Raw genomic sequence first — 144,179 nt, 5'->3', positions numbered from 1 at the left:
AAAATCAAAAAGTGGAAATGATAATAAAGAAGACTAGAAAGGCACACAGTCCTAGATTTGTTAAAACCAAAATCACAAGAAACATGCAAAAAAGATTTGGAAAAACTAATCTTTAGTGATACAGAAGCTGTTTCTTTTTCAAACCTATCAAAATAAGAAAGCTAGTTCAGTTCCAAGGTATGGCTCAGAAAAAAATAGGAATATTCATGTAATATAAGTGATTGCAGAAAGGCTGACTGATTTGTTCCTATATCACAGCCACACTTTACAATGAATGAGGAAATCTTTCAGATTGATGTGTGATGTGCCAATGAAAGAGTTTTAAGATAAATTGATACACTTAATAATAAATTGATAGAACCTAGTAACACTCTCTAAAGAATTTCAATATATATGTGTGTATATATATATATAATTTTTTGAACTGCTAATTGACACTGGTGATTATTGTTTACATCTGTCGTATTGTCAGAAAAGCAGTAGATATTAAAAAAATGATAATGAATAAATTTGGTAATACTGTGAGGAATATGACATATTTGGCAATAAGCTTTTGATGGAAGTCATAGATTTATTATAGTTCATTAAAGAATAAATGAACATGTGGATATGGCTGATCCAAAGGGTATAATGTGTGCAGATTATCAAAAAGCATTTGACAAAACTTCTTTTAAAGAAACTAAGCACTCAAGGGATAACAGAGGAATTTTTCTTATGGATTAATGGCTGATCAAAGAAGGTTAGAAACACATGACATGTTTACACAATGGAGAAATGGAAAAGGGTTAGGTACCTCATAAATGAGTAAAATCTTCTTAAGATCAGTACTGGGACAAACGTAAGTTCAGCAGTATGGATCTGAAAATGGGGATGAACGTGTTGTCTGTCACTGTTAAGTCTCTGTATGTTATAGAACTTTTGGCATAGTCTGTTTTGAAATTGACTCTGAAGAGCTACGGGAAGATCCTCCAGTCATGAATAACTACAGAATAACATAGCATTTTAATAATAAATAAATAAATAAATGAATAAATAAATAAATAAAAATGAGTGTCAGTGAAAGACAGTGGCTGTGCACAAAAGGCATAAGTTCTTCTCCAAGTACACAGGCATTGTAAACAGATTTTTAACAGATACTATCACTGTGGATAATTCTTTGAATGCAGCAGACTAATACTCAACAGTAATGAAAAAGCTAAATAGAAAATTGATCAAAACAAGATTTACGGGGGGAAAAATCACTTTTAGTTGACCAATTTACATTTATTTTTTTTATTTATTTTTTCAAATGCATGAAGCTATAAAGAACACTTCAGGTCACCTACTCAAAATTTGGAAAGCTATCCTGCTTATTTAAATAATTCAGAGGTAGTGTTACAGAAACTAATCACTAGTTAATACCAACATTACAATGAAAATTGTACTTGCATTCATTTCATTACAATGAAAATTGTACATATTGTACTTAGTACGACCTTTCTCTTGAAAAATTTCTACCCACCCAGTCATTCCCAAGTTTGTAGATGTATGCTTTTTTAATGTACTAATGTTTTTTATCTTTTTTTCCAAAGTGCTTCTACAAATTCTGGTTGAAAACAGTCAGTAGGTGAGACCGCCTCTAGTCTGTCACTGCTATCACTGGAACAGGACAGGATGCTCCTTGTTGTCTTATGGCAAACATGGAGCAAAGCACTGGCCTTGAGTGTTCAGGACTTTCACCCCTACATCTACTTTCTTGTGATGCTCCTGCCTAGAAATATTTGTTATATTTGTTCTAAAGACAACTGACCACACAGTTATAATTTTAAATCCTTTTTTTTTTTTTTTTTTTTTTTTTTTTTTAACAAGTGATTTTTCACACTACTAAGGCCCTGAGGGCACCCACAGGCCTTAGACACTCCCCTCGCCCCACCTCAGCCCAGCCCAGGGCCATCAGTCCCTGCCCCAGTCCTGGGCTGCCATCTCCAGCCGCACAGCTGTACCCTGCAGGACTTGTGCCATGGGGCCAACTAGGCCCCTAGGTCCTAGCCCCTAGGGCCATTGTTCCACCCATCCCCACAACAGTGCCTGATGCCCAGGGCTGGGGCTGCTCTGGTGCACCCTGGCTGCCCTGTTCCCAGAGGGGGCAGTGAGATGGGCCCTGCCTGCAAGGCCCTGCCCTGACTCCTCAGGGAGCCCTCAGCCCCTGGCACCTCTCTGTGTGGCCCACAGCTCCCTGACACCTATGTTTACTTTCTCCAGCATGTACACCAGAGACAGAGAAAATGCAGTTAATATTACTCCCGTGAGAAAAATCACTTTCTCCTGTGTAAGTCCCACCAGCATTCCCTAGATGACTATGAAATTCCAGACCTGAAACCTATTTGAAGAAGGCAAATAGGCATCGTTCTCTGAGTCCAAGAGGGGCACAAAAGCAGATATTCATTCACATGAGAGCTGGGTCCTCTGGTTTTCTTATTCTTCTGTGCAGGCCCATCGTACCTTGTTAAACAGTAGTTTCATCTTTACCCCCAAAATGTCTATTTGTCAAAAAATGCATATTGATTTCTGTGTACAAATGTATATTTTGGCATGGCATCTTGAACTTTTAAAGTATTACATTAATACATAACAACTCATAAACATCTCATCTCATTAGCACATCTTGAATCAATCATTCCATCTAAAGCATAATTAAAATGAGGAATAGTAACTGGACTTCCTACTTCAGTTTTATGTTTGCATAATACAGTTAAAATTAAAAAGAACTTTCCTAGTACATGTCAGGACTGGTGTTCTCTTTCTTTTTGGAAGTACTGGTACAAACTTTCCAGCCTATTTCACGTTAAGAAGACCAAATGACAGGAAAGCACTGACCAATCAAAAACTGTCTAAGGCACTTAAATGTCATGTTCTGTAAAGAAGATACAACTGGAAAGATGGTCTACGAGAGAACAGATTGGATTCCAGAGAGGAAATCCCATCACATGTTGCAGAACAGTAAGAGATAAATACTGAGATAAGTAATTTTTACTAGAACTTGAATGGTACCTTGAAAAGTATAATATATATAACCTAGTTCTAAACTTGGTTTCTAAATATTATTTCTTTAAAATAAATGACAACTTGGCAACATGACTTACAATGCCTATTTAATAAATAAACAGAAATCACTGATTGAAGATATTTAGTTAATTAGTGGAAAAGAGCTTTGACAAATGCCAGGAAATAATTTCACAAGCAAGGCATAGTTCTACCCGTGTTGCAAATAATTCATAGAAAATGCTCCTCTAAAATGCCAAATATATTATTCCTGGATAAAGCTGACTGCCTTATTGTCTACTTTATAAGTCAATTATAGATTATGTCTACCTTTTAATTCCCACAAGGAAATGACATGTTTTTATCCCGTGAAAGATTAACACTCTTTTTGGCCTTGTATTTTATGAAAATAAATTTTAAATGTTACAATTTTTGATAGCACCACAGCTCTAAATTTACTGATTAATATGCACTGGGATATGTAACTCAGGCTGCAAGCTAGTTAAAATAAAAAAGTGTTCCTTGTGCTTTGGTTGCAGCTCAAAGAATAGCAGGTGGTCACTGTTTACCCTGCTAAAGCAAGCCATTCAGTTAGAGAAAGCTCATTTTGGACCAAAGCTGAACGCCATGCCTGAGTGACTCGACTCTTGACAAAGCAGCTGAGAGTCTCACTGGCATTGTTTCATTTATGTGAGAATTAGCTACCAGTGATTGCATGTCTGTTTTTTTTTTTTTTTTTTTTTTTCCAATATTCTCCAGATGTGCTTGTTGATGATTCTCAATCTAAAAATTTGGGAATAATCTCTTAATGGGTCCACACTTTCCAGGTTGACTTTATCAATGAGAGTGAACAAAAAGTGGCAAAGAAAGGAGCAGGGGGCAGGGAGGCAACATCCTCTCTCCCTGACAGCCGCCCTTACTGCCTGGTGAGCACCATGGAGGCAGTAGGCATATATATTTTCATTATGGAAAGGAAATGTAACTTCTCAGTGTGATGCCTGTGGAACTAGACAGGAATCCACGCTCAGAGAGCACAATGTCAATGCTGTCACAATGCATACTACTGTGACCACTACTATTTCTTGGACAAAAGGTTTAAACAAGCTGAGGTATAAATGCTATTATTTTTGTAGGTAGCAGATTTCCTGGCATGCACTTGAAAAAACTGTTCTGGATTTATTTTTTTTTTTTTTCCCTGGTATGGATCTGCTTTGCAGACAGGAGAATTTCACCCTACACCTCTGAGGCCTGGTTGTATAATAAGAGGGGTTACTCTTCTCACATGTACAGATTGTCAGAGCTCCTTAGAGAAAGCAATTCACGTGCTCTAAATACCAGAGCCACACTTCTCTTACCATTCCAGACCAACATGAAAACTATAGGTGTCTAATTTCAGCTTCTCACAGGCTACCAAAAAATGTTAAAAACATTGCATGTCTCATGAAGCCACCTTTTTATATATATAAAAATATATATATACCCTCCTATGATCCTCAATATATGTACCTTGCTATGATGCTTAGATTGTTGTAGTTGGTCAGCTAGTAATTCTCTCAAGTCATTTACTGTGGGGAAATGGGAAAATGGTAAAAGCTCTTATCTGGATTAATTTTAGGTACCTATGATTTAGAGGTCACCAGAAACATATTATGTGGGTTCTACACAAGCAAAGTTAAATAATAGAAGAAGTTTTAAAAATTCAACTCTCCTAGCAGACGTGAGATGGTTTAGGCAATAACTTTAGTGGAACTGTGGAACAAACTTTTTTTATTTAACATACATATCTATGGTCACAAGTGAAAATGCCGAAGTACTTTGAAAGATATTTGTATTTTGAGAACATTTCAGATTGTGTAAGAACAATGAATATTTAAAAACTTGTGAGAAGTTGTGAAATTTACAGTTATAGAATCAAACTAATAGCTAAGATAAACTGAATTAACCCTTTGATGTATGGAATATTTATCTAAAATTTTCTGGAACATTTGAAATTTTACTTTAAACAAGGTCTGGTTATATATCTCCATTGAACATTTTTATTTTTAACAATTTTTCAACACAAAATTAATCATATATTATTTGACAGTTTGCTGCCATTTAAGAAACACATTGCAATTTTAGCTAACATGCTTACCAATGCGAGAACAGTGCAATCTAATCCATCAAAAGCAAAGATAGAAACTTGTCTTTTTTCTTTTATGCTAGATCACAAAACAGTCTCCTGTAGCTCTTGAAACATCTTATCAAACAAGATTCATTTCTTTTTGTAACTTATTTTTCTCTTCTATTTAATAGCAACAAAAACCAGTGAACTCCTTGGTAAAGCAGTTTCTGATCAAATGATAAAAAATGCTATGTGAGAACTAGGCATTATTACTAAATCAAGATCCAAAATAATGACCCATACAAAGAACCTCTGGCTTATTATGCTTTCAAACTTGAAATCCTTCCATTGACTTCCAATGAAATTCTTCATTAGTGTTAAAAGTTTGCCTGATAACTGAGACACTTTCTTGGGTTCATATGTTTTAGAATTACTGGAGTGACACAGTCCATTTCTCCCTCTCTGATCTGCTGACTCATTCATTTCCTCTTACCAGTGAAGATAAGAGGAAGTCTGCTGGGTTAGAGCTTTTACTGTTCTTGTCCTATGCATCTGGCTCTGCTTCCTTTAGAGATTAGACTATTTCCAGCTGGTGAGCTTTTAAAATAGCAAATTAAAATCTCTTTTTGCTTGATAAAGCATTCGATTACTGAAACATCAGGACTAGGTATAATCTCTAAAGTTATTGTAAAAGGTTTTTTTTTTTCTCTCCTTTAATATTTCTTTTTTATACACCCTTGAAAGAATATGAAAATCATTTGTATTTCCAGAATATATACACTGCCAAATTCCTTGATCTTTTCTACTGCTTCCCTTGTGAAGATTTTTGCTTTTGCAATTAGAAGTTGGGACACTTTCCTCTCTCACAAGTCTTTGTTATAACTTAAAACATACACCAGTAACAGAACTTTCAGCAGTGTGTATGTTCACAGAGTTTGTAACCTTCTCTGCAGATTAGCAACTGACAAAAAAAATCACACCTATTAAAAAAATATCAGCAACTGTAAGAGCCATTGAAGGTCTCTTTGAAATGGTTGGAAGAAGTGGGGATCTTCTGCAGTGTTTTTCAGAGTGATGACTCATAGCAGAAGTTGGGCGGCCAGCTTTGCTGGCACATGAGTGACATGTAGGAAGAAAAGAGCAAGATGCCAAGAGTACAGGAGGCAAGGCATGACTTGACAGGTGGTTAGGGACTTATTCAGTCTCTGCAGAAGGGGAGTCAAAAGAGAAGGGAAATATGAGTTGGAGAGCTTTGTTTCATTGCTTTGCTGCAGCTCAGGGCTTTCTAGCAGCCCATTGTAACCTAGCTGTTGTTTGGAGTCTGAAGATTCTTTGAGCTGTTTGACCTAAGATCGGGTCTGGACACTTTTATTTTTTATTTTATTTTTTATTTTTTCCTTTAGGCTGTTAATCAGAAATTTGGTCATGAATCTACTGTCAGCATTGGACTCTTGTTTTAATGGCCTGTGCTAGAAGATAGAAACCCTGACGAAGATATTTTTCCTCCCATGGGCGCTATATTGATGGATTTAGACCTAGATTTTACTCTGAGATATCCTCCTCCATAACTTTGCACTTGGAGATCACATTGATTGGGGTCATCCAGAACAGTCCAAGAGGGCCAGAAAGTAGGCAGAGCCCACAATGACTACCCAGCTACCTGACTGCAGCAAAAATGTGCTAAAAACTCTAATACCACTGCTATATTGGAAGCAAAGAAGAGGTATCTTGCACATAGGATTTAAAAAACCCCTAGTTGCTTTAGGTTACAGATATCTAGAGAACAATCCAACCTTGGCTCTACTCCATGACTGACATGAGATCCTTGTGAGAAAAATCAAGCTGCTTTCAGAACAACATGGTCTGTGTGGAGGTAGTGCAATAGCTTCCCAGCAGAAACACCACATTTTTTTTCTGCTTCATTTTTGTCCCTGTCTATGCAGCAGTGAAAAGATTGGTGACATTTGGGCCATGACTTGGAGGCTGAAAACATGAGTTTCACAGCTATTAAATCCTAGCAGGAGGTATGAGGTCCTGTGCAAATGGAAGAGTTACTTCATGAGCCCAGGCAAGCAGCTTTGCTTATAGCAGCAGTGATATGGTTAGTATTAATGACACCATCAGCAGGCACAGGTGGGCTGCCCAGCTTTGCTTTATGTTAGCTCTTTCATTTGTGATGAAGCTTGTTGACAAGGTCATGGTGAGACCAAAATTACAGGTTTTATCTGTGTGTACCCGCATGTATGTACATTATATATTCACATATAAACATTTCCAGTCAGGGCACAGTGTGAGGGTGGACTTTATCTAGTAGCTGATTTCTCCTGTACTGATGGATGAAGTCACAGCAGTTATGCATATCCCTTTGGCTATCCATGGGATACTGTTAAAATATCTCCAAACATAAGTGGTATGCACTGATCTGCTCTTATACTAGACAGTTCTAGTGAGTAATGTCAGACAGTTGGTTTCTCTCCTCTGAGGACTATTTCTTTGCAAGAGTTTATTCTGCTCTGTTTCTCTTGCTCTGCTTGAAAACAAGCTATTGAAGGTGCTGGTATGAACACCTGGTTACCTTGCCTTCAGTGCACAGACACACTTGCTTTATCTTTTCTTTTTTCTGCTGCAGATGGCACTGTTAAATGCTTGTTCCTGGGTTTGGCTGGTATTCTCACATAGATACATGAAAGTTAAAGCTTGTATTGGGTGGCATTTGCTTTACTGGTATCTTCACAATTATATTTACCTTCCCTTAAGTGACTGGCTGGGTAGGGCATGGGAAAAGGGGAGATTGTTCCTCCCCCCTAGGCAGCTGAGCATATTTGGGCACAATGGGATGGAGAAACTGCAGCATGAACTTGTCAAAGGCACAGGGAGCTGGATGCTTGCAGCATGGTGCTGTGAGAAGCCATCCAGGCCTTAGAGATGATGACAACAGATTTCCTAGAATCCAAAGGGCACAGGGAAGAGTTTGCTGCTACTCCACAGTCATGGAGTTGCCTGGAAGCAAGGATGCACTGGATGAGGATAGAGTCTTTGTACACAAGTTTTAACATTTAATTAATTTAATGTGATTTAACATTCATTTGTCCTTGGTTATGCTGAGTTTCCTTTATTTGAAAGGTTACTTTTTTGTTGTTTGTTTGTTTCCTCAGATAAAAGCTAGCTGTTCTTTCTTTGACCTTCTTTGAGGATTTCCCTATAGAGCAAAAGTCTAAACCCAACCCCGGCATCACCAGTGTTTTATCCTGTCACAATGCTAAGACTGTTAAAAATCAAACAAAACAGGGTTTATTACAAATAATGTTTCTTCCTGTTGGATTGCAGGTGTTTGTCAACCATTTGTTTTTTATTTTACCAGTGAATAGTCTGATTTGATTCTCAGTTATTTCTTGACTGTCTTAGGAGTAGCCGGAACACCTTTCTTACCTTTATATGTGGACAAGAAGGTGCAATCTTCATTCATAGGTGCAAAACCACAATAAAATGGTTTAAGTAAAATCTGCTTCTTAAATCTGTTAAAATAATTTTGTTGGTGTAGAGGAAGGGATTCCAGCTGTTCACTGGAGAAATGTTGAGATGATTATATTTTGGGTACCCTGTGATCTATGTTGATTGCTTATTGATTTTTGGGTGGAGTTTAGAGTGTTGGTTTGGATTTACGGTATACTAACTGGCTTAATTTCTCCCTTGAGAAACTACTTTTTTCTTTATGCTGCGCTGATGCAGCAGAAATCTGTGCATACTCACACTTTATCTTCTGAGCTCTAATAAGAAAGGAGCCTGCCAGTGGAAGATTATGGTTCTTGAGGGGCTCTGACTTTAGAACTTACCCATCTTCTCTGAGAAGAGCAGACCTCTAAGAAAACCTGATTTTGAGGTGCCCATGCAAAACTTGCCATTTCTGGGGTGCTTTTCAGAAAGAAATTATTGTTTGAGCAGGACTGTTGGACTTCGCTTTTGTGCATTGGAAAGATTAACCTACATGTATTCAAACCTGTGGTTCCAGTAAGTCTGGCTATTTCAGAACTGAAGCTTAGCTGAAGCTCAGCAAACAGCGTGTAAAAATAAAACAGGCTCATTTGCTTAGTTTTTGAGATAAAAGAGGCTCAAGGTTATCAGAGGAGATACTGGAAATTAGGAGATACTCATTGTTTGAATAATGTATTAGGAGCCTGGGACACAAATTACAAATGTTGGAAGGTGGAAACAGCAAAAAAGGTGAAGAATACATGCAGAGACATAGACCCATTATCAGGGCCCACAAGGCAATACCATTTTATTTGATTTCTCCATTTTCCCCCAGAGATGGTAGCTGGAGCATGATTTATTATATATTTCCCATACTTTTTCACCATTTACTTTAAAAGTGTAAGCAAACCATTAGACATAAGAAAAAAAAAAAGAAAAAAAAAAAAGAAAAAAAAAGAGAGAGACCTGAGAAATAAATGGGTAGAAAATAATGTTCAGAGGAAAAATAGAAAATGAGAAATAAACTACTAGGTCTTGATAAAAGGCTTAATATTTAAGTGAAAATAATAGTAAGAAAATAATAATTATTAAAAGCATTGCAAAGTTCCAGCTTGAACAATAGATTCTTTTACAAGGTAAGCTTTCTGGGTCAGGTTCTGCTTTCTGCTATTCTGCTGTACATAAAGAACTGTAAAAAGCAGCCCTAATTGTGTAGTTGCAGATTCTCTTGGCATATGGGTACAACATGACATCCAAGGGATTGCACTGGATGATGTGCTACAGATACATTAGGAAAAGGAAGTGAGGCCAGCTGTGTAATTGTTCCTCAGGACATCTCAGTCCCAGCCCAAATCGGAGTCCCTGGGGGGATGCTCATCTGTTCCTGGAATCCTATTGTATCCCTGCTGTACCCAGCTTTCCAGATATATATATATATATAGCAGGATCCTTCACGCTCCTCTCACAATGGACCCATGTGCTGTTTGGCCAGATTCAAAAATCATGTCCTTTGTAATGCATTGTTATGGAGAATATTTAAGAAGCCAAAAACATTTAGCTATTTTCTCATACTCGGTCTGCCTAGGCAAAAGAAAGGTTTTGTCTGAAGATATACAGCACATTTCCAGCTGCTCTTTGCTGCATCAAGGCAGCCACTGAGAAGATAGAGTCCCTAATAAGAAGCAGGTAGTCAAGTCATCCTTACGCTCATTCTCAAGCAGTCTATTATGGGCTTAGCTTTTCAAAGTAGATCTGTGGCTCATTGCAGAAGGAATAATATATCCCACAAGTGGAAATGCAGAGGGGCCCTCAAAAAGAACAGGTAATCTAAAATGAAAGTCATTCTGACCCTTTAACTAGTAGTGGCACTGCCACACAGCTTGCCGCAAATGAAGACTGACAAATTGTCTTAGCAGGATACAGGCTTTCAATTTGCCGTGGTCTCACATCTTAGCATTTCCAAGCTACAAGGATGAAACATGCATTTCACAGCTGTTATGGATGGACCTGTCCAAGGCAGGTGTGGGTTCAGCTGGAGAAAGGGAAGAAATGGGGGCTCCTGAGTTTACCATTAACTGGCAATAGGAGTCTTGCACATTCCTTCTCTTGCTCTGGGGAAAGGCCAGGAAAGGGGTTGGGAAGCTGAGAGCACTGAGATGTTATAATTAGCATGAGTTCTTTTGCCAGACATTCAAATTCTAGAAAACAAGCCCCTCCAGGTCCACTTGGAAAAGTTTGCAAACTTTTCTCTGTTTTCCTCTTAGATTCAAGGGGGAAAGCAGGTCTGAAAGCTGCCAGTACTTCTTTATTGGAATCAGCTGTTCTAGCTGAGGTTGAGCTCAGCCACATAAACAAAGAGAGAAAGAAAAAGAGTTTTGTGAAGGCAAAACCAAAAATAGCTTGTTTGAAATATTCTTCTCCTCTTTTTCTCTCTCTGCATCCTTCAGTTGATTTAACTTAATTTGGATCTGTTTGGTCTCACGGATTTTTTTATTTTTTATTTTTAAAAAGCAGACATGTAAAAAAAGTAAAAGACATTTTGCAATGCTGGGCTTTGGTTTACTGAGTTCTGTTTGCCAAGATAAGCCTCAAGAGAGACAGCACCTCATTTTCACAAATATCCCTGGAGACAGCAGGTGCTTTACGAAATGTCCGCATTTGCATCTGGCAAGTTCAAATAGCCAAATTAGTCAAAGCAGTACTTAACCCCTAAATCAAATATCTAAGATCCTTTCCAGTTATGTCCCAAATTAGGAAATGTCTTGGAAATGGACAGCTGTCCAGTTGTGTTTCCATTTGAAAATATCGACTATGAGCTAAAATCTGTTTGAGTCGAAGGAAAGATTCCCACCAGTTATGCCTGATCTTTCTCACTGCAGCATGGGATATTTTCCTTGGGGTTGATGGGATATTCGAGGCAGCTAATCAGAAATCTCCAAGATTAAGGGACCAAGAACGGGATTTCTGAAACACTCAGATGACCAGACATTTGCATCATTTTCTGGGAGGATGATAGCAATCTACCCAAAGATGGGAATGTAAACAGACATTTAATGAAGATGGTTTGCATTGAAACTCTCTCTGGTCTGTTAAGAATACAGAAAATAAAGGTGGATTTGTTGGAAGTGACTGTACTGCAAACAAACAAGTTAAGATTCATCTCAGTTAACTCTAGCTGCCCACAGAGCAGACATCTGCAGGCAAGCTGCCCACCACAGGCTTCCATGAGAACTAGACATAATGAACAGATATCCACTATTATAAGTGCAGCCTGAGTAAGTCACTGTAAATGTCTGCATTTAGCAGAGGAAACCTCCTTCCAGTGACTGACAGTGACAGTGAGCATCATGGAAAAGAGGAGCAGTTAAGGCCAAAGTCCCAGAGGTTGGTGACATCTGCTAAGCAGCACAAGCTTTCTGAAAGCCATAATGCTTCCTATTAAAAAAGCAATATGGCAATTATATGTGGGCAATTCTTAGAAAAAAAAAAAAAAGTCTTTGTGTCTCAAAAGGCTGGTCAACTAATTATCTGGAGCTTGGCCCACATCTGTACTGGTTGAGGACATCTTTTGTTATTCTACCTCACTCCTTAATCCTGTTTAATTATTGATTTTTCCCCCCATAAAACTTGTGTCTGCTGTAGGCAAACTCCTTTGACTGCCAGCAATCCAAGTACGTTTGGTCTGTCAGCCACACATGGATAGGCCATTCCTTGGAAGTCCCATTCATCAATTGATTTCTGTAGGTGCCGGGTAAAATGAACAATAAACCTCCTGAATCACAAGAAAAACACATTTTTCTGGGACAGAACCAGACACTGAATACTTGGACAAGGCTTTAAAACAAACACATAACGCAAGTACAAAAAAGAAGGATTTATATGCTATTCTGCAAAGAGAGCTGAGTCTACCAGCTCTTGCTGGACTCGGTTCCTACTTGGCTCTCAGCTAAGCAGTGAGCTCCATTCACCAACAAGCTTTGAGGTGCCTACCTTGAAAGGTGAGTGTAACAAGCAGATGTGTTTGTTGTTGTCTTGTGTTTATTACACAAGAGAATGTAACAAACTCTCCTCTTTCAGTAGCCTGTGAGTGAAGTTCTTGATCTCCCAATCATTTCTAGGGCGTCATGTTCACAAATATTTTTTCCTGAGAGACATGAAGCCTAGGAGTTCTTTTCTGGCATAACTGCTGGTGCTCTAGGTAGGCTTCCTGAAACCCCAGACTTTTCTTAGTGTGGTATACACTGCTTTTTGAACAATCCTCCTGTAGTCATGGTGGGTGGGAAAGAAGAAGGGAAGGTTTGTAGTTGGTGGTGGTTCTATAAGAGTGGTGGTGCAGGCAGGCTGTCTGAACAGCATCGTACAGGTGATCGGTTGTACAAGAGCAGAGAAAATTTTTGTTATAACTGATATGTTCCCAGTTGATGTGGCAGAAGGGCATCTTCACAAAGATTTGCCCTGTAGTGTTAAACTGGTACCACCAGGGCTCTTGCAGGTCTGGAAAAGGGATGCTGCTAGTTCAGGAACTGAGAACAGGCCAGGCACCATCACAAACATTACAGCTTGGCCACAGTACTTCCTGTGCCTCAGCCTCCAACTTATCTCCCAAGCAAACATGACCCAAGGCTGTCAGATTACAAATGCTTATCTGCAGTGACTGGTGACTAACAGTGTTTTTGCTCTCCTAAAAAAAGTTAATTTGGGCTTTGGCAGGGTAAGGGTCAGCAGAACATTTGTGCTCAGGCACTGGCCTATGTTTGCTCTATCCAATGCTTTCAGTGGTAAATTAGAAGGCTTGTTCTAATCCTATTGGCTCCTCTGTGAACCCTGGTGGGTATTGCTATGATAAACAATTGGATTCTGAATAACTGAAAAATATGTTTTGGAGTTCAGCAGCCTGGGGATGTCAGGGGTAGGTCAGGAGGAGAAAGGCGTGCACGAAGCATGGCTGGTTCCTGGCATGCATGCTGAAAACTCTGGAGTCTGAAGAGACCTGGGTGTCTGCCTAAGCCAGATAACAAGTCTGGGATAAGGGAGGAGATCTTTGTGTGTTGGTTTGGCCAACAGCCTCTATGTGAGGAGGATACCAGGGGAAAATAAAGTAAGAAGGAAAAGGAAGGGAAAGGAACATTTTCTCACATCTGGGCATGGTGCAGTCCACAGCCATGGTAATATGAGCGTCACCAGCTGCTTTTGCATTGTCTGGAAGGAGCCTCTAATGTATGTGCATGATCATGATGCTAAAAAGTCTCCTGGCTGGTAGAGAGTCCTGGTTGCTGAGGATGTACCCACACCATTTTTCCCAGCCTTATCCAAGTCAAGTGCAGAATGCAACAAAATATGCCTTGGTGTGATGACTTTGCAGACTGTAGCAGCTTCCTGTTTAATAGTGGTTGTGACACCCTTAGCGATGGAATGATGATCAATATCTCTTGCCCACCTCTGCACTCCTCAAAGTCCTTGCTCAAGGGCTTCTGGCATCTATCTGCAGCGCAATAGACTTGTCAGCCTCCATATTCTCGGACCAGATAGGCTTTTCCTTTTGCCCTAGGCTCTGGGTTTGAAAATCTTTATAAGGCACCCTGAGGGGATGGATGGGAGACTTACAGTGATCAGAGAGGTAAAGGCATAGGTGGGATCCCAGAGTCTCCATCTCTGAAATCTCTGTGGAATTGGAAAATGTGCTCCTGGGCCAGTCTCTAAAGTGGGAAATGACAGATAGTCTCTGGGATGTTGGAGTGGAAGAGATGAGAAGTTGATCAGATAGGCCTGTCCTGAAAGGGTGCAAGGCAGTGGAGAAATTATTAGGGAAATCTTTAGGTGAAACAGAAGGGGGCCATGTAGAAGCTTAATATCAAATATTGCACTTGAAAGTGGCAAATTTATTCCTGTTCTAGCTGGGAGTAAATTTGTTACTATGGCATTGTAGATTTTTTTTCACACCATTTTTGGTTTGAGATCACTTCTTTTAAATGGATCATAAAAAAACTCCCTAGTCAAAGGCCTCAAAAAACATCTTTTGTAACTTATTGTAACAGTCATGGTCATCGGGAGCATGGAGGCTAACACTTAGAATTTGTAAATGACCAGAGTTAGGAGGTTCTCATCGGAAAGCTCTGGGCAATGGAAATCCTCTGCCAGGAGGAGGCCTGAGAACCAAAGCTAACCTTTTATCCTTTTACTGTTTTGTTTGTTTGTTTGTTTGCTTGCTTGCTTTAGTCTTACCATATAGCTAAACTAATAATTTCAACATTTAGCTAAAGTACTTCACATTGAAAAACAAAGCAAAACAAAAGGCATATTAAGGAACAGGTTAAATGCTTGGCAGTAACACTGTGACACTTCACCTCACAGCACTTATTCTTGCCCTGTACCTCTAGGACCTCACCACCTCTGTGGGTCTGTGGGTGCAGTTGTCGATGGGGTCTTGCCTTAAACCAGATCAATGAATGAAGTGAAAAGAAGTCTAGGCTGGTTTTATTTTTTGCTTTTCCCCCTGAATTATTTCCCTTGCTCTGTTCATTCTGCAGCCCCACAAACACTTATGGTGGTACCTATTGGGTGAGGGAGGCCAGGCATGGGCAACAAGCAGCCATGGACAGGAGAATGGAGCCAACCCAGAATGGAGCCCTAGGGGAGGACCAGTTCTGGTGATTCAGCTGATGTGTGGTAAATGAGTCAATGGCAGTCCCGTTGCCAGACTTACATCCCTCTATAGTTTACACTCCTTTACTGGTATTTACCACAGTTGACTGGTTTAATTTTGTCAACACTTAGGGGCTGTAGCTTCCAAGAGAGACCAGCTCTGGGGAAGGTGTTTCAGTGGCCAAATATCCTAATTGTGAAATGAGCAGATGCAAAATTCTGCACTTTTGTTTCCAGGTAATGGATCGTATTATCCTTTCCCTTAGATTAAAGAGACCTTTAAGACCAAAAACCTCTGCACACAGACTCTAAGCCAATGTGGGTGTAATGTTTAAAGGTGCTAATGGCCTGCCATTAAAGGTCACTGATGTATACACATGCAGACCCTAATTAAAGGGACTGTAGGTTAAGGCACTCTCTTTTGTCTGACAATTAAAGCTAAGAGGCTCCTTTGTATTGCAAAGCGGCACAAGGGGAGAGACGATATTCAAATCTCACCTTTGAAGGCCACAGGTTTCCAGCAGCTTTTAAGTGAGGGGCGTTTACAAGGGGGACAGGAAGTTCTTGTCAAGATCTTTGATTTAGTGTGAAACTCTAGAAGAGATAAGAAATCTCAGGCAGTTGCGTTTCGGGCAAAGGAGTGATGTCTGTGGTCTCCGTGAGAGGCAGATTGCCATTTGTTATCCCTGTTCCCAGCCCTCACTTCCCCACAGATGGGGGCTGGTGAATGCTTTGTAATAAACCAATCACGTCACAAAAAATAGCTAACATAAGCTGACCGCCTATTAATGCCCCAAACCGGACTCTGATTTACCAAGCATGTGATTGCTTGGGAAAAGTTACTATTGATCTACAAAGCAATAAAAGTATTAACAGGACTGGGAGAAAACAAACAAACAAGGGAACAAAAACATTTGAAATTGTCTTTAGGTACAGCACAGGTTTTAGATGTAGCTTTGAAGCTTCCAGCTACCGTGGAGTTGAGGGTAATTATTCTCATCTTAAAAGGTGGAATGCAGAGGGGCTGATTTCTGACTTCTGAAGGCTTAGCTGAAAAAATCAGGTGCTTAGGACTGTATACAAAACTTATCCAGACTGATTAACTCTTAGACCCTTACAAGGAAAGACTTTCTCACGTGATTTATGAAACTTCCTGTTTTTGCTGGACCTGAGAGAGAAGGTGTGTAAAATGATTCCTTAGATAATATATTGAGTGACTAATCAGAGAAAGGTGTGTGAACACCGGAGATAAAATAATTCAATATGTTAGCAATCAAAAGGGGGGGGGGGGGAACAAATTGGAAAGTATACAGTCCATGTGCTTTACAGAAAATCAAGATTATGATCATCTGTTGTCACAAGGACACTTTTTAGGAAATCTGTTTGATTTCCTAATTTGATTGACTCTGCATAAAGTATATTATTCTATTTTCTTTTGAAGACTTTTTTTCTGTTCATTTGTCATATAATTTATTTTAAAAGACCTTAAAAAAATAAAAATTATATTAAACATATAAAGCAATCCAAGTTCCAGGATTCTCCTATCAGCTGCAGAATAAGAAAAACAATAGCCAAATAAGAGAAGATGTAAAATATGCACACTCAGCTGAGAAAAAGTTGGAAAAAGTTTTGAAGGAAGAGCAGTCCTGTAGATGTCCCCAAGTGAGACATTCCAACGCGATATTACTAAGCTGCTCAGAGCTTCTGAACGAAGATAAACTCAGGTCTGATTTGCACATTTTAAATCTTCCTCTCTGCTTTTGCTTACAGGTGATGTTTATGTTGAAGTAGCTTTAAAAGTAGAAGCATTGTGATTGTGTCCTAATTTATATATGTCCTAAGCTGGTATTACCTACCTTAATGTTGATACAAAGGAGAGACCTGTCCTAAGAGCAACTGAGACTGTAAAAGAGTTAGCTGCTGTTGAAATGCTGATCTCCTCTCTCTCTTCTCACCACTGCCCTCTTCGCCTCTTCTGTCTCTACCCCTAAGGCCCTACTTTCTCCTTTGCACTTGCTCTATCATTTCCATGTGCCTCCCTGGGCTGTTTCAACTAACTGAGCCAGCAGAAATCTATTCTTCTCCACCCCTCTTCCTCCTCCCATACCTTAAATCGGTTTTCTGCCTGAGTAGCAAGTCAAACCAGCACAAGGAAGGGAATAGGGCTGTGCAAACAGATGCCACAGATAGTCTGAAATAGGAGGTAATGTTTCACAGGTGGGAATGGTGGAGTAGAGTGGGACCTCCCATTTGTTGGTAGCAGTGAACTCCAGCTCATGCTCCAGAACTACTTAGATTTTTTTATGACATCAGAATTTTATGCCACTAACTTCTGGTGAACTAATATGAAATATATAAATCATGACTATACATTTCCAACATCTACTAACACTTGTATGAAATACAAGAATCTAAAGGACTGGAGCACTTCTTCTATGAGGAAAGGTTGAGAAAGCTGGGACCATTCAGCCTGGAGAAGAAAAAGCTCTGGGGGATCTTATCAATGTCTAAAAATACTTGAAGAGAGAGTCCAATGAAGATGGAGCCAGGCTCTTTTCTGTGGTGCCCAGTGCCAGGAAAAAGGCAATAGGCACTAACTGGAAAACAGGAGGTTCCATTGGTAACCACAAATAGAACAAAAGTGAATGGTACAAGGCTGTGCAGGAGAGCTTCAAACTGGACACTAGGAAAATAAAAAAGTCTTTACTGGGAGGGTGGGAAAACACTGGAACAGGCTTCCTAGTGAGGTGTTTGATGTCTCATGCCTGTCAGAGTTCAAGAGGCTGTTGGATGATGCCTTCAGTAATATGCATAACTTTTGGTTAGAGTGGTCAGGAAGTTGGACTAGATGATCTTTGAAGGCCCCTTCCAATTGAACCATTCTATTCTATTCTATTCCATCTAAATATCAAGAAACATTTCTTTACAGTGCATATGGTGGAGCACGTTGCCCAGAGAGGTTGTGGAGCCATCTGGACACAGCCATGGGCAACCTGCTCTAGGTGGCTTTTCTTGAACAGGAGTTCGGACCAGATGGCCTCCAAAGGTCCCTTCTAACCTCAAGCATTCTGTTATTCTGTAATTTCCTGATGTTCCCCTCCCCATTTTGAACTGTTCAACATCCTCTTTCATGCCCTCTTTCCCTCTGGGTGACCACAGGTTGGAGAAACCCTTCTACGTGAGTCATGCACAGCAGTCACCCGGTCTGCTGGGAAAGAAGTAGAGCAAAATATGAAGTTGGCTGAAGCAGTAACTCATGATGCTGCCCTCCAGGACTGATCCTACAACAGTCTGCACCATGCCTGTGGCACCTGGCAGATCCTGACGCAGACCAGGCTTCAGTGGATTGCTGTTCTGTTCCTGAGCTGCCAGGCCAAAATTCGGTTTTAGGTTAGTGCATGGTTTATAAAGTGAATGGATCAGAACAATTCCTAAACAGAAGATATTTAGCATTAGAAAGCTGCAGTAAACGTGGTAGTTGCAGGAAGCAGTTATCCTGGTGAAGGTTTCTTTGGTATAACTCTGCCTTTAGTCCTCTGAGAGGTGGAGGAGGTAACAATTACTTGAGGAGAATTGATGAGGGGGTGTGGGAGTGTGGGGGGCGGGATTGTCTGCTTTGTCTGTGATGTTCCTCTCTGAAGGAAATGATGGACCCTAATTATGCAGATGTCCTTAGTGAATCATCTGTCTCAACTTTCTCTTGCAGTAAATAATAGGAAGCAACAATGTTCATTAAATGTGTAGGGCTGCTGTCCTTGGAGAGTAGAATCTCCCTAGTGCACCTCCTATAGTGTACACAGAGTGAGCTTTCTGCATTAGCGTGCTTTGCTTCTCCACAATTCACTCTGGACAGCCACAGGAGGAAAGTGTAATTCAGGGCATGGAGGTGTATGTGTATTATTCCAGGAAAACCCCATTTGCCCCTGGGAAAAAGAAAAACCACCAGAAAACTGACCGCATGGCATAGCCCTTTGGTCTGCGGTGGAACTGAGCTCAAGGTGCTCCAATCTCATTTTCTCCAGAATAGCTACTTGTGTGTGTGTGTGTCTGTGTGTCTGTGTGTGTTTGTGTGCACGCATGCTGTGCAGTTGTCCTGCAATGGTTCCCCTCATATTGTGCAGGGTGTTTTTTTTCCTGCAATACCTCTGTCCAGGGGGCAGAACCACAAGAGCCCTTTTCCTTCCAGATTTTTTCCCCTGCCCTGTCTCCTGCTTTGCTGCATCCATCTGCCCTGATACCTCAGCACCCTACTCTCTGTATTCCTATAGACCTAAGCATGTAAAAGGGGCTGAAACAACCTGGAAAGAGAGAGTGAAACCTCAGTAATGAGGGGGATGGTGGTACAAGGGGATAGCAGTGCAAATTCTGGGCATTGTTTGAGATCTCAGTAAACACTGTGGTTGGTGGGACTGCGGGGAGCTGATCCACCACCCCTGCCCTCTTACAAGTCTCCCTGGCCTTTTCCTTCAGGCCTGTGAAACTGTTTCTCTTACTTATGTGACTGCTAAAACAATGCCAATTAGCAATGACTGTTTGCTGATGTTGATCCTTATGCACAAGAGGCAGAAGAGGCACTGCCAGGGACTGTGTGCAGAGGCATCAGATAAGATGGTCTGTAGGAGTGACTGGATTTCAGTAGTGGTCCTCTGAACTATTTGATCTCAGAAAGCAGAGCTATGGAGCACACTGTTATACACCCTCCTCCTTTTCTGTATTTTGACTCAAAAGAAGAGACAGTGGTGACATTTGTGGTCATATTCCGGGTTGTAGCTGTGCCATGTTCAGGGAAGGAGAGAAGTGTGCTGAAAGCTTAGTATTGCATGAAAACCAAAGTTTCTATACAGAATCACGGATTTAAAGCTCTGGCATGTTTTTGATCTCATAAATACTTAAAATATCTAGAGAGAACGTCTGGAATTTGGCTTGTTTTATGTAGTGTTTAATATAGTTGAGGTAGATGCGAAACACTATGGGACACCTTAATTTTCCACATGGAGTATTGTTCCAGGATGCTTTTGAAACTCTTTGGCTCCATCACCATTGTACTATACTTGTTAAATAGAAGATGTTAAATAGAAACAGGTGATCACCTGGTGAGGGCAGGATCAGCTGGTACTCTGCATTTTGACATGATGTCCACAGAAACATATCCTGCTTTAGCGCTGCAAAGACTGTTAGAGTACAAGTGTTTGTTATTCGAGTGTGGCTGGCATTAATCCCTGAAGTCAGTGTTATCCATTCCAGGCTGTGGGACTGCATAGTGAACAGATGTGCCAGTGCATATGCACAACCCTTATGTGAAAATACAAACCACTTGTATTTTGTTAGAGCAAGGTTCTGGTATTGCCGTTCTCTCCTTGCCTTAGACAGACAGTATTTCGAGATTAAAACACATCTGCAAACTGTTTTTCTGGTGGAGGGGCAGGAAACGTTTTATAGGCATTACATAACTGTACAGTATGAATATTCAAGCTCCATTTTATTAAAGTATATAACTTCTCTGACATAACTGGGTTATTTCTTCCTCTAAATTTAGCATACAGCAACACTGATTTGCTTAATAAAGAGCAATATTTACTTTAAGATTCCCATGGTATTAACTTTGGAACCTAAATCAGTTTCTGATGGCTTCAGTGGAGACTGGGTCAAATCCTTCCTTTTATTTTTTATTTTTATTTATTTATTTTTTTTTTAAGAAAAAGAGATAGAGATGGGACTTTTTTTTTTTTTCAGAGTTAAAGGACATATAGCAAAAGCAGACATCCAAAAAGTGCTGAAGAAAGACTAAATGAGGAGGTAAAATGGAAAGTAGATACTTTTATAATCACTATATGGAGTTTGTAGCCACTTTTCCATACTGAGCTAATTATGAGAGAGTTCCCAGAAGATAGAAACCAAATAGGTCTTTATTTTGGCAGTGATCATTCTAGGTGTTCTTTAATGGGCATTATTCTTGCTAAATTATGAATGAGCTTTATAGTAAGACAAATGCCATTATCAGAGTTATTTATTCATGGGCTGTCATCTGTAACATCCCCACACTAGTTTTTCTCAAAGTTTAGTATTGATCATTTGCTTTAATCAGATGCATCAAGGGACACTCTAAGAATCAGCAACTGCAGCTTTGAGTGTCAGCATCTCTCACTGGGTCTCTGCCAGGCTTAAGTGAGTACTGAGGCTATGTCGAGCATTAGGTAACAGGAGCAGTAAGTGGGGGCTTACTCTCCTTACATTAGGATAAGTGTACGTGTGTCCCCCAAACTCTGACTTGACTGATGATTAATCAGTCTGCACTGACATGCCCATTACTCTGTTTTTCCAGTTGATTCTGAGATTCTCCAGAGCTCTGCGGGGGTGATGCCCTGAAGAATTGCTGGGAGTGCAGAAGGGCCTCGTTCACCCTAATGGTATTGACTGCTGCTCATTCTGTCGCACCAGGTAAGATCTTCTAAGATGAGAGTAAATATTCTCTGCTCCACAGTAGCTAGGAGGCTCAAACCAAGTCTAAAATCAGCATTACAATGCCGAGGCAATTTAAAATGATACAATGTCTATTACTGTTTATATTGCTTACAGAGCAGAGAGGCGAAAGGCATGGTGTCAGCATCTTGCCTGGCTCAGTGAGTGCTTGCTTCTGCATTGATCTACATGTGGCAGAGACTGCCTTATTTTCACTCTCTAGTTCTTTACACAAAGAATCAACTTTACCAGATACTAAATCCAGACACACACAGCAAGAAATCTGCCCTCCTTTTTCTTTCTTCACTGATGTATCTTGTGTCCCCGAAACACTCTGGCTAGCAGACACTTCACATTAGGCATGAGAAAGGTAAAGTCTAGGTGTGAGTTAGTCTCCATAGATGACTTCTAGACTCAGTGGGGAGAAATGGGCATCTCTAGATGTTGATTTATCTGAGAAGGGTGTTGAAGAGACAGAAGAGAGACTTAGACACTCAGACTATTTTTATACTACTCAGCTGAGCCAGGCAATCACACAGCCCTGCACACCGGCGCATGACCATCCATATGGTCAGATTGTGAGCACCGTCAGTGACATCCCAATGCTCTCCCAGACAGTGCCCACACACAGCTCAGGGCTCAGCGTGGGCCTGACACATTCTCAGTAAGTGAATTAATGTAGTTAGTCTGCTTTGGGGACTGAGAGAATTGTATGGATCTGAGAAAGTTAGCTCAGAGTCAGAGAGTGGGTCCAGTCTCATTTTCTAGTGTGAATTTCTCGAGGTTTGTAACCAAAGATGAGCTGAATCCTACAGTAAACATAATTTTCAGTGTTTTGGAGAGTACTACAGCACACCTGTGATATAGTGTGGGAAGAAATAAGTTCCATGTCAGCACAGTATAAAACAGTCCTAAAACCCTGCAACGTGCCCTTAAGATATATATTTGTCATATTGGGATCATATCAATAAATTAAAGTCCAATCCTTATTTTTTTCTACAGTGAATGGGAAACCCTCCTTTGAGGAAAATTCTCTTTTCAGTTGCCAGAGCACAGATCATGGGCAATTTCATTGAGATGTAAGGTGTTACCCTGGTGTAAAAGCTGCTGGAGACTCAGGACTACTGACTTCAGAGCTCAGTCTTTACACCAGAAAACTCAGGAAATCTCAGTGAGTAATTTCAAATCCAGCTCCATACTCAAAAATGATTTGTGAAATAAGACATTTCCTTATTTTTCATACAGTCCATTTAGCTTGTCCAAAATATGACAGAAAAAATATTTGTTCCCATTTAGATTTTTTATCAGGATAACTATGCCTATATAAATGATCTATAATATAGTACTTTCACAAATATCTTCTGTTATTACTAAAGATTTCAACATTTTTAAATCACAGTTTACCACAGCTCATTATGTTTTAGCACAGCCTGACCTCCTTATCTTCCTACTGGAAAAGATAGTGAGAGACAGCATGTACATATTCCTTTTAAAATGAGATATACAATTCCCTCTTTCCCTACCCACTAACACACTTTTTTTTTTTTTTTTTTTGAATACCAAAGTCCCATCGTTTTGCACAGCCCCATCTGCTTCTATTTTGAGGCAACTATTCTTCTGGCTCTGGAGTGCCGGGTAGCACTCCTGCTAAAGTCTGTCACTGTCTCTGGTTAATCAGCTGGAGAAGCTGCTGCTGCTATCTCTGCAGCACTCGGTGCCCATGACAGCCTGGGGAACAAGAGGGTTGGAAGAGAACCTGCTTCTCCCACATGCTAGTGGAGAACAGATCACCCGGCCACCAGCCTTCCCCACACCCCCCAAGTAAATGTGTCTATATGCTGCATGCTTCATGCTGTAGCAAAAACAAACAAACAAACAAACAAACAAAAACTATATATATATATAGTTTTAATAGATATGCACAGGAATTGAAGCCCTGTCCAGCAAAATGGGTCATGTATTAATTTTTAATGATTTAAATTGGAAATATCCAAGGTAATCCTAACACATATCAGTAAAGTGCCACGGGCATCTAGGAGGCAGGCTGCACATTTAGTTGAAATAGTCATTTTGCTGGTTAAATTAACACATTTTAAAATTAGTGTGGTGTACACTCTGTGGGCACGTGGGTTGAAATTTTACTGAAACAACACTGTAAAGTTTTCAGCTGGATGAAGTATTTCATATTCCAGCCTTTCTAGTGAAAGGAAAACATGCTTGGAAAAGAAGGCCAAGCTTCACCATGAGTCACAGAGCGGCAGGTCCAAGCGCGGAGGGCAGGGGGGCACCAGGCTGCCACTGCCCCTGGCTCTTCCACCAGGCTGCCCTGCACGGACGGCTGCCCCCTTTCTGTGCCGACTGCCCACCCGTGGCACCATGGAGCCTGTGGCCAGGAGGCAGCCGTCTCTGGTTCCAGTAGGCTTAGCAACACGGCAGTGTCAAGCCCTGGTTTACGCGGGGAGCAGCTGCCCCGGCACTCATGGTGAGGTGGGCGGCACAAGAGAGTGACCTCAGCCAGAGTTTGGGTCTTCATTTTTTTCATTCATACAACTCCCCTCACCTGGTTTCCTCCTAGGTTCAGGAGTAGGTCTGGATGATCTGAAACTGCATCCTCTGGTGCACATCCATGACATTTAGGGTCTCCATCCTGAACATGTCACTTACAGATGTCTAAACCAAGTAAAAATGGGGTTTACAGTTTTAAAGCAGGTATACACTTAGGAAAATGTCACCCATACTTTTCAGCTCTGCCTTTTAAAATATTTCATGAATGGAGTATTTCACCACATGAACCTCCAAATGGAAGCCTATATTTGCATAAAAAGGACTTTTCTCATTTTCAGTGGTCATTTTTATTTATTTTTTCTGTCTTGGCAGCAAAGTTGTCTTTTTATTTTATTTTATTTTATTTTACTTTCTGCTTTCTGAGCTTTGTCAGGTCTTAGAATATTTTTCTTGTATAGTGAAGATAACATGTGAAGAATCAAATTTTTGACATTTTCTTGCTTGTCAGAAAAGGCATTCAGAGTGCTGTTTTTATAAGACCTAATCTTTACATTCTACAGCAATAGCTGAACTTTCCTTTGAAATCTATATGTGATGTCCCTGCCTTCCTTCCTGCATTCTAATCTCTGGGCATATACAGTTGTCAAATGTCATATATGCCATTTACACCTCTATTCTAAACGATCTGCAGTAAACAGCCTTATCACACTAGTGTCATTTTCCTTTCAAAGCTTGAAATGCAATGTGTTAATTGCAACCTATTACTTATTTATGATTACTGCACCAAATCCACATCTGCTTTTTTTGCAGTTCTGAAATCATGTTCTGGACCATTACTGTTTTTATTGCCATTACTGTTATTTATTGTCATTATAAAGGTGTGCATATGTAAATGATACTTTTCAACTAAAATTAAGGCTCTTTTCTAATTTCAATATGTTTAGACAGCGCTGAATTAAATAATGGCAATAGTAATTTAAAGACATAAACACACCCCACATACAGAAAGACTGCTGACTATGAAGTTCAGTGAAAGCATGTTTAAGGGAAATTGTCAAGATACAAAGGGATTTATGCACGCATTTATTACTTGCACTAGTGGGAGTTCCACTAATAAATCCCTCGGGATGAATGTGAGCCTACATTCTTCAATGCTGGTGGAGCAGACCTTATCTTCAGCAATCATTTTATTTCCACACTTTAATGTCCCCATTCTATAGTGAAGCTCTCTATAATTTTTCTAAAAGATTTTTTATCAGTCTTGATCAAGTGTGTTGGTTGATAAATGGTTGAGAGGTGCAGACTACAAGGAAAGATGCAATGAGTCATGCTGTCTCCTAGAAACCAGACAGCAAATAGCTTTCAACAACTATTGCAGTCTTCCAAAGTACCCTCCACTCCAGTACTCTCTCAAGATGTAATACAGTCTGCCACATTACCTGTATCTTTGCCTGCCCAGGAAAATTTGGGAAGCAACTGTAATGAAACAAAATTAAAGTGGAGTTCTTCAGTACCTACCCAGAGGAACGAGAATGATGCTGACTTGGGCATCATGCAAGAGCCATTCCAGGGACCTCCATGTGCCTCCCATGGTGCAGCAGCATTGCACATAAGATGCAACACAGAATATTGCAGTGACTGTAGGCACATTCATTGCTTGGTGAAGAGTAAGTGCCAGCTGGGTGACACTCAGTTATTATCCCAAGACACAAACAGGGTCTTTGGGATGGTGGGATGCGAGGACTCCCTAGGCCTGAGTCAGTAACAGAGGTTGAACCTCACTTAAAAGTCGCTCAAGAAAGCACTTGGGTTGCCTTGTCTAGCTGCCTACCCACACAAAATGAGTTTTTCTCTTAACACTCCAGTGAGATGGACTGTGATTTTTATTCTCACTTAGCAGATATAAATACTAAGAAAAATAATATAAATAATTTGTCTGAAAATGGGGCAAACCATCATAAGTGTTAATGGTACTGGACCCAAGAGCCTGAGACCCTCATTTCTGTGCCCTGATGATCCAGCCATGTCTCTCTAGATCCTGTAGCAATAGTTTCTATGGCAATGACCTACAAGAAAAAAGTTATATTTGCATATGCCTTTACTGATCTTGCATTTCCTTCGTATTCTTTTTGAATAGATTAGTAATAAAGGATAAACACTGGAGGAGCCCTGTGTGGAAAGACTGAAGGACAGCACCAAACCCCATATTCTTTCCCAGCTGCAGTGCTGCTTTGAGCCCTGACCTTGGCTCCAAGTCTGCAGAGACTCTTGGGGATCTCTGTCAGCCCTAGCGTGGGCGCGCTGAATGTCCTCAGGCACTCTCCTCCCTCTTACCAAAGCAAGCATAAGGAGCACAATACCGCTAATGCCTGCCTGTGACTGGCTGTGTCCCTGAGCTGCTCAGATGTAAGCACCCTGCACAGAGTGCCTTTTGCAGTTGTTCCCATTAGGGACCCTATCCACAGGTCTCCACAGTGGTACCACCAAAACCTCATGCATGCTCTTCTTTAAAGATGAGTGTGCAAGAAAAAAAGTCATTAAATGAGCAGGAGATTTAGGTTGAATGGAACTTTCTTTGTATAAACTCAGTTTACACAGATATTTGAATATAGCTACTTTATCCTGTCTAGTAGGAATGTATTTACCCTATCATTAAAAAACAGATCTTTTTCTATTCTTTGCCTAAGAGCCTGTTCTATATGCCTATCTGCCTTGCATCCATATCCAGCTTTTTGTAGGGGAATGTGAAGGGAGTCTTTAGCAAGTCCTTTACACTGTCCATAAGGTTACTATGACACGGCAATCTGGAATCTGATCTCAGGTTTCCAGGACCTGATCTTGAAAGGTCTGGGAGGACGATCTATTTATCTTCCCTGATGATGTTTTGTTTCTCACGGAACCAATCTCTTCTTTCTGTTTGCTCCCACTTTGAGGTCGTAATCCCCTGTTTGTGATACCAGCAGGATTCCCACAGCAACAGATTATGATGTCACAGGCAGAGATTTATGAAGCCATAGGCAGAGAAGCAGGAAGAAGGGCTCTGTTGTGAGACATCCCAGTCTGCAAAGTCTTTTTTTAGTAATTGTCCAAGTGGGAGGAAACCCATCTCACAGAAGTTATATTTTAACCATCTAAGCAACTGGTTTTCAAAGTGTGACAGAGCATGGATATTCAACAGCAGGTTTTCTGCTTTTAAGCCCATTCATAAATCCTGAATGAATACTCTCAAAACCTTTGAGGCGATTTCACAGGTGTCACTAACAAAAGGAGGAAAATGCATTGGCATGGACAACACTTATACCAAATGTCTTTGTAAAATGAAAGAAGAGGTAAGACAGCTATGGGAGCTGCACAAAGCTGCTCAAGGGACATCCTAAGTAGTGACTGTGCCTGGGGTGGCCACCGTCCCTTTCACAGCCTCATGGCAAGCAGGGAAGTAAGAGTCTGTACTTTTTCAGAAATTTTGCTGGTTCTCCGTGAATATCTCCTTGGCTCTGTCTTGCCCGGATTGCTTTATTTTGGGCAACGCTCAGTGCCCATTGCAGACCTGTTAATGAGACAAGGCATTTAAGACAGAGATCTGTGGGACTTTCTGTGAGTGAGCTGTAGGGCTTCAGGTCTTGTGACTGGTCAGCCACATTCTGTAGTGTCAGGCTCAGATGGGAACTAAACCCCCTCTGCCCCTGTATGCCACGCAGGTGCTGAGCAGAAATGATGGTAGATGGCTGTCCAGATGGGTCTGGCACCTGAGTCGAAGCAGAACAGCTTAAGCATTGCTGTGGAAATTGAAGAGGTCTGTTTGCCAGTGTGTGTTTTGGGAACTGAATGTGCAGGCTTTGCTCCCAGTGTGTGAGCCTTGATTGGTTTGCACATTCTTCCCTAGCTTGTTCTTATGAGGAACAATAGCGACTCAAAGTGTGCCAGTGACCACAGTATTGTTTTGAATCTAACTTGCACGGTGACTGGCAGGCACTTGATCTGGCATTTTACTGAGGTGTAACTGAATGTGATTTGTATAAGAATTTCCTCAGCAGTGGTTCTTGTGTCTTTAGTGGGATTTTTGCCCAAGTTCTAGACCTCAGCTTTCCCTGTGGCTTTGGACTGAATTCAAGCCAGAAAGATCCAATTTCTCAGATCAAAATTAAATGCCATAAAGAATAGCTGAAATTCTTACAAGAACATCGGAAATGCAAAACTGACATTGTCTCAGAAATCTCACAAGTGAGGTTTCTACAGGGCCAGTACAGCTGAAACATCCTCTAATTTCAAAAATGTGAAAGCAAATCTATCTTTCCTCCATTTCTTTTCAAGAAGAAAAGCCTGTATGAAAACCACATCAAAAACTATATGTCAGTGTCAAGTCATCAGGCTGTTGGAAGCCCATTGCTGATTTTCCCATGGTCACAAACATGAACAGATAAGGAGACGAGTCTTGTAGTCATACAAGTCACACAGATTACCCCCTCTTGAAAACAGATTTATTGTTTTTTCTGCTGCAGGCATAAGCTGCACTTTTACAGCAACATGAGTTACTGGTGTCACTTAGAAGTTCCAGCACCCTTCTACTTCTGCTGTTCATCACTATCCTCCCACTGCTCTTTCTGTTATGCTGGCAAAACCATTCATATGAACTCTCTTATGAACTTAATCAGAGAAATGGTGACATAAAGGCATGAACAAGCAGCCTGCAGTGGTAGGTGCAAGATCACTTTTCTTGGCATGAGTTCTGACTGATTCTGCCTTAAAGTGCATATGTAATGACAGTTATATTTGCATATCTATTTGTTAGCTTAAATTCTCCTCATTCTGTTGCTTGTACAGATTATATCTATACAGAACTAAAATTTACCTAGAATGTTTTATGGGGTTGTCCCAAAATACTGATCCTGGAACCAACTGAATCATGGTTTCAGTCCCAGATCTCTCCAGACCTACTCTAGTTTTGACACAATCTGAACATCCCTCATTTGACCTAATGTCAGCCTTTGGCCTTCACATATGTAGGATAAATGTCAGGTAGCAGAGCATTCAGAGGGTTTGGTGACTGCTGCAGGGCTTTCAAGATAACTCTGATTATGATACTTGATTTACTACTTCTAGTCGGAATCGTATAGACATTCTGATTATGAACAAGCACTGAACAGCTGTGGCACTAAAAGAGATGGGCAGACACAGCAGGCAGAGCCAACACATGGTGCCTGATGTAATTCCATAAGGCTGTTACTGATACATGATTTAATGTCATTCACTTTAAGAAGGTCATTCAAAACAACACTATTAAAAAAAAAGTGCAGAATTAAGTAACAATCACACTGAAATTTTTGGAGTTCCTCATTGTTGAAAAATTAGTTGTCATGCTATTTTAAGTTTCTCACAAATAGAGCCAGAAAGACAGAAACAAAGTTTCCCCCTTAAGAGGGTATTATTTTTTGCTCAAATTTCTTAAGTTTATGTCTTTCTACTTTGTTCCTTAAAAACTTGTCCAACTTTTATGAACTACTGCATCCTCAGTAACAGAAAAAAACACGCAAGTGTTAACATTCATTAGTCTCTCAATGTTTTGAATGCCAAGTAAGAAATTAATAATAAAAAAAAAGAAAGTGTGTTTCTTCAATATGACTTATATTGGTCTTACACCCACACTTTCCTTAAATAACTTTTAGAGTGGAACTCTATCTATTCACTTTGTATATCTCTCAGCCCACGCTAATGATTGTTAGGACCTGTAGAATCCTGCCACTGGAGGATGTAAAGTGACTTTACAGACATTATCAGATCATGTCAGTAGTTTCATGATCTCCATTTCAGAGATGTGGGTTCTGAGGCACAGAAGTTCAAGTGACATTCCCAGGGACTCAGAGGAAACCCTGAACAGATGAGAAGCCCAGAATTCCCAAATTCTTTGTCCTGCTTACAAATCACAAAACCATTCATCTTCTGTGTACCTCAGAGATTTTTTCCATTCCTGACCATTCAGAGATGTCTATGTACTCAGACTTTTCTGCAAAATTCACTGTGTAGCAAGTATAATCTAACAAAACTTTTAAAGTAAACAGTGAAAGGGCCAGAATCTAATTATTGTCATATTAGCCTTAGGAAATGCAAGAGATGTGTTTCTGCTGCATCAGTCCCCGACAGACTCTAATCACAGCTCCAGGTCTTCTTTGCTTAGGCCATAGCATGGGGCATATGCCTGAGAAATGTAAAGATCTGTTATGGTCAAAGGACTGAGCCCAAATATTGATGGTCTTGCTGGGTTAGACTGTGTGTGTGCCAGCTAGACTGTGTGTGCTCCAGTGATTGCAGAAGTGCTGGAGCTGAGTACATTCTGACAGGCCACAAGAGACACAATCCCCTGGGAACAAGTCTGTAAAATTTACAACCACCTTCAAGTTACTCCAATTTTGTTTGTAAGCCTGACAAAGAATTAAGGAGTCATAAGAAACTCCCCAATGCTTCTCTATTGACTGAAAAAGGAAGTAAACCCATTGTCTGTGAAAGAGGGTCCATCTATGTGTGCAAATGTTTATCTATCATAGAATCATTAAGGTTGGAAAAGACCTCCAAGATCATCTAGTCCAATCATCCCCCTACCACCAATGTCACCCACTAAACCACGTCCCTAAGCACCACATCCAACCTTTCCTTAAACACCCGAAGGGACAGTGACTCCACCACCGCCCTAGGCAACCCATTCTATGTTGCAGAGATTATCTATATTGCAAATATATATCTATATTGCAAAGATATTCCACATATAATCCTATACTTCTTCTGGGTTAGAACCATAGAATCATAGAATTGTTTGTGTTGGAAGGGACCTTGGTAATCGTCTAATTCCAGCCCCTCTGCCATGGGCAGAGACACCTCCCACTAGCACAGGTTGCCCAAAGCCCCATCCAACCTGGCCCTGAACACTTCCAGGGATGGGGCATCCACAGCTTCTATGGGCAACCTGTCCCAGTACCTCATCAGCCACATAATAAAGAATTTCTTCCTAATATCCAATCTAAATCTGCCTCTTTAAATTAAATTGACATGATTCCCTGAATCTAGTTCAGGTTTAAGAACAAAGATGCATTTCTTGTGTTTCCCAAAGCTGGCTTGCTTTAGTCAGATGTGATGCTGGGGGGGGGGGGGGGGGGGGGGGACGACACTTTTTTGACTCAAGCTTTCCCTGCTTGGTGCTACAGACCTTGCCTTGGCTCCTTGATGTTTGCTACAGGGACGGGGAAGAAGTAAAGTTCTCTTTCAAACCATTACTTCCTTGCTTCATTGTTATTCAAAGTACTGTTTTCTAGTTCTTAGCCAACACATATTGAAATAAATGTAACACATGATACCTTATAAGTAGGCAGAGGTGGGAGAAACTCTTGGGATGACAAAGTCTTCCCATTCCCTGTTTAACATAGGCAGTCAGATTGTGTAATTCTTTCAAAAAAGTTAAAACGTAAAAAAAATTTTTTACTTTTTTATGGTCTTGCTGAAAGAATGATCCAGGACTTCACCACTCTAATGGCTCTTTTTAATTTCTTCTCTGCAGTCACTGTTGTTAACTTAGAGCAGTGTGAAAATGCTTGGGCTAATTTTAAACAAGCAGCCTTTGAAACAATCTATCTGGGCAGTGGTGCTAAGCATGGACTCTCTTGGTTTGCTTCTGAGTAAGTAGACATATTTGGCTATGTCTACACAGAGGCATGGCATAGTATGACCAAATCTGTAGAATGATACTTGTTGCTGAAGAATCCACATCCACATTACAAACATTTTGGGGATTTTACCTACTCTGCTTGGCTGAGCCTGATCCCATGGATTGAACCCCTAACAGTGGCTGGAGATCACAAGGTGAACTTTTATCACATGCTAGATAAATTTAATCTGAAAGGAATCCAGAGGGTGTCCCCTAGAAACATTCTGCAAAGTGAAGCAAACAGATCAGGAGATCTACTTCAAAAGCATACTCTTGATCTGAATCAAAACGCTGGTGTAAACACACCTTCTGTCTTCGTAGGCTAAACCTACCACAAGTGTGTAGATACAGACAAACCAAAATCACTCTTGCCATGCTCTGAATGGGTCAAATGTGACCCAGCTGTGTCATGGGAGTAGAGTGCTGTGATCTGGCTAGTATTCTCTAAGGACAGCTTAAATCTCTATCCTCTTACGTAATCTTGTTCCCCGTCTCCTTTCCTAATATAAAAGCTATTCCCCATATCAAACTGGGAGTGATTTTCCTGGCCTGCACCAGTTTGAATATGTCTTTCTGGAACAGGGAGAAACAGAACTGGATGTGTAACTCCAGCAGAGGCCAGTGTTTGGAGCTCATCATTTAGATTCTGCAAATGCTCATAGACATCACTACATCAGTTACAGGCAGTTCCCATTTCAAGGCTATTTCAGCAATTGTATCAGAAATTTAGCCATCAGCTACAAATAAGACAGGCAGACACTGCAGACCTAGAATAAAAAAATTATACTGTTCTGTACCACTTTTCACAAGCCTAATCTGGGCAGCACCCAGAGAAAATTGTATAGATGTTTAGAACTGACCTATAGTCAAGAACATAGGAAATACCCAGGACATATATATACATATATATATATATACACACACGCTATATATATATATAAAGTGTGTATATACACACACACACACACACATATATATATATATATACACTTTTCTCTCCCACAGCCCAGACCTCAACACTTCTGGAGTTTGAAATAGGCCATTGATGGGGCAATTAGGACTTCAATGGGACAGTTAGGTTTTTAGAACTGAGTATTCTAGATATGCGCATTTTTTGTAGAATTTACTATATTTTGTTGTCTTATGATCCCCCCATCCCTGCCTACATAACCCATTACTTTGCATTTATGCACCACAGGCAGAAGACTTGACTATCTGTGGGAAAGAAGGCAGATGGGAGAGAAGATGCCTAGTTGTAAAATGAAAGATTGAAAAGACAAAGAATAATGGAAGAATTTCTATTTTTGACAGCTATACATCTTAAATGCATACAAAACTTAAAATTTGGAAGGCAGCACACTCCCAAACACTTCGCAGTTGCTGTCATTGGGCATTTTGTGTCAGAAATATGATTCTGACTGACATTTGTGGGAGTAGCATTCACGGGAAAGATTGTACTGAAAAGTAGCTTTGATTTGGCATGTCTATATTGTACCATAAAACATACTACAGATATTCCCAAGCCAGTTTCTCATCTGGCTTCAGGACAGAGTAGTTCCTTTTGTAATTAGCCATGCTGAGGAGCAGAGTTAATTTAATTGGGGTCCTGTGCTAAGAAAATGTAAATCTTCTGCCTCCAGGACCTGAGCTAAGATGGTGGTGTCAAGGTGCTTTTGCTTGAAGTGGATTTGGGCAACAGACCAAGGTGTAGCGTTGCACTGGAAAGTGTGGACACATCCTCAGCTGGTGATGCTTCAGAGAATTAGAGGTTTATCTGCATCACTTCTTCCATGTCTTATCTTCCAATTTCTTCTTTCAACATAAGGAGGAACTTTGGTCTCTGGGTGGTTTTACTTGAGTTTGAACCAACTCAAACACTTTGGGTTCGAAAGTTTAATTTCAATACTACTGGTTTCATGTTCTGTTAGGATAAAGTTGGGGTAGCAGGCCTAGAAAGAATCATTTCCAATAAAAGAAGAAAAATATATAAAAAAGGAAAGAGAAAGAGTTTTGCAGAGTTATAAACAGATGTCGAGATGAGCAGAATAAGAGAAAAAGTTAATGGAAAAATTAATACAGTAAATACATTCCATGTAGCATGTAGTCAATGCAAGGGGCAAGCTGGCTTTAAGGACAGGTTACTGCATGCTGGCATTTTTTTTTTTTTTTCAGCCTGAATTGTGTGCCAATGTGGCTCATTTGTTTTCTACTTGAGTAATTGAATCATTCTGGGGAAAAAAAAAAAAAAAAAAAAAAGGAGGCTAGCAATCTTACAACTCTCAGCAAATAGTTTCAGAGTGTCACAAAAATCTGTCATTCTTTCTTTGATTTCCAACTGCCTCTTAGAAACTTTATTGCCACACTGGTGGTGGGGTGGGAGGCCATGATTTACATGCTCTGTGTTGGACTCTGGCCAGTGGTATTGGAACGGCCCATACTCTTTGCCAGATTTGCTGAGAACCTGTGATGACATTTTTGGAAGGGCAAGATGTCTCTTAGAGTTCAGAGAATGGGTGGATTATCTGTCACTGTAAGTGTTTATGTAATCTAAATAATCACTGGCTTCAGTTTGCAGTCTGAGCTGAGGTGCTGGTTCATTGCTCTGATCTCTGAACCAGTAAGTCCATCTTAAGAGGTTGGGACATGCCATGTCTCTGTCCATGCTTTCACAATTAGTTTCTGAATCACAGGGAAGCTCTTAAAAATAAAAACATTTAGATGCTTTGTAGTCCTCTGTACAATAAAATGAACTGAACCTCCATGACCTCCTGGGTCTTATACAAAGACCCTTGAAGTAGGGTAAGCCTGAGGGGTGGGTTAGCTGGGCATCTGCCCGGCATGCTTAAGATTAGAGTGCATGACTGAAATTCTAGGTTAATGTTTATCCCCAATCAATTAGCGTTTTGGAAAGGCATGAAATTCTGGCTTGCCCTGGGCACTCTTTGACTAAAGGCCAGCCATGGATGGAAGCCCCAGAAGGTTGCAGCTCTTGGCTCTGTGGGAGGCCCAGCTACACAGTGGCAAACAAGCTTTCCTCCAAAGACCCTCAGTGCTCCACTGAAAAGAATGTTTCATCCTACACCTGTGGTCATGAAAGAGGGTTGACAGATGGGCTGTTGTAATGGGCTATTGTGTAAATAGCATGCATTTAACAGAAATGCTGAGGGCGTGTATTTACAGGGGACTTATGGGATTTTCTTTGTAGATGAGGAAGGCTCCAGAAGAGCCACTGCAGGCCTGCTGCATTAATTCCCTATGCAGAGCAAAGATTTTTCCTTTTCTTCATTAGCTTCTGTTGGAAAGTAAATATATAGCAACTCAGAGAGGGAAGGGAGGGGATGCTTTGAAATAACGTTTGGCCTGGTTACTAATGGTCACCTTTTAATAGCCTGGCCTCTCAAACCTCATACTTGCAATGGCATTTGTACCTATGTACAATGGTGAGTGCAATTTTGGGTGATTTTGCCTCATCCCTCTCCTCCTTACAGCCCCGTCCTGAATATTCAGGGTTATAGCAGACAGGGGAATCAGGAGCAACAGAGTGGAGAGGGCTGTCAAGTGTGTATTGATAGGATGGAAGGAAAGGTGAAGTAATGTGTGGAGGAGAGCCAAAAAAACTGGCTGCAGAAGATTCATACGATCCTGAAGGTTGGGTAGGAAATCTGAGAAACAACAGTGTAAACTGCAAATAAAAGGGAAGAAGAGAGGAAAGAAAATACATAATTTCAACAAAGCAGTGAGGAGCCAACAAGAAGAAGAAAATCCCAATAAAAGTGGGCAGAATGAGCAAAGGACAGAAATAGTGACAAGTTGGGGTTACAGGAGAAGAACTGGAAAGGTCAGTCTGAACGACAGTAATAAGACAGCCTGAGAGGTGATGAGCACTGGCCCATGGGTGACCCAAAAGGCAGGTGGGGACAACTGGCCGTCACTGCAGTGGTGTGTCAGCTGGCAGGGCTGGGAGCTGGCAGTATAGCATTAACAGGGAGATGAGCAGCACGTGGTTTCACTGGCAGAGGATAGCTGTTCCCATGGGACTTCAACAGTTTTGATATATATAGAAGCAGGTCTGGCTCTCAGGCACAAGGCCAGCAAGTAAGAAAAGAGTCAGTACACATGTCCATGTTAGTACTCCCTTCTAATGGGACCCAGCCTCTGTGAAAGCTCATGCTCTCAGGTTTGCACAGAGCAGCTCCTGATTGCCATCAAGCAAGTTCAGAGTGGGGCCACCAGAGATAAAATTGTCCCTCATCTTTTCTCCAAATCCTGCAATAAGCCCACATTTCAGTTTACAGCTCAGGATGATATACTCTGGCTGACAGTATAGAACAATCGCAGCCAGCCAGACAGCACCGTGACAGTCCACAGGGCTATTTTTGGAAGATGAGAAAGTTTGCTGGAATCACTACCAAATACCAATGGGTTCAGCCAGAAGTGAAAGTTAGTGCCACTCACCTCAGGTGCATCAACTTTTCCAAGCCTTCATGGCTGGTGTTTTGCACAGCAAAGGGTTGGCTCTGTGTGAAACTTTCAGAGGGAGTGTTAATGCCTTCCTTGTGCAGTTGACCATGCTGACTACTGACCAGCCCTGCTGCCTGGGAAGATGGTAGAAACCATTATTCTTGCAGTGGTTTCCACTTTTCTTCCCTAAAAGTAGAAACTGTAGGAACTGGTGGAGCAGTGGGCTGTTTTTGACTGGATAAGGGATGAGTCAGTTCCTGAAATTGTCATCAGATTGGTGTGGGATCAAGATATCCAGGTCCTGTGGAAGAAGATGGGCCTAAGGGAGAGGTCAGTTTTTCCTGATATCTCAAGACTGGGTCTAAGACCATCGTCCTGGGTTATCTTATTTCAGTTCCATTGCAGCTCCCAAATGAAGGATGAGTGTACCCATTAAAGACAGTTGTGTTTTGGCACAATTTGGCTCACAAATGTAGTGAGCAATGTGTGCCTTCCAAGCACACAAAAAAGAAATATAGCTAATTTTGTTGTTGCTTTTTCTTTCTTGATTCCAGTCAATTGTTAATAATCATGTTGTCATTTTTTAAAGAGTTTAAAGAGTTGGCACCAAAACTTCATTCATTCCACTTAGAAAGAACCACCACCAACCTATTACAAAACCTGTCATTATCTCACAAAGTCATATTCTTGACATCTGTTAAGTAAAGGTTTATTTTACACTTCAAAAGTCAATCTGCACAGCTGACTAAACTTCTTCAGAACCATACAGTCTGCTCCTGTGAAATATTTGGGAAAATAAAATTTGGTTTAAGAAAAATATTTGTTTTAGTTGGAAAATGAGTTGCCTTTTTCTGTGTATAGGAAAACGTGACTTTCTGTCCTTAAAAATTGAAGTGGGGGTAGAAGAAAGAAGATGAAGCACTTCCTATTTAGTGTATCATCTGTTTTTCTCAGTATCAGAAAATGACAGCTGAATCAGTTTTCTGTACATTTCATTTCAAGCTCTGCATTTTTCATTTTTTAGCTATAACATACTGGAAGGTTGACAGGGGTCAACTAAGCTCCTGGAGAGTTTGCAAAGAAAGTTTTAGAAATTATTTGATTCAGCGTGTCTGTGATTTGCAGCCGACTCTATGTCACATGACAATTTTGGCTTGGCTCTCAGACTTGCTTATGCCATTAACCCAGGTGCAAGAATCTAATGTGTATAATTATAGGCCTTGGCAACGATGCTTAGAAACACAAAAGTGCTGGAAGAATCTTCCAGGTTTTCCAGAAGTTAATCCCACCCTATTTCCTTCTCTTTATTGTTAGTTCTGGCGACGCATGCATGGTATTTACATACATGGTCTTACAACCATTGCAAGCAATGATAAAAGTGCTAATCTAGACAACTCAGACAATCTCAGAAAAGATCTCAGTAACATGGTGGAAGATGCGTGCAAGTCTTTTCTGCTCTGAGTTTTACCCTTTTGACAGCCTTGTCCACATTGTGCCATTCTTAGAGAACAAAAATATAGTTGATTGAATGAAAAAACAAACAAACAAACAAACAAAAAACCACAAACATTACTTGGGAATGTTTTATCAGAATAATTTATCAAATAGTAAACTCAATTTCTATGAGATCAGTAATGTTCTTTTTAGTTTTATCCTTCTCCCCCACAGTAAACAATAATTCACATGTTCTCCAGGAACTCAGGAGATCTGGAGTGTGGAAATTTCAGATATCTATCATCTGTGCAGAATCACTCTCTGTGGTCGCTCGTCACAAGCCTATACTCAGGAAAGGAATCAATTTACCAGTCAGTGGCCAGCAGTCAGAGCAGATACATTTCTGATGATCAGCCAGATAAGACAAGGATATAGAAAATTCAATTAATAAGTGGTTATCTTTACTTTAATACAAAGAAATTTTGATTGCTTCTGGCCAGGTAGTCTTGGACTTTATCTTATGCCTTCAGGTCAGCTTTGTGTCAACTGTGTTGATATCTGAATTGGAGCTTAGAAAAGTACATTTGGTCTGGCACAACTGAACACAACCAATCTGTGGAGTTAAGCTCTGAAAATAATGTTTTCTTGGGATTATACAGGTGCAGTCAAAGGGAAAAGGACAGGCGAGTCCTGTGTTACAGAAAGCAGGAATCACACTTTATATATAGTGCTAGACTTGCAAGGTGAATTCCAAAGGGATGATTTTGAATTTCTGGAAAAGAAATAAGCAAGATATTTTTTTTCTTCAATCTCACTATAAAAGACTGGGCCATAACCAGAAGGACTATTAGATGGGATTGGTCACCTCAGATGCACAAATTAGCACCACAACTCCTTTACTAACTGTCCCTTAAACCTGAAGGTTTTGTATATCTGTGACTTCAAGATTAGGTTTCATTTTACCTTAATTTAGCCATAAAAAAAAAAAAAAAGGTGTCTAATCTGAGTGAGTTGTTTAGCTTCCCTCTGTAGTCACTGGAGCAACAGGTATGTGTGCAAGGTGTCCTTTTCATGATAGCTGGAGTGACGTGCTCTCTGCAGCATGTATTTAATCACAGCCTATATAGACTGAACTTAGACAAATTAGGCTAAGCACATAAGTGTTAGGCAACTCAAATTTGGTGAGATTAACACTCCTTGGATGTCTTAAATTTCCAGCCTAGGTAGACTCCAAAAACATCTCTAGACATATCTCTGGCCTAAATCTTGTCGTAAATCACAAAGATTCTCCTAAAAGGATCAGTGCATTCTAGAGCAAACCTAACAGCTGATGTATCTCTAACAAAGCCAGGAAACAGGAATGCAGCAAGTGGTGTTCTTCATCAGTGGGTAGAACACCAGTCCAGGACAGATGCTCAGCTTCTTCTTAGGTCTAGGTGGGTTTAAGCCTTCATCTCCTGTGTCCTGAAGTGTGTCTTTACCACTAGCCTGAGTGGGAAGGTGTGGACACCCTTGTTCTCCCATGCTGAGGCTCTTCTACTTTGTATGGCTGAACTAACATTCACTGAGAAAGAGAAAATAAGTACAAATAACAGAGGTTGGGGTAGGAGAGTGTCTCATTTAATAAAACGTTTTATTATTGGACATCCTTGTGAGTGATTTAAGCCCTGGGATTTAGAGCCATTGCTCTCTTTTCTATTTCATTGTTTAAATGGGTCACATATAGTGGAAGAACTTCAGCACACGGAAATGAGAACAATACTTCTTAACACCCTTACATCTCTTCTTATTGACTATGGTGTATTAGGGAGTTGGATGGAAGTTCAGATTCTTTAGACACAGAATGGAATCAAACCCAGATCCCCTAATTCTGTTCCAGCCCTTGGAAGCTCTGGAAATAGGGGTGAGGGATAACACCTTTTTCTTCTCTAGTTGGGTTTCAAAAAAAAAAGATCTGTCTCCATGGAAGAAAGGTAGCAATGGGAGAAACGGGTGTCCAGGCCCCAGAGATCAAGGAAGAAGGATGAGGAACGAATGATTTTATTGTAATTTCTTACTATCCTGTTTAAGAAAATTCAGTTTGCTGTCTTAGGTAAAACTTCTTACAGGCTTATCTATCCCAATCCTTTGTGTATATAACAAGCCTGGATGGATAAATTAAAGACAAGATGCCGCAGTGCTCTAAACTGCAATACTCTCATTGACCTAATCGTAGGATTACAGACTACCAGGAAAGCCTAGGTAGTAACTTTCCCTCAATTTATTTTTAATTTGATTATATGGTCTATGTCGTAGGACCCTAGAGCCCACTACTGATTTTCAGACCTATTCTATGTGAACTTTGGGCATTTTGATTACATTTCATGTTATTATTCTTCTGTCCATTGCAGTTCACTTCTGGAATACAGATTATTACTTCTGTTGCCTTTAAGAGGGTAAACTGTTTTGTAATAAATGACGAGAATTTTCTTTGTCTACTAGTATGGTATTATCATTGGTACATGGGCTTTGCAGAAATCTAAGTGGTTTGGGTTTAATGCATCTTTTTATATACTGACCTATGTTATCATAATAAATGTAATGTATTTTTTAAATAAACACACTCATGTAGGCTATAGATCAGTGAGTTTTTCTCACATGGGAAGATTGATTTTCTGGAAGCCTAAGGCTTAAATATGACTACCTGCTTAGTTTAATTTGTAGTGAAGTGTTTACACTCTTACCACAGCTGTTTCACTAGTATAAGGCAGCCTCTTTGCAGTGATGGCTGCTTTATAGTATATGACAAAAGTTTGAAATAGGTTTAATATAAGTTAGAATCTACTTAATACAAAGTGACCCACAGAATTTCCACAGGGGCAGAATATAGTCTTTCAGCAGTTGATGGAATAATTCCTCATGAAACGTTATCAACTGGGATACTGCAATTTCCAAGAGAGCATAATATATTAAATGTCAATCAACATGAGTTTATGAAAATAGTTCTTGTCAAACCAAGCAGATGTCTTTCTCTGATGGGATTACAAACTGGATTAATAAAGGTAAATAGCATTGATACAATATACATAGATTTATGTCAGGCATTCATCTGATTGCCCAGCAAACATTTTCTTTAAGGAACTGTAATGACTAAAAGTCAACACAGCACACATTGAGTTTATTAGAACTCGCTAACTGGTAGGTCTCAAAATGTAAACGGTCTCATAACTGAACAAATATGGCTTTTGTGAGTCTTGGAAGAGTGTAGAGGAGTTGGGCTGTTATATCTTTATATTTTGTATCTGTATGGCTGTGACTGGATTAATGGATCCAATTTTAGGGTTTGCCATTTTACAAAGACATTTGTTAACTGGTGAGGAGAAAGGGGTAATCTGGAGAAGAAGTACAGGGATGGTTAAAAGACAAGAAAATACTGCTTGTAAACTTAATGGGTTCAATCTGTTTAGTTTATCAAAAGAAAGGTTAAGAGATGACATAATCACAGTTTATAAGTATCTCCATGGAGAGAATATATTTGATAATTATGGGTTCTTCAGTCCAACAGACAAAGACATAACAAGATGAAGTAGATGGACACTGAAGCTGAAAAAAAATCAGATTTACAGGCAGTAGTTTTATAAGGAAAATGATTAACCTTGGGAAATTTTTAACAAGGATAATGGTGGAATCTCTGTCTCTGGCAATCTGTAAGTCACAATAGGTTGTCTTTCAGAAAGATTGGATTAGATTAACACAGTAGTTCCTCACAGTTTTATAATCTCAGAAATGTTTGGGTGACTTAACTATTTAGTCTGCTCATGTTTAAATGAACTTCTTCCATTTGTTTATTACCATTTTTTGCTGGCTCGAAAATGGTAGCATGGACCAAAACTCCGTTCTCAGATGAGAATGTGTTTATATGCTGATGCAGTTTGTGGGTTGCCATAAAATTTAAACTACTCCTTTAAGCAGTGCAAAATGAAATACAGTCTCTGGCAGCAGCAGGATGTACACAGCTGTAGCATGTGTGCCTGTCATGTCATACCCCTAGCAAGCATTCAGATCCTGGCATGCATTTTCTTAACATAAATAGTTTAGAGTACATGCTCATGCTCTGAGAGAGAAAAAAATTGCTCAGTCTACTGTAGCAACCCTGACCAATGGGGATTTAATGCCCTCTTTAGAGAAGCCATCTCAATGACACAAATCTACTGGCTTAGTCTATCATTTAACAACTCTCAGAACCAGTTCAACAGCCTGGTCAAAATTTGAACTTCAAGCTGCCCAAAGATAATACCGGACTATGTACTGTGTGATGAGAGTAAGCAATCTAAGTATCTGAGAAGGACGGGACTTAAGACATGCTCCTTTTCAGGCCACATTTCAGTGCCTAAGGAAACCGGATTAGAGAGCCTCACTGTTGGTACTTCTCCTCTCTGGCAGAGTGGCTGTTAGCAGCTCTGACACAAGGAAGCACAGGGGGCCACATTCAGGCAACTGGCAGTGCTCTTCCCCATCTCCCTCCATCCACACAGCCTCACACCTGGATGCCTCCAACCTGTGCTTTGTTGGCTATGTTTTTGCCATTCCTAGTGCTGTCATGTGGTTAGAAGTGAAAATTTTTATTTTTATTATTTATTTATTTATTTATTTATTAAGATTATGCCTGGCCTCTTGGCCATATTCTAATTTACATCACCGACTGCCTTTACCCTCTGCATTCCTCCTTGCATTTCAGTTGGTTGCAGTATTTCTTCATATTTGGTTCCTAATAATACACAACTACCATAACATGTAACTGAGACAAAGAATGTAGATGTTTCAAAAGAAAGGGTTAGACATTATATGAATTATAAGGATAACTGTGGTTTCTCCAGGACATAAATCAACCTACATTCTTCAGGCTATAAATCATGCACTAAATGTCTGGGTCTTAAAGGAGAAACTTCCCTCACCAACATGTTGTTGTATAATTGCCTATTATGGGAGTTTTACATCTTCCTCTGAAGCATCTGGTACTGGTACCATTAGTTTGAACTGGAACAGCAATTCCTGTGCGCCTTTGTGGAGCATTCCTGTGACAGTTCAGCAGCTGCTCAATTCCATCTCAGATAGGCTAGCCAGATGTCCCACTGTTTTAAGGTTGTCCCACTTTTCAGCATCCTATTTGACTTCATTTACTTGCCTTAAGGAAGGCTAGCTAACCTTGTATTTTCACATAGTTGTGCTGTCTAATGCCTCTCATATTGGAACATAAAAGCTACTCCCAATGTGATTGTGATGCAGGAGGAAACTGGTCATAGTTAGGGAATTTTTAGAAGTCTGGTACTCAGGAAAACATAGAGAAAAAGGTATTGCTGTTCAACTAATTTCATGTCCTGTTTTATGTCTTTTTTACTGCAAGGAGAGATACGTGTTGTAAATCCCAATCATGGCAACGGCGATAACTATAATTGATTGTGTATAATATTTTCCATTCTCACACTTTATTTTCAATATTTCATAACTTTCTAAAGCATTCACTTGTTTTTGAATAAGGGAAATAAATGTAAAAAAAACAAAACAAAACAAAAAAAAACACCTATCTTTTTCTTTATTATTAAGCAGTTCTGGTCACTGTTTTTAAATGACTCTGCCACTCAAATAACTAAATAACTATGGGTAAACAGCTGCAGATGAGATTGCTGTAGACAATTTGAAGTAGATTTTTTTTTTTTTTTTAAGCTAGGAGCATGTAAATAGCTCATACTGGAAATGCTGAACAGATTTTTCAGCAAATTTATTGTGACAAATGTGATAAGAAAAATTGAAGATACTATCCGTGATGTCTATCTTGGATGTCCTAGGATGAATGAAATTATTTAAGGAGTCTTCTGGGGATAGAAAGTGCTGAAAAGTTCAACCAAAGGGACTAAGCCCTTCAGAACCAATACATGAGATGCCAACTCACAAATTACTTAACTATTTCTAGTCACAAGCAAGACATAAAGGACATAAATTGGGGCTCTACAAACAAGATGTCTACTCCTGAACTAACTGTCCTAAGCTTTTTTTACAGGCAATGGTGATGTAATCAATACTGCCATTGGAATCAAAGGCACAATCTATTCTAATAGGGACATGCAAAAGAGGTTTTGTGAATTACTTTTGTGTGAATTACTTCCTAAAAATATCTGCCTTTGCTGGCTAAATGGAGTTTGGAGTGATGAGCCTAGGTATAGTTGTCTAATGATTGAAGCTTAGAGACCTACTCCAAAACATACTCATTTTGATCCACATTTCTTCCATCTTCTTCCTCTTAAGATCACAAGTATAATATCCATACAGAGTCCATAAGGCGTCCTGCCTATGTTTTAGCTGCAATCTCTTATGACACACACATGAAAATTTTTAATCCAAGTATGGAGTACCTTAAGTTTGGGATAGTCAATACAGCTGCAAAAATAATTTAGTCTTCATTTCCATTTTCACTTAGATGAGGTGCTCTGTACTCTTCAGTTAGGATGCTGATGAAGCAACTTCCAAGGCACTCCCACATTTTCCCTGATGGATGAAAGGGTTCTTTGGCAACTGCCACAACTAACTGAAAAAAAACCACAACCTTCCAGAGTATCTCTGTCCAATGGGATATATTCTCAGGCACATGATGGTGAAGACAGAAATAAAGGTATAGCAACATGGTAAGGTTTAGTAGATTGACAACCCCCTAGTATATTCACTGCACTTTCTTCCTCACTTAGTCTTCTTCTTGTCTTTACCTCCCTCCTTTTTACCTCCTCCTTCTGTGTCCTCTTTCGTAAGCTATTCTATTTTATCTCTCACAATTAACACAGAAAAAGGCTTTGCAAACCCACACAAAATCACCACACAGAAGTGGAACTTACATACCTGTGCCTCTTTTCCCTATCCTTTGCTTTATTTATCAGCTAAGGCCATTACATACAGTGGCCGTGACGTTTTAAACATGTGAGTTTTGCAGTCATTGTAAGCTGATGATTTCAAGGTTAAGCTTGCTCATTCACCTTACCACTGGGGCAGTGGAAGAAAATGCTTCTATGTCTGGCAGTATCAGTTTATCCTATTTCTGCCTCTCTGTTTAAAAATAGCCCAGAAAGAAAACCTGCAGGTCACTTGCCTGATCCAATTCACTGTGCTACCCCAGACCAGGTCATGGAGAACTATTCCAGCTATGCTGAGGGTGTGCAGCAGGTACAAGCTGGTTAAGCCAGCACTGCCTCAGACAGAAATGTCAAAAACGACCTGAAAAAGAGAGTAGGCAGTAAGGTAAGAAAATATGCTGATGATACAATGTTATTCAGACTTGCAGGACAAGGGCAGACTGTGAAGTATTACAAAGACTGAATGACTGGGCAATAAAATGATAGATGAAATGCAATGTAGATATATGTAAAGTGATGCATATGAGGGAAAACAGTCCCATCTCCACTTATAAAATGGTCTCTGAGGTATATTAGAATTTGGGAAGGTCCAGAGAGGGGCATCAAGGATGATGATCCTATTTTGATCCTTTTTTTTTTTTTTTTTTTTTTAAATGGTTTCTGCACAAACAGCAACTGCATAGTCTGGAGCTTCTGAGTCAGAAGAGAAACTTAGGGAGGATTTCGTAGAGCTCCATATAATTATGAGTGATGTGATGACTGACAGCTCACTTTCTTTGCCAAAAACAAGAAATGTAACCTTCATGTGCATGCATAAGGACCATGTTCAGAATAAATTTCAAAGGGTGGTTCTCCATGTGGCAGGTGCTGGACCTATGAGACAGCTTGCCAGAGGGTCTTGTGCATAAAATTAGCATGATATCAATTGGAGCCTGGACAAATACTTGAAAGAGTCACCCTCTGGATATTGCTAAATAGACAAATCTAATCAAAACGAAGAATCTTTGAAATGAAAATAGTTTGAGTCTGAATATGCAAAGCATTATGTATGTATGCTTGTTCTTCCTTGGATTTTTACTTGTGGATACTGATAGAAACAAGATATTCAGCTAGGTGGACCATTGGCCTAAACCAGAACAGCAGTTTTTGCAATCTTCTAACCACGGCCTTGTGAGTAGGAATTTTCCTTTTTGTGGTGTTTTGCTGTAGTCACTGTGATAGTTATACAAATACAGAGTCAAGAGATAGTCCTAATCCACAAAATCTTATCTTTATGGCAAGATATAACCTGTATAGGGGTAGATGGGAAGAAACCTAACCAAGCAACTAGTTCAGCAAGTTTTTCAACACTTTGCCTTTAGCACATATGAATGTGTGAATAGGAGCCAGAAAACAATCAGGTGTTTGGGTGTATCTGTAGGTGCATTTTGTTAGGAAGTTCTTCATGAGTTTAGCACTTCTAAGTTCTTTACTTTGTTCTTAAACATCCCTATAATACTTTTCATAGTTCAAGAAATTTGTCGATAAGTTTGGGAATACACTGAGATGAAAAAGCACTACAAATAAAAGCAAATGTGAGTTCTTTCAGGAAATATACTGCCTCCAATCAGGCAGTAAGACCGTTCCTACATTAATCTCAGAAACACTATATTCTGGCACAAATAAACTGTGGAAATGATTAAAAAACAATGATGCTGGACTAAAAGATTTCTAATTAGATAAATGAATATGAATATGATGTGGTATGTGCCAGTTTATATGTAATTTTGTAAGATGTATAAGGAATGTAAAAATGTATGCTTATGCTAGTATCCCTATATGACTATACAAATGTTTGCGTGAGTTGATCTGTTTGCATATATTTAGATATTATTTTTACACTCACAAAGAATGTACATTTGTGAGCACTCATGTCTTTCTACATATGGCTGAACTATCCCATTTTCCTTCCTTTCTCTAAAATTTAATTTACCTTCTGCTTCCCTCATACACATTTCTTAAAGCAAAACCCTTTTCTGTTTTACAAGGCTGATAGGATTTTCTTTCCAGGATATTTCAGTAAACATTATCATCCAAGTCATTCCATGCAGTTTAAAACCCCCAATATCAAAATAAATGTGAAAGAAACTGAATGAGGAAGGAAAACAGTGCTGCAACTTTTGTTCTCTGATCAGCATTTTTTCTGTTCAAGACTTCCTGAGTGGTAAAATAGCTCAACCACCCATGAAGTCAAGTCAGAGGGCAGAAAATTTTTATATTACTCAGATTTCCTCAAGGGGATGACCACACTATGACCTCTTTGCTTTCTGTAAAGCTCTGTGACTCAGAGACATTATGATGCTTCAATTTTAAAGTTTCTCCGGTGAACATTCAGGCTTTCCTCTGTGACACTTTTCAACTCAAGGTGGGTAAAAGCATCTTGCCAGATTCAGTAACCTAAGGTCATCCTTGGACTCCAAGTATTAACATTTGATTAGCTGTAATAGTCTATTTTATTGTCCAAACCATTCTTTACTTATGTAACTTGACTCACTTGAGTAGCCCCACTCATTTCAAGCTCTGAAGTAAATGAATGACTCTCTACTTAAAGAGCCATCCCATCTGTTTTTTTCTAGTACAAGCCTGGTAAGCCTTTTTTAATTAATCTGGAAAAAAAATCCTTTATGGCTTGCAAAATAGCAACATGTTCCTGTTTAAAAAGAGAGAGAGAGAGAGAGAGAGAGGAAAGATAGCTGCATGGTTAGGATATAGACTGCAGATATATTAAAAAAGGGAAGAAACACAATAAAGTAGGTGAGCAAATCATTGATGTTAAATTTATCCACATTTCCAGGACTGAAGATTAAAGCCTCCCAGTATTAAAATAATACATAAACAAATGTAAATGTGAATTTCAAGTTGAGATTTCATTGTGACAAGTGCTGTAAGCTAAAATGAACAATTTTTTTTCAGTACTGTCCTGATGTACTTCATTCTGTTGCCTTCTATTTTCACGGGTTTGTTACTTAACAAACATAGTTATACACATCAAAGAGAACACTTGGAAATATACAGCAGATTTTTCATATAATCATATGTATCTAAACTGTGGGTAGCAGAAGAAACAGTTCTCACAATTTAAGAAGTGGGGCAATTAATACAGGTTTTTCAGCCTGATGCCATATATAAAAGTGATGACAGAGTTGTTTATGAGGAGATGGAAGTACATAACGTACATGGCATATGAATAAATTGAGAGAATATTTGATCCATCAGCTCTTTATGACACTTTTCCCCCCTTTGCATGTCTGCTTGGTGCGGGGACCTGGTAAGGAAAACAAGAAACATTTGATATATGTAACAAAACAGGTGTGAGAGGATCCCTATAAGTATTGGTCAAGTGGGAGACAAATAGTATCACATCCTCTTTTTCTTGCTCTCCAAGGAGGACGAAGCAGGCAGGGAGTCAGGATAGGGCCATATATGTGATTCACAGCTCCTCTCCTAAGCTCTTGTACAGGTTGCAAATGCATTCTCTCCTGTCTTTCCTGCCAGCCTTCATTCCTGGGCTGTGAACAAAGTGGTGCACACATGGAAGGAGGCAACAGTGTGAATACAATTAAAACAAAAGAAGATAATTCACCATCTCATAACTGAAAATGTGTGATCTTTCCATATTATCCTCACTTATTTAGTATAGTATATAACAGCTAACATTTCCTAAGACACTTTTTGGGTTTTAAATAAAAATCATCTAAGTGGTATTGAGCATCTGCTCAAAGCACAGGTAAGCACAGAGATTTGAGAGTAGTTATTTAATACCAGTGGTAAACTCTTTCTATGTAATCTAAAAGTTAGAGCAATGTGTACAGACAGCCACTGCAATTTTATGCAGCTTGGTGTATGCAGAACACCAGTGCAGAGCTGGCACGTATGTCACAGGACCTCAGAGAGATCCACAGATTTCTGGAGAGGCCTTGGGAGGCCTTATGGGACACCTGGTGTTTCTAACACCACCCCACGAATCTCACCTTGTTCATCTGGAAAAGGCTGTTCATCCAATCTCGTTCCACTGCCAATCATCTGTCCCAGGCAACTTGGTGTAGATTTTTTCTCTTTTTATTGAAAGAGTCTAGATGACTAAATGGAGTGGGCCCTGATATTTTACATAGCTAAAGGTAGGGAATGTCAATCCCTATACTAGAATATTATTCAAAAAGAGTTGCCAAATCCATAAAATATTTTGTATCTGTATGATACAGCTCAGCCATCAGTCATCCCACTGGAACATGATGATACCACTAGTGTCACTGCCTGAACAGAAAAGGAGCAGTCACAAACTTCAGTGGTCTCTGTGGATCTCACAGATAATCTAAGGACACTGAAGGGGGAGAAGATCCAGCCCTGACAACATCTTTCTGGGGTTTTCCCAAAACAGTTAAAACCAGCCTTCTAAAGTTAAGTATCAAAATTGATTGATTATTTAGGTACGTCAAGCAGGCATGGATTCTCAGGTTTAATCAAATACAGTCATGCCTCGGTTTATTGCCAATCAATGTGGCTAAAAATACCTGGGGACTCAAGAAAGAGAGGACAACATTTTTCAGAATGCTGTTAAGATTAAAAGTATTGCTAATGTCTCATATAAACTGAAGTTTGCAAGAAAAGAGCATGTTTTCCAGTCAGCTTTGATGGTAGAGCAGAGAAGGAAAACGCTTCTCAACATTTCCTGAGAGGAGAATCTGCTGAATTCTGTTTTATCTATGACTGATTGAATTATCCATTGCAAATAGTGTTTGTTGCTAATTTGGCCGTTTTGCTGTTCATTAATCATTCTGGAAACAATCCTGATTTCTACGAACACATTTGTTCTTTGTAAGTATTCACTGAACAGTTTTATGCGAACAGATTTCAGCCTATTTTTTGTTCTCAAATTGTTAGTGTCATCTATTCACTATTTGAAGTGTTTGACTGGTCAACCAAATCATATCGCATTGTCTGCACTCCCTGATTGGGTAACTGAAACTTATAAATACAAGTATAATGAATAGCAAATGATGAATAGCCAATAAGGTATAACAAATATTGGATCATCTGAAATTTCATACAAGAGATACATAATTCATGTAACTTTTAGGACTCAAACATTTCCCTGAATACCTCGCAGCTTCTAGAAGATCCTGGAACTATGAGGAATGTATGTCAGAACAATCAGCAACTGTACTCTTTATTTTATTGACATAACATTCAAGAATCAGGATTTCTGTTTGTCAAGAAATGTTGATCATCCTGGCAACAGTGACTTTATCTGCATGTATAAATGTGATTCGTTATTATTTTCTACTGGTATTCAAAACATATTGGTAAAGTATATATGTATGAACCTAGCACATGATGCTACAATGCTTTTCAATCAATGACAGGGCAAGACTTCTTTGTGTATACTGAAATGAGAAAGAGGAAATGATCAGAGGCAAGGAATGTATTTTAAATTGACATCTGGTGAGGTAGGCAAAAACAGTTCCAGACTGCAGCAGCTTCATGGAAGAAGATTTTCATCTAGCAACTTTTTTTTTTTTTTCTAATTTCTTGTTTTCTTCTTGATTCCTTGAATTTCATTTTTAATCTAAATATTAAAAATATCTTGATTGATGTTCATTTCTTCTTTATGGTTTTAGACGTGAAGCTGTCACATATTTAGAAATACACCCTTGCACAGTGTGATTTAATAACTAACTGACTTTTAATGCTACAAGTACTTGTTATGAAGGAGGAAAATTACAAAGAAGTGACAGTATTTATTTATCAATTCTTCGTGGTTTCAATCCAGATTGTCAATGTGCTTAATATTTTGGCCCAGTGGCCAGAAGGATTTTTTGGCTGGTCCAGATGCTGCACAGCTAGGGGTTGCCCCTCCACCTCTTCTGCATCCCTCTCTGTCATTGCCTCTAACTTCCCCATGCACATGCACTTTGTCAAGGTGGGGATCTTTTGAACAAGAGTGCAGACTGGGCAAAGAGAGGAGGGAAATTGGGTTTGTAAACCCTTTGAGTTCATCTGGGGATCAGCCAGCCAGACCTGCAGGAAGCAGGTACCATGTAACCTATTTAATAATGGGAACAGTCATCAGAAAGCAGTCAGGTTGTCTTGTCACTAGTATTTGAGAAGGCCAAGAAACAATTTTTATGGGAGAGGTAGAATTAACATTCATTTTATGCAGAATAAAGGCAACAGCATGCTCCCTCCCACCCCCGAAAAAAAAAAAAAAAAAAAGATTCCAGTGAAACAAGACATCCTAATTTAGCTTACAAATGTAACAGATATGGGAATAGACTATGGGACATTCAGTGATGGCTTAGACCAGTGCACATCTGGGAAGCTTTGCAGGACAAGACATTGGAAAGGAAAACTGCCATGGACGAATCAAGCAGACTCATTCTCCTCTCCAGAGCTCCCCAGGAGGTGAGTGGAAGCATCTCTAAGCTGAATATACCTGGATGTTAGATATGTCATATAGGTATCACCAAAATTGCAGTCTGCTATTTCCAGCCCTCATCCAATATTTGGATCCTCATTTGCCTTTGGTCAGATCCAACCTTGTGCAGGAATAAAAATATTTTCTCTAATTACATTAAAGGGAGGAATGAAGCCTAACCAAAGATACAAACGTTGAAAATTTTCTTTTACATAAGTACGTATGAAGTACTTCATACATACATGACGTACAATACTGTTGTCATTATCTGTTGATCAGTTAGACTATCAGACAAATAGACTATCAGACAAATGCATTGTATAAGACCAAAGCTGTAAGGTTGTTAACCCTTTTGACACAAGCACTTATCCTAATGCCAGTAGCCTTGCTTTCCATTACAAGGTACTCCTTGTAATAGAAGGAAGGAAAACTTCCTGGGTATATTCTTTGGTGCATCCTCCTTGTTTTGAAAAGCTACACAACACAGGCTCTTTGCTGGAGCTCACTAGCTATAAATAGCCACTCTTCCACAGAGAAATCCCTAACCTATCTTTCTACTTAGCTCCAAGACAAAGCAATGTTTTCTCCATTTTCCTTTCCTGTACCTATGACTAACTCTCACTCTGATGGCTTTTTATATTCACTTCCTCTTCTGAAACACCTATCCATAGATTGCCACATCAGCCTTTTATCCCTGCAGTTTTAACTAGTCAACCTCTCAAACCACAGGTAGCAATTTTTATCAAGTTTTGCCATGTTACCCACTGCCTCAGACAGTGGCTTCTGCTGTTTCTGGGGTTCTCACTAAATGAAGTTGTTTAATTACTCCTTTCCTTAAGGCTGAAGAGTGGCTGTTTAGCATGACCATTGCTTAAACCAGTTCAATAATTGTCTGGGGACCAAAGCGTCACTTGAGAGCAGTCACTCATTTTTTCCAGCATAACAATATTATTATTTCCTGGACTTGCCATATGGGCTGCATAGAAGTGGGACACATAGCCAATTAACTGAGACAAAGGTTTAACTTAAAGCAATAATGATGGTGCATTTAGTGCACTTTGGAGCCATGGTTATCATTACTGAATTATAAATATTAATAACAGTTAAACACATTGTCAATGGTGCAGCTATTAAACATCTGCTACCTCTGTTACATGGTGCTTTTTAGCCAGAGTGAAACCTCTGCTTTGGGGCATATGCAAGTGCTGCAGTCTCTGTAATGGCATTTTGACCTCAGTGTGGCTAATATAGCACATATACTTTTCAGGAGCATCTGTTTTTCAAGATCGTTTATAAGGATTGCTGTTACCAGTGGATGTAGAAACAGAAGACAGGATCCACTGACACTTGCACTGCAGACTGAGGGCTTCAGGCATGAGGGATGTACCTGCATGATTTGGTAACTGAACGCCCTCATAGGTGCTCTACAGGAACACAGTGATTGCCTCCTCCTCATTGATATACTGTGGTACTGTGCAGAAATCATATCTGTGCCTCGATTTGGCCAACAAACGAGTTCCTTTCAAGAAAACAGTGATTATCTAATAAATAACAAATAACATGGTGGAAGGTGCTCAGGTCTTCTCCCAAGATCTGGTTTTCTTGGTATCAAACACAACATTCTGAGCAAGTGCTTTCAAATACAGATTATTCTGAGAGGATCACTTATTTTCAATCAAATCTTTTACTCAGAAATGAAGACCAAAAATATTTCTTAATGTCTAAGCACATGAACTAGTCACTGCACATAATTCTTATGAGACCTAACAGAAAGAAACTTTACTCTACCAGTATTTATTTTTAAAGAATTTCGTTTGGTGCTTTTATCACAGGTAAATGTACCTTGACAGAATGCCAGAGAAAGAAAGAAAATAATGTCATCTGCCAGATCTTTTCCCCAGAATTACTTTGTTCCAAATCTATGGCCCAGTGGGGAAGAAGTGATTCGCTCCCAAGGTCATTTAAGCATCAAACTGTATTTCTGGTAAGGAAAAGCCGTCTCAGAAGGAACAACCAATGACACCATTTTTCTCAAAGCAGGTGTAATCAGAATTTTGTAAAATCAAAAAGACAGCAAGCCAGAGAAGAAAGGAGGAAGCAAGAAAATAGTAAAAAGCCCAGCATGTTAATATCTGCATTTCTTCTAATTTCATAGGAGACAAAGAACAAACCCAGCTCTAGTCTACAGGCAAGACATTATGTGAACAGATAATGCATTGTACTGTTTTCAAAACTGGAGAGAGCACTCAAGACAAACAAGGACCTCCATCTATTCTGTTGATCAAGAAAAGAAAAAAAATAAGAGGTGGCTTGGTCTAAAAGGGAGAAGCTATTTTATAGCGAATTCTTAAATTCAGCATATGAAGATCCAGCAAGAAAAGATGAAAGGCCAGGAAAAGTTAGCTAGAAATGAAATGAATTTTTAACATGCAGTGGAAAGAGCTACTGTAATATCTGCTAACTATCAAAATTCAAATCTTTAGTAAAAAATAAAAAATAAAGTGACCGTGCAATGTTTTTATACTAAAGAATTAGAGAAAGTTTTGTCGCTTTGCATCTAAACTCAGACTTGTTCTGGATTCAGCTTTGAATGTCACTCTAACTCAATTCTGCTATAAGCATTACTTCTTTAGTGTATCTCCAAGGACTTCTGGAGGTAAAAATATTTATACATCTCTAATATTTTAGTTCTTGATTTACATCAAAATCTTATATGGTTAGTTCCCATGCATATTAAACAAAAAGAAGACTAGAATTCAATATGCAATATTCATGCAGAGTGTAATTGAATCAAAGGTTTTAACCATACAGATGAATTTAACCACTATAGGATTATGGATAAAGCATATTTAGCAGAAGCAATAAAATTGCAATTTAGCATATTGAAGGGCAACTAGCAATTTGACATAAATAAAATAGAGACAAAAGCAGACCCCAGCAGAAGCAGAAAGTGGAAATTGTTAAATAAACTCTCTAGTTAAAAAAGACTATCCTTATGCAATGACACTATACATTGCCAGCTTACAGATCAGTAGAAGGTGTCACAGTGTAAACACCTGGTCGAAAAAGAACACTGTATAATTTGGAAAACGACTGGATTGGTGTTTACCGATGTTACAGAAAAGTGATGGAGAGTGGTGAGAGTGGATACTATTCATAACAAGGGTAAGCATTCACCATACTTCAGTGGAGGTAGTTGCCATGGGAATATTAGCTTAGATCCTGAGTATGTTTGGTTACTTCTTGCAGGGATTTCTGTTTAGGACACAGGGGACTAAGATCACTTACTCTGCATGAATCTCTCTCTCTCTCTCTTTTTTTTTTCCTTCAGTGAATTTCTAATAAATAAATATATAAATAAAACTATGTAAGTAATAAATACATAGTAATAAATACAAAGAAAATGAGTGAAGAATTCTGTGTCCAATTTCTGAATCCATTCTTGGCATCCAAGCAAACTGAACCATTGTCCAACACCCACTTCGCTTTACAGTTCACATTAGACATTTCTATGTACTATATTTTGTAGATGTTGGCATCTGAAAGCCAAAACACAGAAATGTTTTTGGCAAGAAAGTAAGGACACGCCTCTGAATGTTGTGGGTTTGGTGAGCTTGTTGGCAGGAGGATGGTGAACTGCTTCCCCTGGTACACACCTGGGGATGGCTGGTGCACACTGCATGCTGCCCTTGCTTTGTCATGAGCTATAAGTTATTGCACTGTAGGTATCAAGTGGAAAGTTGACTAAAAAAATAAAGCATTATACCTTTAACTGTGCTAATAGGAAACATTGTTCTGTGGTACTTGCTAAAGGATTTTGTGTCACTAAATTCAGTCTAAAACTAGCTTGGGGATAATCTGATAAAGTTAAATTCACTCAATTTATAAACATTTGCATGTTATTTATTCATATCGTTTACATGTGTTTGCCCTGATAACATGAGCCTATGAGAAACAGCTGTCAGCAGCCACCAGATTCTGCTTGTTCACTGCTTTTTGCTGGAAGCCAAAAACAACTGCCCAGGCCCCATGAATACATGCAGTTCATTTATCCCAATTAGAAACTAATTTCAGGCAAGTGCCACTAACAAAGAACAATGTGAGACAGAACAAGAGAAATGATCTACAGCAGTGCAGTAAAAGAAGAAACAAATAACAAATGAATATTTAGAGATCCTGTGGCCTGGAAAGTGTCTTATTTTTGCCAAGCTGTAGATAATGTGTCTTTCAGCTACTGAGGCTTCTATTATCTGTGCAGGCATATCAGGCTCAAATTTTGTCAGTGTGTTTGTTTCTGAGTTTGCAAAACTGGTAAGAATCTTGCATGAAAATGTTTCCCTCTCTAGTTGCAGTCATCAATACTGCAGGAACAGCCCTCTTCACAACCTGATGGTGTGCTTACCATCTGCACTTGGCCAGCAAGTCTGAATGTTAAAAAAACTAGAAACTTCAGAACTTACTCAAGGTTTCATTCCAGTTTGGACTGAGGTTTCATGAGGACTCTTTGTCACTTAATGGCTGCTGCTTACCTCTAAGCTAAGCCTGCTCCAGAGTTCTACCAAATGTGATTTCCATTTTATTGCTTCTTTTTAATACTGATCACAGTTTTGTATACATGGGTGTCTTAACTTGTATTATACATTGAAAAGGCCAAGATGTTGAAGCAACTTATGCATACATGCAAACAGAGTGAATGACCAAGCACTAATTTGATAGCTACCATCACTTTTATCAATGTGCAAACTTCAGTGTCAGGTCAGCATGGGTTCCACATGGTTTTCCCTTGGCTTCGTTTTTATTTATTTACAATTCTGCATGAAATGTTAGCAGCAGCAGTTTAGAACTATGGTACATCATGTGTAAACATATCAAAAGTCTTCATTTCACATAATTGTTAAAATAAATATAAACAGCCATTAATTGGTTTTAATTGAAATGCCTGATCTTTTCAAGAACACATGTTGTAATGGAATTGTTTGATACTTAATGTTTCATTGCAAAACCCTACTTTAGCAGAGAAGTTATTCAAGGCATGAATTAGATGAACAATACTTTTATCAATGTTAAAATACGTAACAAAATTATATTGAAAATATAATGAGAACCCTGATTTGTGTAATATTTGCCTTAGTCTCTAAATGCAACTCTTTTTTTGTAAGCCATTTCACTATAGGATAAACAGGAGGTTCTAATCTAGAAAAGTTGTATAAACATAATCAATGTGAGTACAGCTCTCATTTAACTTTAAAATAACAGAAATGATGATATGCCATACTATGACATCATAAACTAACTAAATATATGCAAAGAATATTAAAGAAGTTAAAATTGTATATTTTTCAGAGTACAAACAATTGTTTTGGAATTCTATTTTGCAGAACATTTTTATTCTTCTGATTTGAAATGCAAAATAAATAAATAAATAAATAAATAAATCTCAAAAACAGTGCCAAAGGTGTTTTCTTTTTTTTTTTTTTTTTTTAATCTTGATTATGTCCAGTGCTAAAGAGCACAAATTCTACTAGAAATAGTAATTATCTTTGGGGAAAACAAACAAAAGTTGAATAAATTTCTGTTAGCCTTTCAGTGCAAAAATTTGAGACATAAAATTATAGCAGGCAAGGTAGCTACCACTAGACTATCAACAAAGGGAGATTAAACTGTAGTCATGAGACATTAAATGAGTGTCCTACTTCACACTCACAGTTTGACTTTTCAATGCCACAGACTAAGTAGACGTTACAGATCATTGCACATGCTTTGTAAATGCTACCTGTGATGCCTAACAATTAGTTTTGAGGCTTAAATTTGCAAGAAGAGATAATTATGTACAATAAAATTTAGGAACCCTTGTTTGAAAATGATAGTATGAGTTACTTTTCTAGGTATGGAGTCACAAGTTTTGCCCATATGTGTCCCTCCATTCTTTCTTTACTTCCTTTCTTCCTTTGCTTTCTTGTTCCCATCTTCTCCAATCTTCTGTTCCTCCCTGCCTTATTTTTTTCCTTTTTTTCCCCTTTTCTAAACTTTAAAAAAATAATATTTTATTTCTTATGGCAGGAGGCCTCACAGGCTTTTAGGGTAAGACAACTGGAAAGCAAAGTTAAACACTTCTGTCACTCTAAGTATGCAACTGTACATCAGTTTGATACAACATTTAAGAAATTGACTTGGTTATTTTAAAATATACTTCATATTTTGGAAATGAGTGCCTCACACACTCAGCGGGGCCAAAATTGGATTGGTCCCTTTTGTTCAAATGATTTACGTGATGTCTTTTTTGGGTTATATAAATCTTCACATAAAATGAATGGTGTATATTTTCAAAACAATTATGTAACTCACTACTGGCACAGAAATTGCAGATGGCCTACGTTAAACATGTTTTCTTTTTTTTCTTTTTTGTTATGCATGAGATTTATGTCAAAAATCTTCTTCAGCTCTGTCAGAGTTATACTCAGACAAAACTTTTTAGTTTTAGAATGCCTTCTTATTATGAATGATACATTGTTTACAGGTTTAGAGTTTTTATATTAAGGTGAGGATAAGAATATTTTATTATTTACTTGGCTGCTGTAAAAGAGTTGGAAGAAGAGAGAGGCAGAAATGGATGTTACAAGCTGCAGAACTACACCACCATGTTAGTCTCAGGGACAGGAATAAGCATTGCATTTTATTAAAAGCATTTCCTTATCATCCCTCCAGTGTATTCTGGCCATCAAAGCCTTCTTCAGTAACTTAAGCTTTTTTTGTTTTTTAATGCCATTGCCATTAAAAATAACAAAATATACTTTGATTTTCCTTGCTAAGATTTTGGAGGGGGAGATTTGTGTTCTATAAAATTGCACTAATGTCTTCATGAATTACCTTATTTACACATCAAGATCACACTGGAAAACCATTTGCTTTACTTGAAAAATGTGTAACATCTGCAGTGCTGATTGTTGAGATACCATTGTCTTCTAAGTTCAATTTCAGATGCATTGTTACATGAATGAGCACAGTACTGCAAGTCTCTGCTCTTGTCACCATAAGTTTACGAACATTTTGCAATGAGATTTCTGTTAACCCTAAGGCTGTCAAACAGCATTAAAGATGGAACAGCACCTGATCACCATTGATCATTTGCCTACTTATAAAGAAGAAAAGAGAATATGCTAAGGAATGAAAAACAACAACAAAACTAAAATAATTAACTAATGATTCATTCCCACACAGAAAAAACTAAATGTCAACCAATCAGTTCTTTACAGCTGTGCATGTTTTAAACATAATTTTTTTCAACAGCTATCCCCATCAGAACATGTTCTACAGATGTAAATCAGTGCCAGTGAATTAAATTTTGCTCAGGGCATTGTGTACAATTACAATATAGCCATTAATGCAAAGAAAATAAACATGGAAAAATGTTTTACATGACATTGGATCTGACTTATTAACTGATTCAGTATAAATGGATGTCAAGAAACTAACGACAGCCCCAGGACCTATCCAAAATTGCATTGTTTGAGAAAATATTTCACTAGTGGCTTAAAATATGTTATTCTTTCATTCTGCTGTCTGTAATTCCAAATGAGGGAACTATAGCTTCAGTTAAAAAAAGAAGAACAAAGAAAAAAGAGAGATACCATGTCAAGTAAAATATTGCATGAAAGACAATTTCTATATCAGAAGGTCAGAGTAAAGACAATGATAACAGAAGAGAATATATGACCAAGGAAAAGCAAGACTTCTCTAAAAAAGCAGTTGCTAAAGACAAGAAGCATGAAAAGCCCATTGCCATGGTGCCGGATGTGTTGTTGTTTCTTTCTGACCTCACCTTGTCCAGTCAAGATGACTAAAAGCCTTACTTTGTTATTTACTGGCTTTTAAGCATATGTTTTTTGACAGTCTTCATTATTCTTTAATAAGTTTCTTTTGTAGTGGAACTCACTCCTTAGAAACTCAGTTAAGGAATTGAATTGAATGTTTCATCTAGAGCAGATTCATTCTAATTCATTTAAATATGTAAAGACATTCTGTTTTGTTTTGTGGGTTTTTTTAAATACCCGTGGGCTTGTAGGCAGAGATGTATATAGCCTTATCTCCAAGCGAAAAGTCAGGTTTCAGTTCTCTGCAAACTTTTCCTTGTTCAAATTAGGGCATCTCAATGCAAGAGCTTGTTAAAGTTTCATGTTATAAGGGATGGGTCTGCCTTGGCAGATTAATTTACCAGCAGGGAAATCTACTTCTGTTTTTCTCAATGCCAAGTTTTAAAGCCTGCTTACATTGTGGGTGGTGTGATTTGAGAGGAAGCAGGGTAGCCACAGGCATGGGATCAGAGCTTCGTCCTTATGTACATGAGCGGGTGTGTGGGTGTGAGAGAAAAGCAGAAGCGAGGGATCTATCCTTACTCCTTGCACCCAAGCAGCTCTCCTTGACATCCCAGAGTGCGGCATGTGTTTGGGACTGAACACACTGTGCCAGTGTGTTTCCTTGTCATTCTGATGGGGCTGGAAAACTTGATAACCTTGGGGGTGGAAAACCTTGTGAGCATTCTCCTGGCTTTGAAACTAGAGGAGAGAGAGGAAGCAGGTAAGACTTGTATAACCCACAGGAGGGTTTTACAAAGCCCAGAGCAAATTCCACCACGCAGCACTGTGACTGCAAGAGGGGGCAGTGGGGCTCCCACACCACCAGACCAGTGCTTGCGGGATAACAGCTGCACAAGGGTCCAGAAGCCAAATGGTTTCCCAAAAGGCCAATGTCACAGCCGACCCCACACAGTGAATCAGACCTTTTCCCATGCACACCTATTTGGAAAGAGCTGTCAAATTAAAATGAGCACCTTTGTATATGTTGATGCTGATGGTTAGTGTAATAAAAGACAACAGCTTTTATGGCACGGGCTTTGTGGAACCACAGAGTGAGAGTCTGTTAGCAGCTCCCCAGTCAGTTTTCACACAGGTGTAATGTTAAAAGGAGACAACTTAATGTACAAACATTTGCAGGCCTGGCGGGTCATTGATACAGCCAAGTGAATCCCACGGACACTGAGAGGATTCAGAGCACCTTCACCCATCACAAACAAAACAGACTTCTGTTTGGACCCGGACTTTGCAAATTTAACTAAGTAAGACAGCGTGGACTTGCTCCAGGCTTACACCCAGGCAATATTAAACATTCCTGCAGGTCTTGCAGACATAACCAGACTAAATTTTAAACGAACTTACCACCATTACCTACCAGTGCCTGCTCCTGGAGGTGCCCCTGCAATTCTGCTGCTGCAGGCACTGTGCCAGCTGCCCTCAGCCTGGCCAGTCCAAAGGCATCGGTCACGCTTCCAGACGTGCTGCAGCACAGAACCAATCAGAGATACTCCTTCAAACCTAACGCCTTACTTTTACCTTGCCCTAGTATTACTGGAGACAAATACTAAGTGCATTGTAGACCGACTGGTTTTACACTTCAGTGATTCCTGCTTGGGGCTTCTGACCACTACCAAATTTGAAATCAGGAACTTGCTTATTGATTGCTCCACATGTGACACTGAGGAAGAGAACAGAGACCCTTCTTAGCTAGTAAGAAAGAAGGCCACGCGAGCTGGGGCATCTGGGAGCCTGTTTGCTGTAAGATTCCATTTACTGCTTCGGTGAGAGAAAAAGTCAGAGTCAGAATATAGTCTTTATTGTTCTGCTTAGGCCACAATTTTCTGCTGTTTGCCAAAGGAGGACCAAATAGGAATATCTGCAAGTAAAACCTGTCTTCTGGTTGCCGTCACACAGCCTGTAACTGCAGAACAGTGTTGCTTTTGCACTCAGTTCTCTCTAATTGGTTTTCTCAAGAAGCAGTTTCTCTCCAAAAATATTGATATAGGAGTGGCAGGAGGACAGTCGAGAATCTGTTCAGAGCGCCCTTCTCCACAGCCTGCCCTGGGAGCATTCTGCTGCTCACAGGTTGATATTTTTCTCACCTTTTACATCTTCCCCTACTCGGGCTAACCAGCCTCTGCACCTGCTGCTACAGGATATTGCCATCCATGGCTTTCCAACACTTCATATTCTGATGAATAGTTGGCTTCTTGTCATTTCAAAGAAAGGCCCCAACTGCTACTGAATTTTCTCTCCAAGTCCAGAACAGAACAGAAGAAGCCTTTATTTACCTTAATGGGCTCTGAAGATTAACTCTGCCATCAGTCTGAGGTGCCTGGTCTCCTTATGCTGATTTCTGCCTTTGGTTTCGTGACTTCTGGCTGGTGAAGGAGGATTTCTGTCCAAGTTGCTCAGATCTGTAAGCACGATGTTCTTGGCTAACTGTGATACCTGCGTATTAGAAGATGCCATAGAAAAACAGTCCTGTGGCTTATACAGATATAATTTACAAACTCTTTCAACAAAGTCCTACAGTGAGAGAGTAAAATGAACATACTTTAAAGCAAGAAACTGACCTGTAGCAATAAGCTTAGAAATTCTTCTGAAATTAAAAACAAAACAAAACACTCTACCTCTTTCAAAAACAGTCCACAACTTAATTACTGTAAGAATTTTTTTTCTCGTGAACTTGCAGGTTGCTGTGCTAATACTACACAGCATTCCTTTAAGGCTTAAGCACATACATTTTAAAAGCTGATAACATTTTTTTCCCATTAGAAGAGCTTAAATCCTTCTACAATATGTTCAGGGATCACGTTGCACAAATTTGGTTTCCAAGCCAAATAAAGTCAGAAGTCCTAGCACCACAAAGCTTAATGAGTGAACTTTTGCCTCACTAAGGCCTGGAAGATAAGAAGAGATGAAGACTTTAAAATAAAGGCAAACATTTGCTTGAACATGTAATTGTTCAGACTGTAAATTAAATTCAATTAAGTTCAGAGAGTAGTATCTTAAGCCTTTAGCTAATTATACTTGTGAGCTTCAACTCATTAAACTTAGTACTTTTAAGAAAAGGGAATCTGCCAGTTAACTGCCCATTACATGGACTGGTTATCTCGTTTCCATTAAAACACCACTAAAACTTTGAGACCTATCTGCAAGATACTCCACAGGAGAAGGAAGGAAGGGAAGTGAGAAGCAAGGGTCCTTTTGCCAACCATGGCAAAAGAATGTGAGTCACAGAAAGAAATGTGTATTTATTGGGTACACAAACCTACAGCTGCACATCCGAGGATATCCATGTTCAATATCAGGGTGACTACTGGCAAACAGTTACTTGCAATGCCATCCACCTTGACAGACACCCAGGGACTGACTGTTGTCTTTCTGGTTAGCAACACATCCCCTGTAAAAACAGAAAGCTCTTTAAAAAAAAAAAAAAAAAATAAAACACTAGCACCAACAAAAAAAAAAAACACAGAACAACAACCCTTAAACATCACAGCAATTTAAGGTCAAATAAATGCTCTGTTTTGTGATAACTGCTAGGCTGGCCAGAACTTGAAGGTTTGATACGGGTATCTTTTGACCTGAAAACATGAAGGAAACTATGCAAGGGAGCAGGAAAAGATGAGGGGGAGCTGGGGTCAAACTGAAACTCAGATATGGGGGAAGAAAGTGCATGAGACATATAACTGAGGCAAATAGAGTCAAAACAATGTGAGTATGGAATGGGGGAGTCAGGAAGAGAGTTTGAATTGAGAGCCTTTAGGTTCCCTGATCTGTAAAACAGAATAAAAAGGAATGAAACTAATGCTCTATCGACTTCTTGGCATGAAGGAGCAGGGGGGAGGCATTGCAGGGAAGTGAAGAAATAAAAACCAACAGGAGGTTGACATGTCAGGAGAGAGACAGGGAAGACTGCAGCCTCAGGAGACTAAGCCAAGAACATGGCTTACAGAAGCTACAAAATGTGCAACCAAGTGTTTTTATAGAGGGACTAGATAGTGTTGGCACAAGACAGTAAGTGTTAGCACTGGGAGACAGAAGAAGTGCTCAGTGTGTGACAGTGATGAAGTCCCACGCAGCCCTGTGAGACTGCGCTGCATAAAACTGAGGAGCTCGCTCTGAGCTTCTTAGCCAAGCCTCAGAAGCAGTCTATGCACATTAGCACTGCTCAGATTAATTTAAGTGGGCTAATACCCCTAATTTGTTGCACGTATCAGTAATCCGCACTTTGCAGGGTTAAGCAGACTCAGCGTATCTTTGTAAGAAAGAGTCACTCCAGAGACAGCTGAACAACGGGTCACTGCCTTCCAAACCCATTCAAACCCTTCATTTTCCTGCTCCATGTCCTCAGTCAGTGATTATGAACACCAGAGCAATAGGCACTGAGCAGAGACTGCCAACAAGACTATGCTGATGAATAACTGCCCCCTCTTAATTACTGCCAAAGCTAACAACCATGGCTATGTTCATTCCAGGTGGTCTCCCTTTAAGAAAACGCTCTTTCGCTTTCTTTCTTTTTTTGACAAAACAAAAACAAAAGCAAAACCACTGTTGTATAATAGAAAAAGTCACCCAAATGCACACTATTTGCAGCAGACAAAAGGTGCTGTTCACACGAGTTTTCTGTGTTGTATTTTCATACTGCTCTAAACTTTCTGCTGGGTTTGAACTCCTGCCAGCATTTTAGCATAGCAACTTGCTTTCTTCATGACATTCAGCAAGTGGTTTTGCCTCCTGAAAGGCTTGGGCTGCAACCCAGGGAGAATTTTACATTATGAAAGAATGGAAAGTCGGTTACAGCAGGAGCAGCAAAAACTACACACCTCCTTTCCCCCGACCGCAGACTAACCAAGCACGCCGTCTGCACGGTCTGGGTACATGATATTATGATTGTGATCATGTGGGACCCAGTGCTTCCAGCCAAGAGGAGAACATACCTTGTTCTGTGGAGCAGAGGCTATTCGTGGGGCTTCTGTGGGCTTGCTGCTACATGCACAGTTTTAATATGCTTGTGTTTATGTGACTGACTCTGCACACGTTGTAGAGTAGCAGCATACAGGTAGGAGCCTGTTGGTTCCTGAGACATCCCTGAAAGAGCAGGGAGACAGGCAGGGATGTCTTCTTCTCCAGCAATCCAGCCTGCCTGATCTGCAATCTTTCCAAATCATCATCACATGATGGGGAGGCAATGTTTTCCCAGGGGAAGAGGGAGGCTCAGGGCAGGCCATGGCATATATAAATTATCCTAGCAAACTGCACAGGGCCTATAGAGCACAGGTTGAGTGTTTCTGATTAGCAACAATGCAGCAAGTTCCAAATCTCACTCAACTGAAAGATCTCCATTGGCTTTAGTGATCATTGGATCAGGCCTTAAAATTAGAGGCGGGTAGAAAGGTAAATAGGAGACCTCTGTGTGTTGCTGGTACAGCTGTGACTGTGAATACAACTGGAACAGAAACAACTTCAGGGTACCCTGAGACTCCACCACTCCTGTCCAGTGATTGGCTTTTATTTATTCCCTTCCTCAGTGGAGCTACTTTACACCACCAGGAAAATCTGGCCCATGCACTCTGCTCTGGAATATTTAAGCCTAGACGCTTTTAGCATTGGGCACAGATTATATCAGGTGACAGGCGCAAAGTAACTGTAGTTAGTTATACCAGCATGCAGACTGAGAAAAACATCATCATAACATAAATAGGCTGGACAAATTCAAAACCACTGTTACTGAGCCAGAAAGACACCCTCCTCTTCCCACAGTTGGTCTCCTGTCTGCTGGACTCAACGTGATACTGCTTGCAAGGAGGAACAAGGCTCCTTCTCTGCATATTGTACATGCAGCTTTTGCTGCTGCGTGGCTTTAGATAGATTATTGTTCTGCCCCTTGCTTTAATCATCAGCTAGTGACAAGTTAGTGATGGCTTTAGTACCGGCACTTGTTGGGGATGACATGTTAATTCATGGGGATTTTTAAAATTTAAATATATATTAAATTAAAGTCACTTTTGCTAGGCAGAAGGTGTTATAAACTAGTAAAATAAGCAATAATAAATTCAACAATAATTACAAATATTGGCTTAAGAAAATACAAAAACAATGCTGTACATCAACAAAAACAATGAAGAGAGGCAAAGGGACACCATATTCTTGTGGATTATTCTGGATCAAAAGCCTCAGACCTTGCACGTGTGATCCCATTAGCCCAGAGAAAACCCTAAAAGCAGCGTAAGTTTGCCACAGCAATGGCAAACTTACCTTAGAGGGATCAAGTCTACGTTTGTGATGAGACAAGACACCTGTAATTCAGTGCACTGCCTCCTTTTTTCTTGTGCTTTCAAGTACAGAGCCAGGTCACTGGCACAGAGTGACTTTTTTTTTTAGGTATATGCCTTGCATCTTACCTTTCCAATCAGGCATTCACAGCTGAGGGCAGGCAGCTGAAAGCCTGAAGTCTCGGTCCTGAAGGACTACCCTGGGTAAAGCAGGATATAGAGTCAAGGCTTCCACTTCTTTTGGTTCTTCTCTTCCCATATAATTTCCCAGATTTTCTTGCTCACACTTCTCTGTCTACATAAAAATCTAATACTAACAAAGTTTAAATAAATAAAATAAAAAAGGCATCTATCTTAATTGTTTGTTTCTTCCTTTATGGTCACTGTGTAGAGCAAAATTGCAGGCTTCATCCGCGGTCTATGGTGATAAATCTCAAGAAGGGCAGGACCTTCCATTATGAATGGAAAGATGGCTTTAATTTAAAAAATAAAATAAATAAAAAAAAATCAATACATTATTTTAAATCATTAGAATCTTGTGCCAGCTGCAAAATCAATCACTTTCTTATTAAAGTGCTTACATTCACTATAAAATACTCAATGACATCGAGTCTCCATTATGAAAGAGCTGGACTACGCTCTTAGGAAGCCAGCAACTTGCATTGTAATCATGGATTTTGCATAATAGATGAGTCTGCGTTTTAAATCATGGAATTCTTTTCGGAGGAGTAGCTGACGTAACGTGTGGTCCACTCACAAGAGGACTGGGAGTGTGGGCAGTTGTATGCAAAGAAAATTGTATCTAGGAATGTAATTTAGAATTTCCCAGTCCATAACAGAAAATCATTTAATGCTGCTTGGGAAAATCTGTCATAACAATAATAATAAATATAATAATAATTAAAAAAACAAACAAACCAAAAAAAAACAGATTCTATAGACAGAAAAGGACAGCCTGACCCAATTTACTTCAATCAGACGTGCACAGCGATTAAAAAAAAAAAAAAAAAGGTAGGGAGTGAAATAAAATGTCAGGAATTTGGTTTGTACCAGAGTTTTGTTTTGCTGTTATCTCTACTGCAAGTGACTGCTCTATTTAGTTCTGAATAATTGCTCTGCAAGTTGGATTAAATTTTCTCCTCTCCCTTGGTTTAATGTTGCAGCAGAGACAGTGTATATTATACAATGGCATAACACATGCCTTTTAGAAAAAACCTTGACAACATGAAATTCCCATAGGTGCTATGCTCACAAAGCATTAGTGTAATGATGTTACGGAGAAATCTTTGCTCTTATAGAAACTGTTTCTATCTGTCAGAGTCTTATATGCAGACTGTTGCAAACACTATGGAAATGAAAAACCAAACTAAGACACAATAAAATTCTGTTAGTGATTGAGCAAAAGCAGAGTTTGAAAATGAGAGACGAAATTCCTTCCACTGGAATAGCTGTATTTTAAATTATGGTAAAGCACAAGTAGAGGAAGCATCAGAAAATACAAATGGAAATCATAGACCAGTGCAATATTAGTGTGGGACACTTTAAGGCCTAATTCAAAGCCTTCTGAAGCCAGTATTATGTCTAACAGGTCTAATAGTAATAATAATCGTAATAATGGCTGTTCTTCATAATTAAGGATGATTACGAGGCACTTAGGGTAATGCAGCTATTTACTTTCACCACCCATGTATTTGTTTGTGTGAGAATAGATTCAACTGTGTTGAACATCTATGGTTGTGCATGTTTGTTTTTGATGACTGGAAAGTGCTAATTGATTCTCCTTGAGCTTTCTTCCTTGAGGCTTTCTTGGCCTCCATTTTATTACACATTTTGCCTCATAGTCTGTTGTATCTTCAAAAATCAGATAGTTTTTCCAAAGACTTTTTTCCCTCTTATTGATAAAGATCTTGCAGGCTTTAAGGGATGATTTCAGTATGCCCTTCAAGCTGGATTTTAGCTGTTTGTTTGCCACAAGCAAGCAAGGTCCCCTCCAAGGATCAAGAGAACATCTGTGCTGTTTTACTGTTACTCTCCGTGCTGGTGAACCCTTATGAAGAGACCTACAGCCCAGGTGGCTGCTCCAAGAGCGAAGCCCTGGGTCTCTTTTCTGGCCATGCCTGGATCCCAGCATAGGCAGAATCATCCTGCTTCCAAATACAGCATCTATGCAAACCACAGGGACCATTGAGAAGAGTGGGCATTACAACGGCCTGATACATGCCAGACTTTTTGATTGGGGACACCCTGCTCAGAAGTCACAAGTTAAACATGAGAGCAGATCTAGAGGACAGAAAAGACTGTAGCCTGCCAAGAGAAAACAAATACCTACTGAGTAATTGGGGAAAGGAGGGAACCTCCTTCTACAGTCAGTGATCTGAGGGTTACGTCTCCATTAATTCCCTACCAGATTTCCAACAGGATAATCAGAATGTTTACAAAGAAGAAAGACAAAGGTTTTCTCTGCCTCTAAGCTTAATGGAAAATTTTGATCCCGTGGTTTGTTTACTGAGGACTTTCCCCTATGTCCAAGCAGGACTCAAGGCTCTAAGGGAGCAGGTTGCCTTGTTTTCACCTCTCCCACAGATCAGCCAGCTCCACTTCTTTCCTCAAGTTGCTGCTCACAGAACAGGGGACAGATATGGATTTGAGTGACTGTGAAATAATTGTTTGCTTTCTAGTTAAGTTTTCTTTTTAATTAACTCAGGCTTGAAGAATAAAATTAAATCAGCTTTAGTATTTCAGGCATGTAAATTTCTTCTAAAATGTGAATAAATTACAGAAAAATAAGGTATAGAAACAAATTAGTAAAAATAAAAATATTTTCCCTGAGCCAAGACTTTGCTCCTTTGCTTTGAGGAGTGTGTGGCTTTTGCTGCTGAGGAGGAAAGCCCTGAGAAACGGTACCTAGGAGCACAGGAGCCCTGATTCAGGCATAGGCACTGTGATGCCATGAGCCTCAGTTCTAATTCCTTTCATGCTTAGCAGGTGCCCGTAACATCTGTAACAAAACAAGCCCTGATAAAGTAGCCTTATATCTGAATCCAAGGTATATTATATTCATAAACAATTTCCATCCTTCCCTCTACTTCTCCCTTTTGAAACAGAATAATGTACTACTAAAAATAGGATTTCTGCTTTCCAGTCGAGAACATAAATAGTGAGAAAATAGTCTCTTTTGTTACCTGAGCCTCACAGGAATGCAAACAGAGAAGAAGGAGCAAACATAAAACCTATTTCTAAGGTGTTCTGGAGTAATGGATCAGCCTCTGATGTTCAGATATACATCAATAAATCCAGACTTTGATCTACAAAAACACTTATGTACTTGCATAACTTCAAGCATATGAGTAGCCTATTCACTTGAGATTAGCATGTGGTCAGGTGCTTTTCTGGACTGTGGCTTTTAAAAGGAGTGTAAGGATTAGTTATATATGTTGTATTGTGGGAAGGAGTACAAGGAAGGAAGGAAGGAAGGAAGGAAGGAAGGAAGGAAGGAAGGAAGGAAGCCTGGCTTAGGTTAGAAAACAACAAACTCAAACTGAGCATCACAGGAGGAGATGAGTATCCAGTGCTTCTGCTTGAGACCAAAGAGAAATATACAATACTTGCAGAAATGATTCAACAACCATTGGCCTTATATCAAAATAACTGCACTGAAAAATTGAGGAAATTTATACTTTTTAGAGAAAAAAGAGGATACCACCTGAGAACTTGTAGCTTCAGGACTCTGTAGGATCAGTTTTACTCACATATCTTTGGTTTGCCATTCTCATTCAGACTCCCTGTTGGAAATCCTATCCCTTTTAGCCTTCCGATGACACAGTTGCATAAGATGCAGCTCTTTGCTTTGGACAAAACATGCTGAGCTAATTTAAAGGGAAGGTCTGAGCTCATTATTATTATTATTATTATTATTATTATTAATTGAACAGATTAGGGATGCTCAGCTCATACGCTCAGCTTATAGGTTATGCATAACTGACATAAGCACACCGAGCACTCAATTGGCACACTGGAAGCGGAGATGGCTATGCACAAACTGCCCATGGGTAAGGATATAGTAGTCTCATGTTATACGGTTAATTAGCAGGGTCAGGGGACATTCCCAGGCACTGGAGCTTGATTATTTATACTATGAAATTGTTAGGATGATGGCTGGCATGTTTTTGGCAAAGACACGAACACCGCCAGCTAACACACTGCCAAGTAATTCCCAAGAACAGCAAGGGGAAGGAGCCCTCCTCCATAGGCAGTTTGCATTCAGCCACTATGTTCTGGAGGGCACGTTAACTCAATAGTACAGACGCAGACTGTTCTGCATCAGCTTGCCTCAGTGCCAGCAAATGTTCCTGGGCATGCTTAATTTACTAATGCAGATGTAGCCATAGGTCCTATTCATGGGCACAGTGCTGATTCAGTTGACTCACCAGTCTGTTAAAATCTAGATAGAGCTTGATTCATTGTAAGCAAAATAAATACTTGGAAATATAGTAGAGGTGAAACCAACAGGAGCCTGGGAAAAAGTGCAGATGCAACAGGATCTGATTTGAGCATAAACAGTAATAAAAATACACTGGCTATAGATGTAAGGTCACCTAAGAAAACAAATTGAGAGTGTTGAGCTGGCACAAGAAAATAATTAATGTTGGTGAGCCTTAGCATTAATGAAGTCTGATTTGTAACGATTTATGTTTCTCGGTTGATTGACTTTGGTATTTAAGGAGCTTTTGACTAAAGCTTATTTCTGTTTGAGATACATTTTCATATGGTCTCTCTTCTGCTTGGATTCTCTGAAGTCTGACCACACGTGTATGTATAATGCACCTTGCCTTCAGTCAAGTGACTTAGGTCTTTCTGTATGTGGCGACTTGATTTATTGAAGCTTTTAGGAACTTGGTTGTCTTTTGGACTTCTACCTCTCTGCCAGAATCAGTCAACAGGTTCAAAATTTAGATGAGTACAAGCCTGAGAGCTGACTGCAGAAGCCTTGTTTCCATAGGAAACGGAGCTGCAGATCTGTGGTGCATTAGGATACCGCTCATGCACTCAGCATGGAAACAGAGACAGCAAGAAAACTCAAGTGGGGAGTATGTCAAAAACAATACATGACAATTTAGCTAACAACATTCATTAATACATGTGTTTTTTAAAGTTAAGACAATTAACTAATTTCAAATCACTATTTCCTCATTTTCTAATTCATTAATCCCTAGGAGAAGCACCCACGCTGTTCAAAATATACCTCTGAATATACTGCTGAGTTCTTGAAAAGATTTATTTTCAGCAACACCAGAAAAATAAAAAGATCTGGAGAAATAATAAAAAATGGATTAAAGTGAACAGAAATAATTTATCAACTGCAGACATACAGGAATGGAAAAGGCTGACTACGAAAGATTCCACAAAAAATAAAGTAAAATAAAATAAAATAAAAATTAAGTACAGCTACTTTACACTAACAATACATTTGTGTATATTTGTCAGTGTTTTAGACAAGTTGCTTACCTGCCTGTTGGTACAACAAGGTATTACACAACATAAGGAATATCAGGCAGACTGCTGCATTGGAAACATGCATAATATTTTTCAGGTCAGACATCTAACAGGGCTGAATTCCTCTCATTTAAATTGGCATGAATCAGGAATAGCTTAGTCTAATTTCAGTATTTCAAAGCCTGAGGTAGTAGGAAGAAAATCATCATGCTACGTGTTTAGGGGTAACTTACAAGCTTGGCTGGTGTTTCTGTGCAAGAAATGAATAGGTGAACAACAGGCCTTAAATGTGTTCCTTGGGAAAGATGTACATCTGCCTTACCCAAACCCTTCTAATATAACTTTATATATGCTTTCTAAAATCAGTTTCTTATTTCTATATATTAATTTCTAATTCCCCTACTTAATTTTTCCCAACATTAGGTTTCCCATTTGTACTGAAATAAGAATGATATGCCTGTCAGAGTACAGTTGCCCCTTATTGTTTTACATTAGAGAAGTAAATTGCTTATTGGAGGCTACTCAAGAAGTTATTGGAAGAACTTAAAGTCAAACTCAGGCTTTATGCTTAGTCTGTTAGAACCTGCTGACTTTAATAGCATTTCTCCCAGCTAAGGAGTTAACCTCCTGACTTCTGACAGTGGAGGCAGGGGCCGATCTCAGGCTGTTCTCTGTGTAGACACAGATCACTTAACCTCTGCAGTCTCAGTTTCTTACACTTTAAGGCTGAATTATAATAAAATTAACATGGATATTTATGTTTATTTGGCCTTTTGATGAGATGAAACACAACTTAGTGTCTGAAGAACCCTCATACAAAGATAGGAGTTATAGAAGCCCTCTGCTCCTCCAGACCGAGGCCTGGGTTACTCTAGCACTCCTGGGCTTATACTCAGCCTGGTCAGACTCATGCAGGCTGCTGCACTACACCACCTGAGAGGCCTGAGGCAGCAATGTATTGGCCCTGTGTGTATAAGATCATAGCATTTCTCAGCCTGTGGAATATATCCCATGTGGTGGGACAGATCAAGTCAAGCTGCAGTTGTTTCTCTGCAATGTGACCTTGCCACTAGGGACTATGAGTATACCGGGCAAGAAAACGAAACCTCCTGAAGCAGCAGTGTCCCCCCTCTCAGCAAGGCACCTTTCCTTCCACACACAGTGCTGACACTTCCTTCATCCATCAATGACCAGTTTAACTCACTGAGCAGGCAGAAAATTATTCACTGTTTTATACTGGGTTAGTTTCCCAGAGGTTGACTTGTCAGTTTATTTAAGGTGAGATGAGAATTAGAACGAGCAAAAGGGGAGTAAGGGGATCCTGGTAGCCTGGAGGAGAATAGCAGGACTGACCCTTGGGTGGTAAGGAGGACTTGTTCGTGCAGCTCTCCTCATGGTGAGGCTTGGACTGGTGTCACCTGGACAGCAGAGAGATGGAAATGGTGAAAGCAGCAGGAAGACTGAGAGAAGAAAGGAAGTCTCATCAAGACTAAAATAAGAAGGATGAACTGGAAGGAAGACGGAAGCCAAGGGGAAACAGATTGAGAGTTGCAGGAGTTCAGTGCCAGCAGATGTTCCAAATCGGATGGGCTGAGGGAACTCCATAGGGAAACAAGGGCTGAAAGGGAAATACATGTGAGAACGGCAGGAACCCAGCGGGAATTGCTGCCAGGTTAGAAAAGGGAGGAGGCTGTGCTGACAGGCTCTTCTTAAGCTGCTTTTCTCCTGTTCAGTTAGTCTGATTTGTTTATTTCACCTCCAAATTTTTCAAGCCATTCTGTCATGAAATATAAAACAGAGAAAAGGAATAAACTTGCAACAGACCTGCATGTTTGACCCTCAGCTCAGGATATATGCAGGTAACAGTAGTTGCACTTGTGCATCTATCACCTCACAGTTGTTTCATTATTTGTGAATAGGTATCCAGTATATCATAGGGAAAATACCAGGAATTTCTTAACCCTGAAAAAACACTAGCTGAAGAACCAGACCAGTCAGACCCTTCAGTACCCTCTGAGTATGTAAAGCCCTGTGAATGGAAGCTGTGCAGCAGCCTTCAGCCACTCCACACAACAGTAAGACCAGAGGAAAGGAACTTCATTTGCTTTCAAAACATCAAGGCTGGTGCAATGCATATTTAGGGAAAGGAAATGTACTTCCCTGTCTTTGCTTCACTGTCAAATCTGCAGATTGTGCAAGGCACACTCTCGCTGATTGCCCTCTCCCTCACAGTGGAGAGGCTGGAGACTTCCTCTACATGGAGGTTTTTCATTCATTGAACTCCATCTGGTTTTATGTGATAATTTTAATTTCCCATGCACAAACCAGGCAGATATGAGTAAAGAAAGATGTAGAAACCAAAGATTTTGGAAGAACAAACCAGGTAGCAAAATCATGATTCTTCTTGTCTTCAAATACAAATTTAGAATCAGTATTCTAAACTAAAATTCATCAATTACCTTGAAGTATTTACTTCAATACATTGATCAATTATCTTGAAGTATGTCTTCTATGAGACATACATTACATAGCTCAAGGATAGCTCATAGTTACAAAAATATTGTAGAGAGTTTAGCTTTAAATCCTCTCTAAATTAAGAGAGACAGAGAAATATATACTCTTTCTCTCTTCTCGGCTCATCTTTATTCTTGGGTCTTAAACTGGAACAAATTTTCCCATTCTTGATACTTGACACAACTTGCATTGTACTATCATTTCATGTTAAGAAAGAGCTCTAATCACAGAACTTCCCATGTTAGTTGTATTAACTGTATTGTACAGACTGAGAAAGATGAGACAAGAGAGATAATTTAAAATGACATGACAACTAGTAAAAAAAATATGTAAATTTTATTTGAAAATAAAATATAATTATTTTTTTCCATTAGTGAGATAGCGAGCATATCCTAGTAAAACAGATAGTGTGGAATTTATTTCCTCCTTGTGGCAGCAGACACCTGTGTTACAGACAACATTGAATTATGTTCAAATTCTGCCTGAAGAACAGAAACGAAGAGAAAGAACTGGGATCAAAGCAAGTTAGGTTATTCAGACCCCCCAGATTTACACATTCTTAAAACATGGCTGAAGTTGACATTTCTCTTGAGGTCTTTTCATTTACAGGGCAGATATAAGCCAGGCAGATACTAATTTTCACAACACTACAGGGAAATCATGATCAACTACATCTTCTATGAGTAGTTTCTCTAACGAATTACCCACAAACATATTTTTATTCCTCAGCAGTCCATATCTCTTGTGCCCATGACATGAATCTCAGATTCCATGACTTTCATGATTTTAAATGAGTGTTCACATTCTAGAATTGGAGTCAATAACAAGTAAGCCAACTTTACTGCATCCCATTTGAAAATCAAACTCTGTTGAACGCTGGGAGTCTCAAGACAAGGCATCTTCTTTGTGATTTTCATTCTGGAACAGGAGTAAAAACAAGGATGCTGTTCCATCAAAGTAAAAACAAAATGTTTGAGAATGACATTGTTCTTGTGGATAAGACAATCAAGAGGTCTGACTTTGCCACAGATTCTTTAAATGCCCTTGAAAAATGCCACAAGTATGTGTGAGCCTTCATCTTCCATTGCTAAAGAAAGAATGATATTACTTTATTTCTCCCTTTCTTTACTTTTCTGGCCTACTTTGAATATAAATCATGAAGAAGTAGGAACTGCCTTATGAAATCAAACACATCAAACACAATACTTTCCCTCTGGCAGTGACTAAGAGTGGATCTTCAGAAGACTGTGCAAGATACTCCAGGGAAAGGAACAGTAGCATAATCCACCTTGGTGAAAGATTCACTCTAATCCCTAGAAATTAGAGATTGACCTAAACCATGAAGCATGAAATTTTCTATCTGGACAAATTTATTTTAGCTATTACAAGCTGTTATCGTTATTCATATCCATACCAAATCCCCTTCTAAATGCTGCTAAATAATGTGGAAATGCATTCTGTTGAATGATTCTTAATATCTGTTTGAATTATATCTATGCTATGGGGTATAATTTGGCTGGAGCTTTCAGTTATTCCCATAAAGATAAATGGTGGTAGAGAAACAAATATGTGGAGGAGGGGGGAAAGATGTGTGCTTCATATAGCTTTAAACTTCCTTTCCTTTGTATGTTGGCAAGTATTTCACAAAAGAAAATGTTGAGTTATGCATTTTGCAGTGGAGTTATTTGCTAAACTATATCAAACAAATGAGTCTGCTCTTTTGTATCCTCTTTCTAATTTGAGACGACTCCAAGGCAGCTTTGCTTTCAGAAAAACAGGAAGTTTGGGGATTCCTTCCTCCAGATTTAATGTTTTTCAGTTTATAAAGCAATCTGGAGGAACCAAATGACACCAATATCTCCCTATGTGATTTTCCTCTGCATTCATTTGGCTTGGGAGGGGCAGTGCCAGGACCCCTAATTAATTTCCTTGAACATGGAACTGTGACTTGAGTATATATCTGGGTACAAACCCCAGGTGCGAAGGGTGAGCCTTTTCAAAGCTTTACTTTCCTTCAGGCAGTGTTAAGCAGACTGAAGCCTCATTTTCTTTCAAGAACTGAGCCTCTTCAAACAGCTGCTTGTGTGTGTCACATCTGTTCCTTTTTTTTTTTTTTTTTCATCCTGCCCCCCAGAAGAAGCCAGGTGTACCTGCTGGGGAAGGCAGGCTGCATCAGGGTGCTGGGGGCCTGTGGGAGGAGGGTGATGCTCTCCCTCTGCCACATGCCATGATAAAGAAAAGCAATTTCAATCCACAGCATCAGGCTTACAAAATAAATAGCTCTGCTCCACCCTAGATAATCTGCAGGGTTTTAAATTGAATCCTTTTAAAAGGAAATGCTCACATCCAAGAAAAGGGCAGCAAAGTGAGGCTGCTGGACTGAGGGAATTGCCAGCCTTGCTTACTAGTACCGCAGGGCAGAGATAAACTTTAAATGGATTCAGCAATCAAAATAAGGGCCATGCAAAAGCTCCACTGACAGAGGGACAGTTTCTTGCATCCTTTTATTGAGCATTCATGCAGGTCCCAATTTATTCCTCATTACACCATCTGCAAGAGGATGAACTGGAGGAACAGCAGCAGCCTGGCCGTGCCTCTTGTGCCCTCAGAACTGCAGACAGGGTCCAGCTCTGGAGCTCTGCATCACTGAGGTGGTGCAGACATGGATGCCACCCTAAAAACAGATCTGCTGGGGCTCTTTGCTACAAGCCATGGGCCGGGAAGGATGGAGAGGGGCAGGAATTGCCCCAGGAATGGAAGCTGTTAGTTTTATAAGGTGATACTGGGTTAATCTGCTTCATGAAATAAGGTGAAGTACTTAAACATTTGAACATGTGTATAGAGGGGAGGAAAGATGAGATATTCCAGAATCACGGAATTGGTTGAGGTGTGAAGATGCCTCTGGAGATCAAGAGCAGGTTGCTCAGTCAGGTCCTTACATAGCCTGCTGTCACAGCAATATGCACTGGAGTATCTGAGGGGACTTTGAGCTGGTTGTGCTGGCTAGTGCTGCAGAGTGATGAGTAAGTATTCTGGCTGTTAACCTTCCAGGAGCTGGCTCCTCCTCTGTGACTGCTGCGTAGAAACACCCAGGTGCCATGTAGTGCCATTGACTCCATCAAGAACCTGGCAAGGCTGCAGGTAAACTGGAGCCGGGAATGAAAAACCTTTCCAGAATTGTTTAGATATCTCAAAAATAGTTTTTTTTTTTTTTTTTTTTTTGGCTTGGCATATTACAAAACAAGAACAATTCTTATGGCTTGTCCAAAATTCTTCACATTAATTACTATTAGAAAAATGTATTTTTATTTTGTTTCTATAAATGTTCTGTTATAATCCACAATCCAAACATTTAAAAGGAAAAGCAGTGTCAAAAATAAGCTATTTAAATATTTCACATTTCTTAAAATGTGGTTTTAATGAAGCTGACATAATTCCACAACAGGTGAAGATATGAATGCTTCTGTTATAAAGTTCTTAACAAACTGTAATCCTGTTTTAGTCCTGACTGGGAAAAATCTCTCTCAAAGGACAGGGTTGCATTTCCATTAAAATCTTAAAATCCAATCTTATGTTCTCTGGTCAGGTTAAATTCACCCATATTTCATTTGGATTCCTTCCTGAATGAAAGCCACAAGATCTAAGCTTGGATTTTTGAAAACAGTTAATGAGAACAGAAGTACAGGTGGGTGCAGCAGCTCTCTCTCCCATGAGAAAAAGAAGTGAAATAGTTTAGGGAATATCTTTCCCATGTGAATTAAAGGAAGATATATGTAAAACGACTTTCAGTATGCAAACTCATCAATTCAAAAGGAAATTGTTAAGGATCTGAGCAGCCTTCACACATACTGATTTCAATAAAAATTGAAAACACTCAGGGAAAACACCATCATGCCCTGAAATACACTGTTTTAAAGCTTTATCTTGTATTCTGAGCACAGCTCAGGACATTTTATATGGGATGCAGACTTGGGGCTATGTCTGCTGCTAACATTGTACTGCCAGGGGCTGGCTAGTTGAGCTAAACCAGATCATGAAAAGAGACTCTGGGATAGCTCCAGTAGTTGGTCACCTTTCAGGGGAAAACGCTGCAAAATCTTCACCCAGGTATCTTTCCAATCTTTCTTGCAGCTATTCATAGAGTAGCCCATTCAGAGTGGTAGAATTCAGCAATATTCGACTAATGCCTGTGTAAAGGGTAAGAGAAACCATATCTTTTAATTTACTTTCTTGCAAGCTCTCTGCACACAGTCTACATGCAACACAAGAGGTTAAAGATCCTTAGAGAAAAGATCTTTGTCATCTAGCTACTTTGCTGAGAGATAAGGTTACTAAGACAAATAGGACAATACCAACCACACAACATTAAGGATGTGATTCTCAATGGCCTTAGCAAATTTAAGCAAATCTTTTTCAACAGTCTGACACCATAAATGAAGTGTTTGAGATGGTATCTCCAGTATTATAAAGAGCAACCTTGACACATTCTTTGATTAGGGAAGCTGACATTTCTGTTAAAGTTCAGCAAGTCACAGAATCCTCTTAACATATGGCCAAAGATTACAATGTTCGTTTCTGAAAAAGGTAAGTGTGATTGCAGATCTCATAACTTCCAAAGTCAGGAACAAAACTTATTGCGTCTACCTCACTTTTTCATTCTCAGCAAAACAAACAAAGATGAGGAGACAGATAAAATACCAAAGAAGAATAATGATCATAATAAATCCCCCACATTCTTTGAAGACGTAGCAAAGACAAGAAAGCAATGTAAATTTTGCTATTATACAAATATTATGGTACTGAAATTGCTGAGATAGAAGTTGAAGGATATTTTGTATGATATTATCACTATTCTGGTTTGATGACAAACAAACCTTAAACCTAGAGATAGGACTCAAGCCATAGCGTGAGATTCAGCAGCCAATTTTGCCCAAAGCTCAGGTTACATCTGTTCATATCTTGAGGTTTGGAGGTCCAGGGAAATATCTGCAAATTTAGAACATATGGAGTGGAAACCAGGTTAGAAAACCAGATATAGCAGAGTATCCTGAAAGGTTGCAGTATTGTTGGGTTGTGAGTGGATCAGTATACTGACAGATTAATCTTCAGAGGGCTGGATCAAACCAGAAAGTAGAAGGAAGTGAACACTTTTACGTAAACATCTAAAAAGGTTTAGGTTTTATTCTGTTCAAGGTCCAGCTAAAGGATCTGGTCAGGTTTTATTTATTCAAAGCAATTTACCCTGTGCTCTTGTTTTGTTCTTCATCTAACACCATAAAGAAAGATTTCTGTAGAAAATAAAAAGAAGCATGGAGGTGTACCATAAACAGTACATATTTACACAGGGATTGCAAATAGTGTAGCTTGAAGAGGAGAATGCTCCACTTATGCTATCCACTAGCAGTTTACGCAAGCTCTAAGTATAACTGCACATCCTAAAGCACAAGAATAAGGACGAATCTTCAGGATTGTTTAAAACGTTTACAGCTGCTTTCATTGAAATAAATGTACTGGAAACAACAGAATCAGGAAACGGTGCGAAGGCTATAAAGTTTGCATAAAGAAACCATTATGAAGGTGTGCCAATAGAACAACTGTTTGATGTTGCGTTACAAATGTATCTCCCCCCCCCCCCAAGATTCAGTTTATCCAATGGCTTAAATGCAGGAATTATTTTCTGAGATGCAAAGTAGAAACTTTCAAAGAATTGTTAAAAACCTAATCAAGACTAGATGTCAGCCTAAAATGTGTCTGGCTTTTGTATTGGGATTTAATTTTGCTCTTTGCCATCTCAGCTGTACCACCAGAACTGCTTCCCACAACATTTTAATTTCAGGTACCAGATGGAACCTGGAAATACAGAACAACAGAAAAAATAGAACAAAACACCCTGAAATTAAAGATTTCTGATTACTTTGGGTTAAGGAAAAAAGGCCTGGCCTTTCCCTTGGTGATGGCTAAACCACAGTGTCTGTCAGGATGTAGCATTTGGAGGAGGTCTGCCCTGATAGTCCAGTAATGGAGCCCAGAGTGCCATTGTGCAGATGCTTTACCAATATCTGTTCTTTTCTAGAACTGTGTCTCATCCTAAGCCCTTGGGATATTTCAGCAGAATTTCTCAAGGGGGAGCTGGAAATACTAACCAGAAAGGCATCTTTGCCTCTGTTCTCTCAATTTCCCACTTGCTCTCAGTGTCAGTCTTCCTTTTGGAGAAGAAGCTGAGGCTGGATCCTGGACAGGGGAGTAAGGGGAGCTAGAAAGGAGAAGAGCTTCTTCTTTCCCTTGTGCACTCACCCACAGTCCATCCGTTAACAAGAAGATAAAGTTTCAGTATTCAAGGGAGACAAAAGCTGCCTGTAGCTTTCGCTTTCCCAGAGTAACAGCTAACTGTCTGCAAATATGTGAAAGGGAACGATAACATCTTTTGATCATCACACCACAAAGCATAAAACACCTTGTACTCCCTGTAATTTATTACCTTTGGATTTATTTATTTATTTATTTATTTGGAAACAAATATTATTACTAGTGAAAGATCCTAGACTGGCAGCCCTTCAAAGTCCTCAGCCACTGAACACAAGGTCTGCGGTTTGCCCCCTCAGCTCCCCTACCAGCCCCTCAGGTCAGTTGTCCCAGTGGCCTGTCTGATGCAACTGCTCACAGGGAGGGGGGAGAGGGAATTAGCACTTAGCCTCTGTATGGGCTCAGAGATGCTTCTGGTGAGGGTTGTGATTTGTTGCTTTGGTAACTAAAGAACATCATCCAAAACCCATGGGCTTCCCTTTCTAAAGTTCCTCACAGAACATGACACCTCTGAAAGGTTTTATAAAAAAACATTAATTGTCCCTAAAGGGGGTAATACAATACTTACATTTCTTTCCTATAAATGTTAGGTGCCATACTGATTTTGGCTCTTCACGTTATTTTTATAAGTTCAGCTGCTGAACTAACTTTCCAAGACAAGTCCAGAGCCATGGCTGGGAGGGCTCTGGGGGGCCAGCAGCTGAAGGCTGGAATCCCAGCTCAGCTCACAAGGGCTCTGGAGAATGCTGGGGAGAAAATGAGACTGTCGACCAGTCCTAATTCTTCAGCATTTGGGGTGGGCACTTTGAATGGGATAATGATGCAGACGTAGAGGACTGCAGGAGCGCAAAGGGAATGTAAATGCAGGATGTGTTTGTGGGAGGGATCACTGCATGAAACATTCAGCTTCCTTTAATCAGCATTTGGCTTCAATTCCAAACAGCGTTTTGCCTCCATAGTAATCTCCTGTGGGTGATTCCTAAGCATATTTCATATGAGATGTAATGCAGTTAACCATGTGTTCTGATGGCTTTCATTTTAGCCTCTTTCTTCTACCAAAGATCTGCAGGACATTCTTGGCAAAGACTATCCAGCCAGTGTACTGTGACCAGGACCAATGTCTTTCTTGAGTTCTCTATTGCAAGTGGACTCTACTCCTAACCTACTCCTAGCTGGAGATATCACAGAAATCTTTCTCTTGACTTCTCAGGGCTTTGGACTAAGTCCATAACACAACCACTGCTTCCAGTCCTCAGATGCTATTTCAGACTAGCGCGTCCAGGAAGTTTAACTTCCTCCATTAACTTTGTACACTCAGAGGAATGCAAGCAAGAAAATGGAATAGAAATGGAAATGTTATTTCTGAGAACCAGACAAAGGGCCTGGGAGTGTGTCCTCTGCTTACAGAAGCGTGTTCAGTATCTGATGACTCCAACACTGAGTTTTATAGAGACTTAGGCTGAAGGGGCCTTTCAAGGGCAAGGTAAAGAAACAAGGCCAAAAAAAACAGGCCAAATACTGAAGTCTTATTCAGAGGTAAATCCCCCTGAGCTCAATGGGAGTTTCCCTTAAGAAAGGGCGGCAAGGTTTGGCTCATAAACCCTGCACACAGATTTAGCAAAAAAAAATGATGTGTCTGTTCAGATTGGAAGAATTGTTTGTTCTCTTATGAGTCCGTATACATATGGACTTTGTTAATTACTGGGGCTTCTATAGTGTTGTTTATCTGTTCACCAGCATATTTATTTCCCCTAACATCTAACGCACCTTTGACCTTTAATATAGTACCAACGTTAAGCAAGCAAACCAATAAAATGACATGGTTACTGAAACTTATGAGTTTCTCTTGTATTGTCGAACTATCCTTTTTGCAGTCTCACTCATTTCCTGTCAGGGGAGTTTGGCATTCAGTCTCCAGTACATAAACAAGCCCAGGAGCTGGCCCAAGCCAGACATTTTGCACAGCTAACTACGGAAGATGCTTTCCAATGAAGTAGATAATTCTCCCCACAGGACCTGATCTGTTTTTGGGTGTCCTATGTTCCTATGCCTGGCTTTTTAAACATCCCTCTCCATCCTTTTGGAAAAAACCGCCAAACAAAAGCAATAAGAAAGCTTGCTATTTTTGTGCTGCGTTTCAAGTGAAATTTCCCATTGACTCTAAGACAGTTTCCTGATACACATGTGGTTGTTCCTCATGCAAATGAGATGCACTGGAACAGTACCTCTTTTGCAGGTGGTGAAAGGAGGTTACAGTTGCAGCTCCATGGGGGGGCATGTGCATCAGCTCAGGCAGTGTGGTAAGCCCTGTGTGGAGCACTGTCATCTCCAAATTAATATCGGCCATTAGCAGAGCATTGCATCTATATCATTTGGGGAGCCAAGGTAGGTCTTACAGAGACAACTTGTAAATCTCTGCTTTGCATCACTGCATTTTTGGCCTGCTGACATGCTCATACCAATGTCTGAGCCTGAGTCAAAAAAAAATAAAATCCTTTTACTCCAATAGCGTTTTTTCTTGAGCCTTTGCCACAGAATAATCCTTTTCTCCCCATAAACATCGAGCTTTAATTGCCTTTTGGGGACTCTTATCCATTTACTTGTTTTTCTTTATGTAAAATAATTCTGCATTAAACTTCTTTGTTGCACCTTGGGCCGACAGTTTTAAAATATCCCCCTTTGCCTTGTTTTCTTGGTTGTTCTTTAAGTGATGCGAGTTTACTGCTGATACTGCATTAGTGATCAATCAAAGCTTTGCCAAGAGCACGCAACATAAATAAATAAATAAATCATCCAGTATATTTTGATGTGCCTTTGAAAGGAGGAAAATTCCTTTCACATGGCCTCTTGTCCCTAGAAATCTACAAGTTTCTTTGTCTTGGCAAGTGGCCAAGCAGCACCGTGATGTACCATTTTTCTTGGCTAGTGTTTTTAGGTCTTTTGAAACCAGACCAAGTGTTCACATGGTATTTCTTCATTTAACAGCTGCAAGACAGTGACCGCAGCTGCATGTGCCGTGAAACCCAGCTTCCATCTATAGTAAGGGTTGCTGTGTTTTTGTTTTTTTGAGATAGCTGACTAAACGAATTCAAACTCAGGGCTGATATAAGCAGCTCTGTGGCTTCCTATGAAGCCATTTTACTGTACCTATAAACCTTGGTGCTTTAAAATGCAGAGCTGCAGAGAGGCCTTTGCGGGGTAAATGTGTATGTGCATGCTAATTTTCTACATGCACAGGATTGCATTAGCATCTCCCTAGGTGAATGCCATGCAAGTGGACTGAATCTGAACATCTGTAGCCCACCTGGCAGCAATCTTTGCAAGCCCACACTGCTTGGTTCCTCCCCTAAACCCAATCCAAGTCCCTTGAGATTACAGACTTGGCAGCCTGTTTAAATTGACCCTGTTTAGAGTGGTCCCTTACATCATTTCATTTCATAAGCTGTTAACTAAACTATTTGTGAGATTGGCCCAAGTTGCTTGCTGACAAATTACAACGATGCTTGTAAATAAAAAAAAAAAAAAGAGAGAGAGAGAGAAAGAAAAAGGAGAAAGAGAAAGCAAAAGGAAAAAGGAAAAAGAAAAGAAAAAGGAAAAAAGAAAAAGAAAAGAAAAAGGAAAAAGGAAAAAGAAAAAGATGAAACAGAAAAAGAAAAAGAAAAAGAAAAAGAAAAAGAAAAAGAAAAGAAAAGAAAAGAAAAGAAAAGAAAAGAAAAGAAAAGAAAAGAAAAGAAAAGAAAAGAAAAGAAAAGAAAAGAAAAGAAAAGAAAAGAAAAGAAAGGGAGAAAAACCCTCAAAGGATGGTTCATATGCAAGGTGAAGTCAGCCAGGAAATATTTATGCTGGGTCCTGAATGATCAGATGTTCTGGAAGGGGAAAGGAGGAACAAATGTTTCCCTGTCTGCTTGTTAGGGGTTTTTGTGGTGTTCCAGTGAAGAGTGATAAGGTTTTTGTGGGGTTAAGATATCTGAAACTAAGCCTGGCAGGATGGAAATATTCTGCCAATGCTTAAAAAGAGACCATGCATCTGTGTACTAAAACATGCTGTTTTAAGACCTTAATAATAATATTACTAACTAGTTGGTGGTGGTTTGAACATGACCTGAGAGTGGAACAAATTCATTTTAAAAGCCATAACAGGAATAGTACCTCATAACTTCTGAGACAAAATTCCCAAGGAATTTAATGGTTTTTGTCAAGACTGGAGGACTGAGTCTTGTAGTGCAGTGCAGTGGTCAGTCAGGTGAATGCGGTGCCCTCTTAGATTTTGGAAGATACAAGGATGTGCAGATTTTTTAATCAATTTGTTTAGGAATTGGGATAATCTCATCACGAAAACAGGATTACTGGCCAGGTCACCTAATCTACACACAATAAGAAATAGACAGATGGGACGAACTAACAAAGACAGCATGAGAGCCATAGTTAGTAAAATAAGCACACTTTTCCCTTTCTCCAGGTTATTTTTCATTTTTGTTCTTGTAGAATAGTGGTGGCTTGAGGCTGGCAAGCAGCTGAAATGTGGTACTTGTCCTGGGGCTAAACCTGGGCAAAATGTGGCAAAGGGACTGTGCAGGGAGGTGGTATGTGGGCTGCACTCTGTTGAGCGAGCCAGAGCCCTGGCAGCAGAGGCAGCCAAAATTGCCATTGAAGGGGGGGTCACTGGGAAACTCAGCAGAGCAGCCACTGCACACCACCAAGTCCTCGGCTGTGACGACAGGGCCCTGGGGAGCAGCTAGTGTTTCCTGCCTCTGAAACTCTCCTGGAGGTCCCCTTCCCTTCGGGTCCCTGAGGTATGCGTCTCATGGCCCTCAGCCACACAAAGATTCAGGCACGTGGCTCATAGGGCCAAGAGGAATGGCCACCCTTGTAGTAAAACAAAGTTCATCTGTGTTTATGGAATTCTTTCAGCATGTTGTTTTTACTGAAGAGAAGCCATCTCAGGCCGCCTCGTCTCCCAGAACAGGCCACAGCACGCTTGCTTCGGCCTTCCTAACATTCGCTCTCTCTCTGTTGTTTATGCACATACGCCTCTGCCACCTTGCCTTATGCTCCACTCTGATTTTAGAGATTAAAAGCAATGGATTGATAAAATGAAAGGGAAAAGGATTACATGTTCTACTGAGGATTTACCTGCAAAATACATTCAAAGGTTTGCTAACACCTTTCATAGCTGTTCAAAGATGTTTAATAAGGTTGTAAGCAGTCCAATCGGTCAACAGGTTGCTTTATCCATGGTTCATCACTAACAATAGTACTGTATGCCAGAACACTTACATCCAGCTGTGGCATGGCTTGTGTCTATTATTTATTCAGACATCATTAATAATTGATTAACCCTTTACAAACCACTTAGATGTGGAATGTCTCTCAAGTAGAAACGGGAACTGATCAGACAGAGGCCTGTCAAGGAGGCTATTAGGCAGCCTCCTTCCTGTCCAAAGAAACCACATCAATGATCTCGTATGTTCATTCAGGTAAATTCTGCTCCAGTTTTATTTATTTAATTTCTGTAAATTAAAGAGTTTAATATAATAATTATTATAAATAAATATTTATTAATTTGTATTATTTATTGCTTCTTTGTCTTTTTCTCTGTTTATTCAATAAAGTTCTCAAGTATTGTAGGGGATTTGGGTTGTATTTTCTGTGAAAGGGTTTTCTACCTATGTTATTTACTAGTTCACTCATCCTCCATGGCCTGGTCTCCTCATGACATACCAGGAGTTATGTACATGCACTCAGAGATGAGTTGTAATGATTTCCCCATACAAGGTTGCCAGTATGTTCATTTTCAAAACATGTTACTATACAACAGCTGAGCTCTGGAGGGAGAACACGTGTGGAAATTGGACAATGGCTTTGTCTGAAGTCTTGTAAACATGAACAAATGGAATTTTTATCACAGGTGTAAAACATCATAAAATGTATAGGTGTGTGTCTACCAGTGGCCAGGACATTGGTGTCATTGCTCATGCTGTGCCCAGGCTATAATTCTTCAGGAGAAGTGCAAAGCATACTCATCCTTATAGGCTCTGACAGAAGGACCTCTCTCGCCTCCTTTCCCAGGCAGCATCTCCTAGGCAGCATGCGATAACCTGCCAATGGCAGAGAAGGGATAAGCACACATGATTTACAGTAACTTTAATGGAATTCACCTGATGGCTTAAAAGCTTTCTATATAACAATATTGGTTCCTACTGACTCCTAAACAAGCCTTTTTCTAGTTAAAAAACACAGGCCTGCAAATGGGGAGGCACCAAAGGGACTTGGTTCAACAAGAGAGTCTGAGTTGCACGATTGAAAGATATTGCTGGCAGCATGCTTGGGGGATTTACTATGGAGGTTTCATAAATTTAAAATAAAGCACCTGCTTCTATGTTGAGTCCTTACGTGTTTCTGTGCTACTGAATGCTCCTTTGAAACCAAAGATATTGATATATTCTACACGGCAGGGAAATCAATAAAAACTTTAATCACAAAATTAAATAAAAACCAAAGCTACAGACATTACATGGTAGCACTTTTGGAAGGAGCAAAATGATGTTTTATGGTTCTGCTGCATGTTGACTTATTTACAAAATAAATAAATAAATAATCATTAGCTTCTTTAGCACTACTGAAGTGGAGAATAAGGACCTTCCCATTACTTTGAGTTGACATCTTAGTGGCTTTACTGCAGTTGCAAAGGAAGAGCAATGCTTAGGTCCTTCAGTTATGTAAGTGGTTTTGACAGAAGGAATTAGCTCTTAGATCCACCTTTATTGTGGTCTCTGAACTTTGTTAAAAGTTTGTGCTACCATCCTATTCCATTCATCATTGTGAAATAGCAAAGTACATTGTACAGTGAAGTGGCACACCTGAATCACATATACATTGCAGTAATGGACATGAAACTGAAGATCCTACATTGTATCAAGCAAAATGTATCTAGAAATACTTTTTGGCAAGTTCGCATATAAAACTGTGCAGAATAATATCAAGTAAACATAAAGCTACATTAAAAGTCCTTATTTGTACAAAACCTAAAAATCTTTATATGTGTAAAAAGATTAAAGCCAAGAGTTTCTTAACAAAATGTACCTGTTTTTGTTTTTATATGAACACATTTCTTTGAAAATGTGTTGCAAAAGTGCAAAATTGAGTCCTTTAGCATATTAACATGAAAAAACTTTCTGAGAAGAATAAAGGTGGCAAAATTCCATGTCCATGTTCTTCATGGAAATTCCTGGAAAAACTCCACCTCAGGTTTCCTTTTTCTAGCAAATATGCTTTAAAATGTGAAACATTTTTCTACAGGATTAAAAACAAAAATAAAGTAAAATAAGGAAGATGCATTTGTACATAATTCTACTGTATTCACCAAAGATTTTCATTTCAAATTCTGCAAGAAACCAACGACTTTATTGATAAAGAGGAAGATTTTCCATTTATAATATTCATAATTCTTGCTGTGATGATAATTATTTGCAAAATCAGAGAAAAAAATCTGATTAATCTGAAAATGATTATGAATTTGACCCATCAGATGATATATATCTTCTACAACAACAAGAGAAATAACAAAACCAGGATTCTATGAACCTATAGTCAGTCTTTCCAGTTCTGATCTGATGGAAACCTGTGTAAAAGGAAAAAAATATATAAAAACCAAGCAGAAGCAGATATTTCTTCCTCCTTAAATGAATAGGTGTATACAGGTAAATGCTGTATACAGGTAAAAGCCAACAGGTAAATGCTGCTAGAAGAATGAAAGGAGAGATTATTTTCTACTTAAGACTATTTAATATTGTGTAAGATAGAAGTAAATACAAGTGTTCATTCTAAACCTAGGGTTTTTTGTTTTGCTTTTTTTTTTTTTTTTTTTTTTACTCTTTAGATAATTACTTCAAGAATATGAACAGTCAAATTAATCAACAATGGCAGCAATTCTTCTCCAAGGAATGGTTTTATTCTATAGGTTTCATAATGGGAGAAATGGGAACTGCAGGTTATAAGCCTTTTTTTCTAAATTGGTTTTGGACTTACTCTAGAATGATGGACAGATTCCTAGTTTTTCACATGGATGGGATTTTTAACACTGATTCCTGCTCATAATCAAAGGCAGAAGGAGAGCAGTGCAACACTTTTAGTTAAGCTTACTCATGCCACATTTAGGTTCATTTATTCTGAATATGTCCAGGGATATTATACTTTTCCTAATTATCACAATAGTCTGCAAAGAGTTGCGCTGTAGGGGTTACTTTGAATTCAGGCCAAAGAACAGGAACCACCTGTTGAGAGATATGTCCATGCAGCCATTTCCAGAATGGGGACTAGCTTCTTGAATGTTGCTTTTCATGGAAGTAACCTTAAGGGCAGAACTTATATAAGAATCCATTAGGGACAGACACAATTGGATCTATCATAGCATATAATGACTTTCTGGGCTACATGTCACTTTGCTTTGCATCTTACAGGCAATTTGTGAATGGCAGTTGGCGAGACAAGATCTGCTATATATATTTTCCCGTAGAATATTGAACATGACACAATAAAGTCTGATTTTAAACTCAAGATAAATAATAAAAAATAACATAGAAAAGCTGTTAGTAAATACTGCAAAAGGAAGTGCTTGAGGGCGTTTTCTGATCGCGTAGTTATTTATAAACCTTTCCCTTCTACATGCTAAAATACTCATTAAGGATGGGGATTCTGGATAAGAGCAATAGAATGTATTGTGCAGTGGGTAGCAAGAAGTAAATATTCAATAGGCACTGGAGAGTCCTTGTTCAGGGACCAAGCTCGGGAAGTGATGTAAACTGTTCACAAAGCACTTAATTTGATTCTATCAGAGATTTATTTCAGCATGTGATTGATGGAAACTGACTAAGTGGTAGTGTGGCAAAAGTACAAAAGCTATTGAACTATTAATGTTATTTATAAGGACAGGACTAACTGTGATAAGCAAGGACCAATATGAAATGTTTGCTTGCTTATTTAGAGTGAAAACCCTTCCTTTGTGAGGAGAAAGCACTATTGCACAGGCTTAATGGAAACTATATTAAAATGTAGACCTACCGGAGTTAACATAGACTCAACTCCACGCTGTATGATGGTGTGAAAAGCAGGTTAGGGCTGAAAGTTTTTGCAACAGATTTTGGAAGCACTTTATGGTCAAAATGGTAAAAAGCCATTAGCACAAAGATGCTGAACTTTCTTGGATTCAGAAAATGTTGTTCTTCATCTGTGACCTGTCAGCCGCACTGGGCTTTGCCATTTTATTTCTCTGTTAAGGATGGCAGAAATGGGTAAGCAAAGTGGAGCAGCAATCAGTATTCTTTGCATTTGACAACTATCTCATCTCCCAAAGAAATCACCCCTTCCTTAGGTCCACATTTCCTGAGTGCTTGGAAAGCATGACAATATAAATATATGCCAATCAAGTGGTTAGCATAATAACATATTGTGAAATTATATGTAAACATCAAACTACATTGATTGGGCAATTTCCTATCCAGTTATTCTTGAATTACCACTTCCCTGAATATGTCTTTTAGGAATGTCTGGGCTAAAAAGCAATCTGCAATGTTTTATTCTCTTTAGACCTAATTTATTCAAAATATACCAACTTCCACATACTGGTTGATATATTGCAGGCTCGTGGGCCAGCAATAGCAACCTAAATTGGCAACCGACTGACCAGCTACAGAACTCAAGGAAGAATATAGGTAATTGATTTTTAAATATTTGCATGAAATAATTTAACAAAATCTTGCATGTGATTTACTGCATGAGCTCAATCTCTAAACCATTTAAAACCATTTCCCTGAACTCAAGCAGAGGGATCAGACATACCAGCATTCCTAGTACTGGAATCCTCATGGTACCATTTAGGTTGTAGAAGGAAGGAAGGTTTAAAGTCGCAGGTGGCCTCACAATTCCTGGGAAAGGTCCCACTTCCCATGCAGGTCTCCTCAGCAGCTACACAAAGCCAACCAACCTGTCAATCAAAAAGTAGTGATTGGAAGTCAGTCCAAACATCTGCCTTTCTTGTGTGGTTTCCCTGGGTGTTCTGCTTAGATTCTGTTGTATAGAAATACGTGACATGAAAGAGTTTGTTCACTTCACAGAAAAAGGCACAGCAGCTTCTTGGACTTCTGTCTTATTTGCTTTAGCCAGCCAATCATCTGCATGACAGAGAACATTTTTTAATTTGATGCTGGCACACTGATTAACAGCTCAGGTCCCTTTACAGATATATATTTCTTAGACTTGCCAATCAGCAAGATTAAACAGTAAGCTTGTAGTAATTTACTTATAAAGAGTGAGCGGGTGACAGCCTCATATCAGCTAATGTTGGCATATTATCTACTAAAAGAAAAATGAAACCAAATATTTTGTCTCCTAAGAATCAAAGTAGGAAAGAACAGGAGGAATGTGTGGCATTCTTCCCCAGTGGATAAGGCAGTCATTTCCCGGATAGTAATTAGGTCTTTTTCCTTCATGGACATTGTAGGCTGGATTTATGCAGAAAATAAAGTATTTGAAGTAATGTGATATCCATGATCTACTTTTAAGTTTATTCAAAGTTCATAGAGGCCAAGGAGAGTTTTGTCTTAACAGAGCTTTGAATTGAGAGCTCTTTTGCCCACAAAAGTCTCCACTACTTGGTTATTTGGAATAGTTTTTTTTTTCTTTGTTTGTTTGCTTTTTTTCCTGTAAGAACAGGCTTTCTGACAGTTCTTGTAGACAACAAGGTCAGAATAACATCTAAATATCTTCCAACTGGCTAGATACTAATTCTGACAAGAATCAGGATGTGTAGAGACCATTTTAATTTTCACACAGTTTTAACCATATTTTCTCAGAAGCATCCACACAAAAAATCCTGGGTTTGCAGTTTTAGACCTAACTGTACCTCATCTGTCATTAGAACCACATAAACTCAGGGATCTCTGGAACTTAGGGAAAACACTTATGACAGAAGGATCTTCAAAAGGTTCAGGTGAACATAGAATTAGTTCTGCCCCTCCATTTTGTTCTGTATGTCCAGATCCCAGTCATTAGCTGGAGCACTGAGATCTCTTGGCCATGTCCGCTGTATCAGAAGAATGAAATAGTAAAATAGATAAAAGTACCATGACTGTGATCTTCCTTTCCTCACCATTGGCTTTAATTGGTCTATTGACCAGCCTCAGTGGGGCCACACAGTGACTGAGTTCAGACTCCCAGCTGTTGGACACGTCCAGCCCTGCCCATATCCAATGCATCCAGCATGAGCATGAACCCTACAAACCAGCAAACCTGCCTGGGCTTACCCAGGGCAGCCCCAGTGGTTCAGTGTCATATCTGTTAACAAGCCTCAACAGGCAGGCTTGGTGGGGCTGGGATGGACACCTACGTGACAGTTTGAACATTTAATGTGTCTATACTGTGCAATTAATAGTCATTGAGCACAGGATCAAGACTTGGTCCCCACTGTTTACAGGTACAGGATCCCTAGTGCTGCTTTGACCTGTACAATAGCATGCACAGGTCAGGTGCTTGCACTGGCTAGGATGTCTTTCCTGCAGGCACTTGGAGGAGGATATCTGGCTTTGTGGAAGAAGAGAGCACTCTCTTCCTTGTTTTGTATCCTGTTCCTGTGGCTCATACTGTTTATGTATACACATGTAATGAAACTTCATTGCATGGTGTCTGAAATATAGGTTTGATGCTAATTTTTCTTGTCTGGTCTGTATTTTAATTTGACCCGACATATTTTTCCCCTTGCAATCATACCATCTTGAGTGACTGTTACAGTGATAAAATGTCTCACATGCTCTGCCAGAAACTGTCATGTTCCCATTGTTTAGTGATTACAGGCAAGCTGAGTCATAGTGGCATTCAAAACAAAACAAGAAAAGGAAAAAAAATGTCATGTCTTCAGCACTTCAGGCAAAAGAGAATGTAATTTAGAAAGGTAAATCATAACATTACAGGAGGTCAAAAATAGATCTTTTGCCCAGCTTCTTAAGATGAGACCTGTATGCAGACTAAAATTCTATCTAGGCTGTCCAAACTCAGAGGATTTGTCAGGAGTGCCATGATTATTGAGCGATAAGCAAACTGGAAGAATATGAGATAAAGATAATGGACTAGTCACATATTTTAGGCATTTAAGTTTGCTATCATTTTTTATTTTTATGGAGAATATGAATTATTTTCTTGAGGTGCTGGACTCTGTGTTGTTTGTTGGATATTGCAGCTGCTCGCCCTATCTTGGCTTTTTAATTTTTCTAATTGGTGAGGCAATAACATAGGGAAGATGGAATGTGCTACACAAGTGCAAAGCACAGGCCAGGCTCATTGATTTTAGTAGAAATTAAGGCCTACATCTATATTTTATGCTTATATAGCACATTCTTTCTTGCACACTTTTCCATTTATGGGATAACGTTGTCACTGGAGGGAACACATCACATTCACTTCTGTATTATTTAGCCATTTAATGTGATAGTGATAAGATCAAGATGTTTGGCACTAAAATCCCAACTGTTTCAGCAAGTGCTTCATGGTTGCTTGGGGTGTCATATCTGTTAACAAGCTTGTTCATCATCTTTGCTTTTTCCTTGTGGAACAGGTAATGAGTGGTAACTTGTGTATCTTTTTCTCTAGTCATCCACTGCCCTGTTACCGAAACAATTGTCCTGTACTGAATGGGAGTAAATCTTTCCATCAGCTGGATTTTTTTCTTCATGCTAAAATCTATAGACTAATTCACTTAGGAGATTTTCATGCAGAATGGCAAAACCTGAGATGCTGAACTCTCTGTTTTTTAAATACAGGACAGCTGGGAATCCCCAGCCCGACACATGCTATTATAATCATAGACCAGTCACTTTACCAGTCTCCTTTTCCATTTCTCTCTCTATAAAAATGGGACAATCTGCTATTTACCCTCCTTGTGATCTTGTTGTGTGACTTAAGAAATGTTTATGGCACAAGACTGTTACTAGCATAACATTGTTTACTCCTCCAAATGTTGATTAAGGATACTGAAATTATCTGAATGATAACAGTACGGTATAAAAGGAAATGAAAATGAGTCTTTAATCACTGTCTCTGTGCATAAAGAAAAACAGATAAGACCATCCCCAATCAAACTATAAATGGGACCTTGCCTACTGAGTACAATTTTGTCACACGTTTTGTCTCTGGGTATTGCATCATGGCAAAACCTTCTCTTTGCTGCCTGCTGCTGTCAAACATAATGAAAAGGATAAAGACAAAGAAAGTTAATGGCCACAATATCTCATATGGGCTTTGCTTCCCCAGATCTGGTAACCTTGTCTGGAGCTGCTTTCACTACGTGCAATGGCATGCTGTGGCTTCAATTACATGGGTGCTGCTGTGTTGCTGCTCTGCCTACTGACACTAAGATACTGCCTGGATAAATATTGCCTCCTGAAGGATTTCACTGAGTCAAGAGTGATGAAAATTTCTTCTGGACGAGACAAGTTAGCATTGCTCTTGCTGACTCAAGCAGTGGGGGGATCCTTTGTGACTGGTGTAGAAACGCTGCTTTGTCCAAGTCTGCAAGTGCTCCCCTGCTCAGGAGGCACAACCCCAGCTCTGTTTCTCCTAATTTGGTTGGTGTCTATCTTAGTTTGTTGTGATACTAGCACATCAACCCATGTGTTTCTTTGTCCTCTCTGAGAAACTGAGCAACTGCCCCCACTTTCATTCACTTCTTAACAAACCCAAAAATTCTCAGAAATCTCAGGAAATCATAGTGAATGTGAAAACGTGGAAAGCTGAGAAATAGTGTCTCTGATGCCTTCATGAGCCTTATAAAAATCATATGTTTACTGAGCGTTTTAAAAATCTTCAGTTCATTACTGTTTATTTCACAAACTGTGTCGTCGTCATTTCCCCCCCCCCCCCCCCCCCCAGTCTTTGACCCTTGGGTCCCTAGCAAGTGCATGTTAACAATGTGCATGTAAGATGCTTTGTCTTAACGGATGCAGCAGTGTGCAGTGCAGATGATAAAGCACCTTTAACTGAGTACCAACTCGCTTTCATTCGGAGTCTGCCTTTGTCAGCTTTTCCCCTCTTGCAGCTCAGAAAAAGCAGAGGAAAGTTAAAGGTTTGTCATGGGCTCTCCATTACTTTCCTATTCAAATTTCCAGTTATTATGCTAGACCTCCATAAAAATCATTCTTTCTACTTCTTTGTGACAGATCTGGATGACCATAATCTCTTACAGTGTTAAAAGTTTCTAGCCCCATGAAATATGAACCACTCATCTATGTAGGCTTCAGCAGCACATCTACTGGAGCTGGTAATTGAATCTGGTTTGCCTCCCTCTATCCTCAAAACCCCTACCCTTTTTCTGGGATGCTACATCTACACCTGTGCCAGTAAACTGAGTAAGATTAGGGCATGCCCCAAGCACTGGCACACACTATCCATACTGTAAAACTACTAACATGGTACGTGACATGTCTTTGGATCAGACAATCCAATGTTCTCTCAGACAAGTAATGGGCATGGCTCAGGGTTCAGCATGGGCTAGAGACTGTTCCCAGTTCTCGATGTAGATACATGTACCCTGCCTGGGAGTTAGACAGAGTGAGAGAGAGGTTAGGTAGACATGAACTGTGCTGTATCAGTTGGCCACAGGTGCATCCACATCAGTGTTTTAGTTCAGATATGAAGTGTGTATTAGAAACTAATTTCCTGATTAAAGTTTCCTGGTACCCTAAATCCCATCCTGAACAAAACACAGGGTGCAAATATTTTCTGTCATTGAGGGCAATACTGCACCATGAAATAAAATGATTGTAAGTTAGTGACAGTATCATAATTCCCAAGCTACTAGCTATGGTAGGTAAAACAAAATAAAATGTTACTGTTAAAAAAAGTATTTCAGTGTCTCAATGTACCTTTGAACATTGGAGGCGACCTTCATTACCACGTTGAGCCCTGGGGCTTGAATACAACATTTGATATACTTTTTCTTCATGTTCCTGTAACAGTGCTATCATGTGTAAAATAGTTAAGGTTTTAAAGGTGCCATCTAAAAACTCAAGGCTCAATGTACTAAACCTTTGTGCTCCAAACAAAAGATGTCTAGGTTAGATCTGCAAAAGATGCATCAAGTTCAGCATAAAAAAAATCATATAATAGCTACACAATAGTTCTCACTTGGCCACAAAGATTAAGCAGCCTTGAATGGCAAGTTTGCAGTGATGTCATGGTCCTAACTGGTATTGCTGGTACTATATCCTCTAGTCACTTATTTGAAGGATCTACTGCTTAGAACAAAATTTTCAGGGAGTATTGCAATGGGATCTCCTCTCCAGATGATATTTCCAATTCACACTATTATTTGAAGTCCCACGTAATCTCTGTGAGGTTGTAAGACTTTTCCTTTGAAATATTGCTGCTGTGTGTTGTATAATGGACAACAGTCCTCAGGACAGAGAAATATTGATTGAAAAAGAAAGGGGTACCTAAGGAATGGATATCTACCTAAAGTTTGGTAGGTTAATTTTAGGGACAAGTACCATGCTTGTCCTATGCCCAGCACAGGGAACAAGTTAATTCAAATGCATATCTCTGGGAGGCCATTGCAGAAATTTCCGCTGCTACTTTGGGCTAGTACTAAGATCAATGACCCTGTGCCAAATGCTTACTTTTTCTACATTTCTACAGTTCTTCTGTTGCCAGTCCTTGTGCCCTCACAAAGGAGACTGGACAACTAAATGGGAGTGTGGAAATGAGTACTAGAAGATAGGAGATACTTCATCTAATAGATCTAGAAGAAGATTGCCTGGAACACGTCTACAAGACAAGTCATCGTTTTGTATTGTGCAAAGATAGATATCTGTTTGGTATAATCTGTACTCTGAGGAATTATCACTTAGGTCCAGCCCTGGACCATACTTACATGGGACGATGAGAACTCCTTCTCTGGCTGTCCGTCTGCCCAACAGATGGACATGATAGATCTGGCTTTTTGTCTTTTTTCTTCTTTTCCCATATCCAGTTGGCAGATTTTGTAATTTGCTGGGATGACCCTTCCAAGGGCTTGATATTGAACCTGCCATCTGTCTAATAATGTGGCCAGCTGGACACTAACACCAAGATTCAGTTCCAGACTCACATTTTCTTTCTCTGGCCCCTTTTTGATCTGTTTGTTCTTGCTTTTATCTGGACCCAGTAGACATGATGTTGTGCAAAGTCTCATAAATTCCTTAGCCAACCTTTTAGTTTCTGGGTATACTTCATGATGGCAGGGGCATTGTTTTCCTGTCCCCTCAGACAACATTTTTTTGTTGGACTTGGACCACATAGGATGCCAAAAAGGGGAAAGCCTGATGAAACTATTCTATCTGTTAATAAGCAGCAATATCTTCTGGTTCAAGCAATTGGTTTACATAAATCACTTGATCATTTCCCTCTGAGTTTAATTGAACCACTGCACTAACTCATCAGTTTGATTCACATGACAGCATACACAGATTCTTGATTCATTGGAAGCACATACTATTTTGTTGTTCACTTAGAGATCATCCTTTAGGACATTCAGAACATTTGAATCTGACAAAGACATTGGGTGTTATTAGATCCAGCTAGGTTACTGAGTAGCAGGTCTGACTGTAAAAGACCATAAAAGAATTGTATTCTGCATAAGCTTGCTACAGGACCCCATCATGTCAAGGACACTACTGTCAATGAAATGAGAATTACTGCATCTAGGTGTCTTTGCTGGGTACACACAAGTGACCATACACACAAAAAAAGACCCTAGATGTCAGGGAACGGGAGAGTGGGCTGCTCAGTAAAGGAAGGCAAGTCAGGAGCTGAGCACAGCAGCAAAGGAAGTAGGGCATGGCTCTCAGCAACCTAGCCCTGCAGCACCCCAGCAACGCGGGCAAAGCAGGTCCAGGGACAGAAGCTGGCTTCAGCTAAGAGTCAAGATTACTAGACAAGCCTGTAGTGACCAGGCAGGTCTGAAGTCAAACCAGGAGGCCAAATCTGTTTTTCAGGGTCAGAACCTACCTCAGTAGGTTGTATAGCCAGGAACAGAAATAGCTGAAACTTTGCTCAGAATAGGACCAAGGCTTTTGAGCAACAGGTTTAATGGTTCCTGTCAAAACATATAGGGTGAATCAGATCTGTTATCCTTTACAAATTTAGTTTTAGTAATGTGACATAACATACGCCTCACTTTCAAATACAAAAATATGAAGTAGCTATCCTTTTTCATGAATATACCAAAAAAGTCTTTATTGCTCCATAAAGAAGTGTTTCTCTTTATTAGCATGATTTTCCTTGCTTGATCCATGAGAGACTGTAAAGCCAATGTCTGTGCTCTGATAGTTTCCCTGCTCCTATCCAATAACATGTCAGTGCCATGTCTTCACAGAAGAAAAAGATCATTCTCCCCCAAGGGGAGAGTCTTGTTCGACATCTGTTCTATGTCTTCTGCAGCTCCTGCTGCTGCTTCTAACACAGATAATGCCACTCTCAAGTGTAAAGACCTATGTTGAAAACGATCAGCTTCTTGCCAGCTGTTAAATGAAGTACAATACAAGGACAGTCCTTCACATGTCCATGGAGATAAGCTAATGATACTATGCTAATCAGGTGTGTGTTGTCCCCATTTAGCAAGCTTTACTGTGTACAGAGGAAGGTCTACTCACCCTGAATCCACTGAAGCTTGTTGTGGCAGACCATTGATTTATGCTGTTGTTGTTGCCTTAGAAAGCACAGAAGGGTTCATATTGGCAGGGATGTGGGATCAATCCTGTAATTACAGTCCATTAGCAGGGATGCCACTGTCAGGGCTCTCTTACATTAGAAATAGACCATCATTTCTAAAACTGTCTAAAACAATGAGGTCTATGAAAATAGCTCCCACTTGTGAGGAAGAGGCTTGTACAATCAGCTGCAGAGGTAATTGCATTGGAGCACAGGTCAGCATGGAGGGGAGATGGTCCTTGTCTCCATGCATTAAAAGCACTATGGCTAAGGCTGGCTCCCTTGGTTTCAGAGTGATTTGCAAGACCACATTGGAAAGCAATCTGCCTGCAGGTGGTTTTCCCCAGAAAGATTTCTCACCAGACTTCTAATTAGGGTTTTGCACTGTCTTCTTCAGCTGGCAGAACTTTAAGGAATTGCTTTCAGATTCCCCGTTCAGCTTCTTACAGACATTTCCAGGCCTCTGCCTTACCAGCTCCATCTGTGACTTTAGTTTTGAATCAATGCACAGCCACTCCCCTCTTCTCCTAACCAAATCTCTTCTTGATGAATTCACAGTTGGTATTTCCCACTGTTTAATTCCAGAAGGTGAAGTATGACTGTAATTAAACATGGTGCTACTCATGGTCACATTGTCAACTGCTGTTGCAGAGTGTAATACACTAGTTGCATTATTTTTGTGAGAACAGGTGCCAGCCAGCTGACACAGGATGCTGGGTACTTGTGAGCTCAAACAGCGAGCTTATCAGTTGTAAATCTGGCTGCCATTGGCTGTCTGGCATCTCCAAACACTCAGGATGCTAATTTGGAGATAGTGCTGCTGGTAAATTATCAGCTCTAGTATCTACAGTTGACAACTGTCAAAGCATCCACATTTTCTTTGTTCTGCTACTGCTCCACCTAGAGAAGTAGTAGATTGAGGACCCTCTCTGTTGCTGTTGTTCCAAGGCTCCAAACCCTTTTAATGGGCCAACAGTAGGATCATGTCCTGCATTATCCAGATTTTATTTCTTTGACACAACCTACCATCCTGTGCATTGACTGAAATGCAACTCCATTTCTGTGAATTGTGTTCAGCTGAATGTGCTGAATGTGTTCAGCATTGCCTTCACCACCTGCTTTTATCTCAGAGCTGGAGAACAAGAGAAAGCCTCAATGAGAGAAGAATGAAAGAAATCTAAAGGTTATTAATAATGTCTTTTTCCCTTCCTCATTCCCTTTTGCCCTGTGTAAATCATTTAGCCATGCCTCCGCTTACCCGATCAGACCAATCTATCTTTCTGTCTGTCAGCTCCCTGTCTGAGTGTCAGCAGTTCCAAGTATGGTGGTTCTCAAGCCCTCCAGCTAGGTGGGGCTGAGCAATATATCCTCGGGGTTACTGGAACAGTTTATGCTAATTCAACTCCCTGGATTTCAGCCCAAAGACTGCACATAAAAGAATTGAAATCAGCACTCCCTAGTCTCTAATTCCTAGCTTAGTCTCTACACACTTATTGTAATCTTCCTGGACTGTCTGGGCAGTTCTTCTAAAGGAAGGGCAATCTCACTCGCTGACCTATAGCTTTTTTCTCTCAGCTAGGTCAGCAAGCTGCCTCAGCCAAGAAAGTGTTTAACCCTTTAGCAGCAAGGATTGCACTGGGTGACATTTCCCTGGCTCCTCTACAAGAACAATGTCAATGATCATTAAGATCATCATTAATGATCATTTGTTTAAAAACTCAATAATGCAATTTCTTGGCATGAAAGTACAGCCCGGACCTTTGGGAAATTCAAATTCACTTGCAGAACTTCATTCTTGCAACCTCCCCGTAACATATGCACAAATATGTTTAGAGAAACTTGGAATTCTCTGCAGTTTTTTATCCAAACTTTACAGCTTAAGCCTATTTCAACCTGTGTGTTGAACGGTACCTGAGCAGTACATTAGGAGCACTGGCTCCTCTGAAGCACAGTACTCACGGCAGTTCCCCACTTTGCCCCGTAATTTGCACTTAGTAGTTCAAGAGTTTCTTTTGCTTGGTCTTGGTACAAAAGTATTAAAATAAAAATCTAAGGAACCAGGAAGCTGCAGGAAGCTGCTCTTCTATTAAGATAGCAACTGTTCCTCACTTCTGTTGCTTCCCTCACTTTTATATCACCCTCTGTGTAAAAACTGCTCGTTTACACTGTAAATAATTGCATTTTATTCCTCTCCCATGTTCTCCTTCTTGTCCCAAGTGACCTGTTTGAGTCTGGCAGCAGCTGTCTTTTGAAAAACAGAAATCGACAAGAAATATCAGTGACAGTCAATATTTAAGGTACATCTTCAATATATCCCCATACTGCTGCACACAGATTTAGGGGCTCTTGTACCACCTGTCTGAGCAGCAGGTAGCAGAAGCTGTTGCTATCTTTCTGTGCTGTTTTACAGAAGAGAACTGAACAACTACCCTGCACGTGCTTCATAAAGCCACTCATTCCCCAGCAGGATCAACAGCCGTCTTTTCCATCAGATGTTTGAGCAGTATAGATGCATTCCTGTCATATGGTCATGAGGTATCTGCTGTCCCAGGCACCAGGAACGAAATGGTAGTCAGGGCAGAGCAGATCAAAGCTGTGTGACAGGGGACAGCCACCTGGGTTGGAGAGGACAAAATTCTAACCCTCTCCAGAGAAGGTCCACATGCAAGGGAGTTCTCCTGCACACTTCACAAGGGCACAAAGGAAGCAGGATTTACTACTTCCCCCAAGCACACAACACACCATAAACGAGAACACTTTTTGCTTCTCTGCCTCATGCTCTCTTGGCTCCTGCTGTGCTCTGTGGGTGACTGGGCCAATACAAGCCCACCCTGTGGGACTGTGCGCAAACAAGGACACTCACCTGCCAGAGTGGGTCATGGGAAAGTGAGAAGGGAGCTTGCAGGGTTTGGCATGACGAGTCCATGCTACATAGCCCCTGCCACCCCACTGCACCAGCATCATGGGAGCCATAGCCATCAGTCTGTGTAGGTGCTGCTATGACTTCCCTTCAGGTCTGGAGGCTTCTGTGGGAGCTCTGCTGTGGCATGTGTAAACAGAAATGCAGTGTTACAGCTAAATACTTCGTTTCAACCAAGATAAAGGCCGTTTTTGAATCCCTCAGGAACAGGAACAAATTTTCAAAAGTGACTTGCAAAAATCACGTGAGAACCTTTGCTAATATTGCCCTTCACTGGCTGCTGCACAGGCACAGAGACAGCCCCATCTTAAAGTTCTTCCACTCCAAGAGAAAAGACAATAAGCAGGTATGAAAAGCTATCTAAGAATTACAAGGAAACAGCTAGAAAACTGGTCAGCACAACAAACACTAGTTTCAGCACAGCAGCAGCCTGCCAATTGTCACATCTTTTGCAGCCATCACAGCAAGAGAGAATTTTAAAAATGGATTTTAAGGAGGGGCAGCCTCCACAGAGGTGCTTGTTTGAAAATTGAGAAAGGAAAAGAAAAGAAAAAGAAATAATAATTGAAGTCCAGAGTGACATTGAGTGTTCCTTGCCTTTGTTTTCGAGACTGAGCTGTTCTGGGTTGGCGGGGGGGAGCGGGGAGGGAGTGTTTCTTGGCTGAGATAAAGAATCTTTTTGAGTATGTGAAAATACACAAACGTGCACACACACATACAAAACATTTCCCTGTTAAGATGTTTTCATTGCCTACATCTCAGAACCTTTGTTACGGTTACATTTGGTTCTCATTTAATCTGTGCTGCCCCCCTCGTGCCTCTGTCTCTCATCCCTCTATTGTTGTGCTGAGGCTTTTTTCAAGCCTCTCTCCTCACAGTGCCACCAAGGCCTCATGCCAGTCTTTCTTCTCTTCCCCTCTTACTATTGTTTCTATCTCTCTTTTCAGCATTCCGAGTACCCACTCTTATTTTAAGCCTTTGTTTTTCTTTTTTCTTTTAATTTTCCACTCTCTCCCTGTCATTATTCCTGTTTCTTTTGTCTGTCATCTTCTTCTCCTGTGCTTTAAGCATGCCCTTTGTCTTTATTTGTCCTCTAGATCATTTCTAGCCTCTTTTTTTTTCTCTTTTTTTCCCTTCCTTCCTCCCTTCTGATTGTTTCATTCCCCTTCTCTCTTTTTCTCTTTTTCATGCTCTCTTCTCCTGTGTGAGCCTGTTGTTACTTATTTAAACAACTCTTCAAGAAATAATTTTTGTTCATTGTGAATCCATGGGTCAAAGTCCACCTTGGCAAAGAAGGTACCTCCTCTGACTTCAGTGGGTCAGCCCTAGTGCTGAAGCTTGTATGACTTTTTTTTTTTTTCTTCCAGAAACTGAATTTCTGAAGGCTTTGATTACAAACAGAACTATTTACATATTAAGCATGTTTGTGGCCAGAGCTTGCACTCAGTGTACTGCACTGAGATCACTTAATTCACAACAAAAATATATTTTTTTTCCTGCTACCTATTTATTTCTTATTAAAGACACGTGAAATTTTGTTGGAGAAACATGGTCCGAGTTGGGGACCTGCTAATGCTCCATTCTGTTTAAAAGGAACAAATTTTCCTGACAAAAGTGATGCTACAGCAACCCTGTGCTTGTGAAAATATGTTGATGTTAGCTTTTGAGGTATTCTAGACTCCATCTGCCATGATGCTCTGGATTCATCTTCACTGAGTGAAAACAGTGGGACAGCTGAGTTTTATTCTTTTAAACAGAAAAATGTAATCTACTTCTGAAGACAATATTTGAGTATTTTGCTGCTTTCTGCAGTTTAAATAGTCACTTTTTTGTCACCTATTTCTGTTGTTTGTTTTTTGTTGTTGTTGAGTTGTTTTTTTTTTGTGTGTGTGTGTGTGGTTTTTTTTTTTCCCTGATGAGAAGAAGTACAGATCCAGAGGAAGACAGATGGGCTGAATATGTGGGAAGCAGTCAGAGTGATCTTAATGTGAAAGGTCAGAAATGCTCTTTATTACCCATATGAGTTTTATGGGTTGTAAAAGGAACCATCAAATTCAAGTCAGGTTCCTTGAATTGCAGGAACTATGCCTTTTCTGCATTCTGGATAGTTAGAGAAAATGAAAAACATGAAAAAAAATACATATATAGGACAGAAGAGTTCTTCAGTTGAATATGTTTTTAATTAAATCTCAGCATTTGATGTGAATATCCATCCTGCATGAAGAAAGGCATTGGGAAATGTTTGAGTTGTATCACTCTGCTGAAGTTGTTGCCTACTTCTGACCAATGGTCTATTTCCCTATTAAAAAATATTCATCTTTTTTTTTTTTTTTGTCCCTTTTCATGGTGTTATTTCTTTTCAGCATCTTTTCTTTTTCAGTCACAGCCAGACAAATTCCTTCTCACAGCTACATAAGTGTTTCCCTCTTCCACTTTCATCTGTCATGTTGCAGGAACCATTTCCTCTTCCGCTGCCATTATCTGGAATGGGCTTCTCTGTATCAGTGACTCTTTCATCTCCTTTCAAACATCATGTACATCAGTCAACCTCTCCCTTAGATAGCCTGCTAAGGCCCCCTGTCACTTTTACATTTAAATTATGGTTTAAATTATAGCCTCATTGTATAAGCATTTAAGGGATATAATTTGTGAAAATGACTACAATAAGACAGACTAGTTCCGTTTTATACAGCAGCCAAAATGCACAGGTTGTGGACATGTTTAGCCCATATCTCAGCTTGATTGGAAAAATAATAAGAGAAAGATGACTGGGAAGAGGGCTGAGAAAGGTGATCCTGTGACCCACCACCTGCAGGAAGGGCACTGCTGGTGCAGAACCACCCCCTTGCTTTTGACATCTCACCAAGTCACTGTTTGGACTTCAGTCCTCCTGCACTGCATCGATAGCCAAACTTGAAATCAAGGCACGAGGTCATAGCTGACAGATAACCTCTCAACCTCCCTTCACCAATGATATAGCTTAGGTCTCAGGTGCCTAAAATTTAGTTTGACGAATCTGGAGCCCAGCCCCTTGCCTAAGGCATTTCTCCCTTGGAAAAAGTCACCACCATCTCTACCTGGTTTCCCTCCCCACAAAGAGCAGGCCAAAAGCACAGTGGCAGCTTCAATCTGAGAGCAGACCCATGGGTTGCAGAAGATTATTTGTATGAATGCGGAATGAAAGCCATGCACGTAGAGAAGAGCCGTTGCACTGCTGGAATCCAGCAAACCTCTAGCGATGCCCACAGATTAATGCGCTTTCTGCAAAGCTATCTGCAGGTGTCAAGCCCATGCCTGAGCTCTGCAGCAGCAACACCTCGAGTCACAACATTCCTGTGCCCTGCAAACCTCTGGCACGCCACTCTGCCGCATCTTTCTTGCCTGAGTCTTCTTCTGAGCTCTGTTATGGCTCTTAGAGGCAGAACAGAGTCCAAAGCATAATTGTGCAAAGTTGCAAGAACAGGTAAGAACACATCTTATATGCCCATCAGACAGGCTTGAAATTAAAATCTGGTATAACAGACAACTACTCTCAGATCTAGCTGAAAACGGTAAATAAATCCAGCTTGTAACTTAATGATCCTTGTGTTTGCAACCAGCATTGAAAACTGCCTGGGGAACAAAAGCTGGAACTGTACGTGGAAGACAGAATGAAGTCATCGGCAATCGTATACCAAAAGCACCTGGATTTTATCATTCTGACCTGGAGAAACACTCACGTTGGCTCTGGCCAGAAATCCACCAGTCAGGGAGGGCTGGGCTTCAGGATCAGTCCCCTGGATATTAGGTCTGTGCTGCTGCTCATTTCATGTTTGTATCCCGTGTTAGACACCCTGCGCTGTGCAGAGGCTGCGTTACATTATCCTGCTGGTCCCTCCTGCTCCCCCCTCCCACAGCTCGGACCAAAATTGTCTGCCTTACTTGGAATTCATTTCAAAAAGAGATTCATGTGGTGCCCGCTATTCCCCAATAAACAAATAAATTAGCTGCTGTGATATGGAAATTTGCATGATTCACTGTACTTAAAAACTGTTAGCTGTGAACTTATTAATTGAAAACCACAGGACGATAATAAGTGTGTCCTTCAGTCTGAACATGAGTCCCTTGTTATAATGAATTTGTAAAGCAATAAAGATGTGTTTTTCCAGGAAAACACCACTGCCTCAGGACAGTTGAGGCTCAGTCAAGCCTCACAGGAGGCAGAGGCGCTTTCGGGGAGGGAGGCGCAGGGCCCCCTGCCAAAGCCGCGATGCCCTGGCTGCTGGGCACGGCAAGGCGCTGGGGTGCTGGGGGGCAGGTGTGCTGCTCTGCCTCTCCCGGCCCCTTCATCAATCCTGCCCTCGCCTTCCTGCTGGTTATTCCCTTTTCCCTTCCCTCTGCTACCCCCTGCCCCGGGGGCTCTCCCTGCTTTCCCTCCTCTGGCATCCCCACAGATGGGTGGGGAGAAATGATTTAGCCCTTGTGTAGCGGCACCTTTCAGCTGACTATGCTTTCCCTGCAGAATGCTGCACGTATTGATTTATTCACTCTGCTTTAGTCGTAGGTACTCGGATGGGATTCTTCTGTCTTCCATTTATGGCAGAGAGGCCATTTCTCCTCTATCTTTTCAGAAAATTCTTAAGCAAACCATTTAGTTTGCAAATGAGACACAAAGGCTAAAATCTGGCAAGCCTATGTTCTCTTAAGGATATGTAGGCAAGGCAGATCTCATATGTAACCAGCTACCCAAATGCATTCATGTGTCGAACACAGGGAGCCTGGGCCTCCTTCTGAGTGGCGCTCTGTGCAATCCCAGTGCAGCCAGTAGTAACCATAAAGTAAGCATTAGGATACTGTACCATGCATTTTCATAGTCACTGTGATTTTCAAACAGGAAACATTACACCTGTATTGAATAAGCACAGCAATATTTAGTGTGAATCTTGGCAGAATCTATTGCTTTGTTTTCTGTATTTTTCCTTCTTCTCTGTTTTCCTTCATTTATTCAGCAAGAAAGAAAGAGACTGCCTCTAGTGCTTGAATTTTAATTCTTTGCTGCACTGTCCTTGGGCAGAACTGAGTGTTTCAGAGAGGTGTAATGCATTGTACAGAAAAGCATGAATGTGGTGCCAGTGGTTCTAATGCCAGGATTCATCACTGCTTTCCTCATCAATGGCTGTTATACCTTATCTTTTAAATACATTGAAAAATACTGATATTTAAACTAACTTGGAAATTACGACCCTCAGAAAAAAAACAAAACAAAACAACAACAAAAACAACACAGAAACAACTGTCAAAGAACCATAGCATTTGTGGGATTTAATTTAAACGCAGATTTATGTTTCTGTTGTTCTTGACAACAGTAAACTACTGCATGCACTGCAAAGCCAGGGTTTTGTTTTTTCAGAAACATGCAGTAACCACGTGAACCTGCTGCCAGTATTGGCCCAAAAAGGAGACCCATATGCATTACTGAAGATATTGTTTTGTGAAAGATCCATTTTATGGGGTAGGACAAGGGCATGAGGCAAAGAACTAAAACTTTTATAGGCAGGAATTGCAGAAAAAAATATATAACAATTTAGTAAGATTTTCCTTACCTGCCCTGTAAAAAAAAAAAAACAAAAGAACTGATTTTGCCGTATCCCACCTATATCTCAACTACCTGGTGTTTCTCAATCTAACATGTTATACCACTGTTATTTCTCATCTACTCATCTACTGTTAATGGAGACAAATTGCTGCAGTGGTCCAGCCAGCAGGGCCACGTCTGCGGGAGGTTCAGCAGATGTGCATCATCCAGGGATCATGCAGGGATCCTTCTTCAACAAGGATTCCCCATTACTAGATTCTTACTGTTGTTGGTAAGGTCACAGTCACAGCTATTACTTGTTTTCAGCATAGTAAAATGAAATCAGGATATTTCTGGCACATTAAAACATTAATTTCCAGCTTACTCTTAATTATATATCCCATAGCTATTTTGCACCTTGCATCAAATGGACAAATTTAGTTCACTCACTTTCCTCAATCCTTCACTGAGGGGAATTACAACACTTGTGCTTTGAAATGTAGAACAGAGTATCTGCAACAGATCTAGCCACTGGATAACTAGTGTTCCAAAGCTGCTGTAGGAATAATTGATTTCAACTTGTAGTCCATCCACTAATCAGTACATATCAAATAAATAAATAAATAAATAAATAAATAAGCTTGTATATACTATCAGTATCTACACTTCCTCTCAAAAATTTATAAAAATTCAACTCAAAAGAAAATCAGGAGCATGGCAATCAGATTTCGGAGGAAAAAAAAGTACTAGTCTGTCTGTAAATTTTGGTTCTTGTTAACTAAGACTGCTATTTGTCTAAAGGACACCTTTTAAAAAGGCATAATTTAACCAGAAAGGCAGGAAAATTATTTGAGCTCACTAAATGAATGCACATGACTAAAACATGAAAAAATCAAGCTTGACATTCAAGATACGTCTGAAGTTAAAGGGCAAGAAAATCTAACAAATCAAAAGAACACTTTTATATCAGAAAAGCAGAAAAACCTCTTCAATGTCTTTCAGAGTCACAGAAGCATGGCCCATGTTATGATTTCCTATTTATTTTAAACTAAGTAATATCTCACCATTATCTCATAGAGTTCAGAGAAAATTGGCAATGTAAGACGTATGAGCAAGTACATGAACTGCCCAACTCTTAAGACACCTTTATTATATGATTCTTAGTGCCTGATTCTAGTTGCTTAATGCAAATTAAAGGATGTCTTAATGAAGTGGGAAGGAGACTCAGGAAATGAACAGATAAAAAAGGAATCCGGTGAGACACTAGACTAGATCCAGATCAAAACCACAAATATTAAAATAATGTCTCTTTTCGAAGCATTTTATCTCATTGTCATTACCCTGTTTTATCATTCTGATTGCCCTATCCAGTTTTGCATTAATATATCATTAATGTGTATCAACACTTTTAAGGAGGTAAAAAAGAAACAAAATCACGAGAGATAAAAAGAATCAAAATAAAGAGTAAAAATTTGATTCTTACATATCCAATACTCAGGCATGTTGCAGGGCTTTTTGTTTGTTTGTTTATTTGTTTTGTTTAATAAAAAGTACTTGAATATTAGCTTTGCATCTATCAAAACCAGCTTCTCAGGCTACCTCCCTTTATCAGCTCCAGTATTGTTATCAGGCATTTTTTCTACAACAACCCTTCTGAAGACTTTCTTCAGTGATAAAAGGAAAACAACTGACTAAATAGCAAGGAACCAAACTCAACTGAAAAAAAAAAAAAAAGTAAAAAAGTACTTCTCAGATCATTTAACATGCCAGAAATAAATGGTTGCTACATGACCAGGGTCCCCTTGGATTAATCTGGGTATATAGACAGGGTTGTAATGCTCACTTTATGAATCAAATCTTGAATCTGCAATTTTAATTCTCAGTAGGAAAGAATCTGTCATGTTTTTCTCCCAGAAATATTAAGGACATGCACTTTTCATCCTGGCATGCCAAAGGCTGCAACCCAGCAAGTCAAAGAGGAGATGGACATGAGCATCACATGTTCTTCTCTACTGGAGAAAAAGGGGAAAAAAAAAGGCTGCACTCATCCTACTCAGACAGACTCTCGCTGACAACTCCTTAAGTTAAATATAGTCATCTCAGTTTGAGTGTCTGCTGCACTGCAGCTGCTGCTAAACACCATTTCCCTGACATGGGTGTGCAACTCACAGGCTGCATCTGCGGGTGAGCCTGCAGCCAGCTTTGGGGATGGCTTTCCCTGATCTGAGGGCACTGGGGAAGTGACACATATGTGCATACCCTTGCTGTGCAGGGCTAAGACATGCTGATTTGTCATTTCACAACTATTTGCTCAGTGGAAGCCATCAGATGCAAAGTAAGTATGATTTATTTATTTATTTATTTATTTGCCACCAGCAAAGGAGAAAATGAACTTTTAGAGAAAACTTGTGCTACCATCCTACTCTACTAGAGCTGTTTTAAAACCACTGCACTACGTTAGTAGCAAGAGGTCTCCTTGGAAGAGTGAGTCATGTACTTTTTGATACTTGTGGGCTTCCTGTCTTCTGAATCACAGCAAGTTTATTGTGGGATAGGGATACCTTCCCTACAAGAACCAAAAAAGAGGTGAGGGAATGAGAAAAGTGGCTTGGATTAAGCAAACAAATCTATGAAAACAGAGGATAAGGTCAATGACCTTCATTCCCCCCCCCTTTTTTTTTTTCTCCCAAACTTTAAGAAACTGAGTGAAGAAATTGCAGTGCATACGCTAAGAGTGTTTACAAATAGCAAACCATGTCCTACACAGAGGTCATTATGCATTTGGAAGTGAACACCATCCTCTGTTTTTCTCTTGGATCAGCTTGGTACATTCTCATCACCTGCTTATTTTATGTCTAACAACAAGTAGCAATAGGTGAACTGCAAGAGGCAATGAGTTCTGCTTTGTTTAGCCTGAGAATTGCTATATGCTTATCCAAAACTTATCTGCATCCACCTACAAATATGTGAACCCATAGGCATTAGAAATATTCAGGCACCTGTTACTGAAGTTAATGGGAACTGCAAGCACAGAGTTCCCAGGACAATCAGATATCCTAAGTCCTCAAAATTAGGTTGAAAATCTCTCAGGGACAATTTTTCTCTCTCATCATGTTTACTACTTCCCAACAGGCAGGAAATATTTGAAGCACAGGATCACTTGTGGTATGCTGGCAATCCTGAATTTTTTTTTATGGGAAGAAACCAGGAGACAGGGAAAGCCATCACAGATGGAAATATATATATATATATACTTTTAAAGCAACTGGAAAGATTCAGTGTCTGAAAATGCTCAGTTTGGGATTGTCTCAAGATTCTGGGTGGATTTTCAGTTGGTTGTAATTTTCATCCCAACAGATTAAGTACTCTTTACTAAAAGGGAGGTTCCTCTGGAAAGTGCAAGGAAAATGGCTTCTTAGGCCCCTTCTTATAATGGAAAACACATGGGCATGCTGCTAAGCTCATGTACTGCATTTCTGCATTCAGTGGGTCTCTTTGCAGATGCAAGAGTTTTGGGAAAGAATGAGGGCTGCAGGTTTCAGGCTGGTAGGATCAGGATAGCATTTTACACACTCTAAATCAAGAGAAGAGGATTCTTTTCCATTTAAATATTGCCTTCAGGAAAAATGGCTTTAGGATGACTTCGGTGATTTCTAAAGCTTAAAATGATCCCCTGGAGAAAAAGGATACAGTTATGAGGAAGAATAGGTACAGTAAAACAGCTTGCTGCAAAGCTCCTTAGCAGAAGAGAGAAACCGTCTGGTTTGCTTGTAATTCCGCCTTGTTTGGCTTTATGATTTTGGTTGCACTTTTTAAAATAAACCTAATTGGTGGCTCAATTGGCTGTTTCCAACACTGATCAAATACTGCAAAATATAAAAGTACACACATTTTAGTGGAATGAAAATATCGTACTCGATCACATCAAATAAGCTCCTCCACAAACATTCACAAAAAGTCATTTTTTCACAAATTTTGACATGCCTGAAAATGCAGTACATTCACAGCAACCAGTCTCACATAACTGAGGACACAGCTGACTGCACACAGACCACTCCAAGCCTGAGTAAGCCTGTCATAACTCTTTCCTTCCCCTTAGCCTCAAGGCACTGAATGTAGTCCAAAATGTAACATCTCATGTACATAGACGGGGATGATCCACAATGTGTTCCACCATTTTACGAGCCTGTATGGGGCACCTTGAACACCATCTATCGAACCCAAAAGTTGAAATCAGCCTCACTTCATCTTGTAGAAAAACTCGGGCACTGAGTCAACAGCTGAAATTCAGACACTGGAAGTTGTGGTTGTGGAAAGCAACCACAACCTTCCCAAATGCCACTACTGCATTTCCTCAGGGGTTATGCAGCATTTATTGTCCCAGCCTTTGCAGAGGCAGAACAGGCTAGAAATGTCCTTGGGGAAATGAGTGAGTTGTCTCTGTAGTTATGGCACTCTCCCCAGGCACGTTCCTGTGGTGCTGACTGGCATTTGGAGATGGTGCAGGAGCAGCTACCTCTCCTTTACCGCTCTCCAAAAAGGTGTCCATGATGGCTTTGAGTAAGTTTTCCTGTTCCCCTATCCTCTGAACCTTATAAAGTCCTGCCTAGGTGGTAGATACAGGGAAAGAGAGAGGCCCAAAGAGACCTTTCTGCTCTTGCATCATGTGAATTTGGAGCCCTGTTAACCATCTGTAAATGTAAGCTGGCTGGTGATCAGCTGAATATCCCCATAAAGTTGCTTTCTTTTAACCCTTGGGGGTTTTGTTTTTCAAAAGGTCTTCTGCAGCAACAACATTGGCTGTGAATTCTTCACCAACCCAGATCATTAGCCAGGGTTTCTTAAGACTAAATGGAGCTCTTTGCACTCCTCACATTTGCAGAAAATCAAAAATGTGACTTACAATGTGTGTGCAAAGGGACTCAATCTTGCATAAGCACAGTGAGATCAGACAACTTTTATAAAGCATAGTTAAAACAATGGAACACATACCCGTAGGCTGTTGTTGATAGTGGATATTTCTGGGCTTAAAGAAGTTTTTAGAAAAGTGCTTAGCAAGCAGCATCAAGGTCCACCCAAAAGGAAGAAACCTCCTTTGGTTCAGGAGTGCCCTGACCTGCAGATTGATGAAAAGTGGAACGCTATATAAAATGTCACCATATACTCACCTTTGACTGACATTTTCATCCCTACTGGCCATAAGCCATTTGCCATTGTTGGTGACATGCTGACTGACCTAGACAGACATTTAACCCGAATTTTTGTAGTCATTTTCACATTCTTTCTTTTCAAGTAGCTTTGCACTGTATAGGTAGGTATATACGTTATTCATTGGCAAAGGGGCCCTTTCAAATTGACGGCCTGGGCTATGGGACCAAGTCATAAGACAGGACTATCCTAGAATCCATTTTGAATAGCTGCTATTCAAGAAGCAGAAGGTATTATTGCCATAGGTCAAAATCTTCTTAGGTTTTCAGCTTTTATACAGAAGTGGGCATCAGTCAAAAGCCTAGGTCTGAATAATCCAAAACTGAGATTTGAGGTTTCATGGACTCATGGTGCATGTAATAATTTTCTTATACTGTCTTGCAGAAAGACTTGTTAGAGAGTAAGGTTTTCATTTTCTTCCAGTACAGCTTCCCAAAAGGCATTTAGCAGTGTGTAAATTAGCTGGTGTAGGTAGCCTGTCAGCTCCACCGACCACTGCATTCACCTCATGGGCTAGAAAATCCCTGCTGAAGATCTGCCACATCCTATTGTGCTGAAGATGCATATATATAGAGATACACTGAATGCAATAGGTTCTGTTTTCCATGTGTTAATAATGCTAGAAATGCTTACAAGGATGCTTAATAATGAATGTAAGTAGAAAAGAGTGGGAAGCACATGTTCATGGGGTGGGTGGACATAGGAAAGAAGATGCTTTTACCTATTAAGTGCAAGATATATGGGAAGTCTGCACAAATCTTCCTGGCTTTCTGTCACATAAAGGTAGGCTCACTTTCCCATTTTAAAGATGAATTTAATAAAGTGAACGATAGGGCCAGATTAATTTTGTTTTCATCTGTAGGTATTGTACCAGTGGGAAATGCCATCTGATAAAGGGTCTGATTCAGCTACCAACCTTTCTTGAAAAGGCATAATAGAATAAAAGCTATCTTCAAAGGACATTGATGTATTTATGTACTGAAATTAAAAAGTAGATACTTCTGTCTTTGCTAAAGTTGACTGAGTTTATGCTACATTTCTCCAGCAATCTAGCAGCTTGGCTTGGTGTGAACAATGTTCTGCTTTTGTGTCTCGGGGTCAGTAGCCCTGCCTGTTATTCTTGGAGCCTTTTTTTGGTGTGTAATAAGCTAACTATGTGAGTTACCAGATCTCAGTTCTGCATAAGGAGATGAGCATTGTTCACAGAGAGAGAAAAGACAGTTTTGAATCTAAGGAAATAAAAGGCAGTGCAGTGTCTTTATTTTCATTCTAGCATAGCAAAGCTTGATGCTGGCATGCTTAAATCTAGGCAGAATGTTCAAATCTTGACAGTCTTGGAATATCAGCAAAATTAAAACTCTGAGCACAGAGGGTTTTTCTTTTAATTGGGCTTACTGCCTTCACTAACAAATTGCAAACATAGACTGAATATAGCTGTAAACAAAAACCTGCGTGTAGAACCCCATGTATTGTTCAAATAGACACCAAATAAACTTCTCAGCATAAATGCTCCTTCTGCACTACCCCCTACACTCTCTTTACCTATATACAGATATATAAACAAAGCCACACATTTTCATTGTTTTTTTTTTTTTTCCTTAGAAAGTATGGGCATTTATCCCCACCAGACTGTTTATAATGATGCTCTAGGTTTAGCTGCATGTCCCCTTTGGCTTTTCTCCTGAAGCAGAGAAACATTTGCACAGAGCACACCAGGTGTTACTTTCATATCCTCAGACATACTGGAATATATTAACACAAACGCTAAATCAAAACACAGCAAAATTAATGATCACGGCTAGGCTAGAGAAACCAAACTCCTTATTACCAAACAAGACTTGTGTGTATTGTTTCTGTTATCTTAGTTCCCAGATTATTATAAAATCAGATACCAATATCTAATTAGCTGTTCTAATTGTTGGTTTGAGTTTGCATAAATTATGCAGAAATGCCCAACTTTCTCCTGCTTTAATCAATATAATATGTCAGAAGGTTGCTTGGGGTTGTAAGATAATGAGATAACTAAAGCAGTATCCTGTACACTTCATTATTATAGGCCACAGCCAAAAGAAATATCAGTATTTCCAAATTATCCCCACTTAAGGCATGCAGTCTGAAGCCTACTGCTCATCAAACAACTGCTTATCAGCCCTGTTTTCTTGTAATACTGCCTGACTATCAAATAAAATGTAGATTGAATGATGTAACTTGATATATCTCTTCCAAAGCCCTCCAATTCCTGAACACTATAAACTGCAGCATCGTTTCAATGTATGGATTTAATCTCTGTATGGAGAGACTTTTAGAGAGGAACTTGTAAACCTCTGAGGGCATAATTTTGTCCAAAACTAACTCTCATTTCAGGTATGACCACACTGCAATCCAAGTTCACTTCCAGAGCACTGTAACCTGCTCTTGCTTGTAATGCTAATACTTTAATATAGACGTTACCACTATGAGTACTGTGGTCATTTACAAATGAAGAAAATTATTTAATTTCCTACAAAGCGGACATCTCTCTTCCACTTTCATCTGCTGCTTTAACAGCCTTAATTATGAAGAGATTCAAACAATTTTATATAGAATATAATTTTATGTATTAATGATGAAGTGTCATTAATAAGAATTAAGAAAAATACCATTGCAGTGGAAGAGGTGGGAATAAGTACAGTGAAAGATGTATTACTGCTTGTATATTCTATATGCTAATCTTCATAGTATTAGGCAGCACTAGCACTTCAGCTGTACAAATAAAACAACTATTCATCCCAAATCCCCCCAAATTACCTAAGTACCCAAAGGGTGATTTCAATGGAACTAAGGCACCTAAGTCCAAAAATTGGATTCTCAAAATGAATTACGCACTTACACTTGTGCAAATTAAGTTCCCTTAGAGACAAAGGTTTTGTCGGTGTTCAAAGCCTCTTCCACCTTGGCCATCAAAAGCAGGCTGGCACTTAGACCAAACTTAAACTCATTAAAGGTCTACCATCAAGCATTCCCCAGCTAGATCCTAAAAAGGAGTGATCCCACTGATAGCTCACACTGGAAAAAAAAACAAATTGTCCACAAAATACAGAGGCATTGATAGTTGATGGCATCTGTCAAAATTAAGATGAAATTAAGACCCAGCTAAACCAGAGGGGGGAAAAAAGGAGGAAGAATGATTATTTTGGTGAGAGAAAGGTTCATTTAGTTGGGAAGTTGAGAACTTGGCTACTAAACACCAGAGTCCTACCATCTTCCCCTTGCCCTTTCTGTTGATTGTCATTGATAAGTCCTCACTCAGCTTCTGGCTGTTTTGAATTCCACTGAAAGTCCTTGCCCAAGCAGCAGCAGAAGTTCAGCTTGAGCTTTGGATTCTACAAAAAACAAACAAACAAACAAATAAATAAATAAAGGTACTTAGGGTGGCTGTGGTCACAGAAAATAACACAGAAACAGTGGGGGCAATGCAAATTAAACCCTAGGTTCTGAGCAATCATTTGTCATCAGAAGGGATGAAGGAATAGAATGCACATCCAGATCAAAATTTCACACTGTCTGTATATTTACTTAGGCCAAGATTTTCCTCATATGTTTCTCATACTATTAAACCATTAAAATGAGAAGAATGTGAAAAGGAAGATGGAAATCAGGATCCAGACTTAAAATTTGCTGTTGGATTCTTCCACTAACATCAGAATGTTTACTTTTCAAAATAATCGTGGGTGCCTTTCTATCTAGAATGAGTGGGACTGATATTATTCAGAATCTCAGAGAAAGATCAAGGAATGGGATATGGCTGTGGCTGAACCAGTCCTGGCAGAACTGAAAATAAGCTTATCCATTGATGTAATGTAATGGAAGTAGTTTCTGCATAACACCTTCAGCTATGACCTTGAAGACAAATCCCTCTGGATTCAAAGGCCATTCTTTCCCAATGAAAAACATGGAGACAGTTAAGGTAAGCTATGGAAGAGCACAAATATAAGAAGTCAGATTGGAATGGGTGCTCTGAGAGAAAGTCTGAGTCTTTTCTTGAAAGGAGGTAAGGACGCTGTTGAAATAAATACATTAATTAGTGCTTTGTCATAGGGCTTACAGAGGGGGATGGGTGGCAGATGTCAGAAACACATGGACATCTCCCAAGTGGGGAGGAAGAGATATTAAAAAGAAAAACAATTGAGGGTCATAACCTGACAGGTAATCAAGAAATTGAAATGTCTGAAGAATGACAGAACTTTGAGGCCAGATGGGATCCAGCATGCTGGAAAAATATGGCATTCAGAGACATGGGGGAAAGAGTAATCACTTTAGTGCCCTGCAGATTTATAACATACATCCATAATGGCAGCACCTGTGTATCCAAGTTCACTGTATGCACCCATTTCATCATTTATGACTTTTGAGTGCATAGCATATCTCCTTTGTGTTTATTTTTGTTTCCTGCTAAAAAGCTTACATTAGATGGAATTTTTTAAGTTGCTTTTCTTCCTCCAGCTCCTCATCATTTCAGTCTGTACTTCCTTGCCCTCCTCGTTTGTCCTGACTTCCACTTCACAATTGAACAGCAAATGAATCCACTTACTGCCTCTTTATTTCTTCGTTGGTACAGAAAGTGAACAAAATTGATCCTAACACTTATCATTATCCCCTTCCTCAAGGCACAGCCCTCCATAGTAAATTGTTCTCATTCAAAATGTCTGTCTTGGTAGCCAGACTAATTCTTTGTTCTTAAGCACCCAAACCATTTCCTAACCTATTTGTCTGATGAATGACCTTTGCGTGTTTAGCAAAAACCCTGGTCTCTTTGGAGCAGATTTGCAGGTTACAACTTGATATTAAAATCAAAATCGAACAACAAAAAAAAAAGGGAAACTTCTTGAATACTGTGCAGGGCTGAACACATCTGAGATATGGGATGAGGATGAGGAGTTTGCAGCTGCTCCCCCACTATGCAATCAGAAATACATACAATACTAGCCAATGCTCAAGAGAAAGATACGGTCTCTCTTGTCCATGCCTGACAAATTCATTCCTGGTTGTAAATGAAATTTAGAGTTGAAGAAAAGAGACAAAATCCAGGATTCTCAGCACAGAGCACTTTCAGGTATCCTAAGAAAGACACAATTTTACTTCTATTAAGCCAGGCCATCTGTAAAATAGACCTAATAATGTTATGTACTGCTAGTGAAGGAATCTTTTTTTTTTTTTTTTTTTTTTTTTTTTTTGGTAAGAAGCTGGAGACAGGGTGTCCTGCCAGAGGAATGTTAGCTGTGGGGTGACTGGGTGAATGAATGTGATACAATAGCAGGCATGAAGTCTTTTTTTTTTTTTTTTACTTTATTTTTCTACAGCTAAAGCCTTCCTGTTACTCCAGTATTGTACATCTTTCTGAAAACCAGCCAAGGAGATTGAGCGGGTCCTCAGCTTTAAAGAGAAAGGCACTTGCTCTGTCCTCCTCCTCAGGAGGCCGGGAGAAAGGGAGCAGGAGCCAGTGCCAAGACAACATGGGAACCGCACCCCAGTGGAGCACAGTGCCTGCCAGCAGCCCCTGCTCAGCTCAGACTGTGCGACCGCAGAGACAAGTCTCTACAAAGACATCTTCATTTACAGTGGAGCTACAGCAGTGTCAGCAGTTATTTTGCCAGCTCTGTTTAAAGAGGCTGGACCCCCTGCTAAAACCAGTCTGATGATGTAAACTTGGATCCAATGCCTCAAAAGTATTTGCTTAGATGTCTAATCCATAGTTAGATGCCTACAACCTTTGAGGAGTTCCATCTTCAACCAAGACCATTTGATAAAGAAACTCTATATTGTCGTGACAATCATTTAATACTTATTTTTTCATGAATCTCAGTGCCCTACAGTTATCTGCACAAGATTCCCGAAAGATAGGAAACTATTATCTCTGCTCAGAAATGTGGTACTAGAACATATGGTAGGTCAGGTCCGTTGTCTAAATTCATGCAGGAAACCTGTCTGAGCCTGGGTTTAGAGCCAGGTCTCCAGAGTCTCAGCCCACTGCACTAGATGATAGGCTGCCTTTCTCCTCTGGAAACGTGACTGAAAACCCTCTGAAGCAAGAGACCTGCATTGCTTGTCTAATTGCAGCAGTAGGAAGAAATTTAAATGCTAGTCAGGGTCAGGCAAGGGGGAAATTATGATTTAATTACAAAAAGTCAGCATGGATTCACAAAAGCAAGCTTGTGCTTAACAATCCACTGATGGGATTTTTTTTAGGTTGGATAATAAAAAATATCTGATAACAGGAAGCTATACATTCTGTTTAACTATATTTTTATGTAGAAAAAAGATCAGGTTCTTTGTGTTCTACGTCTGACTACAGGTATGCAAAAGAAATCCCCTTTTAACACCTGCTGATGACAGCTTTCTGTTAGAAACTACAAAGACTTCTCTCTCACATCAGAGATGGGGATGAGAAGACAGCTTTAAACCTCCAGAAACTTCAAAACATGATCAAGAACATTAAAAAGGAGGGAGTCTCTCATCAGGCCATTCACAGTGAGACTCACCAAGGAGATATAAGCCCAGAGCAGGATACATATCAGCCTCTTCTCCCCACAGCCAGCTTGCCCTTGGCTAGAGAGGCACATGGAGGTGTGAGAGGGCTGGAGACCCCTGTTTGACTCTGGTACAATAGAAAAGTCTGATGGCTACCAGGTAATGTCCCATCTTCCTATACTATTTCTCTATATTTGCCTTCTCTGGATATCTAAATTTAATAAGCTACAAAGTAGCATGAGTATTTTTTAAGATGTATCTGTGAATGTTAAAAGTTTAACATGTAAGGATGTGACTAAAAGAGAGTCACAGGGATTAGTATGAGGATCAATTTTCTTCACTTTCTATATCAGTGACCTGGAAGAAAGAAGATGCAGTAAATGGATTACATTCACTGATGTTATAAAGTGAAGGGGCAGTCAAAGCAAAGAAGGAGGGCAGCAAAATTCAGAATATACAGTCTAGGAGCCACAGACAGATAAGTAGTTTATAGGTTTCAAAGTATGTAAGGTAATGAGTCTGGGAACAAAAAAAAAAAAAAAAAATCCACTCAATAGTCATGCATTATGAGACATTAAGGAAGTGCAGTATATGGGGTTAGTGGTGGATAAAACTCTAACATCGTTAGCAAAAGTGCTGAAGAGCAGCAAGAAAGTGGGAAAAAAATCTCTAAACTGTAATATAGAGAAAGGTAACTGTAAAGCAGGAAAAAAAAATCATTCAAATCCTGCAAATGAGGCTGGTTTTGTGACAAAATATTGCATATTTCTAACCAGCTATGAAAAACATGTTGTTGAAAAAAAATGGTAGAATAGGCTTCTGCCAGAAACTGACAGCTGTTGAAATATCTTGATTATCCAGGGACTGGAGATGAAATCCAGGTTTGTATTACTGAGGATAGAAGATTAAAAGGAGGCCTTGCTGCAGTACACACAGTCCTAAGGGGAAAAGAGGAGAAATGATACCAGGTTCTTGGAGCCAGTGACAACAGTGAGGGCAGGGAGGCATGGACTTCAGCGAAGGGCAGGCCTTAGAGGGGCCGGGGCGGGGTTCTTTGCACAGCGGGTGAATCATGTAGCAGACCAAGGGCAACGACCGGGACTAGGAGCATACAGAATTTTAAGAAGGAGTTTGAGTTGTATTGACAGAGCAGGACCAATATACGGGTACAGTGGTAGCCCATACAGGAGGCCACACACTGACATGACTCCCATACCTGCTGTTCTCCTCACTGTCTGTGGGGCTGAATGGGAGGCTGCAGAGATGAATAGGGATCATTGCGAACACTGGATTGGATTCCACATGAAGCATGGCTTTTCTGCCATTCTTTTTCCTTCCAACAGCTGCTAATTAGCTCACTCGTCCACTTTTGCTGGCTGCTCTACCGTACCTAGTCCGGGGTGGCTGCTTGCAGCTGCTTCAGGAAATGGCTGACCCGGCCACCGCCAGCACTCCTCTTTCTTTTTCTCCATGTGATCTGTGCTTGCTACCCATTTGTCACAGCCAGTAAGTTGTCTCAAACCTTCCTCCCTGGGCTGCTGACAGCTCTCCCCTCCCCAGCCCTCCCCAGCCACAGGAGCAGCCATGTCCCTCACCTCCTAGCCCAGGCCCAGCCTGCGTCTTCTCTTCCCACCACCCTTTCACAGCATTTCTCTGCTCTTCCATCCGCTCTGGGTAATTGCTGCCTCTGAACGGGACCTTCTTGGCCACCCCTGACACACACCACATCCAGCAGACTCTTGAAGTCTGTTGCCAACTGCCTCCAAAGCTGCTGCTCCATTAATCCCATGTCATTTGATTTGCTGGCCTGATGTAATGCACACTTTCTTGCTCGCTGCTTCTAAAGAGAAAGATCCTACTACATAGTTTGTGAGATTTTTGGTCTTAAAAGAATTTCCCAAGTCCACAGTGTCTGAGTGGGTTGGAAATTTCCATAGTGTTTTCCTCTCAACCTTGAAATAAATGCTAACTGAACTGTGAAAAGCAAACCATTGACCATGTTTCTGTCTGAACAGATTCGTGCTAACAATATTCAACCTTGCACTATCACCCAGCATTTCTTCTTTGCATCAAAGCCCTTAGCAGACACTTCACAATCAATGTTGCTTTCCCAAGCCACAATAATTCTCATCCGAGCCAACAGATTGGTCCTGCAGTACAGATGTCTGTACTAGTCATTGTAACCAGCCTCATGAAATCAAGCCTTGCTGTGGGCTTAGAATGAGGTCTTGGAAACCCTATGGTATGGTGCCCTACACCATGTGACGTGAGCAGCTGGGAGTCCTGGTAAAGCTCAGGGACAGACCCAGCTTGTTCCTTCCCAACATCTTCTGAGTCAGCCTGACTGCATCACAAACCATGGAGTCAAAAACTGAATTTGTTTTTTTCTAATATTAAAATAAATGGAATAATTTGGCTTATGTGAATTTCTTTATGACAGATAAGGCCAGAAACAGAAAATTCCCTGGTGGGTATATATGATTAATGTATGATGAATTTATAACATTTTTGCTTCTGACAGACATTCAGAAGTTGGGGTCTGGTCTACAAGCACTCTCTCTAAATAAAATTTCACTTTTTCTGTCAGCAAACTTGCTGGCAAGCCAGAAAAGATCAGATAAATAGATACATTTGGGAGAAGGTTTTACATTATTATTGGGTCCTTGTTCCAAGCAATTTCTGCATCTTAGGGATCAAGGTGAGCCTCCCATAATGCACCTGCTAGTAAGCAGGTATAAAAAGAAAGTATTTTTAGGCATTTATCTTTGAGATATCAGACCCTAAGATGAAAAGACGACTAGGGATTTACTGACCATCATAGACAATGGCTTGCTATGATTAAAGCTACGTATGGTTACCTGGACAAAACTACATCAAAGTGCTAATTAGGGAATATATGCTCCTGACTGGATTGCCTCTGAGGCTAATATGCTTTCCTTTGTGTTAAAACCCCTGGCAGATGCAGAGAATCAGTGTGAGCTAGAAAGATATATCCATGTAATGGACAGTATTACTGCACTCTACCATCTTCTCTGTGATATATTCTCTTTATGCAGAGAAACAAAATTTGTGTTTATCTCAGTGCCGAGACATCCAATTAAAAAGCCTTGTCCTAAAAAATCATTTGGCTGAAAGTAAAAATGAAAGAAAATTGGTCTGATTCACTTATTCCCAATGATAGGTACTTAACTGTCACTTCTCAGGAGCTCCTAATCCTATAATATTCCCAAAAGGCTTGCTGTAATCAGGATAGAACATATTTATGTGGAGAAGAAGGGAAAAATACCACCCACATCTTGTACATGAATACAGAGGCATTTGAAAAACAAAAATAACAAAAAAACAAGCACACATATATATATATAAACTAATATATAATGTATAAAAATATATCTATATTTATATATATAAACTAAAACAATGGCTAGGTGACAAAGCAACCCATACAAGGAGGAAATATATATATTGGCAATAGAGCAGCCAAGAGTACTTTATGCTAGAGAGTTCTGAACTTCCCTCTGGTTGTGGAGGGTCTGTGGGGAGCAAAGCTGCACCTGCTCTCTGGGGAACACTGTCTTCCTCTCCAAAACTGACACATAACAGACAGTGGTACAACAAATCAAGTCATACTGAAGGAAGGACAACATTGTTTAACCTGAAAAAAGCAGCATCCAGCTAGTCTCCTACTGAGCCAGAAAACTGCATACACTTAAAAGTAAAAGAAACCAGACCTATCTCTACAAGTCAGACAGTCTTTGATACTCTTTTATCTAAGAAAGAACAGATCCCCATTGTTTCCCAATTGGACATGGACCATTTGGAGGCCATATGGACATCCAAGTTTTACTGCACGTGTGAAAGATATTTTACAGTAAGAAGTCAACACCCTCAATGCTTCTTCATAGAGTGAGTGTGAGGCTGTGGGGTAGATCAAGTTCTTCCTTAAGGAAGAAAACAAAACAGTAGGACTAATGCTACTAAGTGCCTTACATTTAGCGCTCCACTTCATCTAGTATAAAAGTAGGTAAGGGTAGCAAAGGTGTATTGAAAATGACTACAGAGGTGCTGACCCTCCGGAAACTCAGCCGCTTTCATTTATTGCTTACTTGAAGAAGTAATTAGGGTTCTCACTTCTTGGCTAATGCCTCCTAATGGTCACTTTATTCTTGAAAAATTGTACAGTACTGTAACGGTTGGAAGGTAAAGTAGTTGTGTAAAAAGGTTTATTAGGAATGGCCCAGTAAAAGTCTAAAGGGGGGAAAAATTTCTCTCAGAACTATGAAGGCTTGTGGCCTTTATTTCTGGAGAGAGGAAGAATAAAATAATTTGTTTGGTAGTGTGCAGACAATACAGGCAATAGGAATACATAATTTAGCCCAAGTGCTGTGAATGCAAAAGGCTGATCTTGTGGCCAAACAATGCCCTGCCAATATGAGCTCCTCTTTGTCCTTTGGATGTTTCTATTGGAGAGCAGAGTTTCTTTCATCCTTTACAAAATGTATTTTCAATTTCTATTTGAGAAAACTAGAGGCAGCACTCTATTCAGTTATTTTATTCTACTTACCCACATGCTGCTTCCACTGCAGTGGTGTTAGTTAAATGCATGGGCGAGTGAACAGATCTGGAGCCTTTTCCACATGAAGGCTGTGCTTCTGCTCACAGTGAGTGTTCAGGCTGTTGCACCTTCACCTGCTGGAGCAGCTTCACGCAGGACAGCAAGTACTTGCCAACCCGACATATGTGAGGATGCAAAAACTGCAGTTTAGCAAATACTCTCAAAGATGGTGAGTGCCCAGCACTGGTGGGATGCACACACTCCTGGTGGTGCCAGGACTGGATGGGTGTGGGACAGATAGCAGTTTTTATTTTGTCAGTGGAAGCTCGACTGGATTGAAGCAGTACTGGCCTGGCTAGGAGATGAGTTATAGCTGAGGAAGGGTTTCAGTACCTGATCTATCATTTGTCTTACAGAAATTTCGTCTTATTCGGAAATGCATCATTTCCAGTGCATGTTTCTCAGAAATCTTTGGCTTCTTTATTATGCTTGATTCCCTACTTCCAGTGACGAAGCAAAAGAAGCCTTTAAATCCACAGACTCCTGACTCAGTGTCATCAATAACTGAGCTGTTAAATCAGCTCCTTCTTGCTGAATGGCGCTTTATTCTTGACTAGAGCCTGTTGCATGAAGACGGTGTTGCTTTTAAAAACTAGGTTGTTCTGAGCTAAAATTCTCCCAATATAAACATGCTTTTCAAACCTCTGATTGGCTTTGTCAATGTGTAAAATCCCATTTTTTCCACATATTCACAGTAATTCAAACGTAGATGTCAATCACTTTTTCATTCCCAGGAAACAATTTTGTACCATGGAATACATTTCATTCCTGTCACAGCACAAAGTGAACTATTTGAAAAGGATAAATATCACTTAAGGAAATATATTTTTGCCCTGCTCCTGCAGTACTGCTTTTAAAATGTTATTTCTTATTGTATTTTCTCCTACAACCTGGCTTTGTGATGCTGCTGTTTGCATGCAAAAGCTGTTTAAGTGGAACGCTGCACCTCACTTGTTCAGAGCTTATAATGAAGAAAAATGTGCAAAAGCATTACTTTGTGAAAACCGATAAGTAAGCATACTGACTGTCAAATGATGTCACCCATGCTTGGCAGACAAAAAAAATAAATGACTGCATAAGCCCAGTACAAGAGTCTGCGATCCACAGAGCATGAAATGTCTTGGGGACTAAGACTCTGTATTCTGCATTTCTTCACACGTCTTACTGATTCTCTGTTTCTTTTACTGCCATGCAGATTCTGCAGCATATTGCAAAACAACTAGCTGTGAGCCCCCTTAAATGTATGTGGGATCAATCCCTTATGAGATATTATCTCATTAAGACTGGCCCAGACCCCAACCCGCTCAGTGATATTTAGGTTACTGCATTAAGTTGACAGAATGCAAAGAGTCATTACACTGAGGTACTCAGCAGAGAGTATGCATTTCTCCATTAAAAAAAAAAAAGGGGGGGGGGAGCATTTTTAGCTTAACTGTTCTCATAACCAGACAGAGGTAAGAAACCCCATATTAAAACTATTGTTACTCTTACCCAATATCTGCCTGGTGCTAGTTCTGTGTTACTCATGGCATCTGGCAGTGTTTTCGCTTAAACAGGGTTCTTGTTTGTTTTCCTTGCCAGCTCTGCAATCCATATCTGCTTTTGTTTGGGGAAAGTGAGACTATTTGGTGATGCTTCTGACAGAAAGACAATAAGCAGTTTGTATGCATCCCATGTACGTGGGCTCACTCCTCCGCTGTGCCTGGTTAATGGTGCTGCGCTGCAGAGGGTAAGGGCGGTAAGGTAGCTGTGCCATGTGGGAGCTCTTGAAATGCTGAAACCAGGACAGCAGCTGCCTCGTGCTCTGAGCTGTACCTCCAAAAATGCTGCCTGGTGATATTTTCTCCCAGCAAAAATTTACCGAGGGTGCAGGCTGCTCTGGCTTTGCCCTCTCCTGATCTGACATCTCTGGAGATGGGGAAAAGGTGGCTTAAAACCAAAATGGGGAAATCTCAACATAATATCTTATTTAGAGGAGTAGCTAAATTGCAGTGTGCTAGAAAAGAGCGACAGTATCCTCCTTTGGAGGGCTTAGAGTGGGGGCAGGGGTCTTGTGTGAGATATTTCACTTGCAAAAAGGAGCAATTTAGGCTCCTCTCTTAGCAGCCAATTACTCTGAGTAACAGGACAAATCATAACTAGAGCTTTAGAGCTGCTTCCCTACCTGGCCATGGAGGCACAGCAATGAGGATCTCATGAATCATGAAGATCTGTATGACACTGAGCTATAGATATGACTAGATATTTCCTCTAATGCTATCTAAATGCAATGATGAGTTCTTCCTTCTTGTGCCTGTCTGAGCAAGAGATGTGGCAACCCCAAAGAGAGAAGAGATAAGGGAAAGTGTAGAAAATAAATTAATACGGTTATAACCATATGAAGGTACACGAAGCACGGAGCGGAGCTTGAAAAGGAGAACATTTTGCTTTGTAAATTCAAATCAGAAGAGCTGATTCTTTCTGCTTTCAAGAACACTGCAACATCACTTGTCTCCCACAGCAGGCTGAAAATCAGCATGAGGGAAGGAAGTGAAGACCAAAACTAAAATAAAAGCTTGTGGCATCCAGGTGCTCAGGAGAGACAAATGTGCCTTTGGTTATGAAGTTACTGGCATAATTTTTGAAATAAAAATGTTGCTCTGTTAGAAAAGAGCTTCTATTCCATACCATTATTTCCAAGATTTGTCCTTCCAAAATTAACCACATTTCCTGATGAAACTGGAAGCTCCAGGCTTTTTCTGCATTATTTTTCATGTGTTTTGAAAACTTGGATGACCAATATCATAATTTAGACTAGGTAATAGTTGTCTTTTTAAAATATATCTCTGCTTGCAGCAACTTCCCATTGCTATAGTGAGCAAGCAAATAGATGCACAGATATGTGATAATGGAAATGTTTTCTTCTTTTGCTCGTTGAATTTTTCATTAACAAGCTTCAGGAAAAAAAAAAAAGTCAAGTGTAGTAGCATATTTGGAGGTACTCTTTCCCTTATGGTCTTCAGAGAGGTTATGTACAGGTGCAGAGTGGAGATTGTATGCCAACAGTATTCTGTATGCTCTAACATGTATCTCTGAACTGCTTGTGGAGATTTAAGATACTATAAGGAACAAAAGAACAGGATTCTGCCGTTATGCCTTTCTTTGGTATAGCTATGGGAGAGACTAAGGAATATCAGCTGAACTGAATAAATTGATTTTAATCACTAATTTGCTGGGAAAAAAAATCTTTCTCCAATCATATGATGTTCTTGAAAGATCTTCCTTCTTCAACACCCACTGTGCCAGTATTCCTTTGTTGCTCATTCATGAGCAGTACATTACTGACATTCAATAATCAACATATTTTTCCTAGAAATATTATGTGCCATTTACTGAAAAGCAATGTCTAAGGGGTGGTTTTGATGAAATTGCCTTCCAGGAAACTCGTTTGTACACGCCTTCTGAAAAATGAACAACATGATCTGACACAGATAATGTTAATGTACTCATAAAGGTGAATAAGAACGTGAGTAGCCACACATACAAATAATACTAAAATATTAAAAACTTCATATCTATCTCCCCAACTTTTGAAATGTATTATAGGCCATATGTTAGCCTGCATCACAGACACAGACACAGACACAGACACAGATTTCTAGGTTGGAAGAGACCTCAAGATCATCGAGTCCAACCTCCGACCTAACACTAAGTACTCCACTAAACCATATCACTAAGCTGTACATCTAAACGTCTTTTAAAAATCTCCAGGGATGGCGACTCCACCACCTCCCTGGGCAGCCCGTTCCAATGCTTAATAACCCTTTCGGTAAAGAAGTACTTCCTAACATCCAACCTAAAACTCCCCTGTCGCAACTTTCGCCCATTCCCCCTCGTCCTGTCACCAGGCACGTGGGAGAACAGACCAACCCCCACCTCACTACAGCTTCCTTTAAGGTAACTGTAGAGAGCGATAAGGTCGCCCCTGAGCCTCCTCTTTTCCAGGCTGAACAAGCCCAGCTCCCTCAGCCGCTCCTCGTAAGACTTGTTCTCCAGACCCCTCACCAGCTTGGTCGCCCTTCTGCATCACCAAGCAAGATGTCTTTTTGTACATTTTTCAGCAGCAGCAGAGCTTTCCAATGCAACAGGCTGAGTCCTGGGGAAATTTCCCTTCATTTCATCCAATTTTTCCCACAAGTGTACAAGTGAGATAACTTGACTTAATGATGTCATTTCAGTGCCAGCCTCTTCAACAGTAATTACTGAAGAGGAAAAAAAAAATAAAAGAATGAATTCCCTGGGAGCTTTTGTTAGCTCTTCATTATTTTCTCTTCGAAAATTATTCTTCCATACTTCATCTTGAGCTGCCTTTTTTCAAACTGAAAAGCCCTGTTGCTTCCGCTGAATATATGGACATGACCACCCACACTAGAAAAACCTTACCTCTTGCTGAGCTTCTCTGAAATGGTAGGCAGCAGGGCTCATGCAGCAATAAAACTTCATGATCACAGGGGAAGGAAATAGCGCAAGGCTAGGAATCCTCCTGCTGCTTCCATATGATTTCCTAATTTCAAAATAGGTTGAGAAATAATAGGGGGGAAATATATTGTGAGAATTTCCTCTGTGTTCTTCTGCGATTTCCCGCCTGGCCAGTTGTATGTGCAAGGAACTCTATTAAACTGCTACCCCGATAGCAGCAGCTTGGTATTCAGTCTAACAAGCAGGAAAACTTTATTCTCCAATATTGTTAAAAGGAAGTTTTCCTCTTGAATCAAGGAAGTAGAATCACAGGGGTTACTCTCTCTGGCTTTTGATTTTTTCCTGCCCCCCAGCATGAATGAGATCTTGATTTTTGGCATGTGAAAGGTTATGATTGTTCACACTGAGTGCTCTGTTTTGGTCCAGTATGGAGGTGAGATCCAGCTGTGATGATTTTGATGCTGTCACACAAACAGTCAGAATGGCTCTGCAGTTTGGGATGCAGACACTTTGCGTGGGCTTCGTACTAGGAACAGTTACTGGGAACCACCTTTCATATGACATTTTGGGGCTGAAGTAGTTCATATTACTGCTATACTTCCCTCCTTACTTGTAAGCCTTTCTCTGTGAAGGGTCAACCTGTCTGTTCCTACCTCAGTCTAAAGTTAGTGTTTCAAATAGTATAATAATTTTTTAGGGAAAAAAAGGAAACCTAGGCAGAGTTTAAGTTTCACACTACAAATGCCATGGCACAGTGGCAATGCTACCTAGAAAAATAATAATCTTAAACTTCCTTTTTAAGAAAAATAGCTAAAATAAACACTGTTATAAAACGTATTGATTAAAAAACCCAGGGCAAGCCCCGATTTACTCCTCCACCCAGAGGACTGTCAGCACTGCATTATGAACAATCACAGCAAAATCAGCTAGGTACTAAATTACCAGTTCTGCCATCCACACACTTGAAATATCTTTATTTCAATGTACCATTTTCCACACCTCAGTACACTGAATTCTGTCAAGTTGTCCCATCAGCCACAAATCACCTTTTTGTGTGTGTGTATGTCTGTGTCTCTGTCTGTGTGTATGGTGGTTTGGTTTGGTTTGGTTTGGTGTTTTTTGTTTTTCACTTCAGAAATTTTACTTCAGTTGATTATCATTATTTGAACATGCATTTTTTGTGGTTTCCTTTTCCTTTCTGTCTCTAAATTGTTTATAAAGAATAACCCACTGAAGGAAGTGAATGAAAACTGACATCACACTGTGTCAGATGATTAAGCATTCCGGAATTTTTATTTCAAAATAGAGTGGATTATTGTCCCTTTAGACAGTGGATTTTACTGTGTTACCACCTAATGAGAACACATGTGGTCTTCAGAGCTCAAGTCACAGAGGGGCACTGCTTTTAAATCCCATGAATTGTCTGGTAGACTTGGTATTTGCTTTCCCCTCTTCCTCCCCAGAGTTTCATAGCCTTTGAACACCTCAGAAGAAGTGCTAATGCTCTACTTCACAGAAAATGTCCTAGATACAAACTGGCCCGCTCCAACAACAGCCTGAGTCCCATTGCTCTCCAGTGCCGGTCTGGCTTCACTATTTATTTTTAGCCAGATATGAGAGCGGGGAGGCAGTGAAAGGTCAGGAGAATGGCTAAAATATGTACTTAGGGGGGTCACAACTGTGGGAAGAGGAGCTCAGCCACGCCAGGCCTCTCCGCCAGCTCCCCCTGTGCTCTGATTTCTCACTCCGGGTAGGTTGGACTCTCCCACCACACATTTGCTCAGGCTGAATCCCACCGTGGGACTGTTGCTCAGCAACAGCAGCTAGAACAATTTGTTTTTGGACCATTCGGAAGATGATTACATTTGCGGCATGTTCCCCCCCCCCCCCCCCCCCAGTACCTATTCCTGGATGTTGTAAATATTCATCTGAGTTTTGCATATACAGTAGTTTCCCCTTTAGGTAAAAAACATACCATCTAAATGAGCTTTTAAGAGTACTTTACTCTGATGCATGCCTACATTTCTTCTCATTCAGTAGATATAATGTTGCACATGAAATGGCTTTGTTGGGCTTCTGGGGGTTTTGTTTTGTTTCGTCTATGTTAGACGAATTTCAGCTGGAGCAGGGCCGGCCTCTTTATGATAGTGCTGCTTCATTGCTTTGTTTGAGACACATAAAACAAGTGAAGGATTTAAATAGTTGTGAACACCTGAATGACTTTAAAGCATTCTACTAAAAGATAGGTTCAGATCTCCAGATTTCCAATTTCCTTCCTAATTGTTTCTTTATCTACAAATCTTTCAGCATCCCATCAGAAACAGATTTCCAACGCTTTTATCTTAAAAGAATTTGTATAAGGACTATAATGCAATATTAAAATCTTTGTCATACATTTGCCTGTGCTTTCACCTGCAGTAGTAATTTATTCTGAATCTTCTCCCTTTCTTACACAGAAAATATAGTTGCAATGGTCACTTGCCAGTACTGCTATCCTGACCTGGCACCCTTTTGGCAGGGCATTCTCTCATTGCTGGAGAGCAAATAAAATGTTGTTACTTTCATGTCTTTATGTGCCTGCTTCATGCCAGCATATGGACATCCACCCATCCCTTCCATGCTTGGTGAGGCTAATTTAGATATCACAGCTACAAACATTCCCTACAGCCACCCCCTAATGTCTTGTCCTCAGACCTGATGGAGTACAAGAAGGGAAAGAGAGAAAAGGTGAGGGAAGAACCAAAAAAGAGTTCAGAAATCAAATATTACTGGCTAAAACAATGATATGGATGTGTGTGCATGCGTGTGTGTGTGTGTTTGTGTGTTCGGAGAGATTGGGCCCCAGCCCACTGAAGCACATGGACATGTTCCTTTGTTTACCTTCAGTACTTTGTTTTTAGCTAGGTTTATGCTTCTGTACCTTACCGCCTTGGACAGGGTAGTTTGCTTTCTGTTAGAGTAGATGTATGTTGGGAATCAAGCATTTTAGCTCAGCCCTTGCTACACCTATCCTGTCCCAGTACCCCCTTCTGGACTGCCAACTTAAGGTAGGGAAAAGGAAGAAAGCAGAAAACATGGCATTGCTCTCAGGTTTTCAAGGGCTTTGTTGTTAGGGGTACTGTTCCCCTTGGGCTCCCCAAGGAACAGAGGATGCATCTGTTCCTCATGGGGGCTGGTTCTGAAGCTAGCACACCGTGTCCCAGTGCTCGCACCACTTCGGAGGCTCCAGCTAATCCCCCTCCTCAGCACAGCATGGCTCCTCACTCCTGCAGCCCTGCCCTGAAACCTTTAACAGGGAGCTGCTCTGCACAGAAGAAACCTTTTATACACAGCAGCCCACAAGATACGCAGGGAGGAGGCAGGCAGGTACACAAACACACAGAGTCAAGGGGCACTAGGATAAGCTCTGCTTCAGACTCCCCTCTGTGCATGCCCAAAAACAAAAGCTATTTTTTCTTCCTAATTAGTTGTGTAAGAGCAAACACTAATGCACGGTTGACCTAAATACAAAATCATATTTTTTCTCACTTTCCTCAGTGCAATCTATATTTAGCTTTTAAGTGTACATTTTATTCTTAAACTTTTTATTATTATTATTATTATTTTAAAAATGCAGGTTAAATGTTAATCAATGAGGTAATCTTCATTAAAATTACTAGATATTGATATTCAGTTCAAACCAGATATTTCCTCATTACTTTGAAGGAACAAATTGCCAACTCCTGCTTCAGTGAACTCCTTGATACAACACGCATTTATCCATGCCCCATGGGGGTCATTACAATGAGATTCACCTCTCTGTGTGCACATGTATATATTTAAAAATAACCCGCTCAAAACTTCCCTTTGGTCTTTCAGCAGGAAACATATCAAACATCAACTGCAAATTTCAGACACACATCAATATCATGCTAACGTAGTTGAGTTTCACTAAACCCAATGCCGAATTAACTTTTACAGAGCAATTACAAAATCTTATAATCATGCAAATTAGTAGTAAGCAGCTTACATCTTCCAATTAAATTGCCACCTGCTATTCCAAGATCCAAGTTAGTCGTGGTAAACTTTTTCTCCTTCCGTTTTAAAGAAGGAGTTAATGTGGAGAGGCATCAATGTATGGATTAGCCTTCCCAGGGGCAGGGGGTCCAACTCCAAGCAAGCATAGGCAGGTTGTTACAGCAAAAGAAAAACAAGTACATACCATAGTGAGAAGAGAAAAAAGAATTAACCCTTGAGTCTTTATCAAGTTTGAATGTCCAGATGTATGTCATGAACTCAGAACCACATCCTGGCTGCATCATAAGTCCGTAACCAGGCATAATCTACCCCCTTCTTCCATCCCCTCCTTATGTGAAGCAGAAAAGATGCTGCTGCCTGGACAAGGGCTGGCCTCCGACTCTGGAGATCAGCACAGTATTACCCAGCACAGTGTCTCCCTTTCTGCTTAGTCCACAGGCAACCAGATGCACTGTGCAGTTTTCCTTACAGCACAACCACACAGTGCATTGCACAACTTTCTCCTAGTGCTCTGTAGGGTGGGCAGTGGGCAAAAAGGACCAGTGGCTGTAGTTCTCTTTGAGGTAAGGCAATAAGGTGAGGCCAGGCTGCTTAATGGATTTACAGAAGCAAATTAGGGTTTTAAGAGTTAATTTCCTAAGTTCACCACAGTGAAGGTGTCATTGCTTATTACTCATTAAGTATGGGCTTTGTAGAAAATGAGAGTTTTTTCTTGCTAAAAGCAGACAAAAAAAAGAAAGAACTGCTTGGGCTCCTAAAACAGCAAAGATGCCAAAGCGTACTGTGGCCTACAGAATTAACTACGATGATGCAAATCAAATGTCTCAGAGTAAAAGTCAGGCATGAAACATAGCAGATAATGAAAACCAGTGTCAACTCTGGAAAACATTATGGAATTAAGTTTTTTTTCTTTTCTTTTCTGTCTCCTTCTCTCCTCCTTACCTCCCTGCTCCCCAAAGGGTACACTCCAGATATGATTTGTGCAGCTGGGACAGGATGTATGCATGTGTAGCGCACTGCCTGCAGTTTCCAAGAGGTCAATTATCAATGGTTGTAGCCAACAGTGCTGTTCTTCAAAATCAGTTTAGCTGACATCCATCCTGATGAGATTCATGCAGTTTTGACAGAAAGTTGTGCTCATACAGAGAGCTGCTGCTGCTTAAACTTTCGAGGCATCATGAGCAATTTGCAGCCAGCAATCCAGGTTCTTCTCAGGGACAGCTTTTCAGGCCAGCTTGGCGGATCTCCCCAGGAGCTCAGCATTCCCTGGGCTGGACTCTGATCTCAGGTATGTTGCCCCCCTGGCAGTGTGAGTTTGATGGCTTTTCTGGAGTGGGTCCTTACTTATGCAGCCTAGTATAAGAGATCTTTCATGACGTGTAGTTCATAAAGTTGCTTGTAACTAAAAGGAGTTGGTTTTTCATTTTGTTATTTTATGTGAAAACTAAACTTCTAAAGAGAAAAAATAAACAGCTACTAAGCTGTAAAAATGAACTCTTATTTCTTCTGCCACCAACCTCACTGCAGCTGCACATAACTGCCAGACATACCATGTTAAGTCCAGCACAAAAAAAAAAAAAAAAAAAAAATCCCTGCAAAGGATAATAAAATCCATAGACATTTTCATTCAGACTAGGAACTCCACTGTCTTCTCTCATCTGAGACATGGCAAATGCAGCAACATCAGAGGAAATGTGGATTAGACTTCTTGTCTTTGGATGCATCAGTGCTTGAAAACTCTGAATATTTTAAAGCATCTCCTTCTCAAGGATTTGCCAGTGGACTTCCATCATGACAGAGATTTTGATTCATGACTGAAGACAAGAATGTTTTTGTTGTTATATGGCTAGTTTTCACTGATGATCGGAATACCAGATGACTACAGAAATTCCTATCTTGCCTTACAGCCCGGCATTTCTAAGGATAAGCCGATATATTTGCAATCAGTAGCAGTTACAGTTTGTTTACAAGCAGTGTATCAAAGCACCTTTTCATACATGGAAACCAGGGAGAGAAAAAAAAAACACGGTTCTTGTGCCAAATAGATGTGAAAGATTACACAGCTGCAGTGTCTTGAGGTTACAAAACTGCCAGTTTAACAAGCAAGATAAGCAGCAATGCTGATGTATTTATAGGAGTTTAGACACTTATATTGCTTTTTAAAAGAAATGTAATGAACCAATCCATAAATAGTATGGAGATCATAGGTTTATTGCCTTCTTAGTGTAATGAAAGCCTACAACATAAAAACATGCCAATAAGAAACTTCTGTGATAATGTCATTGGCAATAAGCTCTTTGGGGCAGGGACTTTGCTTCTGGCATATGCGTGCAGAGCCTAGCACAAGGCAGCATCTGACTGGGACCTCAAGCTACTATTATAATGTAAATATTAGAAAATAATGATAGAACTGAAATCTATACCACCTTGTGATAGGAAAGAGGTCGTTATCTGGAACAACAAAAAATCAATTAATATCTGTTTAATATTTGGGGCCTAATCTAAAGATCTTGTACATACTTCAATAGATTTTGGAGCAGGTCCTTGGACATTACAGGTGGTGGATGTGCTGGATGAAGCAACTCAAATCTATAAACTGTGCTATAGGAAAAGCAGGAAAACACAAGGCTCTACAGGCTCACTAGCCTTTAGGGTAGTGAGGTATTTTCTTGTTTATGTTAAGAAAAGGTATGTCAAACAGTGACTTAAATTCTTGCTTGTATATATATCCAGCAATTTAAACTGTCTGTTTCACCATTGACTGGGAAAACAAAAGAGATATAAAATTTACCACCAAAAATTCCTTCACTGTCCTTGGTCATATGTAAATGGCAACATTTTCATTTTTTTAGTGTTGTCCTAGGTTATCGAGTGGGGTGACTTTACCTTTTCCTATCAGCCAAAATGGCTTTGTGCCATTTCTGTCATAAGGGGAGTGCTGAGATAACTGAACTGTCATCACTGAATTCTCACCCCTCTCCATGTCATGCAGCTCTCTTCAAGAATAGTTATTGACTTGCCCCCTTGACCAGCCTGTGTTTTAGCAGCATAAGTGAACAACATACTAGAGGTTAAAAGTGATTTCCCTGACAAGAACACTTTTCTGACTGGGGACTTCCTTTTGAAAATTCTGGCTCCAAGAGGAAAGTAGAAGAGAGTATGCTAAATCTTTTACCACTTAATTTTGAAAGTATCAGGATGATTCTCTCCAAAATAAATATTGGAGAGGTTCTTAAGCAATATATGCATTAGACTGTAGCTGTAGGCTGGCACTCAGCCACAGTTAGGTGGTGTTTGGTTATGGTTTCCCAGCCAACCTCTCGTAAGTAAGTGTTAAAATGTGGTGTGAAAGAGTGATGAGGGAGAAGTGATGAGGGAGAAGTTGAGATTACCTCTCTGACACAAATTGCCCTACTAAGGTCAAGGGAAATGTTATTAGAAGGAAAAGTTGATCAGAATTCAATACTAAATGTAACCTAGTGACATGGAATTTCCTCTTTCAAAAATTTCAAGCCTGCATTCAGATGAGTGATGTCCCACCTAAACTGCTCTTGCTCATACTCTTCATCTAAACCCGCTGCTCTTCAGATATCTCCTAAAAATGGAAGCTCCAGTTTTTCACTTTTGAATCCTCTGATATCCTACGAAGTCAGGGAAAGCCACTTTGCCCACAGCTCCTGCTTGGTACAACTTGCACAGCTATGGAAGACTCCCACTCAGTGTTGCTGTCACTCCGTCACTTCCATCTCTGAACAGAAGCCCAGGATCCCCAAGATGCCACTGCTGTTACATCTGCATGGGACTTTCAGATTGCTGTACATCAGTGCACATGTGTTTGTTTTCAAACTCAACAACAAATGTAACATTAAACACCCTTGACTGCTCCACTGAACAGCCTTGTCTGCCTCATGTTGCAAAACAGACCTAATTCTTAGTGTAGCTGGTTTGTGATTGAACTAATGGTGCATGCAGAATCATAATTCAGCAAAGTGAATTAAATTATCAAAGAGTCTTTTACACTCGACACTTATCACTGCCTATACAAAAACCAAAACAGTGTACTTGTGGGAGGGCAAATTTTTTTCACGCAGCTTAGAGGTGGACCGCCAGCTGTGGGCAAAGAGGAGGTAGAGCTGGCAATTCACATAAGAGTTGAAGGGCTGGAAATATGTAAATGACAAATCTAAACAAATCAGCAGCCCTCCAAAGGAGAAGCATCAGTGGATTGCAGGAATAATTTCCTCTTGCAGATCCCATCTGTAAGGCACTGACTGTCATTCATTATCGATGTAGTTTAATAAGGGACATGAATTATTTATTTGGGATTATTTTTTTTCTTTTGGGAGCAGGGTCCTCCTGTAGTTCCTGGCTCTTTCAGGCCTGATTTTTCCAAATAAGAACCTGACTAAGGATCTCTGCATGTAAATTGAATTTTTTTCTTTCACCATGTCCCCAGTGCACTCCAAAACAGCTTGCACTGTCACCTGGTCCAGGTGCCATCAAGGCAATGTAGCTGCATTTTACCCGACTCACCAAATGACACATCTTCACCTGACAAAGGAAAACTGTTGACTTTCAGGAACATGCAGAAAGTCATGTTTATAGAGCCTTTTCTTTCTCCCCTGAGGAAGTTATTTGAAGATTGCTATGAAGTTTTTGTTTGTTTGGCTGGGTTATTTTGTCCTGCTCAGTAGGGAAGTTATTTTCCTTACAGGATATGCTTTGGCTAATCTTTAGGGCCAGAACACATCCCAGGGGACTCACAGCTGACCGATCCCAAATAACACTCTGAGTCCAAGACAAGCACTAATCTTCAATGGGTTTTGTACAGCAAAGGAGAGTATTGGCTTAGTAAACAATATCTCTTACAGGAAGTTAGCTCTGGAAAGTGTCTAGCCATCCTATTTTCACAGGTTTAAAAAGCCCTTGTATTTTCTCAGCAAAATAAACAGGTCTGCACTTGGTTAAGTACGGAAATGTAAGGTGCAAGAGAAGAAGGTGCCACTCTGCCCTTCTGCCTCTGTAGAGGTAGAGACTATCTCATTCTTCTAAAATAAATAGCAACCTCGGCTTCCGTTGATCTCAGATTCTCTGTTCTTGAAAGATCATCCTTTTTTTTGAAATCTTAATTCACTTCTTTTATTTATTTATATTTATATTTATATTTATATTTATATTTTTGTTTTTGTTTCTATTTCCTGACAGGTTTAGGACTGGACCTGACGTGCAGCAATTAATTTGAGTTTTACTGCAGGAAAGCTGCTATTCAGGACTGTTGCTGAGACTACGGCCAAGCTACTCGAAATTGGAAAGATCAGAGAGTTGGAGGCTTCCAAAGCAAGATCACTTTAACTGTATCCTATCTGAAATCAGTTTGTTCCCCTTGTTTTAAAGATCTGTACAGCTGGAGATTTCACTGCCTCAGCAGATGATCTATTTATTTCTTATCTCTACAATTTCAGAGTTTTTTTCTAAATGTCTGGACTCATTTTTCTTTGTAACCATTTAACCTATTACTTCATGACCAAGACACAACACTATATTAAGTAATAACTATATTAACAGACTTCACTATCTGTTGTTCACTAAGCATCATTTGTTCCTTCAGTCACCCAATTAGTTGGTTTTGCTACAGCTCTGATCTTTCTTAGTTCCTTTCCTCTCGCCTCTCTTCCTTTGGTCACCATCTTTCCTGGAGTGCCTCAAACTGGCAAGTCTGGTGCTGAGTCCAAACTGAGCTGTGTGGAGTGTGAAAGACAGCTTCACCTGTCTTTCCATCTACGCTTGCTTGCACATTCCTGTAAAGGAGGAGAACATCATACAACAGATTGATGCTATTGACTCATGTTCAGATGCTGATCTGCTGTAATCTCCAGCTCTACCAAGCTGTCTGGTCCCTATTATGTATTAATGCAGATGATCAACCCTGCCCAGGTGTATTACCCAGTGCTTCTGCCAGATGAATAACATTCTGGCCTCCAGTTTGTCAAGACTATTTTACATTCAAGGGCTGCCCTGCAGTAAATATTCTTGAAGTCCTTTCTGTGTTTCTATCATCTGTATAATCTCTATTCTATCATCTGTTAATGAAAATACCAAGCCAAGAACAGCCCCTGTGGAGTCCCATTTGATGCACCCTTCCATTTTTATCCTGCCTGTGGGATTCACGTCTGGTCTATATTTTGTTGACCCTGGGCTGCTGATGCTGGGCAGGAGAGAACAATTTGAAATTCTGACACAACCCCTATTATTTTCTGCTTCTATTGTGTCCTAGAATACAACTAATAATAAGGCAATGAAATCATTGCCTCCAGCTGTTTCCCAATGGAATTTACCAAAAGGGTAGTGAAATGATCTCATTTAAATCCCTTTCCACACAAAGCATTGAACCGTACCAGCCAACACCAACACTGGTTCCAGTGTGGTCATAGTGCAATTTCCTTGACAGTCCTGGACAGTTTCAGGGAGATTACAGATGGATGGGGCCCATTTGGTTCCAGCTGGATTGGAGTGCAGATGGATCCCAAATGTCAGAAAAAGGATCCTCACAGTTGAAATACTTGTAGATACTCAAATTCCCTTCGAAAGTGACAGTTCTGGAAATAACATTTTCAGTACCAGTAAATTAGCCCCAGAATGGCATTTCCTGGCATGTCCACAATCTGGATGTGGTTAGCTTGAAAGAGATGCAGAAAAAATATTGAAGCGAAGATACTGTTGAACTCAGAGGTGCCCCATGGGAAAATATCTAGGCTTGTTCTCTCACGTTTTAAAGCCCTTCCTTTTGTTTAAATAGTGTTAAGATGGATACAGGTAATGAAACTTGTGGAGGCTGCTGGCTTGTGTGAAAAATAGGACAGCTATTTGGATGTGATAAAGCAACTCAGACAGAGAGCTAACATAATCTACTGTGAATATTTTATTTCCTCACAGTGGAAGGATAAGTCTATTTGGACAAAGCTGTTCAGCCTCTGACTCTGGTGGTGGCATGTGGTAGGAGCACTGCAAAGAATTAATTGTCCAGCTAAAGCCCTGTGATATTTGACAGTGCTCAGCATTTTGCAAGACTGGATAACAGCTGGTAGGAAGAATGTCTTGAAGTGAAGGGTTAAGAAGATAATCAAGCATGTTTTCCTAAAAGCAAACAGCTCAAATGCACTGAAGGACCTGAAGCCGGTGCTACCACCAGGACTGCCAACACCAGTGGGCTGAGAAACCGCTCCTCCCTGGGGTGAACCCGAGCACCTACAAAATGCCTGGCAAATTCCAGCACTGATAAATGCAGCCATAAGTACAGCAGGTTCAAGCCAGGATTTTCTCCACGCAGGCAGAGAAGAAATAAAACTGCTAAAATTCCTGCTGATATCAAAGGAAAATCCTCAGAGATTTCTGCCAGTTAGCTCATTCTGTACTGTCCCTTTCTATAATGGAGCCAGGAACAGAGATATGCATCAAATATAGACCAGCTGCTCAGAAGTACATGCAGATACCAACACTTTAATCACTTTTATAGGTAATGCTTTATGTCAGTTCCCAGTAGGGACTGTAGCCTGGACTATAATTTTGAATGAAAGACCTCAAATTCAAGATTAGTTTTGAATGTGTGTGGGAGAGAAAACAAGAGATATCTCCTTTATGTGCTGTCCAAATTGTTTATATTTGGGCTGAGTGATCTGCTGAGCAGATGGCTAAATAATTTCCAAGCTCCCCATAGGAGGCTGAATCCTCTGTGTTTGCAGGTATGCACGTATAGATACAGTATACCTCCCTCTACTTTAGCACTTACTGTGAGATGCTTCAGTAGGCCTCTGAGCTGCACACAGGGCACCTCTGTGTCCTGGCTGCCTGGCTACAGGAGTCTTCCCTGGGTCTTCTGTGTAACAGACAGACTAGTGAAATTGTCTACCATGCAGAGAAGCAAAATATTTCAGTCTAAAAATTGATGCATGTTACCTGTTATGATATATGAACTGTGGTAGTCCAAGATGCAATGCATGCATTGCTTTAAGCTCATAAGAACATCAGTGGATATTTAACAGATTTAACTTTTTTTTTTTTTTTTTTTTTACATTACATGAAAGGAATGTTTTTCTCCATTCTAATTTAAATAAGAGCATTGAGTGACATTTTCTCTAATCTGGAAATAAAATACGGCAGAACCATCACTCAACTTGTGCATAAGAAAATGGATGCCTTACTCCTGTTACAGAGGTAAAGCATGGCGTAGTAAACTATACAGAGGATATAACATCACTGAAGTAGTTCACCTACATCTTTGTGGTCTTTTCCATGACTACTGCTACAACACTAAAAAGGAATTTAACTGGTAAAAATCACTGTATTCTGTACTTATCTCTCATTTTGTGATTAGACTCGGCAAAACCACACCCAGAGAGTGGTGGTTAATGTCTCTATGTCCAGGTGGAGGCCAGTGACGAGCGGTGTCCTTCAGGGGTCTGTCCTGGAACCAGTACTGTTCAACAACATAGACAGCAAGATGGAGGGCACCCTCTGCAAGTTTGCACGTAACACCAAGCTGAATGGTGCAGTCAGTACAACAGAAGGAGGAGATACCATTCAAAGGGACCTGGACAGTCTTCAGAAGTGGGCCCATGTGAACCGCATGAAGTTCAACAAGTCCAAGTGCAAGGTGCTGCACCTGGCTCGGGGCAATCCTAGACGGGAATACAGACTGGGAGAAGAACTCATTGAGAGCAGCCCTGTAGAGAACGACTTGGGGGTTCTGGTAGACGAAAAGCTTGACATGAGCCAGCAGTATGTGCTTGCAGCCCTGAAGGCCAACTGCATCCTGGGGTGCATCAACAGAGGGGTGGCCAGCAGGGGAGGGAGGTGATTGTGCCCCTCTGCTCTGCCCTTGTGAGGCCCCACTTGTAGTCCTGCAACCAGGTCTGGGGCCCCCAGCACAAGAAGGATGTGGAGCTGTTAGAACAGGTCCAGAGGAGGGCCACGAGGATGATCAGAGGGCTGGAGCACCTCTCCTGTGAAGAAAGGCTGAGAGAGTTGGGGATGTTCAGCCTGAAGAAGAGAAAGCTCCTCACTGCAGCTTTTCAATACTTAAGAGAGGCTTATAAAAAACATGGGGAACAACATTTTGTTCCAGCAAATAATGCTAGGACAAGGAGGAATGGTTTTAAACTAAAAGAGGTTGGAACCAGATGATTCCAGATGAAGCCATTCTATGTTTCTATGATTTATTTGCTTATTTTTAGCATCAAAACTGTCTTGTTAACAGGACCCTGGCACATGAGATGATCATGCTCTTGAACTTCAGAATTTGGGAAGTCCTGCACCGGATCCTACTGCCTTCTTCAGCAGCAGTTTGCCAACCAGTACCCTACCCCCATACTAACTAGACACTAGACCTGTTTTACAAGAGGTATTTTAACATTTTACTTTCAAACTGCCTTATTGAGGATGCATGTTGACTCACCATTTTTTATTATTAATCTATGTATTTTTCTTGCTGCTAGAAGGGATTATTTGCAGATGTTAACATTTATTTTTTTTCTTGGGTTTAGTATTCACGTTTTGAACCTGAAGTTCCATGGCTAATTCCATGAACATGATTGCCACAACATACACTCCAGTTTTAGCTGATTATTTTCTTTTAATATTGTCATTAATAGAGCATCTCCATTTTATAGAAGTGAAGTGTCTCCCTTAGACCCTTCATAACCTGAGCTGTATCCCATCAGAGAGCACTTCTCCATCCTCTTATGCTTCTAGAAAAATGCCATCCGTGTTATAAATATCAATAGAGCTGGAAGTAAGCAACATCAAAATCTCCAAGACAACACAAAGATACAACAAATTAAAGGCAAAATAGTAATGGTTCGATTAGACTTTTAAATAGGATATTAAAATGAGGTTTGTAGTTAAGTACAATTGTCTCTCTGAATTTGGCAGGGAAATCATTAACCAAATGATGTTAAATTTGCACAGATTGTTGAATAAATGAGTAAGACTTGCTCTTCATGGCAGCAAACCAACCAAAAAACATACACACAAAGAATTGCTAGCAGTCCATATGAACAAATAGCTTGCACTAGGATGAGACTGTTTTTCAAAGATCAGTAATTGAATAGTTACTACTATCATTAGCTAGCCCTCCACATGGAGCAGCCCTTCAATAGTCTGTGCAATTGTGAGTGTGTGTGTTGAGGGGGAGCACATGTTCCTGTGTAATAATCTACGGTTTCTTGATTTTTTAAAGAATGGGTGCCATTAACTGTATTGATATTACTTAGAGTTTATAGATATATGTTCAAGATGCCACATTTTAAAAGCTACATAATTTTGCAAACTCGTTTATCTTGTTATTTTGGTATAGATACTTCCTCTCTCTGCTAGAATATATCCAGAGAAGTCCAGGTGTCTGGATACACAGACACAAACCATGTGGGGATCTTTACGAAAAATGGAATAATTCAAAAAGTACTTTATAAAGCTCAACTTACGAGGCATTCAACAACAGCTTTGCGTTTTATCATTGATTTGGCTTTAGCTATGACTAGCAATAAATATTCAAAATATTTTTATAACTGAGCTGTGATTTCTTTTAATGAAAAACTTATTTTCTAAAATCCATCAACTTCTGGATATGTATCACCTGGAGGTAAAGATTAATATACAGTGAAGTATGTGTAAGAAAGCCAGAGGAATAAACAACATCTAGGTATAACCTTTCTTCCAAAGGTGAAATGTAATTTTAATTAAGTCTTTAAAATAGGATTATTTGTTATCATGTATTATACTGGTACTCATTGGATTAACATTGTATGAAATGCAGGGAAAAGGCAGTCCTTCATCACAGGCATGTGCGGCCTAAAACTGAAATGAGATTCCAGTTCTCCTCTAGGCATACGTAGTGGTTACTTATGGGGTAGTCCCAGTCCAGGTAATCATCTCTCAGTCAGAACAGGAAAATTATGATCAGATCCTCTAGACATTTACAAATCAGCTATATGTCTGCTAATATATAAAGCAGGCCAGGATGACAAGGGACACATAACAGCTCACGTGCACATATCAGAACTCCTTGGAAATGTTGCTTGACTCTTGTTGCCCACTGGGAACAATCTCTATCCCACCCTGTTCTCTATATCTCCATCCACAAAAAGTGATGGCTGGCATGGCAGAAGCAGTCTAGTCATTTAACAATATCAACAACTGTGGATGACTGCTTGGGCCTTATTCATTGGTATAGACATGGCTAAAACAGGCAGAAGTGGGAGACGGTGATGACAGAGGGGTGTGAGTTAAAGTTGAGACATGAAATGAGAGACCTTGGTGGTAGGCTGGTGAATGCATGTACTTATACAGAGGTCCATGGAGAGATGTTTTCATTTGGAAACTGGAAAATCGAAGAGAAGTATGAGCTGAAGCTAATGGTGACTGAATGGAGGGGAAAGAGGAGAGTCCAACAAGCTAAAGGCCAGACTGGAACTTACAGGTGGGTGGGAGATGCAGCACAGAAACACACTTGAAATAACAAATTCTCAAAAGTGATTTCCCCCAAGTATTTCCAGCAATGAAATAACCACACTGGTCAATGCCTATGATGTGATCTCATTCACAGAAGTACAGTTCCAGTTTCAAATACCCTCATAAAGTGGTTATGTCATAGAGATGCTTCCAATTTTACAATTGAAATAGAGTCAAAGAACAGCCTCTCTACCAGCATAGACTAATGAAGCATATTGGAGAAAAGACCTTCCCCACACAGTAATAAAACTAGCATAATGCCCCTAGAGGCAATAAAGGAGTTGGGGTTATAGTTAAAGTTGTGCTATATTGAAAAGCATTGATATTTCCATTCCAAGGACTATAGCACATCCATTTAAAATATCTAGGTTCACAAGGCAACTCAATAAAGCAGTTCAACTCCAGTGAGTTCAGTGGAGTTGTGCCAGCCATGGATTTGGCCTCCTGATTGTAAAATGTGGTCGGTTAAGGTGTGAATGATGTGAAGTTTCAGATCCAAGTAAATATCAGACAACAGCAACTGTATTCCAGAGTTCACCTGCAGACTCTGCAAGAAGAGAAGACCCTTTTCTATTTGAACAATACTGGGATGATTGTAATATCTGAAAATTAAAGAGAGAAAAAAGGCAAATAAAATGCTAAGTGGCAGAAGAGAGAAGAGACAAACCGCACTAGGAAAATGACACACAATGGGCCAAATTTATTGAACAATACGCAATAGTATGGGAATCTGATATTTATTTTCAGTGCTGAATATGCACGATACATCTAATATGCTCAAGATGCATTATTCAATCTGCAGCAGCTGTCTTTGTACAGAACTCTGCAGAAAAAGTCAAAAGGAGCAATGTACAATAAAACAACCACACTAGGCACCTTGCTACGTCCCCGGCTAGCTGTCACAACACTCCTTCCTTCTATTCAAATGCATCATGTAGCTGATTTTTTTCCAAATAACAATGTTAACTGTTTCACAGGAAAGAAAAGACAGGCAAAGGAGAATAACCCCTTTGTGTGAAATGATCTGTACCCAATAACATTTCCACAGGAAGAAATAACTATTTGTTGTTAAACTATCAACTCAAAACAATGAAACATCAAAGACTCAAACTTAAGTGAATTGTTTGGTATTTTCCCCAAGAAGCTGGATCCATTTCAGAACTAGATCTGCGCTGACACCCTACTTCTGGAAAGCATCATTATTCATTTGTGTTTTGCCTTGGAGTAGGAATAAGCCTGTAAGCCTGAGTTTCCATGACTTAGAAGAAGAAACTATTGTGACACAGGCCATAAAAAAGTACAAAAAATGAAAAAGAAGCTGCAGCTAATGGCCACTAAATCTGCTCTTGGTAGCAACCACTTTGCAGTTGAGGAGAAACAGCATCCTTTCCAATCTCTTACTTCTCTTAATGCCCTCACACTGCCCTTTCCTTATGACATCTTTGCCATTTGTTCCATTTCTGCATTTATGAACTTAGTTTGACTGTCTCCTCTAGTTGCATTAGATGTATGTAATCCCACCTGTCCTATTTTAAAGTCAGAAAACATGAACCAATGGTCAGAGCATGTGTCAGATTTTCCAGGTGGTTTTCTTCTTTTTCTGTCACCATGTTGTTGTGTCGTCCTCTGTATTGCCATCTTTTACGCTCATCACTGCTAAGAACATTGTTAAACTGAAACACAATGCTTGTTTACAGGGAGACATACAGGAAAATTAGATACAGATTAACCAAAGCAATGCTTGTTTACAGGGATACATGCAGGAAAATTAGATACAGATTCACCGAGGTCAAAGATCCACTTCTGGAGGTAGCAGTGCCACCTACAGATGCTGCAGCTCCCAAAGGCTCCCAGCTGGTGGTCAGAAATAACCATCCTGCTCAGGGAAAACATGATGTGAAAACTGCCTAACCCATGTGAACATAGATCAGATGGGTTGTCTCACCTTCAGGAATGTGCTGTCATTCTCAGAGCATCTCATTCAGGGAGCACAAAACCAAGGGCTTCTAGAATTGACCGTAAACTAGAGGGAAAAGATGCCCTTAGGCTGCAGGGACACACGGGGAGAGGAGCAGCAGCTGCTTTGAAGGGTGGGGTGCGCA

General features: G+C 40.0%; 2 long non-coding RNA genes across 2 annotated transcripts; one reads left to right on the top strand and one right to left on the bottom strand.

The window, feature by feature from the left end:
* Positions 1-73,722: 73,722 nt before the first annotated feature.
* On the bottom strand, positions 73,723-114,338 carry LOC118247508 (uncharacterized). The gene is made up of 6 exons (XR_004778462.2): positions 114,214-114,338; positions 89,398-89,542; positions 85,506-85,658; positions 78,132-78,243; positions 77,330-77,444; positions 73,723-74,175 (listed from the first exon to the last, which is right to left on the bottom strand). It is a non-coding gene; the product is annotated as an uncharacterized LOC118247508 (long non-coding RNA).
* Positions 114,339-138,744: 24,406 nt separating this feature from the next.
* Positions 138,745-140,599, top strand: LOC118247509 (uncharacterized). The gene is made up of 3 exons (XR_004778463.1): positions 138,745-138,898; positions 138,994-139,222; positions 139,826-140,599. It is a non-coding gene; the product is annotated as an uncharacterized LOC118247509 (long non-coding RNA).
* The last annotated feature ends 3,580 nt before the right edge of the window (positions 140,600-144,179 follow it).

Source organism: Cygnus atratus, chromosome 2, assembly GCF_013377495.2.
Source record: "Cygnus atratus isolate AKBS03 ecotype Queensland, Australia chromosome 2, CAtr_DNAZoo_HiC_assembly, whole genome shotgun sequence".
Taxonomy (NCBI): Eukaryota; Metazoa; Chordata; class Aves; order Anseriformes; family Anatidae; genus Cygnus; species Cygnus atratus.
Note: the sequence above shows the minus strand (reverse complement) of the source record. Positions and strands in the feature narration are given on the sequence as shown.